This window comes from Centruroides vittatus, unplaced genomic scaffold (genome assembly GCF_030686945.1).
Source record: "Centruroides vittatus isolate TY-2023 unplaced genomic scaffold, ASM3068694v2 contig_799, whole genome shotgun sequence".
Lineage (NCBI taxonomy): Eukaryota > Metazoa > Arthropoda > Arachnida > Scorpiones > Buthidae > Centruroides > Centruroides vittatus.
This window is the reverse complement of record NW_027122516.1, coordinates 17465-161643: the sequence shown is the minus strand read 5'-3', so window position 1 is coordinate 161643 and position 144179 is coordinate 17465. Positions and strand designations below refer to the sequence as shown.

General features: G+C 31.2%; 6 protein-coding genes across 9 annotated transcripts in view; 2 read left to right on the top strand and 4 right to left on the bottom strand.

Annotated features, from left to right (window-relative positions):
* Nucleotides 1-7571, bottom strand: part of LOC136981832 (uncharacterized) — a 7663-nt gene extending 92 nt beyond the window's left edge. Inside the window, exons 1-12 of the mRNA XM_067278216.1 lie at nt 7371-7571; nt 4662-4800; nt 4523-4588; nt 3608-3767; nt 3381-3533; nt 3101-3286; nt 2936-3023; nt 1754-1878; nt 1614-1672; nt 1450-1531; nt 220-304; nt 71-143 (exon numbers count right to left, since the gene is read on the bottom strand). Of these exons, the coding sequence (XP_067134317.1) occupies nt 71-143; nt 220-304; nt 1450-1531; nt 1614-1672; nt 1754-1878; nt 2936-3023; nt 3101-3286; nt 3381-3533; nt 3608-3767; nt 4523-4588; nt 4662-4800; nt 7371-7547 (1393 nt within the window). The 5' untranslated portion in view covers nt 7548-7571. The remainder of the gene's footprint in view (nt 1-70; nt 144-219; nt 305-1449; nt 1532-1613; nt 1673-1753; nt 1879-2935; nt 3024-3100; nt 3287-3380; nt 3534-3607; nt 3768-4522; nt 4589-4661; nt 4801-7370) is intronic.
* A 27434-nt stretch (nt 7572-35005) lies between these two features.
* On the bottom strand, nt 35006-39626 carry LOC136981831 (gamma-interferon-inducible lysosomal thiol reductase-like). Its single transcript, XM_067278215.1, has 7 exons — nt 39422-39626; nt 37885-38055; nt 37666-37743; nt 35728-35820; nt 35508-35654; nt 35366-35434; nt 35006-35293 (listed from the first exon to the last, which is right to left on the bottom strand). The coding sequence occupies exons 1-7, from the start codon at nt 39521-39523 to the stop codon at nt 35264-35266; spliced, it is 690 nt and encodes a 229-aa protein (XP_067134316.1). The 5' UTR covers nt 39524-39626; the 3' UTR covers nt 35006-35263.
* An 11675-nt stretch (nt 39627-51301) lies between these two features.
* Nucleotides 51302-66336, top strand: LOC136981874 (dystroglycan 1-like). Its single transcript, XM_067278249.1, has 4 exons — nt 51302-51409; nt 58778-59096; nt 62668-62806; nt 62880-66336. Exons 2-4 carry the CDS (start codon nt 58821-58823, stop codon nt 65639-65641), a joined length of 3177 nt encoding a protein of 1058 aa, XP_067134350.1. The 5' UTR covers nt 51302-51409; nt 58778-58820; the 3' UTR covers nt 65642-66336.
* Nucleotides 66337-67181: 845 nt separating this feature from the next.
* On the bottom strand, nt 67182-77670 carry LOC136981875 (glycerate kinase). The gene is made up of 5 exons (XM_067278250.1): nt 77640-77670; nt 69491-69906; nt 68713-68864; nt 68453-68628; nt 67182-68039 (listed from the first exon to the last, which is right to left on the bottom strand). Exons 2-5 carry the CDS (start codon nt 69883-69885, stop codon nt 67203-67205), a joined length of 1560 nt encoding a protein of 519 aa, XP_067134351.1. The 5' UTR covers nt 69886-69906; nt 77640-77670; the 3' UTR covers nt 67182-67202.
* On the top strand, nt 77232-101696 carry Wdr82 (WD repeat domain 82). The gene is made up of 9 exons (XM_067278251.1): nt 77232-77558; nt 79196-79293; nt 94047-94113; nt 94411-94510; nt 94622-94738; nt 94812-94967; nt 98156-98225; nt 101038-101180; nt 101271-101696. Exons 1-9 carry the CDS (start codon nt 77398-77400, stop codon nt 101304-101306), a joined length of 948 nt encoding a protein of 315 aa, XP_067134352.1. The 5' UTR covers nt 77232-77397; the 3' UTR covers nt 101307-101696.
* Nucleotides 101697-105727: 4031 nt separating this feature from the next.
* LOC136981871 (scm-like with four MBT domains protein 1) lies at nt 105728-143085 on the bottom strand. Of its 4 annotated transcripts, none has more exons than XM_067278244.1 (20): nt 142949-143085; nt 124044-124225; nt 119774-119914; nt 118863-118954; nt 118540-118780; nt 118281-118369; nt 116671-116752; nt 116421-116576; nt 113247-113344; nt 112858-113119; nt 112688-112782; nt 112462-112530; nt 110175-110407; nt 108582-108614; nt 108441-108478; nt 108131-108374; nt 107874-108049; nt 107308-107801; nt 106752-106877; nt 105728-106678 (listed from the first exon to the last, which is right to left on the bottom strand). In XM_067278244.1, the coding sequence occupies exons 2-20, from the start codon at nt 124204-124206 to the stop codon at nt 106541-106543; spliced, it is 2970 nt and encodes a 989-aa protein (XP_067134345.1). In that variant the 5' UTR covers nt 124207-124225; nt 142949-143085; the 3' UTR covers nt 105728-106540. The 4 variants fall into 4 exon arrangements, with proteins under 4 accessions (XP_067134345.1, XP_067134347.1, XP_067134346.1 ...); XM_067278246.1 differs by having other exon boundaries at nt 106752-106847; XM_067278245.1 differs by lacking the exon at nt 142949-143085 and adding an exon at nt 142440-142556.
* Nucleotides 143086-144179: the final 1094 nt, after the last annotated feature.

The following is a 144179-nucleotide window of genomic DNA, read 5'->3' as shown; positions in this document are numbered from 1 at the left end:
CTGAAATTTCATTAAAATTAGTAAATAATAATATATATTTATATTTTTTTTAATTAATAAAATTATCAACCTTCCGATAACTTATTCTGAAGTTCTTCATTTTTCTTCTTCAAGAGTACGATGGTTAATGCTTGTCGTCTCAACTATTAAAAGCGAAAGAATATTTTAATTAAATTCAGGTGTGTATTTATTGTTATATTAATTAAATTATTTACATACCAAATTGTGTAATCTGGAAATTTCTTGTTTAAGACGGGTTAAACATCCGAAATATGACTGGAACGATTCCAAACTTTTCTGTCTCCTATAATAAATTTTTTATACACTTGAATGACTCATTATCCTTCATAAACTGCATTTATTAAAGCTGTTAATGCTTAAAATTACTTTATATATATATATATATATATTGAAATAATACAGTAACCCTTCGTTATATCGCTGATTCGGATATATCGCGCTTTTTCTTTGTCTCTCGGCAAACGCGATATAACGAGGGGCTACTGTATTTTTATGATAAACTGTAATTTTTGTCGCTAATTTTAAGACAGATAACGGGTGATTAATGATATTAAAGGTCGAGAAGCCATTCTGTGAGAAGTTATGTGTCATGCATCTAGAAATCGTACACAACTCGTGAGCGATATGACAAGGGGTGCCTCCCAGAAAACTTTCTGAAGGAAATTGGCTTTATATTAGGCGTTAGACATGAAAAAAACACTGTAAGTAAGAAAATTTGATAAACTTGTGACGAAAACCCAGTAAACTCCACGTGAGAAAACTCGATAAATTCCACGAGACTCCCGGTAAAGTCCACGTAGAATGAACCCGGAACAACTACGAGTGTTCAATTAGAATTCACAGGACCAACATCAGTATTCGGCCAGGATTCACGGGACCAACTACTAGCGTTCAACCAGTCTTTATTCACTGAGACACTGGTATGTACAACAAGGAAACTGAATTGATATGTTCTCGTACCAATGTTTCGAAATATTTAACCTGTTGCTACTCTTAAGTGTTCTTAAACACCTTCCTACTATTCATATTCGTCCACTGTAACACTGTTAGAACTTCCATTTATTTAAAAATTATTATATTTATATTTAATTAAAATTATCATATAAGTATAAACGATTACAGTATAATATATTCTATGGCTTTAAATTATCATTTATCACTTGTAAGCGAGCAAATCCCGGAAGACAAATGAATAACGTCGGAGTAATATATTCTATGTTTATGTAGGAAAAATTGTACAGTAATTTAAATATATTTTTGCAAAAATACAAATAATATACATATAAATTTACTCAGGACTTTTTAGTTTTGTCTGTTGATGGCTATAAAAACGAATAATCAAGATTTTTTTTGATGTATCGTTCAGCTTAAACCAAGAATTATTATATAGCGTGTGTCTAGAAAACGTAACAAGGAGATTAATCTCACCATCTATCCACTTCCTCCTGCATGCAAGCCAATGATTCCGGATTATTCCAACATTGGACACCCGGAAGGGCAGGATAATGTCCTAAAAAAATTAATAAATGATAATATCAAACGATAAATAATATCCATTTAAAGATATAATATACAAGAAACGTATAAATTACCATCAAAGGGTGGAAGGTAACACAGAATTTTCGAATTTTCTTTAAAGTTTTCTATGTCTCTTGAAGAATAAAACAATTTCTAACGTTTTTTTAAATTGTATTTTAATTATATTATTAAATTTTTTATGATAAAAACTTACCTAAATTTACTACAAAGAATGGCATCGTCTACAAAAGAATTTTTTTTGAAGAATTTTTGCGAGGAATTCTTCGCTTCGACCACTAATGCGTCGTATGGTCCAACTTGAGATGGGTTTTTTAATCTCTAAAAAGAATCGTAATATGAAAATTATTTATTATAAATTAATTTGAAATAATAATAATAATAATAATCCCACTTTCTACAGCGTAAATTCATTATGCATTAATCTTTCAATCTTTTCTAAGTCATTTACAGAATTCCATCAGGCGTAATATACAAATGAATGCTCTTTACAGTCCATAAGTGGAATTTGTTAAATTTTCTACGCTTTCGGGATAATTTTATGCTAGAAAAATCAAAGTTTCACTTGTTGAAATGTTAAATTCACCAATTATACGGATGGGAAAATTTCTTTGAAAATACATTAATTGGGGCAATTCGAAGTGAAATTGTTAACCATTTCCACTTCTAGTTAAATATAATAAATTTAATTTATGAGTTGTTCGGTGGTTTATAAAGTTTCTTCCATTAAAAACCCAGTGTCAGACTTAAGTGTAGGCAATTTCTTAGGGCCTAATTTTAAATTCACTGATAAATAAATGAAATTTTTATCTCGTGTTAACATAGTAACATTCACAGCTTCTTAATAGAGTAAATGCAGCAAATAAAATGATTAATTCTTTATTTTTGGCACTCGAATCGAAATTTTTGTCACCTAATCCCGCTGATACTCCAACCGGGAATTGTAGAAAATCCGAATTTTGTCTAGAACTGGAAATCGCAACCACGAATATCAGAAACCGCAGATAATACGCATCTACTCTGTCAACATTAAGCATCCCATTTTACCTACGTTTAAATTCCATAAACGTTTTCTCGTTTTTTCCTTTACCCTTTTCTTTTACATTTCCCTTTTTCCCTTTTCTTTTTATTCCCTTTTTCCTGAAGCCAAATTTTATCTTTTTATTCCCTTTTTCCTGAAGCCAAATTAATAAACAAAACAGAAATGTTCGTTAATATCACATCCTCTTATAAATTGCTCTTTAAAATAGTTGAAATAAGCGGTTTACAGCAAAATTAACGAAAGATAATTTGTGTTTTTCTCTTGGCATTTTCTTTAAAATTGTCTTTTCAAATCGGAAAAAAATTACACCTAAAACTTTTTTATCAAATTACATACCTCAACGAGATATCTTCCAAGACAGCACTTTCTGTAACGTTTGCGGACGGCCAACAAAATTAGATTAACCACTCTAATCCCGGGAATACTGTTTTAATACGTTTCAAAAATTCTTATATTATTCTATCGATTTCTTCATATAGAAAAATCACGGAAGATTCTTACTTGTACTCTTTATGAAACGTTGCACAAGCGATCAATCTGTGCTCGATCCCAACGTGAGAGGGTTGCAACGAGTATCTCTCCTGAGCGATTTTCGTTTCGTTCCTCCTATTTTCGACCATCTTCAGAAACTTTTGTAAGCCTTTAAAGTATTCTTGCTTGTTATCCTCTTCTTCTTCTTCTCCATTGCTGCAAGCCAAGCAGAAAGCGATTTTTCCCCCCATCGTTTTACCAGTCATCAACTATATCCAATTGGCAATCGATAAAAAACGTTATCGCTCACCTGTCAGAATCAGAATCTAGCGAATCGCTGAAGATATTTGAAAATGGCATCTCTGTTCGGGTACATCTCTCTGTTTTGCTACTACTAGTTACAGAAGAGACAAGACCATTTTTGTTTAAGACGTCGACGTTACCTTCTTCTCTCTTCTGATCCCTGTTTTTGTGTGGATTTCCGTTTAAGATTCCTTTTCGTTATAATAAAACGTGGTATTTAAAGATAAATCTCACCTGAATATCCAAGATTTCTCTTCGTTACCATTAGGGAAACATCCCGAATTGCTGCATTCTTCTTCTGAAGTGTGTTCTGGAATAGTTGAGCTCTCTTGACTAGTATTAGCTGCGCTATCTTCGTCTCCATTCTTTTTTTCAATAGGATTATTGTTGATTTCTATAGAATATAAAGAATTTATGATTATTACGCTTTAAATTATACTAAATTTTTAATTAATTCGTCCGTTATACGCTACGAATAATCACTTATAAAATAAAACGTTGATTCGTTGTGTACACACGAATCCGTCTTCCTACTGGAATAAGCACTAAAATTAGAGAATATTTGATTATTCTGCATTAAAATACGTCGTAGTATAGATTAATTTTAATTGCATTTTTGTGAAATTAGTTAAAAGTCAGCTCTGAAAGTTTCTTCCAATTCTACTCTTCACATGGCTTTCCCTTTGAAGAATAAGACGAAAGAAAAGAAATATAGCAGTAAAATAAATTCTACTTCTGTTGTTTTATATAAATATATAAAATAAAACTATGAAAAACAAAGATATGTAACCGAACATGGAAGAAAAATAAGAAAAATTGGAATTTTTGGCCGTGTTATATACGTTTATCCCAGCAAATGGAGCGATAATTCTGTCACCTTATCCAAACATTTCTATTCAAATTGGTCGTTCCGAAAATAAAACTACAAGAAAGTAAACAGATCGAACTGAAATGAATTCTATTCATATAATTTCAATAGTATATGTCACTCACAACGTCAAAACTACACAAAAGAAATCCATACAAAAGAGAACAGAAGGATGACTTTAGAAACAATAGCATTTATTCTTACTTTAATATTTAAAAAAAAAACAAACAGGGACACAAAATATACAACCGATTTTAATTATATAAATTTAATAAACTTACCTCCAAGAGAATCTCTGGAACCGCTTTGAATACTCGCTGCACGATTCTCCCATTCTTTTAATATTTCTAGAAATATTTTCTTAGTTAATCACTCCAAGTTTCATGTCGAAAAAAAAAAAATTAGTTGGAAAAACCTCACCTGACGTGTCTCGAATGAGAAGTAAGGTCTTTGCTCCTTCCAGACAGACTCTTCTATATAATTCTTCGGCAGTTTGTTCGGATAAACACACGTTATAAAGTGCAACAACAGCGTGCAATAAATCAGAAGGAGAGAGAACCTGGATTGTAGAAGTTTCTCTTGTATAATATAAGATTATTGTTTACTAGAGATTAATATATTAATCAATAAGTTATTCATGATTCTTTCTAATTACGGTAATTCGTGCTTGTTAAGGTGATATATTAAAATCATTTGCTTAGTTTATTCTATATTCAATTCTTTAAAATCTATATACTATCTCTCTATAACCCGTCAGGCCTAAAATCCTCTTCGAAAGTATAGTGTTTCATATGTTCTAAAAGCTTTTAAAGACCGAAACACTTACTTAAATTACAGATAAACATCCATAAGTGTAATGACAAGATCAATATTTTACAAATAATAGTGTTTAAATCCACCTAACAGCTGACAAAAATGTTATTTCCTTTTCCATAGAATATCGCTCGACGTTATATTATAGGGCCTTATATATAGTAAAAATATGGCATTACAATTTTTTAACTACAACCGTCAGTAAGAAATAAGAATGTATCTTTTATCTCCTCTTCATCAAAGATGCTGGAGAGCATCTTTACAACTCTCCTTCAACTTATCTTAATCTAGTGAAAGACAACATACAGACAACTAGGAAGTAGTTTCTTATTATTTTTTTCTTTTTTATTAGTTAGTATTCATCGTTATAAATATATCAGGAATTTTTTACTTTTGATAATAAAGGACTTAAATGTGATCGATTATGCATCTAATGGGATTTTACGTTGTTATCGTAATGAGAAAACGTGGGTAATTTAAATGCGATACGTTAAAGTTGAGAGAAAAATGTCACATTTTATTTATAACTTGATGATGTGTAATGGGATGATGTTCTATATTTAGTTAACATAACATTCAAAATTTTCATCTCTGTCTCATCACTCATCTTGCCTTCTAATCACCCTCCTATAGCAGGTGGATAATTAAGAAGTTATGCGATGTTAAAGCTATTAATTTTGTTATCTAAGCTATTTTTTCTTTAAAATTATTCAATAAAGAGCGTAAATTACACTGGATAATGGATAAATTAACATTGACAGGTTTAACTCCAGCGATCGTTAATATACTGACAAAGAAAAATCGAGAAACAATTCAGATTTAGAACGATTTTCTTTAAGCAATTAGCATGTTAGACTATTTAAAGATCGTTTATCTCTTACTAAATCATCATTTATCTCCCATTTTCTATAGAATGCGACCTATTTTAGTGCTCCAGTATAGTGACAATAGTTTCAATTTCGTACCCATTAAGATAAATTGCGAGAAAGTTTAGCCTCTGTTATCAGTTGAAAGTGTTGTTTAAGAATATTTTTTTATCGCTTCATACCAAAAATTTCTCACTAAAATACTCTAGAAGAAGAGAAATTACAGATAAAAAAAAACACTTTTTACTGTTTCGTTACAGAACATTAACTGATGAGATTTATCTTCCTTGAAGAATTCTCGAGAATATCAGCTGTTACACTGTTAATATTTTTCTCGTTTTAACACGTAATTGTAAATGATTCCTCATAAACACCAATACAAATTTATATTATAAAAGCCGCAAAAAAAATTCTTTTACTGTTGCTAACGTTATAAATCATGTTAGAAGTATAATAAAACATATGTGACTGCACAGAAGACGTATCTTACGTATCTTCATCCATCTTGTCAGCTTCCACGCTTCCTACTTTCTGCTTGTTTAGCAAACCAACGAGCAATTTGTCAAGAAAAGTTTAGAAAACATGCTAAAGACAGTTTATTTTTACTTATAGATCCTTTTAAAGATCATCATTTTAACGATAAGCGTACGAAAGATTCCCCCAGTTAGTGTGATGATCAATGATCAACTCCCGAATACTTGCTATTATCAGCGTGATGAAGCGAATTAAAACCCACGCCCAACTTCCAAATTTATTAAACTTTATCACGGCAATGAATATTTTTAGTTAACGTCCTTCTTAGACAGGTAAATAAACAATTATCTCTCTAGTTCCTGTACTTGTCGCTTGTTTAAAATCATGTGACACAGTGAGTCTCTCGGGCGTCAGCGCAAACACTACCATAAAATTACTTTCTAGAAGCATTTTATACCAGGAAAAAAACGTTATTAAATTATCAAATATTCCGAAATTCGACACCGTGCTTAAATATTCATACAGAAAAATATATATATTTTAAAAAAAAATCTCGATTTGTATGTTAACAAATCGGCGAAGAATAAACGAGCAACATCGATTTTTCATCCATCTTACATTAACAGCCCTTCACTACTTTATATATTTATAATAATATACACACTACAGCTCAGAATAATTTAGATATGAAGCTCAACACGCTTAAGTATTCGTCGTGATCTACGGGATAAAAATATAAATAAATGAACCCGTTATTGATTATAAAATAGACAAAAAATTACCCTATAAAATCGCTCATAACAGAGGGGTGCAGAAATGAAACAATACCCGCCTTCACTTAAAAAAAAACCCCTCATAAGTAGGGTGCGCACCCCCTAAATTACGTCACACTTATTATACTAATAGAGAAGCAACGTTATGGTGTTTTAACTCTTCCGGTTCTCACAAAACTTTTATGACAAGGAAATTAGCTCACCTGTTCGGTATGGTATCCCCCTAAGTTTAACCTATTCCACTCTTCTGTATTGGAGATACGCGATGTTTTATCCCCTCTGACGAATTTACCAAACTCTACAGTGACAGGTAATGCAGTCACTACCTCTCCTTTCTTGGTTTTGAACCGAATTCGATCTGACACGGATACAGACAGCATTTTAGTTGTATGTGCAGTCCGATCTGCTCTACCAGACCCTTTTGCAACTATCTACAGCCCGTTTGTCGCCATCTGGTGAGACTACAAGCCAATTATAAACACGCTCAACTGGTTTCGTGTTTATATAAATAAAAGAAAATACGTATCGTGATTTTCTCCTAGTCAATTTATTTTTTTCATACGTTTCGCTCCTCTCTCCCTGTGTTTTTTTTTTTTTTTTAGCTTCGATATTTTACACCTCGTTTCATCAATTATTACAAAATTAATTTATTTTAATGACGTCTAAAACAATAATTTAAATCTTTATAGGATTTATATAGAAGATTTAAGCTTTAATTCCAGTTTACATCTTAGCATCTTCATCATCCTCTTTATCTTCACGTCAGCTCCTTCTTCTTAGAACCAATTGAACTATACAATTGTCGGTTTCACAACATTTATACAATGTTAGTTCAAATTACAAGAGCTTCTGGAATTTATTTTGTCGGTGTTTATCGATCAGATAATAGAGGAATTCCCTACAGGTTAAGAGGACGAGTAAGGATAAAAGAGGAAAAATTTGGAGAGTCAACACTAAAGGAGTCAAAACATCACTTTTCAATTTAAAACTATGTAAGAAGAAAGTCTTTATTTTCTTCTACTTTAAATCCTTAATCCTTGAGGGTTTTTTTAAAAATTAGTTTACCTTAAGCTTTAAATTTATTACATCCTCTTCCATTTTATTTTCCTTTGTTTGTTTCCTCATCTGTCCAATAAAACCGAGATGAGACTTTTTAATAAAATGAAGAAAATTAGAAGATAATCGAGTATAAATTATGATAATTACGGTTTTTTAAATAAAAATATTAACTTATTTACACAATAAAATAATTTTCTCGAAATCAAACTTAGATTTTGTGTAATTATAATGTACTTTTAACGCTGTTTTGTGTATTTAATATATTGAAAACTGCTAAAATTTGAAGGGTTTGAACCTGTTTTAATCTCTAAGAGGCCCTGAATAATTATAATTATATTTGACAAAAAATTATTGATAATTTAGCGTGTGATTCTCTTAAATTTCTCATATAAAACTAGAAGGAAATTTATATAATGAAGTCTTCTGTAGTTAAAGCAGAGCTTTGTGCAATCAACCGTATTATTAACTATCTTTCTTTCCTCCCTCTTTATCTTGGGATCAAATTTCTTCGATTTCTTTGATAAGTTTAGGAAAACACGAAAGGGGGGACAAGAAATGAAGACTGTTTCATTGGATAGTCATTGAGAATAAATGGACAATACACTTCACACTTTGATCTTTTTGTACGTTTTGTAATCCACTTATCGTCATTTTCTACAAGTTAATCTACTTATCATCATCTTGTACATTTTGTAATCTATTTAACATCATTTTGTATTGTTACAAAAGGGATGATAAATATTCTTCATCGCTTATCCTCTCTTCTCTGCGTGTTTTGTTTGCGTGTCGAAGATCATTTAATACGAATTCTAAGAAAAAACAACTATTTTGCTTCTATTAATTATGATAATTAGATCCTGCGGCAGAAATTTAGAAAGATAGAATTAATTTTCCTTTATTTTTTTTTAGGGATAGAGCATACTCAAGAGCGTAAGCTGAAAGAAAAAAATAGAGAGAGGGATGAGGAAGAGGGAGGAGTTGTTATCAGGAGAAGTATGAAGTACAGGGGCAAGACATCTCTAAAATCCAGACCATATTAGGGGCCGGAGACTCCGATTAACTATATACGAACTTCCTCGATTCTTTTGTATTATATAAATTCATATAAAGCAAATGGCCTTTACAGAAGATGCATTCCGTATCCGATATATCAGGACTATCGATTTGCACGAACTATTTCGTGATTATTTTCACGCAAATTAATAGTAGATAGAGGGAAAGATTCGAATATTTGTTAAGATATTTATGGATCGTTCCACTTTCCCCGCTATTACATATACACAACAAAGGAAAGTATTGTAAAGTATTAATAATATAAAAAGTTTTTAATAAAATAGCATAACAGATGGCGCCACACACAATTGCCCTCCAGGCTGTTATGTATGCGTATGTATTGGTATGTAGGTGTGTATGTGTTGGCGTGTATTTTGTCTAATATCTCAGGATAGGATAAAACTTAAGAAAAGAAATTTGGCATGATAGCTTGTATATGACGGGCATTTATGTTATTAAATATTGGTGGTAAAGGACGAAAAGGTGGGGAGATAGAAGGGACTCACTTATCATATCTGGAGAAGGGTCGGACTTAATAAAGATTTTACTCGTTATTAGCAATGTTTATAAAACTCGTCTCGCTCCTCAAAGTTAAGCTTTTTGCTATTTTATAATAATTAAAAACATTTTTAAAATTTTATTACAAAATCTGATAACAGATGGCGCTACCAACAATTTTATTTATTTATTTTGATTAATAATATAAAAGTTATTATTTAAATAAAATCTAATAACAGCCAGAAAAGTCACGCGACTTGCTCTTGGATTTTTTAATTATTAGAAGTTTCCGTATTTTCATTTTAATTGCTGTCATAACTTTAAATAAAAGATCTGAACTGTAATATTTCGCATACTTTTATAGTTTATTAGACGAATATAGATCTCTTTGTTTCATAGCATGCTGTGAGCGAGAAGAGCGAGGAATATAAATTCAGAGCTTGGAATGCTTCTATTAATGAAAATACTTCGTATTAAATTTTTTTCCGGTAAGTAACCGGAAAGAAAAGCATTTCATTTTGTCATTTTTGCAAATTAATTCAAATAAGTTTTAGTTTATACGGTTTATTTTTTGTATTTTATTCGTTATTTATTTTTATTTGTTTAAAAAATAATAATTTTAAGTAAATTTTTAATACAACATAGACGATTATCAAAATTTATTCTTTTCTTTATATATAGGCAGGTAGGCCGGAGCTGTAAGCGTATCAGGAAGTCGCCTAGGGAGCAAAAATTTAGGGGTACCTCGGCCAGCTTCAATTGAAGGGTGCCAAAAATCCACCTAGGGCACCGAACTCTCGTGTTCTTGCCCCGTATACAGGCATCTCCCGCTTAACGTCAGTTTATCATAATTATACGTTCTGTGGAAAACCTGAATCGGAAGTTTATTTCCCATTATTATAAATGGAAAAAATTATAACTTGCAACGTCAACCCAAATCTTTCAGCAGAATTCCCTGAAATACAACTCAAAGATAATAAAATGCGTATAGAAGAGAGTTGCTTAATGAGCATCAGTTACGTGGATTGTACCTCTTCAGTCTATTCGTTATTAGTCTTATTACTGAGTGTATATAGCATCTAATTTAGAAAATATGTTTGGGCAGGATAATACTATAGCCTATGCAGATGGCATTCTGCTATTGGTAACAGAAAATTCGAGAGCAGAGCTCGAACGAAAAGGCAATAACATTCTGCATACCATTGTTAAGTGTGAGACATAATTCTAATTAGATTTTAACCCTGACAAGACTCAACATATTGTGTTTACAAGCCTGGACAAATCACACTTATACTCTAGGGTTTCCACGATCAAGACAACAGACGAATCGATAAAAATTAAAAAAATGATCAAATACTTAGGGGTGACATTTGATTACATGCTAAGTTGGATCGAGCATGTTAACTACATCTCGAAGCACATGGGGCAATCTTTCAAATTTATTCCGGATTTGAAAAAAAACACATGGGGCCTAGATCTAACTGCCATGAGCATAATATACGATCATATCTTCACACCAGTTATCACCTATGTTTGTAGAGTCTGGGGAGATTCCGCTATGAGAACCCACAATCTCTGCAAACTCCGCTCTGCCAAAGGAGGCCGCTTGCTCTACGTTGCAAAAGTCTACAATTTACAGACTACAAATCATATCTAAAAAGCCACCATCGAATTCACAATACAGCAAGCTCTGGAACTTTCGTAGGGAGATAAACAAGCATAGCGGCATAAGTGATACTGTATTACTGCCGAAGACTATGAAATCACAATTCCATACAGAACTCTATGTATACACGCAATGTTACTTACTATAAACAAAATATCCAGGATAATACGCAAATAAAAATCTATACGGATTAATCGAAGACAGGAATTGACGTAAGGATTGCTTTGTTGTATATAAGGATCAAGAGGAACTATACTATAATCTCTACAGACTTCACCCGAATTGCAGTGTCTTCCAAGCAGAGATGTGGGTAATATATAAAACCTTTGAAGCACAGAAGTACTTCACCAAACTACAATCGCCATTATCACAAACAGTACTTCCTCTTTGCAGTCAATCTTTAATATTTGTACTCACACGATTGCCAACAACATCATCAGGATTATCTCAAACTCATTCAACAGTTATAGCCTTACCTGGATCAAAGCCTATAACGAGCACCAGAATAATGAACGGGACAATAAATTGGCTAAGCTGGCAACCAAAAGTACTAATCATAACTAGAGCTACACTAAAAAGCCCCTCTCACCCATAAAATCTATGCTGCGGCGGGAAAATGACTTATGATAGCTGATTTGAACATAACCAGCAGGCGTTTCAATTTATTCTAGCCATCGATCACCTCAAAAATCCTCGATTCTTTCCATCAAATCAACTTACACAGTTCTCAACCAATCGTGGCAGATTCCACTCCTATCTTAAAAGAATTTAGCAATTTCGCCATTTCTACCAACCCAGTAGACACAAATTATTATATTTTTAATTATCTCACTCTGGAAATAGAGTTGATCGAAATTAAGCTACTGACCACAATAATCTCAACGACTGGCCACGCGATCACAAAATGCCGCTCAACAATAAGAACACCTACCGGGCTCTTATCAGACTTATCAATAAATATTAGTCAAACTACCATCGTTTCCTAGCATTCTAGAACCCGACAACTCCCTCACATATTTCTTACCGGTTCTATATGCCCGTATTACCACGTACGCTGTCCCCTTTGTAAGCATTTGTACTGTACAGTACATACGCGTCTCCCGATTTTATTCTGTAACCTTATGATCTTTGTAACGATATCGATAATATCGTCGCACCATACCAATAAAAACTCAATGAAAAAAGGTGTAATTATACAGAAATGACAGCAACAGTTCTATAGTCGCGTGATTATGCCACCCCCCCCTTTATCGCGTGGCATCTAACAGAATCCATTTTTTATCTTTAAATTGTAAAATTTTTGGCTTCGCTTTAAAAATTATTATTACATCTTTGTTTTCTTTATTTTTTCTACTTTTAAACAGTGTAAAATATTTTCTTATTGACACAAATGCTTTATTTGTGTCGAATTTAATGTAATTTGATACGTAAAACGCAAAAAATAAACACATAAAATTTCAACTCGCCGTAATTTCCCTCATGTTTGACCGATCGCCACCGGGTTTGTTTGTACATGGGGAAGAAATATGACACTTTCAAGTGAAGTCAGTAAAAATTTCGTACTACTGCGAAAAAATTTGTCAATATACCTCGCTATACCCCCTATCGCGAAAGTCAATAAACGTTGATTGTTTTATGACTCTATTTTCAAATGCTTCTTTCTGACTTGTAAATCGACCAATTGACAAAGTTATTATTTTGTTTTACTCATATGAATGTTGTATTTAAGATTTAACAGATATTTTCTTTATATTTCTACACATGAATTTTATTTTTAATTTTGAATATGATATAGTCGTGTGTTAGGCTTAACTCGATCATCTAATATAAAACTTGACATCGCTCAAAATATTATTCAATCAAAATTTTTTGTTGATAGTATAGATATAAATGTTTTCTGTGCACGAAATGAAGCAATCAAGAAAATAATGTGTGGACCATCGAAAATTCGGCAATTTACGACATGATGTCAAATGCGTAAATTCATCTATTGATAACTAAAAATATTCTCTAAAATTCACTAAAAAAATGCATTTGCAACAATACCTATATGAAATTCTTAAACAAGGAAAAAAAATTGTACAATTGGCGCAATTTCTATTAAAGATATTAATTTTGAAAATTTTTGTCGCGGTTATTTCTCGCGCGGACAAACGCGATTTCTCGCAGAGTATAATAAGACATCGCTGAGTTTAGTAATATATCTCGATATCTCGGTTCAAAATCAGGCTAAAATGAATCTTTTTAGTGAAAAAATAAAATAAAATTGTTGAGAGAAAAGAATTGATAGCGAAAAAGATGCTCGCGATGGTCGCGATCGACGATAGCGATTATCGCGAACTCGTTTTTTTCCCGATTTTTTACTACTGCGCATAGTCGCGTGGAAGCTTGTTAGAAGCCAGCACTTTTTGGAATTTTTTTCTGAGTAAACTCGGCGCACAATAAAAATGTTATTTATTGCATTTTTTGCAGTTCGAAAAGATTGGAAAACTTAAATTTTTTGAAATTTTTTGAAAAATTTCAGGAAAAATGCCACGAAAATAACCACCACAGGGCTTCTCACAAAAGCCAGGCGATCATAGAAGAGGTAACTGTCTGGAAATTCGTCGAAACGATGCATGACGTCACGTTCGGAGCAGAGAGCATGCTTAACGAACGGCATATTTCGAAGCCTAGAGGAGGCACTTTAAGCATAAAAGTTATTTCGGGTGAGTTTATAAGTTTTAAAATATTATCGCGCGAATATTTAAAAGTATTTTAATATTTTACAGATTTTTTAATATGCAAAAACCAAACTGTTAAATAGATGGTAATCGTGAATGTATTTTCGAACGTGATTTGACGTCACGGAATCGAGTTGAAAGATTCGAATACCAAACCGCTTGAACGTAAGTTGTAAATTGCAATTTAAAACCTTTTTTTATTATAATGTTATGTTTTTATATTAAGTGGCACGTTGTAGTCTATTAATAGGCTGCATTATTTACTTTTTAAAATAATAAAAAAAAACGAAAAATATAAATTTGGTTATTAGGATGGAATTGATGTGGAATGCAATTGCAATCTCTGCCTTTCTGATAGAAGCCAATAACTGACATATTGCAACCAGCAGAATAATTCAAGCATCTTCCGTCTTCTTATCAATTCTTAATGATAATAATTTTTCTTTTAGACTAAGTATTTTTTAATCCTTTCGTTAACCACAATACACAACCATTTATCAAGCTTCCAGCGTTTATTACTATAACGTTTTGGGCTTCTTAATCGACCTTCTTCTGGATATATCCGAATTTTACAATTTAAAAAGGATAAATCCATTTATTCAATAAAGGCCTAGGGCGTTCGAATTTTACAACGAAAGAAATTTTAAAAACGCGGGCGCCCGTTGGTCTTGTTCAAAAAACGAAGCTTTGCGCTTTTCCGTTGCTTATATTTCGGCAATCCCTTTATAGAAATTCTTGAAATTTTGCACACTACATTAGAAAGGAATTATTTTTCGAACGAGATATTCGGAATTAATGTAGGCGTTCGGGAAGCGGAGAAATCGACCCCCTAATATCGGAAATTCGGTATTCGGATCATAGAGGAGTTTATTGCTATTCGCTTGTACTCCGAAAGACAGGAAAGTGATCGCTAGGCGACCGAAGATTTGGCCTTATAGAAGACGGCCGTACGCGAGAAGGGCGATAGAGTGCCTTCCGGGAGGACTTTGACAAGAAGCTGGCCCCTATTCAGGAGTCATCGGCAAGGAGGAAACCCGGAAAAACTTCTAGCTGCCAGCCCGTCCGAGCGGGGCGTGAACCCACGATCGAACTCCAGTGTTTAGGGTCTGGTCTCCGCAGCTATGAGCGAAGACGGAGTCCACTCGGCCACTGGTGGGCCAAAATCGGCAATTCTGACTCCCGTATTCTTATATGTAGGCAGTCGGTGACTTTTTTTTTACTCGCAGCGGAGTCACTGCTGTGTCTCTCCGTATTTCTAACATATTTGTAGACGATTGGCGGTTAAGGCATGGGTTGAGGCCGGATGGCCGAGCGGTCACGATGGCAACCTAGCGCTCTGGGGAACCCGGGTTCGAATCCGAACGGGTCGAGAAATCCCCAGGAATTTTTCGAGGACGGTCCGTTCGGATATGCCGGGCCCCGTCCCTCACCACCCGGTCGCCCCATTGTGGGCCTGGCCGAACCCATAATGGGTCTACTAAAAGAGGCCCTCTTAGTGTCCGCAGGGTGGAAAGAGTTAAAAATAAAAGGCATGGGCTTATGGCTTTGGAGAGTCAAAAATCAAATTCGGGCGAAAAACTCTCTAACGGTTCCTTCACAGAGCTCGCTCGATATAATTAAAAAGCTCTCTCGGTGTCCAAAGGGAAGAAAGAATCAAATAACGAAAAGAAATTCCAAATCTTATAATCTACTGGAGGGTATGTCGCATCCTTAAATGCAAATTCTAAAACATATTTTTGAAAAATAGAAGAATTTTCTAGTAAACCAACTAAATATATTCTTCTTAGAATTAAAGAATATTGACAAAAACCCGTCCGTGGGAGCGAAAATTTCTAAAGAAAGGTCGAGAAAAATCGAACTAATCTGTCTAAATTTGAAAATCGAATAATGTTGTTCTAATATTGTTCGATTTTAAAATTCAAACAGCCATTCTCCGAATATTATTTCTTGACATTCGATTATAATTAATTGGAGATTGAATAGGTAAGTGAAAGTACTTTTAAGTTTTAATTTATTTAATCTTTATCTTTGTTGGGCTGCAATTTGAAAAAAAAAAAAAAAAAAAAAAAAATATAAATTCGCACTGTGCTTCGTTCGTCCGTTTTGCTGTCTGTCTTTCCTTAATCTCGAGAACTGTATTTCGTGAAATATTTTAATTTACTTATAAGAAATTTTCGATGATCTTATAAATTAAACCTGGACGGTCGATAACAATAAGAAACTGCAATAAACTCTCGTAAATTTGGATTTCAAACGACTTCGATGTTTGAATTATTAGAAATGTCTGTTGAAATAATAAATATATGAGAGACAGTGCAGCTTTTGTAAGTTGCCGACATATGGGGGCAATTAGTTAATTGCGCGTCAGGAAAAAACCCAGGGACCGATCGTACGTGGGTGGTGGCGGCAGAGGCAAAGATGACAAGTGTCTTACAATAACCGTTTATTTTAACATCAAAACAAACTTACAAAGTACAATACGAGTTGCGATCTAGATCGTCTGCGGCAGAAGGAGCTCCGGATGACGGCGATCGGGGAGTGCTGTCGGAATCGTCGTTGAAGCCCCGGGGCAGTCGGGCAGAAGAGTCCGAGGTGTCGGTGACGGACGTCGGTGAAGGAGTAGGTGGCTGGTTGGAGTCCCATCGTCCACTTCCTGGTAGAAAGCTCCGTCGTCTCCCCCTCCGACCTTGATTCGGGGGTTTTTATACGGTTTTCCCTCGAATCTTCCCCTCTTGATTGGTCTTGAGTCCCTTTTTCCTTTTGTCGATTGGTCAGTCTACTGTTTCTAAGCAAGACGAAAACCAAGTTTTGCCGAGGACGGCGCCCGGGCGTTGACAGCTACTCACATAATTTACACTGTTTGCCCCCCTCTCGCGGACATCTGGCTGAACCGATCAGCCAAACGTTCTGTGGCCGCCCCCCTTTCGAGACGATCCCGGGCTCATATGGTCTAACAGGTGTCCTTGACCATCTGTCTCTCTTCTTTCTCCCCTTTTTGTTAATTGTTTACATCTCGACTCTTGTATACGAGCACCGCGACATCCCCTTCGTCGTTTATTACCGCGTTGTGTTTGTTTTAGAAGAAATGCTTTACATCGGTCCGGTTTATAGCCCGATGCGCATTCTCGCTCCGATTGACTTTCCGAAATTTCCCGATGTAGCAATCTTGTAAACAATCGAATTCCCGGCGCGATTTTAGGATCTTCACACTTTTACTCGTAGAATGAAGTAATTTACGTATATTATATCAGTGATTCCCAAACTTTTTCGATTCACCGCCCCCTTTGTTCCATAAAGTTATACCCAACACCCCCGTGTGAGAAAGGATTGGAAATATTCTTAGGAAAACTTTTCTATGAATCTCACACTTTGTGCCCTTACCGTACATTGTTCTCGACATCTGGAAACCATTAAATGCAATGTTTCATCTTATCCGTTTGACAAAGGAAAGGGAACTTTTACCTTTGATCACCGTTCAGTACCCTGCCTCCAGCGCCCCCTAGATTTACTCGCCGCCCACAAGGGAGGGTTATCGCCCACTTTGAGAAACGCTGATATATATTAAAGGCGAAATGTAAGGTTAATACAGGTAAGAATCTTGTGGGTACCGCTTCCAAGTGCCAAGCTTATCTTAGCCAAAGAAAAACTCTTAAGAAACTTCACAACATGTATTTATATTTCAGAAAATACAAGGAAAGCGGCGTTCCCACAGCGTCCATGGACGGCACGCCACTGTTCCGTTCTCACCACCCGGCCGCCCCCATTGTGGTCCTGGCCGAACCCATAATGAGCTCGCTAAAAGAGGCCCTCTTAGTGCCCACAGGGCGGAAAAAGTTAATTTGTTTCTCTATTTGCTAAAAACTTTTGTAATAAATAAATCTAGTAATTAAATTAAATAATATTCTTCTACAATATCGAGTGGTTATTAAGTTGTGATCTCCAGAGCCGCATTAACCTTTTCGAAGGCCCTAGACACTTTTTAATTTTTTAAATATAATCTTTTTCTTTTTATTTTCTAAAATTATTTCCGGATTGCAAAGAATTATTGTTGCTGCAAAAGAAGCAAAATTTAGTGTCCAGCTTTCGTAATACGAATGTACTGTACAAATCAATCTTAGGGTCAAATTCTGAAGGAAAATGGTCTTCTTCAACATTAAATCGCATTAAAAATCATTTAAGATGTAATTTGTCTCAAATAAAATTGTAATATTTCCACAGTAAGTGAAATATTAAAACAGTTGCCATTTGAGAGAATTAATAGAGATTTTGTAGGCAAAGTGTAGAAAATTCTACATAAAATAAACTGACTGAGCAAAAATTTAATGTTTTATTTTAATTTCCTTAACTTCTACTTTTTCAATTTTTAATTTCCTAGGCTCTAGACATTGTGCCTAAAAGTGCCTAATGGATAAGACAGCACCGGTGATCTCGTAACATTATATCGTAGCAAAACATCGTTTGATATTTAAACGAGCAATAATTTATTGTAACGAGCCGGGATGCAATTTTTAATCATCTTTTAATTTAAAAAAATGACGAGACTTCCGGTCCCGGACGAAAGTTCGTATGTAGTTAATCGGGATCGCTCCTGATCTCTCCACATCTGGTGTCCATTTTTATCCTTCTAACTCCGTTGTCGACACTAACGGACAGATAGCCACGAAGACAAACGACGGGTGAAAATTTATAGGTCTGCGATTTGAAAATTGCAGCCCAATTAATTATCGTGTCGATCGCTTATATTATTGCTTTAATAACGTGAATATAACGATCTTTCTCGAAGTTGATCATTTATTTTAATATACTTAAGACATATTTTACATACCGATATTATCAATATTTCAGATAACCGAACCTTACGAAAGTTGGAATTGAGACACCAAAGAGATATTTACGGTGACGACGGGAATTTATTAAAAATAAAATATTCTTCCGTAAGGAGAATTATTTTAAATATAAAGAAAGACTCTGCTTTACACTTCCTACAAGTTAAATATCCCCCCGTTGCGTATTGTAGGGGCAGAAGAGTTCTAACCTTCGACTCTGTCGATAAAGAAGTACATGGAAAAGCAACAGTCTTGATGTTACGTATTCAAAATGTAGAATTAGTTAAAGAAATAGTTAGCAGACTTCACTCGTGTAATAATGCAATGCCCATTCACTATGGCTGCATACAAATGACTACTGTAAAATAATTGCCAAACCCACGAATTTCGATTGCACTTATAACTTGTACGCTATACTTAATAGAAATTTTGTCTTGCAAGAACAAACTAGAGGGCATTGGAACACCTTCTTTAAACAGATAAAAAACAAGGATGCAAGGAAAATCCAATTTACTTAGAGAAAGCGTTGGAGTATATATTAGAATTGCAAGAACGTGGTGTACTCTGCCACTATCCGAGTGCAATCGAATCGATGTACCGTTAGTATTGTCAAACAGAACATCAAGCTTGTGTAAAAGATAACGAATACACAACGCCTTCTGACGCCAAATTGATTCGGAGGATAGTTTCGACTCCAACGACAACTTTGTTTTATCCTGCCGAATTCCATTTCAGTAACAGAATGTTGAGGAATTTTGATTCAGATTATGCACTCCAGAACATTCTTTCCTATCGAATTTTGAGACCAGAATGAAAAATTGACAAATGAGGATGACAGCGACGAGCTGAATTTGAAACGGCATCTTCGGAATTAAAATAGCCCAGAAGTGATAAAGGTAATAATAACAGAAAACGTAGGAAAAGTAAATTCTTCCATCTTCTTACTTTCGAAAATCTCTGTATTATCCACGTATTTAACAACATAGTATAACAGATAACTAAACAAATTGACTTCCACACGTGAAACCAGAGCCATATCATCATTTTGAAAATGCGCTTAATCACGGTAACGTTCTTAATTATTGTAAGTATTTTCAGGAAAATCGACGTACTTTCAACCATTTTAAAAAAGCTTTCTTTGCTTTCTCGAAAGTCTTCATTATCTGAATAATTATCATCAAGACCGTAAAAATATTTCGTTGGCGTAGAAGCGAAATTATTAAATGAAGTACAGTATTTGACTTGTAATAAAATCGGATAACATCCCGAGAGTGGACTCATCGGATCTAATACTTGGACGGGACGTGTTTGGATGAGTGATACCTCTATTGGGAGTTAGCGGCTTCTGTAACTTAAACTTTTTGCATATGTATAATCGGTCTTAACATTCTCCCCAGAATCACTGTCATTATAACCGCTTGAATAATCACTGGATTTTTTAGACATTTTGCCAAAAGACTTATCAGATTTTCTAATAATTTGCGTTTTCTTCCAAGTTGTCGTTATTTTGGATTGACATTACTACTGGATACAGATCCTTCAATTTGTCTCGAATGACCAATTTGACTCTTTAGGAGTTGACATTATTGTTACGTCAGCAGTAATTTCTTGTTCATTATCCTTAACTTCTCCGCCGCGTATCCTACTTTTCCTAACTGTTTTTGAATGAGCCGACGATACGACTTCTGAGAATTCTGTTCATGAGTGGTTTTATGATCGTGTCCAGCTTCAGTGCAACAGTTATTGCCGCATGTGCTCATCAATGTCATAGGATGAGAGCTCGGAGAAGCACTCTCCTGAGTTCTAAACGACTATTTCATGTTAAAATCTTAAAATCTATTGTAGAGAATTCAATATCACTACATTTAAAATCGAGAGCGAGACCATTCAAGCGAGAATTCGAAATATTTTTTTAATCTTATCAAATACGGAATAATTAATCGATATTTTAGATTGATCCCGACTTAATTTATCCCGGTTTGAAAGAGTACGAAGAAACTGCACGAATTTCCAGACAATACTATAATCATTTTCTTCAAGTTTTGAGGCAGAGATACGGTGTACAAACGGAAACTGAGGCAATTTCTGGCGCATTTCGCAGCCTTCACGAAAGACATTCCCAAAGACACGATGCTTTCGATACTGAAAAGCTCGTTGTTCAGTCCCTAGAAACATGGCTTAAGCGTTTTAGAAACGAATTTCAGCAGATACTGAAAAGATAGATCCCAGCATACTGGACGTTGTATTGAAGAAAGCATCTGCATGGTACGTTATTACATACAATAGCAATTCTACATAATTCCTTGGTTTTCCGTGGATAGTTTCAAAATACTTGATTAACTTAAAAGCAAAACAGGCCAAATAAAAAAACATTTCAAACGTCAATAATTACAATTTTAGACAATCGATAATAAACGAAAGTCGAAAACGAACTTGATCTATCGAACTTTTCCCTTCCTCCAAATATAATAACATCGGCTTATGGATTAATTGGTCCCTGGATGAGCAGAAACGAAGAATTCAAACCAGAAAACGAACTTTGGCTTTCAGAATACTTTCCCTGCATTTTACAGAAGAATTATAATATAAGAGAAGCGGGTGATGCAGAATCAAATGTAAAGAAAGGCAGCATTGCTAATTTATGCTTGGACATTTTAAAATCTGTCAGAAATAACTCTTCTCTTCCCAAAAATTTAGCTTGGATCTCTTCTTATGCCAAAGACACGTACAATGTTTTGGCTGCAACTGGCAATTCGTCCGTATTTTGCCAAACTAAACAGTACGACCAATCAAAGGAACTAGTAGAATTACAACCCATTAAGTTCCCGGGTAAAATACTTCCCGAACTTAAGAACAAAAAAATTGATACTTTGAGAAATATTTTATGTTCGTTGATCGATTTAAAATCCTTAACTATTAGAAGTTCAGAAGGAAATTCTTTAGTCGTATCCGCAGTTGGTTCTTGGAAAGCCATTAAATATCTGGAAAGTTTACAGAAAAAATGAAGGAAAGAAAAGATAGAACAGACGTTAATCTTAAACGAACTTAGTTGAATTTCAATATAAAAGCAGTAAAATATGATTATACTCAAATATCCTTTCTATTGTATACTAAAATACAAATTTTAAGAGATTTTCTTACTTGACCTCCCAGTAATTTCTACTATGATGCGTGTTACTTTATAGGAAATTAATTCATTTTCTCCAGCATAAATAGCCTTAAATTGAGCAATTTAACATTACAATATTCGCAACTTTTCTAAGAAGATCCAATGATAAACATGACTCAAGGAATTTTCATCGAAATGCAAAAAACTAGGAGTTTTTCCCCTGCTTGTGTGGATTTTATTGGTTTGTGGGGGGATGATTTTTGGGTTTCTGAAATTTCTCAGGAAAGTTTGCATATTAGAGTGAAATTTTTCTAGAAATTTTCAGTAAAATCGGACTATTGGATCGTGAGATATAGTACTAGGGTTTCTCGTTTCCCGGTCTTTTGCTTGTCCCGGAATTCCGGGATAAAAGTGAACTGTTTCCCGGGATCCCGGGAAATCCCGGGACAAAATTAATTATTTTTAAGATATACAAAATATCTTGAAATCAAAAGATATAATTATTTATTTTATTTTTTAAAGTAATTTAATACGTTCTGCAACCTTCAAAATCATATTAATAATGCAGTGTAAGATGCTTGAATGCTTGAGTTGAAAATTTTTAAAAAATAAACTTAGATCAACTTTCTAACTTAAAAAGTAATTTTTGTTTTTAAATAAAACACAATACAAAAAATTATTGGAAAATTTTATAATAAGATTTTAAAAAGCAAAGATGGTCAATACTCCAATCACTCGATCTGGTTCTTATTTAACTAATGTGGGAAACGCCGGGAGGTAGGACGGAGTCGTACCCCCTTTTGGGCCGGTGTTCAGGTCGGTAAGACCCACCCCACTGTCAAGGATGGCTATGACTTTCGCGATATCCCGACTCGTCGGGATAGGTTAATGAATTATCAGATCGAGTGGAGGGAGTGTGTGGGGTCGTCGATAAGACAAGGCAATATCCGTAATAACAGGACAACACAGACAATGGTTTATTTGAATATAGAAACTACTACAGAAAAGCTACGCATCCCGTCCCTAATCGCGGGAGAGAGAGAGTTCACAATGGTTGGGGGAATCATACCTCGTCGATGTATCGATAGCGATCGCCGGTAGTTCTTCAGCGCTGGCGGTGGGCTCGGGCGGTGGGCGGAGGGGTGGTCAGACTCGTCTTCGAGTTGGCCCTCGGTTTCGACAGGACGTTTGTCGTCGTCCTATGTTCAGCCACCCCGTTCTCAGATATCTCCCCCCTATTTATACTCCCGATCGCGTCTTCTTCGATCACCAATCGCGACGGAGGGTGATGATTCGGGCTCCGTGACTCAGAAGTCGAATCCGGAGAGGAGGGAAGCGTGTTTGATGGCGGAAGGCTGTACATCCTTCGAATCTTGATCGCTATCTCTGATCTTGATCGTTATCTCTCGAGGGGTTTGAACAATAAAATTGTAAATTTTGATAATTTTCATTTATAAATTGTTAAAATCGGACTGGCCGGCTGAAGGCGGTTTTCACATTGCATCGGAGTTTCTAAATCGAACTTGGTCCTAAACGGGACTAGTTTGATTTCATTTAATTGTCTGGGGGTTATATTGAGGGTTACTCTCTCTCTGCTAGCTGATAAAGTATTTGCAAGTATTAAATGGTTACATGATTAGGAAGCGATACAGAGTTTATCGCGATACAGTACTAGGAGGAGATATACAAAATATAGGATGTGATAAGAAGTCCTTATTTTCAGTTCGGTTGTCTTGGACTGTTGCGTTGATAAGGTGGTAGTTCTTCGACGTACGTGGACGGCGGCGTATGATTGTTGGTGGGAACCGGGATTCCTGTTGTTGATTAGTGGTGAACAGTGTTGATTGGCAGGAGGTCTTGAGGTCGAGGGTAACGGTTGTAGTTCGAGGAAACACGTGGGTGAGTGATTTCCTTTGTTCTCAGTAAGATGATTCGTACGCTGATGGGATACTACTGGATATTAAACAATGACGGTTGACGAAAATCGCAGGTAAGTTCTTGATAGGATTTTGGGTAAAGTTTCTAAGAGGAAGGAAGAACTGGTCCTCGGTTCGAGGAGTACATGGCTGGATTTTGGTGGGTTGAATGGTGGTACCGTTGTATGAGTCGGCATCCGGTTGACGTGGCTGATAGTTGATACTGTCTTGGTATCTAAAAAGAAAGATTAAAATACGCGTAATGGCAATAAGTTCATTGTTATAAGTAGAGGTATGAGAACAGATAGGTAAAGTGGGGGTTACTACTCTCTCTCTGCAAAATTGCTCTAACCCTCAAAGGGGGGGTATACGCGGATTGGAAAGAGTGTCAATTGCTAGTTAATAGAGACCGGGTGATTGCATCGCGAGTTTATGGAATAATTAAGGCTAGAATAAGATATCAAAAGGTAATTTATTAAACCTAAAAGTAAAACACTATTAAAAGTAACACCATTGGATTTGAATGGCTAGTACACATATATATAAATGGCTACATATGAATGGCTAGTACGATATATATATAAATGGATACATATGGTTAGATAATAAGACAAGCAGGATAAACAATTACAATTACGATCGCGTCCGGCGATTTTGTCGGGACCGGCGTGAGTTGTTCTGGCCTCCGGAAGTCGTGCCGGAGTCCCGGAAAAGGGGGACTCGCGCCGCATGCGTCAGAAGGGTCGGCGTTGTGTTTTGATAATAGAGGTCCGTAAAAATGTCTTCATCAGCGAGAGCTAGTCGTAGATCCGCGGGGCATTGGTGTCCCAGCGGTAAGACTATGGTGACCGGGGTCGAATTCTTTTTTCCGCTGCGATTTCGCAAAGCTAAGGGCAGCTCGAAGGGCTGCCGGGTCGGGTCGTTCGGTCACTGCGGGCGGGGAAGGCGTGTCTTCGGGCTCACTCCAGTTGTCTGTGGAGGTCATCTGCAAGGTGTTAGTCAGTGTTAATTTGTAAGAAGAACTTAAAATTGTCGCGGTTGCAGAAGGAATGAACGACCGCGGCGGGGAGTTCGAGAGGTGGATGGGAGTTAGGAAGGGGAATATCGCCTAAGGTGGGAACCGAAGGGACGGACCATTGTAACGAATACCGTCCCTGTCGGAACGCAAGGAAGTAAGAAAAGGAAGTAGTGGAGGCGGTGTCGGGAGGATGGGTGGGTAGTCGGAAAACCTCGATTCGGTAAAGCGGGATCTCCGTTCGCCGTCGGATGACTCGAATAAGGAAATGGTAGTCATAGCATGAAAGAATGGAGGCCCACATGGTTGGTTTTGGTTGGCCAGAGGCGATCCCCATGAAGAGGAGGGTAGATCGCGAATAAAACCGGGCAAGGGGGTGTCGTTGTTGAAGGTGTGTGACAAGAGTGGTACGATCCCCCTCCCAGGAGCAGCGAGATTCCGGGAAGGGACATGCTACAGGTTTAAAATGACAGGCTTTTTGGTGTTCCTCCCTCTGATGGAGGGGGTGCGAAAGGGGCAACCGTAAGTTTTATACGGGCAGGCAAATAGCAACGAGGAAGCCAGTTGCTCCACAATGAGGCTTCGTATGTGACCTAACGGTTCCCGACATGTATGACAATGGTCGATACGAGGCCGACAGCTGGAACAGACAATGTGCCCATTTGAGCACTGGAACACCGGCGGTTGGGCCAGGTCGAAACAAATCGGGCATGTCACCAGGGACGTAACGGCGTCCTCCTGTCCGATAGCGGCCATCGGTCTGAAAGGGAAAGAGGATATGTGAGATATCTGACAGTGGAGTGAGGGGTAGTAGGTAAAGTTTAGAACTAATGGAAAACAATGGATATATGGGCAAAATTGGGGACATTCTAACCGGTCCCATAGGTCTACACTCGCCGGACTACACGAATAATTAATAGGAGAAAGCAACGGGTGTTGGTCTCCGCGGAGCGGGATTAGAGGCGTTAGGTCCCTCAGCGGGCGGAATTTGCTCTTGGTCTAAGTTCGAAGCTAGATTGTCTAATTGTACGTCTTGGAGGAGGTGGTTTGCCGGATTAGGGTTTCGTTCGCCGGGGTTGGATAGACAGAACCGGCGGCGCGGTAGATAATAGCGACAACCAGATATAATGCCAATGGGAAGAAGAGCAACCAGTAAGCAACTCATTAGGATGGTGATTAACGAGGGGGCCGAGGTAGTTGACGGAGGAGGTGTTGACATATGTAATAAATGTTCGAGGTCATACCGGACATTTGTCAGGGAACGATCGGCTTCTCTAATATCGGCGGAGGTTATCACCTGGAGGGGTTGGGTATGGGGATCCTTCAGACGGGTTTGAAGTAACCGTATTTCGGTTTGATTTAGGATTTGTTCGATTTGGGGAACAACTAATTGTTGGGCTATGTCCAATTGAAGGGTTGATTGTCTTTGGAAGTGTCCCGTGAGGATAATCCCAGGCAGGTAACCTGTACAAGCATTCGGGAGATTAATAGTGCCGGTATTATTTAATTTCTTTGTGGATGGTAGAAGAGGGAAATTGCGACGTCGTGTTGGACATCTAATTGTGAGGAGGAGAGGTTTAGAAGTGGAATAAATCCAGGTACCACGTTAAACTATTCTCTTAAAAATTGGCGCGAATTGAGGGACAATTTGTCGCGTGCAGAGATCCTTGACCTTATTTTCAATGCCATTAAATAAAGCATATTCGCAGCTTTGTGACGGATCGCGTTGTATAGGGCTATCTAAGGAGCACATTGGGAGATGAGCAATTTTGCAGGTGGTCAGGTCGTGACGTTGCAACAGCATGTAAGACTGTCGGTCCATCGAGAGCGCGATGACCGGATGGATGGTTTTAAATTGTACGAAAGTGTTTAAGGTAGAAATGTAAGTAGGGAACTTTACGATTTCGTACATATCAAAGGATCCGCTCGGGGTAATCAGCGGAATTTTAGTGAAAATTCGTAACTTGCCGGGAAGGGCTATCGCGATTGTTGTAATCCATTGATAATATTTAAATAGCGTATCCGGTTGGATGGATTCGATCATTGCGTAACCGTCCGGAAGTTGGATTTGTATATCGCGGAGGGTGCGCAACATGATCTCTCGCGGGATGAAATAATGGCTTAGTCGTCCCTGTTCTAAAATGTCGATTGCCTCTTGTAATTCGACCAATTGGAACTGCAGTTCTTGGACGGCAGATTCAATAGTGCGTAGGATAATTTCATAAGTGAGGTTATAACGGTATACATTCATTAGTTCTCCGAAATTTTCGATGCGCTTAAATAAAAGGAAAAGTTGGTGGCGATTAGTTTTACTGATATTTAAGGTATCCGTGAGAAGAGTTGTTTGGGATTTTAATAAATGAATAATTCCGTCAGTGTGCTGTTTTATAGTTTCGATCTCAGCATTTAAGGCTTCAACCTCTTCTGAGGTAGCAGTACCAAAAAAGAATTTAAGTGCCTTCCCTCCGATATCTACAAGTCCCCTCTTTTGTTTGGAGTGGTCTTTTAGAGTAACTAGTGATAAAAGCTCGTGGTATTCGCTCTGGTAATTAAGGAAAGAAGCTTTTACTAATTGAAATCCGCCGGTGGGGAATTTCCAGGCGGTTGGGTCTGATCTATTGCTTAAAGGGCTATGCTTGCTCAGCTCTCCTAAGTAATCTATTGATTCCGAGATAAACTGAACTTGTCTTTTTAAATGGTCGAAGGTAAGGTCATTGACCAATGTCCAATGGCTGGCTGTCAGGAGGAAATTTCCCTGATGGATGAAAACCACTCCTTTCGTAAACTTCATAGGTGCCGATGAAGGTTGTAAGGTGGTGCATTGAATACTTAGGAAAACGACGGTAAGTCGAAGGAAAATCATCTTGGCTCCCGAGTACTTCTCCCGAGGCACTTATTCCTTCCCTAAAACAGGGAAATGTGATTATTAATATTAAGATTGTTTATCCTCGGGGGGGTTAGATGTCTAGAGTTAAGCCAAATTAGAGCTAAGATATGGATATAAGTATATATACGAAGGCTCGGATTTCTGCGAAATTCGATCCGTCGCGCTTCCCTTCTCGGGTCGCAATGATAGCAGTATACTTAATTATATGTGCTTTAAAGGTTAAGGCGAGGATGCTCGGCTTGTGGCGGGAGAAATAAATCGAGGAATATGGCTACGGCTGGGCCGACGCATGATCCAGGGTAGGTCTTCCACCGGGCCACGACTTCTCAGTGCATAAGGCAGCGTACCGACGGCCGGATGGCCGAGCGGTCAAGGTGGCAGCCTGCCGCTCTGGGGACCCGGGTTCGAATCCAGACGGGTCGAAAAATCCCCAGGAATTTTTCGGGGGGTGGTCCGTCCGGATATGTCGGGCCTCGTCCCTCACCACCCGGTCGCCCCATTGTGGGGCTGGCCGAACCCATAATGGGCCTAAAAAGAGGCCCTCTTAGTGCCCACAGGGCGGAAAGAGTTAAAAAAAAAAGCAGCGTACTTTCCGCTTCCCCTTCTGTTTCCGGTTCGGAGACTTCCTCCTCCGACGCTGTTTCGTCACTCTTCCTTTCTATTTCGTCCGATTCTTCTGCAGGGGGAATCGGTATTGAGTTTAAAATAAATTCATCCCATGGGTCAATTGACAGGGGTTGAGGAGCCGGACTACTAGCATCGCGTGGGACATCGGGATGATCGGTTCCTAAGTCCTCGTGGAGGTGAAATTCTTTCCTAAGCGGTGGTGGGTTTAATGCGATCGGCGTGCACATTTAATTTTCGTTTATTTTGTATATTCTCTATGGTAAAATTAACGGGTCCCAAAACTTCTATAATACGATAAGGTCCGGACCATCGGGCAGCTAATTTCCGTTTTAGTCCTTGCGGGGTGACGACTTCCTTTAACAGTACTCTATCTCCTAATTTATATCGGGGAGGCTTATTTTGTTTTCGGTGTCGCTCTTGCCGTAGCTCTGCCGCTTTTTCGGAATATTGACGCGCGGTTTGATGCGCATTTTTCAATCGTTGACCTAACTCGGAGGCAAAATTTTCCTCTATATCATAGACTCTAGTAATAGGACTGGTTACCAGTTCAAATGGGTACGTAGGGTCCCTTCCGTATAAAAGGAAGAAAGGACTTTCGTTGGTCGATGCGTGTATAGAGGTATTATAGGCAAATAAAGCGTAGGGAATCCATTCGTCCCAATCGCGTTAATCGCTAGCTACATAGTGTGATAAAATATCAACTAAGGTTTTATTGAATCGCTCGACTACGCCATTACTGGCGGGGTGGTATGCTGTGGTAAGAAGGCGTTTTATTTGTAACAGTTTACATACTTCTGTAAACATCTTAGAAATTAGATTAGGCGCTCGGTCAGTGAGTAGCTGAGTTGGTGTTGAATGGCGTAATACGACATTCGTGACAAAGGCTTTCGCTATCGTTTTACTACTAACATCCGGCAGTGGTATCGCTTCGGCATATCGACTAAAATGATCAACAAATACTAAGATATATTTGTTCCCGCAAGTGGTAAGAGGAAGTGGTCCGATAATGTCCATTGCGGTTCGTTCGAACACGTAGGAAAGAGGAGAGAACAATTGTAATTCTGCCTGTGTTCGTCGTCCTCGTCGCCGATGTTTAGCGCAGCTTTCACAACTCTGGCAATAATTGCGTATTTCCTTTGCCATTTCCGGCCAATAGAATGACTTAGCGATTTTTGTTCGCATTTTCTGTTCTCCCAAGTGTCCGGCTATCGGGTTATCATGGAATGTAGAGAGGATATATTCTTTTAGTTGTACGGGAACGACGATTTGTTCCCACCAATCCGTGTGTCGTTTGTCGGTTCCTTTATGGCATAGAGCACCGAATTCGTTAATATAAAATTCCTCTAACTCCAGATTGTTATAACTTCCGGTGGTAACTCCATCTTGTAAGGTTTGTACAAGAGACTTCCACTGCTTATCGCGTTGCTGCTCGGCGGCTAATTGGCTCACGGAGAAAATCGGCTCAACCTCCGAGATTTGTCGGATGGGGATACGGCTAAGGGCGTCAGCATTTTTGTGGGAATTGCCTGCTTTATGAATAACATCAAAATTGAATTCCTGGAGGAAAATAATCCATCGCGATAATCTAGAGTTGGTCGTGGAATCCTTGCAATCGAGTAACCATCGTAGGGGGCGATGATCGGTAATTATCGTAAATTTCCGTCCGTACAGATAGGGTTTAAAGTATTTCACAGCCCACACAGTGGCTAAGCACTCCTTTTCCGTAGTGTTGTAATTTAATTCCGGTTTTCTTAACAATCGACTCGCGTAGGCAATGGGTTTCTCCCTTCCATTTTCCTCCTGGGCTAATATCGCTCCTAAGGCCGTATTGGAGGCATCGGTAGCCAGGATAAAGGGTTTAGTAAAGTCAGGGGACTTTAATACGGGGGCTGACGTCAAAATTGTCTTTAAGGTTTCAAAGCTCTCTTGTTGGGTTGGTCCCCATTCGAAAGGCGTATCTTTCTTTAATAAATCCGTTAAGGGCTTAGCGATTTTCGCATAAGCGTCTACAACGCTTATGCGAAAATAAAATTGTAAATTTTGATAATTTTCATTTATAAATTGTTAAAATCGGACTGGCCGGCTGAAGGCGGTCCTCACACTAATGAAAAGCCTGCTACCAAGAATGCCCTTTCCAATTCAATTCATGTGAATGGAATCGTGTTTAATGCATTTAAGAGAAAACAGATGTTACATGTTTTTTCACCTGTAGCATGGAGGATTTCTAGTTCGTTTTCGAGATTGTAGTACTTCTTTTGCTCTCTAGTATTCTTGATTTGTCTACCTTTGCTGCTTTAATAGCGGTATTAAGCTTATAGCTCGATAATTCGACAGTTCGTTTGTCTTTAATAATTAGGTTTATGAACAAAAACTGGTACTTATGGGTTAAGAGGACGCCAGTCGGAAATTGCGATTTTTCCGAATAATGCAAGTTTTTATTTTTCAAATTTAAAACAATTGTTAAATCAAACAACAAATTAACGATTTACAAATGCTTAGTTTTAATATTTAACAAATCACAAAAACTGTTTACTTCTTACGATTACAGATAACGGTTCATGTTACCTACGGTGCCAAAATGGCGGCTCGTCTCTGATTCCAGCAAACAGAAGAAACAGTGGAGACGCACGTTCTAACCTAACCTAACCTATTCTATTAAACTATCATAATTATTATCAACCAAATTATTAGAATAGGTTTGGTTGGTTTTTTTTTGTAACTGTTTCCGCCCTGTGGGCACTAAGAAGGCCTCTTATAGCAAGCCCATTATGGGTTCGGCCAGGCCCACAATGGGGCGGCCTGGTGGTGAGGGACGGGGACCGACATATCCGGACGGACCACCCCCCGAAAAATTCCTGGGGATTTTTCGACCCGTCCGGATTCGATACCGGGTCCCCCAGGGCGGCAGGCTGCTAACCTAGACCGCTCGGCCATCCGGCCGCGGTTGGGTTAGGTTAGAACGTGCATCCCCATTGTTTCTTCTCTTTGCTGGAATCAGAGACGTGATATCAATAATCATCCTTCTTGCAGTTTTTTTCATTTTTACGACTTAAACAGTAATTTTTGAGTTAAATTTACTATTCTATTGTTATTTAGATAATTTCGTTCAAAAATGCGATTTTGATCGCAATTTCCGTCTGGTGTCCACTTAACCGATAAGTACCGAAAAACTTCATACTTTCGGACTTCGTACTCGTTTGTATCCTTGCCCAATTTGCACAACCTGGCGTTACGCAGTTATCGAAGCTACTGGGCATGGTTAAAACTAAAACAGCATAAGCACAATTATTCCAGATATTACAAGTAAAGAATTTTCAGAGTCCTGCCACAAATAAGCTACGCATTGATTATTGACCATTTGTAACATGCCACAACGAGCAAAAATTTAAAAAACTAATAAGTAGGTTTAAAATTAATAAATACAAATTTATTTTGACAGTTTATGAGTTAATTATACTTTCTATTTGCAAAATTTCCTCAACTTTAACAAAAAACAAGTAAATTTTTAAGAAATTTGCGGGATTTCCCGGGATAAAAAAAATTTCCCGGGATCCCGTTTGAGAAACCCTATATTGTACCATCTCTTTAATACTTCCTGAACTTAAAGGTGATGGTAGCAATTATTATGGAGGAAAACAAATAAAGAATGCCGTAAAAGTCCAGCAATAACGTTTCCAGCTTTCTACTAGTTCCCAGTCCATTTATTTAAAAAAATAGATAAATAGAAAGGTAAAATTCTCGATTATTCTGTTAAATTTAAGAATTCTGGACACCATTAAAAGCTCGTAAATTCTTAATATCGAGTGGAATTAATATAGAAGGTGTTGACTGTATCTAAATCTTGGAAGATCTAGAGAAGAAAAGTAGATTAATTTCGGATAAAACCTGAAGAGCCATGGATAGATTAGTTGTTAAATTCCATAAATCCTGAGTGATTGACACAGAAGAAAATCGTATATTATGTGTTTTCAGGTAAAGAAAATAGGTTAAGATTATAATCTCTTGTTTATGCTGAAGACTAAGGATAAGAGAAAATAAATATAGAAAAGTACTTTTAAATTTTAAAGAAATTCGCAATTATCCAGCATGAGTCGGCTTCACTGTCGAGCTCGGTTGTTTGACAGCGAAGCCGACTACTTTGTCATTACGGCTTTTCTTCGTTCTGTACATTACACAATGTTATAATGTTAAATCCTTTTGAGGCCCCCAGGCTTAATATCATTACGGCATTATATAAACACGGATATAGAACAAAAATATTAATAACGAGGCTCCTAAGAAGAGTCTAAAGTTCATGCGCCCCTTAGACCATTCACTATCAATACAAGAGTGTTTGTTAATTTCAATAATATTTGACTTACAGCAAGGTAAATTGACATAAGCTGTCAAATAACAATACATTTATCTTGTAAATTAAATAAATAGCAATAATACATTAATGTGTACAATCTACAGCCATTGCAAATGTGTACGTACTGTGTACATTACGCGTTAAATATTACAAAATTTTAATTTTAAAAATACAGAATAATTTTATTCGAATTTAATTTACAAATTCTTATATAAACATTATTATAAAGTGAATAAAAAATTTAAAAAAAAGTATTGAATTATATTTAATCTATGTTACCTTTGTGTGCTGCCATCTGTTGCTTAAAACTTAAATTATTACCAAAAAAACATTTTATTTTTAATTTTTACATTATATGTATAATATATTATAAATACCATTCGTATATTACAATTTTTAAATTAATAACTTTTATATTATAAGCCAGTTTTCTTGAGTAAATGTGGTGTTTAAGTACGGTGCTCAAGTTCATCGCAACACGATGCCGAAGCGTTTTAATATAAAACGATATAAACAATATATTAATTTATAATTAAATATGTATAATATTATGTTATTAGTACAGAAGCATTATTTATAAAAATAAAAAAATAATTATATTATTAAAATGCGAGCTCTCGAAACGAGATGCGACACGATGCGCCCATATTTAGTACTAATTTCAAATTCCAACACGTGGTCTTTATGTATTTTCTTTTTTCACCCTTTTATATATGTATATATCGTAAATAGCCCTGTACAGACACTAAACAAAATTTAAATTTGCATTCTCATACAGTTAAAATACGTTATTCGTATTTTACTAGACCACGTTTTTCCGTGTATGGCAATCTTGCGTGACGGCCGCATGGGAAAATCAACAGGAAATTGTAAAATATGAGAGAAAGTCGTTATCTTCGCCTTCATCCGCTATCAAATTTGTTTAAAAAAATAAAATAAAACCTGCAAATTCACGTGCGTGAAAAGTCAACGGTTCAATCGGGGGGGAGGGACAAAGCATTGTATATTTGTAGTGGTTTCAGTGACATTTATTCCTATAAAGCCTACTTACTTGTCATGTGAATAAACTATCCGTTAGAAAATATTTACAGAATTTTTTAAAAGGGACTACACGGCCCCCAATACCTGAGTAGCTATGGATTTTGGCAAAACCCAGAGCTACTCAGGTATTGGGATCCTGTAGCAAATTATTATATTGAAAGAAGTAAAGGAAAAAAACATAGTATAGAGCTCCTAATTCCTGGTGGTCCAGGGCAAATCACTCCTTCGATTCCCCTTCAGTAGTCAGTGTTTGTCAAAAGTACGTCACTGTAAACAACAGGGAGTCAAAGTGTCTCAAAAATGGCTCCATATTAGATCATAAATCTCTCTTACATTTTAAGGAGAATGAGTTAAACTTTTTTACATTGTTTATCTCATAAAAATTCTTTTATTTTTGCTTCAATTTTAGGATTATTTGTAGAAAAGAAACTTTTATTGTATTCCAAAATATATTCAGCTTCCAGTTTAAATATTTTTTTGGGTTATATGAGTTTTTCCCTGTTCAAAAGATGAATTATAACTTGAAAAATCAACCTTTTTTTCCTATTTTACTCTACTTTTGAAAGTAGAAAACTTCATTTTTCTCTCTAACAGTTGAATTATAAATATTTACAACATACGCAAAACAAAATTGTATAAAATGCTTATCCTGTTTTCATTTTAAATAATAATTTGTGAATAAAGAAATATGAATATGAAATTAACCTATTTAACACATGCAAAACACATTAATAAGTTAATACATTACTCTATTTTTTAAAAAAATAAGCTATAACAATTGATGTTTTTCATAAATAGCCTTTTTTATTAATTCAACTAATTATCAATATATAAAAATTAAATTATAGAACTTTTTTCTTTTATATTTAATAAATTTTGTATGTAATTTATGATTCATAATAATAAACTGTTAATTTTTTATTTCCAAATACAAATAAAGGTATTAATGTAGTAATGTATTAAGTTGATGATTCATTACAACATTAAAACAATGTAATAACAATGTTTATATGTAAATCTTGTTTATTTTCTTCTTGTAGTAGGAAAAAAAGGAGACCGAATAGTCGTATGTGGCTAGTATTTTTTAATATAATATTCTAAAATGACTGTACAAGACATTCTAAATTTACTATAAATGATTTTCTAAAAAAAAAAACACTTGTAAATGGAAGCCGTAGATCTACATTTTGGAAGTTTTAATAAGGAAGAATTTTTTTTTTATTTTGGAAGTCATTCTGGACCCATAAAAATGGATTCAATCATTAAAACGAGGAATAATTTATCACTTCAAATTGTTTGATTTAAAACTAACTGGCCTTTGGTGACTATTTTGGACACGACTCTGGTTTTGGACCCTGTAAAAATATGTTATATATAAATATATCAGATCAAATCCAAGTAAGTTTATATCACTGGACTGTTTTTACCTTGTATAAATCGCAAACTAAACCCAATAAATCATTTAGACCTCGATTCTGATGTTCTCTTGTGTACACCTAAAATATAACATTAAATATATTAAAATATATGTAAAAAATTTATAAAAAAATAAAAGAATAAAGTATTAACCCCATCGAAAGTGATCCAAGGCACAAAATGTAAAGGTGGTTTGAGCGAATCTGTTCTTTTAGCCATTTCATGTTGCCATGTATTGCCTTGTTTACTCTGTACACATTCTTCAATTTTATTATAATCGATATCTTGTCTTCTAGCACACTATAATGGAAGAAATCAAATCAGAATATAATTAAGTTTAAATATTAGAAGTGAATAAGAATGAATAGTTTACCTTTGCCCCCGCCGCTTGTGACTGAGAGTAAGATTCCATGCATTGGATTAATGCTAACGATTTTCGGATATCCAATAGTTTAACGGCACAAGTCTGGAAAATATTATAAAGTTCATAAGTTTATCGAGTATTTATCTTTATTAGTGTAAGCTAAATTTTTTATTTTTGACATATTAAACTGTTTATCCAGATAAACTTTGACACGATTTTCAATCACACTGAACTTGGATATCATCTAGAACTGGTCGAGCAGGAAGAGTTTTCTTTATAAATATAGAATCTGCATTGCAAAAATACTTTAACTTTTACAGTTTATTCTAGATGTTATCTGTAAACCAGAAAAATATATTTTTATAAATTTAAAATTGCGTATCGTATCGTATTCCACTTATCTCTGCATAATTCGAGCGTCGTATCACATTCGCTTATTCGCATTAAAAATACGTATCAAAGTTCCAACAAGGAAAGTAAAACTATTGAATTTCTAATCACAAAATACAAATTATTACTTTTAAATTTTACTTTTACTCTTTAACGTACCATATAAAAGGAAGAAAAACTGCATATATTTGTTTTAATCGCAATAAACTTTAAATTGATTTATCACATATTAAAACGGATATAATTTTAGTTAACAATGGTTATTGTTTTATTTAACCTTCAAATGATTTTATGACATTTCACCAAACTATTATAGGATTTTCTATGATAATATTGTCCGAAATCAATGTATTACATCCCATAAAATAGTCAAAACTTTAACATTAAAATGCAAAATCAAAAAATAACATAAAATCGTGTACATAATGTAATAAGTAAAACTGTTTTCTTTGTATTGGCTTAACTAATTGGACTTTGCTATATATTTCACACTATTCATTAATCATAAGTAATGAATAATCTGTTAACAAATATAGATCAATATCAACAGTTTAAATTTCAAACCAAATAAAGTAAAAGATAAACGTAATGGGAATATATATATATATATTTGTTTCAATATCAGATAAAAAGATCCTTGAAAAATATATTTTTAGTAACTTTATATTAGATAAAATTGCACAAAGCTTTTACAATGAGTAAGCAAAAGTCTGTCTAGTATACATTTCTGCAATGCATTAGGAAAAATTTAACAGATAATTAAAATAACCTTTATAAATCTTTAAACAAGCAATTTTTAGGGATTACATTGTATAACAATAGCAATATATCCAAGAAGCTACTATTGTATACCAAATTTATTATATATGACTCATATGAATTAATATATACATTATTAAATTAAGAATTACTAATAAATTGTCTTTTTTCCTTGTCTCAAGTAGTATGTTTAAGTTAGCGGACTACAATATATATAATTTTTCAACTTTGGCACGCTTGTTTTAAGCTTGCTCTCTCTCTCTCTCTGCCCCACGGATGCTAAAAAGACCTTTTTGCAAGCCCATTATGGGTCGTGCTGGGTGACGAGGGAAGAAACCCAACATATCTGGACAGATCACCAGCCCCAAAATATTCCTGGAATTTTTTTCGACTGCCTTAATTCATACTTGGGTTCGTCGTAGTAGGACGATGCCTTAACTGCATCAGCTATCTGACTGGTGACTTTGACATACTTCACCTCTCGGAGAGTCAGACTAGGAGCTTTCTCTGCTTACTTTTATTATAGAAAAGATTGAAATTTTAGAAATTGTAGTTTTTGCAACTCTTCTCTGATTACAGCAAGATGTAAAACAACTTTTTTTCCATTTTTCAAATAGGAATTACTTAATTTTAAAATATAAACTTGCAAATAAAACTAGTTTCAATGACTAAATTTACAGAAAAATTATCTATTTTTCCATAAATTTAAATGCATACAATAAAATTAAAGCCATAAACCCATTTCAAAACCAAATATCTCATTTATTCCTTCTCGAGTTTATTAAATTTTAACCTTACTTGTATTATGTTTCCGTAACATTCGTCGGGTCCATGTTGACAGTGAAAGAGATACGTTCCATTATTTAATTCTGTTTCCTACGTGTCATAAAATTGCATTTATTAATTTATGTAGTCACATTTACAATAGTCCTATGCATAAAAAGAAATTAATTCTCGATAAAATTATGGAATTATTTTTCTAGTAGAGATAAGAGGGAATAAGAATGATTTCCTTACATAAGCTTTACCGTACGGTATCAAGTCCACGTCGATTATATCTGAAACCGCTTGATACGTCGGCCATAATTGGTCCAGAATGAAACGTTTGCTATCCGGACAGAGGGTTTCATAATAAACCGAAACCAGCACGGGTTGAGCAGTTAATTCACTTTTTTCTAAAGGAGAAACCTGTCCAAAAAACAGAAAAAAAAATTAATTTTAATTAAAATAAAACTATTTCTACTGTTCATACAAGTTTAATTACTTAATAAATATGTAACTAGTTCTTGCATTAAATTATTTCCAGCTTTTTTTTTTTTTAACAATTTAAGTTATAATACTGTATTCTTAATGTAACTATTATGAAGATCAGACTTATAAAAGTTGGCTATGGTTTCATAATAGAATTTTCCATTTTTTTAATCTATTTTTAAATGATTTTTTAACCTCTTTTTCCATTTTCACTCCATTTTCAAACCATGTCTTTGGATATAAACCATAGTTTAAAGTAAAAGAAAAAATTATATAATTGAAACTATCTTTTTCTAGATATAATCTTGAAGAGAAAGTAATTTCGTAACTAAGAAATTGCATTGTTACACTATTCTATAAAGATCAAAACAATAAGAAATTCTTGATTTTGGATCATAATCATTGCGGGTTATCTGGACCATTCAACTGTTTGTAAGTCTTATTCATAAAGATTTTCCTTTTGTTAAACGAATTTATCTCCAACGTTCTCATTCTCACATTCTCCACTACGAAAATCTGCACGATAAACGCATCTACTAATGAAAAATGTTACGCAAATCAAGCAGTAACGCGTAACGCGTACCGAAAATTAAATGTCAATCTTTATAATCCCTTATATATAAAAGTTTTAAACATGACAATTGTAGCTACTGTATATAAAAATAGTATTTATAGGTCACGTCGGTTCATATATAAACACTGGTAAAAATCTTGTTTCCGCCCGAAACTCGCGTTACTTTATTTAAAAAAATAAAAATAATAATAATAATATACAAAATTCCACTCCATTTAACATAAAATCTTGGTATTTAATCTCTGTATGAGTAACTTTAAAGTAATTATACGCGAAAAGCGCGCATTTTAAATGTCTTTTAGCTTAAATTTAACACAGGAATTCGAATTATCTCATCATTTTCTTAAATTATATTCAGTGTAAACCGTTTTAAATACTCCTAATTTTAAATACAGTGGTTTCCTATTCCAAGCTTTATAAAAATCGCTTACAGTAAAAATTACGTGAAGGAAAATATACTTTCTCCATAATAAATCTGGCTTATTCTTTTGTGAGAATTACCTGTAAAATACAATAAAACTTACCATTCAGAGTACCGTAAAAATATAAAATACGCTAAATAAGCTATACACGGTAAGAAAAAAGTATATTAGTTGCTTATTATATAAAGACACCGACAAAAAAAACTGAGCGATAGTTTTATATTCTTCATCTAAAAGGAAAAATTATAAAAATAAAAATACTGTATGTTATATTATTATATATTCTTATACCATAAATATATATTACCTCTACTTTGATAGCACCAGAAAGCCAGTAGAGAGTAAGGAGCAGAGCAGTACATCCCAGTCCAAGCATCTTGAACCTACTGATCATATAGAATCTCCACATCCTAGTTAGCTCCGTCGGTCACGTGATCATTCGCCGAAACACTACGTCACACTACCGGCTGACGTCAAAAGAAAAGGCGGTTGCAGGACTGTATAATCTTCCCTGCCCGTTATAATACAACGTCCAAGGTTAATATAAAACGTATAAAAACTAGTTATATTTGTATATATATATGTATATATATATATAAAAAAAAACAACCGTCCCTACGATTATTACGTCAACATTCTCTTCCCTCAGCTTCTTCCACGACCAACAACGCCATCTGGAGATTCCTGTTTTGTGTCGGTGACAGGAACGTAATAATTCGTAAAATAATACAAATAAAATCGTTATATTTAACTTATATTTTAGTATTAATTATCAGTAATTTGTTAGTAATAAATTATTTATTTTTTTGTACTGTAATTCGGTAGCAACCCTCCCACCCTCAGTGGGTGAGGGGTAACATCTACCAAGTGAATTTTAAATAAAGAATAGAATTTTAAAAGCTTAACAATAAAAGGAACTACAGTAAACAGTTTTACTTACATTGTTTGCACAACAGAACGTTTTAAATGCGTTGTTTAATGGTTTCAAACCGAATTATTCTTTAAAGAGTAATTCCTCCAAGGGGCATTAACCTATTTATTTGGTCACGGTTGAAGAAAACCGCTAACATTATTAACTCGGTTTACAGTTGTTCCATGCTTTATCGCCGAATATTTAATTGGCTTCTATATATTTTTTTTCCAGTTTTTCCGTTTTAAATAAATAAATCCGACAAGACAGAGCCTAATTTCTTTATTACCAACACTCTCTGTTGTATGAATTATTTCAATGACCTGTTTTAAAATTTTTATTACATTCGGGTCATGTTTCACAATTATATATATATTTTAAAAGAAACCTTGAAAATATCTTTGTGGACGTTTTAAATGGAAAAATATCACAAAATCTACATGATTTATGAGTTGAACAACCTCAGAAGTGAACCCACCCTGACCAATACAGTCCTGAAAAGTCAAAACCTGTTAAAGAGAATTTTAATAATGAATTTTTTAAGGCAGGAAAAGTGACCTTCAGACTATAGTTAATATCAATAAAGGACATTTTTTTTCTTTCTTTTTTCCTATTAATTTATTGTAACTTTGAACTTGTAGAAAGGTAATTTATAGCAAGGAATATGAGGAATTTTAATTGGAAATTTTAATACAATTTTACAGGAAATTCCTCTACTTTTTATTTATTTTTTCTTTCCTTCATTAATTTCAGTTATATTGATTCACTTAATAATGTATTATATAATATTATTTACTACATTTTAATCTCTCTGTGTGTGTTATGAATAGAAAAATATTAAAAAAATATATTAAAAAATTCAACAAAATTAATTAATTAATTAAACATTAATTTAATGATAATTTATCATTTATAATGATGTAATTAAATCATAAATATTCATAAAAGAACATTAGTGAGCATTTCTTATTTTTTTTTTCTATGTCACATTACTTGAACTTGCTTAATGACACCAATTAATAACATTTATGAGGGAAAAAGTATAAACAATTTATGAAATAAAAATTAATTAGCAATGTTTAAAATATGATGAACATTGCCTTATCTAGTCACATCATTTGTAAACATTACAAAATATCTTTTTCTAGAAGAAAATCCTTAGGTTGGTTGACCTGTCAAACCAGGACATGGGTCAAGTGTGTAACCATTCAATGGAACATAATTTCATCATTTTTTAAGTAATTTTACTGTGTATTTATATGTCTACATTATGTTATATGTGTTATTTGATTAATATGTAAGTTTTTAAATATAAATTTAAATGTTTTATGCTTTATTTTTATTTAATTAATAAATACAACTTTTATTAATTTTGTTTAACACTAGATGGTAGCACGGTAGCGGAATTTGCCACAATTCATTTTTTTATCTATTTGACTGTTTTTTTTTCTTTTTCTATGTAAAAATTAAAAATATAAAATTCTTTTAAATATTTTTAGATACGTTTTTAGAATTTTTGAAGATTTTATAACATTTATTTTGTTCCGAAGAAAACATTTGTCATCCATCACACAAGTTTTATTTGCTTTTAGTTTATCAGGTATTTTCAAAGGACACTATCAAAATCTTATACAAAACCAAAGCAAATACTTGACAGATATTTTATATATCATGATAAATTGTTCAATACATGTCAAGTCTTAGAAACATTACATTCCACTACAGTAAATTGATAAAATAAAATGTCAAAATGTATATACGTTACGTATAAACTCTACGTATATATATATATATATATATATATATATTAATCACTCAAAAATATTTTTCTATTATTTTTAAATAAAAAAATACACTTAAAACACTTAAAATATAAATTAATAACAAAAGAATTTATAATTTAATTTACTCCTACTAGATGGCATTACAATAACTTAATTATATTAGCAAGTTACTTTAAAGCGCCATCTCTTATCGAAAAGTGTAATTATAATTTTTTATTCCCCCCCAAAAAAATGATTTATGTATGGCCCTAATATTTCATTTTATTATTTCGAGTTATATTTTTATTTAGAATTAATTTTAACGGTTTAAAATTGAGTTTATTAGAAATCAATACGGCAAGAGATATGTCTGATAAACAAAAAAAATAGTTGTAAAAATAGAAAAAAGTAATAGAAATGTCATTAACCTCGATTCATTGGTATCTTTTGCCAAAAATTCCGAGGTCAACATTCTCTGGCCATTTAAAAAATCGTCAAAAACATATATATATATATAGGGATAAATCCCTCAAGTCACGTGCAGAGATTGTACACAATGTGTTCGACTTTCTGCCCCTGTTAAACTGGGACATAGAGCCAGATCCAACACCAGTAGAATCTTAAAAATGTAGAGAAAATAAGCGAAATTCCGTATTTAACACCAAGCGTACTGTATGAAAGGAAAGTAAAAGTGGAGAGAGAGAGGAGAAGAAGAGGGAAAAAAACACCCCAAAACAAAGTTTTAAACCTCCCAAAAATAGGATCCAGTGTGTGTAGATGGTAATCTGGGGGCACAACGGGGATACTTTCAAGGCCAAAAGAGATATGGCAGGGGTTCTTTTTCCGACAGTGACGCTCGTTGCCCAAAAGGTCGTTAACAGCACCCCTATGGTGATTGGATTAATTATAACAGAATGTACTGAAGAGTAATTTGTCTAGTTCCTAATATTATTGGTTCCTGAATTAATTTTTGTTATGTCCAGTTACTGACTCCTGGGCTTTGTTGATTATAGTGATAATAAACATTCTGGTAGTTCTTTATGAATTATTTATCGTTCCCTTTTTGAATTATATATGTTAACGTGTATAGGTTTATAGTTTATTTCTGTTTATTAAAGCGGATAATTAAATTATTTGTTATAAAATTCGACCCATAAATTTAAAAATTTCCAATTTAAATAAGAAATTTTTTTAATTGGTTGAAATTAACTAGTGTTATGACGTAACAACTAAAAAATTAACAAATATTAAGACGTAACAATTAAAAGTTAACTAGCATTAATACGTAACAATTAAAAAATTAACTAGTTTTAAGACGTAACAATAAAAAAAATGGCGTATAATGTTTTAAACTGCGGGTAAAGCGTGTAATGATTAGGAATTAACTATGACATAAATCTTACAAAGAGTTATTTATAGAATTTGAAGTCACTCGAATTAAATTTATTTTAAATATTAAATTTATCATTTAATAAATTAAAAAATAAAATGTTTAAATGTTAATTCTTCATTAGAAAAATGAAGAAAAATCGAATATTTTCCTAGTAGCGCCTGCGTTTTATTGTTTATAAACAGTCAAAACCTGTGTTAAAATTTATAAATATCAGCTTATTTACATTGCATATTTTATTACTCAATTGTACGTTCCCTAAAATGTCATTTGGGTTACATTTTTAACGGGGTTTACTAATTTGATTGTTAACAAGACAGCTTGAATAATACAAAACATGGCGGCTGTGTTGCATATAATAGATTCTTTCAGCCATATTTAACTTTAAAAAAAAATATTGTGAAATTTCTCCAAGTCGCTTTACATCTGCCTTTCTCTCTCTCCCCTTTTTTTTTAAATCCCTCTTTAGCCTTCTCCTATGTCAAACTACTACTCTTGTAAACATTGACATCGGACGTCATAAAACAGACAAACGCCCTTATTGTTATAAGTCTCATACTTATATATTTTAGGTTTATTTTTTTATTACTTCGATGACGTTTGAAATATTAACAAGACTTCTCTACCAGGATGTTAACCTTACATTAATAATGCACTTATTACTAGAAAATACAATGGAACCTCTAAAAGTCGACCAACCTCCAAACAACGGACTTTTTCTACGGTTGTTGGGAGGTTTGAGGGTTTAAAAACTATATACAAATTTAAATTCTAAACCATCCCGGAAGTGAGGACATCACGCTGATTTTGCATTTTCTTGTGCAGGGTGTGGTCCTTTTTGACGTCACGGACAGCTCTATTTGTTTTTCTTCTATTATTTTTGTCATTTTGGTTTGTCTAATCGCACGACCCTACCCCCAATGACTTTTTTTTTAACCCCCGAAAACGTACATCTGGAACTATTTTGTATTAAACTTTTCTTAGAAATGCATCATGCCAGCATGGTGGGAGTAGAGGGAAAAAATTATCTCGTGATGATCTCATCCGTGTTAGAGACGTTTCTTTAATGTTTATATTTATAGCTTACTTCACGGTTACGTTAAAAAAAAAAGAAGTGACGTTGAATAATAAATAATGCTTTTCAAAGGCGTAACAAGCTTCTCTATACGTTCTTATCAAAGAGTTGCGAGACACAGGAGAAAATTAAGCTATTCTTCTCGTGTTGTATGGTCCATTCTTAAGCGGGAAATGTACAGATAAAAATTAATTACGTGTTTAAAAAGGACTAATTGGTAATAAAGTCGTTTTACTCCCCCCTCCCCTTTCTCGAACTTCGTTTTCATTGATAACTACAACAAACTAATAGTAGGCGGATGTGGGTGTTTGGATTATTGGCTCTAAAAAACAACCTCACTTCTCCCCTCACCCGAACTACCATTCTTTGATTAATGTAAGGTTTCCTTCTTCTCCACGAAGCGGTACAAATGAATTAGGTAGTGATAAATCACAATGGTGGATCCTTTCTTACATTTTTATACAAACAATCCCGTTCGAAATTCGTATTATCTGGTGAAACACATACCAGATGAGGAATTCTAATCTGGTGACAATATATCTATTGTGTTTGTTAGTCCTTCTAATCTCGCTAGGACAATGCGGTTATTGTCTACATTGTCAACGTAATGTACGTAAAACAAACACATTTTTGGGAAATTGAAATTGTTTGAAGGAGCAAAGAGGGGGGGGGTCGCTCGTAAGATTGATTGATGCACCATTTCTTCTTCTCTCTTAGCTGAGTTCTCCGTTCATTTGCTGCTATTGTAAATAATTTAATACTCTAGTAACTTATCTTGCTCTCTTGTAAGATACCTTCCCCATATGTTATAGCTCATTCCACTTATATTTCACCTCCCATACCCTATTATATTCCCCTCTTTCTTCAAAGGCATGCGACAAGTTGGAATTCTATTACTCATATTGCTAGAATGACATCCTTTACAAAATCTAAGAAATAAAAACCTTGTAACTCGTTAGATAATGCTACAAATTTCTACTTTATGATCTCATTTCTCGATACATTCCCCTCTCCCTCTCGTTACTGAGAATTTGAATGAGATAGAAAATATATATATAATATATATATATATATAAACCTGGCCCATCTCATCAAGAATAAATTGTGTGTAGCCTACTAAACAATATAAATTCCTAAGATTTATGCCGTATCTTAGGGGTCTAAAACGCTTTTAAAAATGTAAACAAAGTTAATAAATTAAATAGATACCGCTTAGTGACATCTTAATAGAATCAAGTGTTGAGTAAATATGGCAATTATTACGCATAGTAAACGGAATTTATGGTGTTTTTACATAGTACAGGGGGCATTGACATACTAAGAATTCTTTCTGTGACCTCCCCTCTCTCTCTCTCTATAACCGATCTAACTGTTGAAGTATGGCATAATATACTGTAGTTTAAAGCATTTTTTGAAAGGGAGTGATGAGAAAAAGTAGATCTACTAATGACCTATGACCTTGTCCCTGAATACACCGGAAATTGTCCAGACCTAATGACACGTTTGTCGTCACCTCGCTACATCTACAAATCCATCTGGCTAAAGTTACGATTAAGGATTAGATACGTCACTTATTATATATAAGATTTCAAAGCTTCTTGAGGATAAATGTTGATAAGAAACGTAAACTAACCATCTCATAAACCAAACATATTTATTTATGACTCGTATAACTCTATATTTTTATATAAATGCTCTTAGGGGGTGCATTTAACTCGAATTATTTCTATATTTTTCTCTTGTATCTTTGGCACGTAACTAATTAGCTTCGTGTTCACGGGTCCTGTTACTATTATTATTATTATTATTATCGACGTGATTCCTGGATCGTAACCATCTGTTGCGTAACGAAACTAGACGAAAAATATTCTAGAAATTCCCACGATATTCTAGGAATTCGTATATTTAGGGTCACGGCCAATAATTCCTACCGGATTTTATCAAGTAAAAATCTCCTCCATTTCTATAATTGCTAGAGAGATTCCGAAGCATTTTATAATTAAATTTACAATATAATCTTCTATATTTGTAAAATAACAAGTTACAGTAGACGTATATTTAGATATAAACGTATTATTTGGTGTAGTACACCAGTACACTCTACAGAAAATCGAAAACACCAACTTGTACACTGAATATTAATTAATAATGAAAAATATGAGAAGTGATCGGTGTAGAATATCTCTCCATATCAAACAATAAAGCCCTTTTATATCATATAATCGAGCTATAAATAAACAAATGGAGTTTATAATGCAATCCGATACGAGAAGAACACATCTGTGTCCATACTTTCCAGCTTGTGGGATGGGATGTTTCTCGACGTTTTATACTAAAATTAACTAATTTAATTATAATATTAACCTATAAAATAACAATTATAACTCGCCTGGTATGCAGACGTCAACATATTAAATATATTATAATGAAAATTGTCTGTTCTAGACGTTATCAACTAATTATCGTGTTTGCTGCTGCTGCTGCTGCTGCCTCTGATGCAAAAATGCTAGATTATAATATTAATAAATATAATAAAAAAAAAAAAGAAACAACCAGGAAGTACGAAAATATTTTAATTTGTTACATTATAATTGGCTTATTTCGTACTACGAGATTTTACCGAATATCATTAAGATAATTGACTTTTTAATTAGAGAAAAGTCTCTTTCCTTTGCTAGACTGACAGAGTGGTTGTTACTTTTTCTTCTTTATTTTTTTTTATTTCTGCTTGTTTAATATTCAATTTTCTGTGATCAATGAATCGAATACGACCTGTTTTCGTTACCTGTTTGGCCACACCTGGAGAGATCACGTGTGTTGGTAGAATTTGGTCAAAAACCCCCCGTGAATAAGCGTAGGGTGGTTGGGACACCCAGTGTTTCTTTCAGACAGAATACATTTTCAGGGGATTATTCTTTCTGTTCTGAGGGATAACAAGTGTAATATAGATATATACACACACACATATACATACCTGTATACATAGAAACAATAATCATGTATGAATGATTATTGTTTCTTATTGTATACTGTAAACTCTTTATATGAGAGATTTTTATTCGTCTGACTCCCCCTGAAAGAAACCATGGGATACCAACTGACAAGTCGCAAGTAAAGGTGATTTGATACTGGTAAAAGAACCTAACACAAGTTGGTAAAAGAACATAACAGAAGTTGTAGAATATATTAGTGATAACTTTTAAGTAATAAGATTACTTGAAAGCATGCCACTTTCTCTGTATATAATCTCTTAACGATGAATGGCCGTTGTTTGGAGGTGGCCGTTATCAGAGGTTCGTCTTTATCTTATTCTTGTGCCAGTTTTTAAATAAATTGTTATTTATAATAATCGATTTATACCCCAAGGAAGATGATTGATAAGATCTTGGTTTTTATCTGCAACTTGTTACAACTGCGAAACAACGTGTTCTAACGTAGACGATAAGGATTTAGTCGACCTTTCTCGAGTTTCTATTGCATCTAATTTAATTTACAGTTCCATTTTTCACTTAATATTTACTTTATAATGCATTTATGAATGTCCTAAACCTCTGAGATTCAGATTCCTCATGCAAATGAATGAGATTCAGAGAGAGAGAATGTACTTTATCCACCTTAACAATCGAATTTCGATATATTTAGTAAATTTATCCATAGAAAAAACTTAAAGATCATCAAAAAGTATAAATTCCATAATAAAAAAAGAGCCGAAAATCTCCGTAGTAAGTTGAAAGCATCATACAAAGATCAGTTGCATTGCAAGATTTACAAAATATGGCATATTTTTATCGATAATTCAGCTGATGTACGAATTTTATATATATATAAGAATAGAAAATTCTGTATTTTAAATTCTACAAATAATCTTTAACACGCGGAGATACTTTTAAAGTTGGAAAAACAGATCAACCTAAATTCTCTCACTTCAACCAACGTAGCGTAAATAAAACGCTGAATAGCATTAAAAGAAGAAAACGGAGATGGAAAAAGTATATATAAATCAATGACAGAGAGATATATTTTCTTATATATTCAGTAGAAACCCGACAAAACAGCAGGGAGCACAAGGAGCAAAGAGAGAAGAGAGAGAGAATTTGTCCTTCTCGTTTCAGCATCCATTTCTACCATTTATAAATAGGAATAAAATGATAATGAACGAGATACAAGAGACAAAAAATAATATGGAAGAAAATCAGGACGTAGTAAATATCATTTATTCATAACATTTACCAGGAAATGAGACTTAAGAACCGAAAGGATGCTGAGGAGGATACGTCACGTGATAGATGATGATACATAAAAATACATCCAGCTCGACGGATGAATTATTAAAATATAATACTACATCGTGTGTATGTATTTATATCATTTTTTTTTTTACGTCGTGGACACACGAATTTCTCTTTTAAATTCTAGATATTAACGTGAGAATAAAGTTTTATGGTGTTCCCTATTAGGTGGAATGTTATTCACTTTACGACGTTGAAATTTTCATAAATCTTCAATATATTCTCTTTCCTAACGCATTAAAAGCATCATTCATCATTTAAAATTAATCCTTGATGTATCCTTATCTAAAAATTAAATAATATTCTCTCGAATTTCTTATTAATGTCTCCGACCTTCTTATCTTCTCTAAACCACCCCTCATCGTCACTTATCGGTATATATAATTATTTATTTGCTTAAATTATATATTAGAAAAATATAAACAATTAAATATATATCGATAAATAAATATTTTAAATATAAATTATCCATTAAACAGGATGTGGAAGTTAGATTTATATCCTTGAAGTTTAAACAAATGAATCGTAGAAATCGAGAGCGATCGGATTCGTGGAGATAAGGCTCGAAGAATAGGGCCTTACGGGGCCCTAAACTATTTTAAGGAGGGCCCTAGTTTCTTCTAAGGGGCCCCCTGATACTTGGTTTAGTTAAATCAGTCTCCTGCGTGTGTGAGATTGGCGCAGTTGACTTCGAAATGCCCTTGTTCCATTAAGCCATACGACCATAACCGTAACAATTCCTTCTTCTGACGTGACGGCGATCAGTTTGTTACGTTTATTTTTTCTGATTTCATGCGCTCGAAATTGCGTAAATTGATATTTTACACTTTAAATTTAATTTTCTAGGGCCCCGAATTGTAAAATAACGCCCGTAATTAACAATATAACGGATAAGAAACACTAGGCCTCCTCTACGAGATATCAGGAGGCCCCCCCAGACACTGTAAAAACTATGGAGTGTCCCCATATATCATCATTTAGATAATTCAATCCGTCTGCATTATATAAATTTCTATTGCAGCTACATCATTAGTTACAATATAGATTTATTATTATCTATGTCATTATCATCCGTTAAATTGTTATTTATATCATCTTTGATTATCATCAATTGTATATTTAATCCGTAACGTTTAAAAGTAACGATTGAAGCATCTAATATTATTCATACCCCGTAACATTTACTCGTAACGTATCGATGTTATCACCATTATCTTCATATACCCGCAGAGCAATCTTCAACATCACTTATGAAAATTCTGTATAACAATTATAGTATAATTTAATTCCTATATAAATCTATAAATTATGTAGATGTATACGATGCAGTAGAATTATACGTAACGATGGTGTACAGCCAGCTATTTATGGCATTAAATGCCTGCATCACTAATACTATATTATTATTATTATTAAGTTAAACTTCTAGGAACAACTTAAAATTACACAGGGGCTTCTACAAAATTCCCGTTTACGTCTTTTTGTTTACGGTTCCTCGAATGTTTCTTGTAATTTTTGTTTAATTTAAAGCTACAAAACTCGAGAAAAATAAAAAGAAATGTGGAACAGGTTAGCCATCCAGGTGTTAGCCATGATTCATCTATCACCTTTACTGACCTTAAATAACCTCGTCGAGGACCGATTTACACGTAAATTTAGGTCCTTTTTTATAACGTTATTTGTTTCTGGGAAGGTTCCACCAGTCTTGTGTATACTTATACACACGATTTTTAAACTGTAGTACCCTTATATCAAGGTGTACAGTAGTTTCATTACCTCTTTAACAACAATATCTTTGTTGTTGTATTATTGAATGTTGCCATTCTTCCTCGATAAGCAGATTTCAATGAGTTTTTTGTAGACTGGATAGCTTCAAAGCTTACAAAAATAGCCAAAAAAGACACTCTTTTTGCAAGTAAAACCATTGTAAATGAACCTGTTTATAGTAAAATTTGCTGCTTAATACGTTTTTAATGAGAGAAATTCGTATTATATTAGATGCTTGGAAACAAAAACAGAACCGGATGCTAAGAAAATGTTTCTATTTTATACACGAACATGAAAGTTCACTGTTTAATATTACGTAAACAACTTATTAATTGCGGTTGCTTATCAGTCGGGGGTGCTCGTTATCTCAGAGAAATCAAAACAGATGAAAACCAAATTTAGTGGGGGTCAGACGTTTTAACTGTGTGTTTTTTCCTTTATGTTCTTCGTTTCCTACACACGTCTTTACTTTCGATCTATGTGTCCTTGAGACAATTCTGCACAAACATAATCTATAATTCCACATAATCGATTGTCTCTCTCTGCAACGACGTTAGAGGCAACAAACAAGGCTTTTTTGGGGTGAGAATAAGACGTTTAGAGCCAATCGAAGACGAATCCAAAATTTGCAAGACGTCTGGGAGACGGTCCAGATGGAAATTGGGTCAGTCGCTCCAACACTTTTTGACCTTACGCTTATCCAAAAATAGAAAAAGAAGCACCCTCCTCCCGCACTCAAAAGATGGGAATTTCTCTTCATTAACTGTATAAAATTCATAAGGAGAGTAAAGTAGAAGAGCTGGCGATAAGGATCTTATCTCCCAGTTTAGTTCGCATTGTCGGTAATCAGTCACACTCCTCTTTATCTTACCCTCCGACGCCATTCGGACGTAATATCAGGTGAACGTCCCTCCCTCTTTCCGCTTCTTCTTCCCCTTCGGGCTTACAGTAGACTGTCCTTGTCACGTGGTGTGTGTGCCGACTGGTGTGTGGTGGTGTGCTAGTTGTGGAACTGAGAGAGTCACTGCAACTCGGCTCCGACTGTAGGTTTACATAAGATGTGATTCGGCGGGATACCATTAGCGAAATGTGCTAAAGTTCGTAAGTACACGTCTCACTAACTTTAAGTGTAGAGTACAAACGGAAACAATACTTTCAACCCTCCCACCCGTAGTAAAAGTTTCCGGCGGGACATTTCTCCTAGCCGGTCACTTCCTTAGATATTGTAAGTTATCCTTACACAGGTAAAAGTATGAGGGTTGTCGCTGTTACAAGTATTTCTTCCGGCTTCCCACAAAGGGGATTGGAAATTGTTTTATCCCACACAACTCCCTGTCATATTTAGAGATTATGTAGGATTATATAGACCCCTACTCTTCTTATAAATCTCGTAAATCATTCGATTAAATTCATAGTTTCTCAGTTGTTGACCTTGGTTTTCTTACCCCCCTCTTTGGTTTACCCTATTTGGCGTGAGTACTTTATTAATATTTACATTTCATATGTAACTCGAGTAGTCTTCTAGTCGATTCTTATCTGTTCGGTTCTTTAAATGTATAAAATATGCTAGAAATTTAGTTAAAATGGCGTTTCAACTTGCTTAAGTTGTTGTAAATAAACAATTCTTGCTATTTTATCCCATCGAAAAGTCGTTAATGTCGACCTTATAGGGGTGTAAATCCCTTTTGCTTGCCATCTGTTGGCGGTTTTCCCCCATTTTATTAAGGACACGACCCACTTGCCAGTATGCAAATGAAGTTTTTGTGCAGCTTATAAAGCGATGGAGTGAAAAAATTCTTTAAAAAATGGCAAAGTTTTAGATTTTTGCCGCGATAAAGATTCGAAAGTAAACTTTGTTCCTATCACGATCGAATTACGAAAGACTATATTAGAGATTTTAGTGGACCACAACGTTCGTTTTCGTGTCGCAGATTGGCTTGATTGAATGTTAGTCACCATTGACAGGACAATGGAATTGTCCCTTTGTTATCATCTACACCACACAGGAAATGTTGAATTTATTATATTCGAAATATAAATGGAGAATTACAATATGTAACTCTAGATTAAACACGCGAAATTTTCTAAGCAATGGTTCCTAACGTTCACACACGAGTTTTGTGAGCTGCACCTGGATTTGCCTGAATCGGGTCAGGTGCGTTGCGAGTATATGATTAAAAATCGTGATGATCTACACCTGTGTTCTAACGTGGCCGACTACCATTCGGTATTTTCCCCCAAAAAAATGTGCTTTTATGGGTGTAGAAAAGTATGCAGCAGGTGGGGCAGAGAATCTTGTGTTGGCAGAACATCAAAAGTGCCTTTTCGGTGTCAAAGATTTATTTATTTTATTTTTTAATGTTGTAAGGCTTCAGCGATTCTTCATACCCAATTGTTTAAATCCAAGTTTAGTTATCTTCTTCCATTATAAAAATCATACAGAAGGATGGTCAGCAATAACTTCAATTGTCTTAACAGTGTGGACAATTGTCTAATAATGTGCAACATGTAGAAACATAAGGTTTGGTTGCATACTTTCATGACAAATTATGACAGCGTGAGAGACAGAGTGTAAAGTAAAATTTGGCATAATGTAATAAGCGTTATACATATAGTGTCAAAGCTTTTTCTCTCTACAGCGACAACACTCGTTTATCAGTTAGGTTGGCTGCAAAACCCACAGCTTTACTTGTCTAAATCCAGCTGCTTTGGACGTGTCATTTCTATCAGGAATTGAAGCTTCTGACAACCTTCGAAAACAATCTTGTCGTTAGAATTTCAAAAAAGAAACCACTTCGAACATTCCCAACCGTGCAATAAACCGAAATACGAGAAGGATTTCAAATGAAAAACTCTTGTATACCACTGCCAATGTCCGTTACTTTGTCTGACTCCGGGTTTAAAAAAAGCAAAAACAGATTAAGTTACATCAACGTTGGGGAGAATAATTTGCGTGCAAGCTTATGCCTCGTGTGTGCTTGAAAGAGTTCAAGCTGAACAGACTGCAGGTTTTATTTATAGGAACATTTCTGACTTCTATCCCTCTCTCTCTGGCATGGTTCCAATGTCTGATGAACATATCCAAGGCTGATTTAGCAGTTGTAAGGAATTGGGTGATGTTTTTCTTTTTTTGTGTGTGAGATAGTAGCACCATTTATCATTGTTAATTGTTTATTAAAATGAGATGGTTTTTGACTAAGGTTTTAGGGAATTCTCTTCGAGGTTTTGCCCCCCCTCCGTGAGAATGACACTTGACTCGAAACATCTGTCTCCTCTATACGACGGTGCATTGAACTTGTTAATGATCTGTGCCCACTCTTTTTTTCCTACGAAATGCTCATTCTGACATATGTAACGCTCGGTTGGCGCCGTATAGTTCGCTTCGGTCTCTTTATCTCATCGTAAATATCTCTTATACATTGTTTTCTATCTCCAGATAACTGTTGACAGACAAATTCCAGTTAGGCGTTTGAAGAACTCGAAGGAAACTTAAGGTTATTCTCCCCCTCCCCCGTCTGGTCCTCTCCATCCAGGTAGCTTCTTACACGTAGGGTTGGAAGCGACACGAGAATTCCATTAAGTTTCGACAGACGTGATTCTCTTGAGGGACCGTTAGTGTGAACACGATAGCGTTTTGTTAGCAAGAAAAGAAAGAAAGACTGACAAAAAGGGGGGGAGGCTTTCGTAGAGATTATTAGCATTTTTCCCCCTCCTCGAGCAATTCTACTTTACAATTTCTCATGTTTTTTTTTCACCTTGTTTGCTGCCGTACAGCCATTTTTAATCGGCGCTGACATCATTTTCGATCTTGATAAGAATCTGATTCATAGACTAGACCATTCATAAATTTATTACACGAGATCCGTTACATTTCCAGTTTTGCATTGACTAAGCTCATTGCAAATAATTAGAAAAAGCGAATTTGTTATGCACACATCTTTCCTTCCTTATTCTGGTGTGATGCAACACGTATGACGCCATCACCCGTGACTTGTTTATAATCGGGGGAAAGGAAGATCGAAACACGAAGGCCGGAAATTAAGGAGGTTGAAACCCTTACAAAACTCCCTCGGGGGAAGAAAGGAGTGTTTACTGGGTGTGGAGTGCAGAAAGAGTGAATTTTCTTCGCTTGCAGCTGGCCATTTATATACTGGATTTAACCAAATCGTAACAGTACGTTCCGTATCTCTATAGGAGAGATAGAGAGGGGAAAAAAAGCGTTTTGTAATTTGTTCCTTACGCGACCGTTAGTCATAATAGCATCCTTCAAACCTGCTGCACTTGTGTGACGTAATAGGGTCTGACTCACCTCTTTTGTTGAGGCGCCTTTTGGCCTCACTTAAGCCCTCACTTCAGCTGCTATGGCTTGTTTATTGTGAGGTGCCGGAACGGATTTATCAACAACTATCAGCTTTTTAACAACGGAAAGTATATTCGAAATATATATATAAAAAAAAGAACTCCTCAATTTTCCAGCCCACACATGCGTTAAGATCGGGTCATTAGCGGTTGAAGGATACTAATTGCTTAGGCGCTTTCACACGCTATATTAAATTCTGATTCGGGGGTATTCTGGTTGCAAGCAAAACCGAGCCGTGGAACGTTACTCAAAGTTTAATTTTAGTACGTTCTCCTTTAATTAAATTCGTTCCAACTTTGTTGAACTTCAAAATAGAATGTCGCCATTGTCTCCAGGTCTTGTTTGCATCCTTTTTGAAGGTAACTAGACGGAAAAAATTTATCATTCTTACACTCTAGGATACGTTCTAGAAAATGCTTCTCTTAAAAAAGAATTTTACGATTTCTTGGAACATTTTCTACAATACAGACCAGTAAAAATGGCCCCTTTTTTTCAACCCAGTACCCTAGAGTAACCACGTTCTGTTACATTTCTATCCCCTCTTATTCTCCGAAGATAAATGGATTGAAAAATTCATATTATATCTCTCTCTTCTGGATGCATTTTTGTAATAAAAATTGAGAGCATTCCATTTTTCTCCTCGCAACACCCAAAAATACATCACGAAATTCTTCGGCATTCCTCCTGTACTATGCATTGTCTCTCGTTTTCTATAAGTTTATTTCGTTCACATTCCGAAAATACATGATAGAATTCATCGCCGTTTTAAGGACGTTCTCTAGAATTAAATGTAATAAAATTAATTTTCTCTTCGGGCGGCATTCGACCATGCTAACTCGTCTTGTTTACTCAAGCTGCGAAGATAATCAGACAAAAATGCATCACAGTAGTCTAATTTTTTATGCATTTTCTACGACCGGGACCCTAGAAAACATTCCATTTTCCCCCTCCTCCTAACACCCCAGGGTGTGTAGTAACTACATTTTCAAACATTCCGCCATTCTCTGTATTTGTCTCGGTCTTTTATAACCACGTTTTTGTTTGCTATCACTCCGAAGGTAACCAGACGGAAAAATTCATCACCTTAGCCTCCTTTTTTTTGGTTTAAAAGGGAGCACTTTCTAGTATGTGACGTAGAAATCGAGAAGAGCATGCCACTTTCCTCCTCCCTAATATCCCAGATACGTTTTCCAACATTCCACCCGTCCCCTGAAGGACCTCCCGAAAGAAGAGAGACTGGGGATGAACGAACTATGACACTGACACTGTCAACAGTACACAGTCGGTTGACGTCATCTCCAGCGAGACAATGCCGTCGAGGGATAAATTAAGACGCGATACGGTCCTCCTCTGGTATTTTCGGTTAATTCCAGTCACGTGAACAGGCGAGAATGCCATCCGGGCTAAAGGAACACCAGCCTTGACCCAGTCTATAGCGCTGGGGAAAAGAGGGGGAAAAAAAAAGGTTCTATTCACTCTTGAGAAGTCGGCTAAACACAGGCGGATAAGGTTGCCTAAATGGGGGGAACTAATAAAAAATGAAGGTCTTTTCCTGTCGAAATGTCTAGTTTTAATAACTTTAAATCCACTCGAAATCACCAGATTTTAAGCCGTAGGGGTGAAGATTTTAGTGCCGATTCACCATTCCCCCCGCCCATCTACGCCATGCTTCTCTATGCATCAGTGGAGAGTAACCCGATTCGACTTAGCATATTTAATACAGATAACTTTGCACTTGTTTAAAAACTATTTTAGATAGAAGATAGAACAATGTCCCTACTGTTAGCATCACGCTATCAGAAGCACTTTCGACTGAACCAAGGTTGATTTTCGAGCTGCAGATGGGCAAGATCGTGAGTAAACAGGAAGTCTACCTTATTATCTTAGATATACATCACGCATTTCTTTCTTTTTTCTTAACGTATCGAGTGATATATGGATTGGAAACAGGCTAAAAACGCCATAATTCCCCCTCTAAAAGTCGGAGCGTACGAGAGAAAATTAAAAGTTAAGCGAATTTTTGTTGTTTCTTTGACCATCTGGATGCTGTAAAGGAATTTTCTCACATTTACTTGGTTGGAAAATAACTAAATTTGCCGACTTTTTCCCATTTGGCTGAACAATATGCGGTTTTGTTACGGTACTTTACCAGTTATTTTTTGATGGGGAAGCTTCTATTTTCTCCTCTTCGGGAAAATTTCATCGATTCGCCGCATTTTAATTCAACAACCGGCTAAGATAAGCACGTATCTACCAATCTAAACACGTATGTAACGATCTAAACCTTATATAAATGTCACAAAATGTAAATTTTTGTACTAAAATAACGCGTTAGTAACTTGTTTTCTATGTTTAGAAAAATCTACGTGAAGAAATTTCGAAAATTCCCCTCTCTCTCTCTCTCTCTACGCCCTTATTAAATCGTGGTAAATTGCTGTATTTTAGTATGTCGTAAGCATATTACACTGTATTGTTTGCTTGTTTCCCCACACGTGACGTTAAGAGAGAGAGTATCTTCGTCACGACTACTTCGTTATGGCATACGAAACGAATCGTCATATATATATATAAAATTTTAATAGAGGAAAACCCTGTATAAATTCGACAAAACAGACAACTGTTAAAGTTACAGTATAGAAGAATTCTTTTTGTGAGTAGCCACGATGAAAGAGAAAGTGGGTCAAGGACAGTTGTCTTTTTTAGTTTCCCCTCTCACTCCTCAGAGACTTAAGACTAGAATTTTTAATTTTCTTCTTCTAGAAATTGCTTATTTTCTTTTTTATAAATAGGCAATACAAACGAATTTCTGAGATTTTTCATCCATTTCTTAATTTAACTCTTACAATAATAAACCAATGAGTCAGTTTGTAAACACAGTACAGTTTAAACAGCCTTTTAACCTCATCCACCTAACCATGTGTGTGTGTACCTGTGTTTGACATTCCTTCCTGTTATAATTCACCGATTTGGATTTACATTGCTCCCCCCGATGCGGGAACGGGAGCTTTCTCTTTTCAAGATTGCAACCGCAAATACCCAATTTTCGGGGGTTCCTTTCGCTTGATAAATGATCCAAGTAGGGAATTGGCTTTGCTCCGGGATCCCTCAACACCTTTAAAAACCCTATTTATGGGGTAAAGTAATAGTTTAGGTCTTTTGCCTGCAGGAAATTGGAAACTTTCGGAATTTCTTTAAAGAGGAAGCATTGGAAAAAAGAAAAAAAGATGTAGGAAATCCGGTGTGGAATTGGTCTAAGAGTTCGCTTCTTTATTGAGAACGATACTATTCTCTCTCCCACTTGAAAGCTCAATAGACGTTTTCCTCGATTTAAATCTCCTTCAATACTAATGCAATTCCGAAAATTTCTTTCTGCCTAATTAAATTTGCCAGATAAATTCTTTTTTTTTTTTTTTTATAGTCGAAAATTTAAACTATTCCCTATTATTTAGATTAAATTTTACACACGATATTATTAATTTATTTCGATATAAACCGATATTAAATTCGTGATAATCCTATCTAAAAGAATAGAAATTCTAGAGGAAATCTCTTCTACTTTATCTGCAAAAGCTCTCGAATGCTTAATTGTCCATCCTTTTTTTTTCGATTTAATGCAGAAAAATGTTCCAGTTTAGAAGAAAATAAAAAAAAAAAGGGCCAGTTGGCGCCGTCCTCTTTACACAGAAATTAGGTCGAATCAGTAAAAGTGAAAAATGATTAGAAATATAACTTAAAAAATTTGCAAATCTTTGCCATTTTCTCTCCATTTTTATGTACAAAAGATAAGATTAAAGAGCCTTTATTGTTAATTTCCAAGCGGTTTACAACACGGTACTTTATGGATCTGACCATAAAGATAATCTGTAGGAGGATAAGACTTAAACATGGCTCCTGATAATGCACGTTCACTTAAATAACGTTGACCTAATTGATGCCATCTTCCTATATACGGTCAAAACTGAGAAGTTGTGTGACAAGGGAAACACCTACATTGTTACCGTTTACACTCCCACTTCAGTTTTAAGAATGGGGGAGGGACTTATAGTGGATAATATCTCGTTTCCTCGACTAAATTTTTGCTCTTTTTTCTTTCTTTCTTTATTTTTCAGAGAGTACAACACGTTCTTTGGCCAAAGAAAAAAAGAAACAAGAATGTCAACGACGAGTTGTGGCAACCGTACAATGGAGAAACTGTGGACAGCTTTGCTATTGGGACTTTTCTTTGTGACGTGTAGCTGTAACAAAGAAGAAATTAGCGACATTCACAACTATCTTCAAGACTTAAATGGCAAAGAATCTGCCAATCAGCAAATTTTGGTCGGTGTCAGGAGGTTATGGGGGATACCGGATACCACAGCATCCGTTGGAAGGTTATTTAATTACGTTATCCCCGAAGATGCTTTTTCTGGGGAAGTAGAACGATACGTTGTAAGTATAAGTATACCCAATTAGAAAAATAAAGCCCTAATTTATAGGTTGAGATTAAAAAATGGGGGGAAGGCAAACATTGCCGCTGCTGGTGGTGGTGGTGGAGAGTAAAAATAGAACACCAGTCAATAATTTTGTAAGGGTAGAAAGGATTTGAGAAAGTCAATTATCGTGTCGCATTCTTCCTGTTTCTCATTCCATAATATGTGTAATATGTCTGAGTAATGGAATGTTTTCGAGTATGTTAACAGCACGATTTACTTGTTGACATCGAAACCACAGTTCCTATCGATTTTTCTCAAAAATTCCTCGTAAACCGTGTTCCTTCCAGTCAAAACTAATAATTTTAAAAATATTTTTACACAATAATGTGTTGTATCATTGTTTTAACACGCACAAAAACTCACGTTCTCGTATTGAACACGTAGAGATTAATGGCTCGTCTACTTGCGCTGTTCTATTATATTGCTAAGCACATCCGTGTAATAAAATTGTTTCATTGACAACTGCGTGGTTCGAGCATGTTAAAAGCAAAATTTACTTTAATATTAAAACCACATTCTCCATCGATTTTTCTGCAAAATAAGTTATAAATTACATTTTTAAAGCATTTCTGGATCGAGTAAATTGGTGGATAAATCTCAACCGGTTCAATTTTTTTCACAAGGAAGGAAGTAGTGCCATTTTTAAAGGGAGAGATAAACAGCGAGAACATGTTGAATACGAGCTAGTAGCTGGGAATTTTGCATCAGTAAATCACCCAAGAAACGTCTTTATTATATTTCTAAGCAAGGAAAATGTAATTAACCTTTAAAAATTATCGATATTTTCCGCAGGATACTTCTTAAACAGACCCATTCTTCACGCCAAAGCCCAAATAAATCGCTAGATTAACCCCCCGGCAACCCTCGAATATTTTGTATCCAGAGTAGTGATAATTTTTTAACTACTCTTCTCTTTAAAAACAAAAAAAAAGTCCTTTAGTGTGTCGGACATAGAACTGAAATAGGAGCTAGTGGCTTGACTTCTTGCATCGATATATCACCTCCACAATGTCTTTATCGCATCGTCATGCAGACAGACGTGACACAGCAACGTCCCCCTTAATGGATGACGTGTTTGCCCATGTTAAAGGTCAGCATCAGGTGGGGGCGAAGAGCGAGTGGTTTATCAGTTTCGGACTATAAACACGATGTTGTCCGACATTGCAAATCTAGTGACAAACGATAATCGTGGCAAATGTCAGCTGTCCAGTCCGGTGGAAAGACAAATGCTGTCGTACCGCTCGTAAAACTCTTGCTGGACACATTCGGATTATCGAAGCGTACGGTTAAGAGATTCTGTGGCCCGTTTACGCAGTTTTTTCTTTTTTTTTTTTTCTCTCTCCCTCCCTTCGACCTGTTTGAAAATTTATGGTTTTCTTCCCAACAGAAGACGTCTACGAAAATCGCTGTCAAAGTGTAAAAAGCCAAGCTGGCGAAGAGAGAGGAAGGACTGTTTATTTTCGTCTATACGTGGGAGTTCTACAACTTCAAATGCTCTGCTCAGTCAATGCCATTTTCTTTCTTTTTTAAATTTTATGTACAGTACAAGGCATCTTTTCCATTTATAAAATGACTTAGAATTAATAAATTTTCAAAGCCTTTAAGTACATTTTTCGTAGGGATTTGCTTTTGGTTTGCTGGACAAATTTTTCTTCGAATACTTTACACAAGAATTCTTGCATCTTAAATGCTTTTTAAGCTCGTAAAAGACTATTCGTGTCATATTTTTTCCCCCCAAATTTCGGGTCGGATAGCCTTTTATAGCTTATCCAAACCTATCAATGAGACAATTAGTCAAGTGGGATGTTATTCCTCCTTCGAAAGCATGAGTTAACTTCCGCCTGCAAGCGGGAGACTAAATTCTGAGGTCAATGTCCTGTCTTCACTTAATGTTCATCCAGCTGAACGATAAAATCACAGAAAAATAATTTCTCTTAATATATTTTAAGAAGGAGAGAGAGAGAAAATAAAAAAAATTCCTCGTTGCTAATAGAATTTCTTAAATGACATTAAAAACCTCCTGCCAGAGGAGGAGTTACGATAATGTTTCCGAAATAAACCGTAAAGTTTCTATATATTTACATGGCAAATGATCATATTTGCTTAAGAAATCGATATAATTTATTATATTTAATATAACAGATAAGATTAGGTGGAGAAATGTTTACGCGCTAAGCGAAGCGATATCACTTGGTGGAGACGTCGCGACCGATCGCTATATATTATCAATATTCAAGGATATATTTAGTTAAGATAATAGTATTTTTCGGTATAAGGCTCATTCCCAATAAGGAAATCCGATTAAGATGACGTTATTAATCGTTTCCTTTTGTGTGTCGCGTGGCGGAAACACGAAATTTTCGTGTGAGAAATGTTTCCACGATGTATATCTTTTCCTATCGGGATGTATTCCCGAGCACGTAATGTCCAGTTAAAGTAGAAATGAGTCAGCTTATCCGTTGTAGTGAGTCACTGTGGGGTAACGATGCGGGGGTCTGTCCTGTACTGTACATCAGCTGTCATCCCCAAACCTTCTGCCACTATTAGAAAGCATTACCCTATCCAGTTGCTAGTTACATTTCCCACGCTATTGCACGTATGCAGAAAGTTCTAGTAGCAGAAAGAAAGCAGATTTTGCTTGGACTGTATTCTGTTCTCACGTACTAATGGTTTATTACATAGACAGACGTAGAGAGGGGTTGGGCATTATCACCCAGTCGCAGCTGGTCTGTGTCAACGGCGAAATACTATCATGACATTTTTGACAGTTACATCCGGGAATTTCTCTCTTACTTACGTCCAACTCTGGCTCACCCACATCCTCGGTATGTCGCCATCTACAGGAGAAAAGTATAAGTTTAGTGTTAACATCCACACACTTGTATTTACATACGACACACAAAAGGCCAAATGTGTTAATTTATTCCGAATTTATCCTTGTGTAATAACGAAATCAGCTTGTTAAGTAACGTCTTAGCTCCTCATTGGCCTTTGCATACATCTTTACATATGGCACACTAAATAAATCATATAAAATATGAAAATGTATGTTATGCAAAATTTATCCTTGTATAGTAATGAAGGCAATCTATTTATTAAAGTGTTTTCCCCCCTTTTTAATATTAAAAAGAAATCTTGGACATAATATATTCCTCGTTGTAGTTTCTTGACAGTTTAATTTCATTATTACACAAGAAATAATTCTATAATTAAACATAAAATGCATTTTTTATGCATTAAATATACGTTTTATACTTATAAAAGACTGAAGATATTTAATGTATAATTAGTTTCGGCTGGATTGTATCCAACGTCAACCTTAAGAAGAACCTTGACCATGACTTTAAGAAAGTTTTTATATGCTCTAGATTATTTTAATCAGTTTAATGCTCTAAAAATGACATCTTTAATCTATCAAATGCACTGACTCACTGACTGTAATTCATTGTCAGATGCAGCTGTTATTGTAATATATTTTCGATACATTCTATGCGTACAGTTTTTTCTATAAAATTTTATTGTTTCAGGTGACAGAGGCAGGAGAACAAATCCTGCCTAGTTGGCTTTATTTTGAAGAGGAAACACGCACATTCCGAGGTGTACCTACCGAACAAGACATTGGTCATGCTTATATTAGTGTGAAAGCAGTGGCAAAGAGTACAGAAGGTATTTATTTTTTGTTCAGTTCATATCTGTATCTAACAAAACGTATGAAATATTGATAGCATCTCCTTTTCAGATGATCCACTTATCGCCAAAGATGTTTTCTCAGTCGAAATAGTAGATGATTCCTTCCAATATACCAATCGTGAAAAAGAAAAATGTCCATCTCCCTCCAGTCGCACAGTTCTTACTGTGATTGCAGATGCCAATATGGCCGATCTTCCTCCCTACAGAAGATACGACTTAATCACTAAAATGGCCACAATCATGAAACTCGAAACACGTGATATAAAACTCGTCACATTAGGTGGAGAGAAAGCATTCGATGAGCAAGCTATAGTAGCTGGACCAGGCAATATCCATAGCAGAGACGGAGCGGGAGTAATTCTTAAATGGATCGTCGGTTGCGAAGGTACCATTAAAGATACGGAAAGTGTTAATTTGGTAGAAAAATTAGCGAAAAATGGAGAATTAGCTTCTCAGTTGGGACTTCCCATAGTTGGGTGGCATGTTACAAATCAGCGTCCAACAATACAAGTAAGAATGAAAAGACAGAACCATGTTTTGTACGGGACTCCCGTGCCAGGAATTGTACCAACAATGTGGACATCGGAAACAATTGACGACATCGAACCAACCGAAGATTCCGTCATACCAGAATCTAGAGTTGTTCCTACAATGTCTTCCCCGATATATACTACTACCACGCATCGTCATCGTCATCATCACAGTGCTACGGACCGAGGACATCATCATCATATAGTGCCCAGTAGCCCTACTTTTATGCTTCATTCTACTCCAGTTTTTGTTCCTGTTGTTCCCACAGATTATGTTGAATCCAGCTTGTTTACAGAAAGTGTACTACAGCCTTCTGTGTCCACACCTCACATTTACGTTCCAGAAATGACATCTCCGACGCCTTCCATGTCCGAGAGTGAAATCCAACCAACTAGAACTTATCCAGTAATTGAGCCGAGTACGATTCCAAATGCCAAACCTGTCGTGGAGAATAAACTCAAAAAGATGACACTAATGGTTGGTAAACTATGGACATTCGTTATACCCGAAAATACCTTTAAAGATTTCGAAGATGGTGATACAAGAAATCTCAAACTCATGTTCTTAACTCCCGAAAGGGAATCAATACCACAGAACTCCTGGATCCAGTTTGATCCTGTGAAACAAGAACTGTACGCTATACCTCTCGAAGAGCACATAAAAGTCCACCATTTCTACATAGAAGCAATGGACAGCGAAGGAAAATCAGCGTTTGAACGTGTTAATATAAGAGTTCTACCTCCTCCCAAATATCAATTTACTCACATGTTCAAAATGACCATGAAGTATTATAAGTGGCAATATCCGGTCGGAATCGATTGGCAAATGGAAGTGATGAGAAGACTGGCGAGATTGTATAAGGAACCGGATGTTTCGTCAATTGTTGTGAGAATGGTTAATGTAGATCCATTAATATTTGGTTGGTCGAACGATACCTTAAGTGATGCAACTGACTGCCCACGAGAAGAAATTTTAAAACTTTATGATAAGTTAGCAACAGATTCTGGAGTGACAAGACCTCTTAGAAAGATTATGAATGAGGAGTTCAAAGTTCAGGAACTGGATATTGAATTTGAGGGCGTTTGCAAACCTCAAATCACTACTGCAGAACCGGAGGTCATAGAATCTCCAACTATTCGTAATCCGATAGATCATATAATCACATACGAAGGTGATGTTTTCCAGTTTGTAATTCCTGCAGATACTTTCTTTGATGACAAAGACGGTATCACACGTAACTTGACACTCGAATTAAAAACGATAAACAATGCAGATCCAGACGACTCTTGGATTATGTTCGACCAACGTACCCAAATGATTCAAGCCATGCCAGATTCTCAACAAGTAGATAAATATGAATTTCAAATTAAAGCCACAGATTCTGATGGAAATTATGTATCGGATGCATTTATCTTCGAGGTAAAAATGCGTAAATCACAGAGATTTAGTGTAGACTTTAGTATTTATTTGGATGAAGATTTTGAAGATTTTAATAAGAATATTGTTAAGAAAATGCTCGTTGCTCGAAAATTGGCTCGAATGTATGGTGATTCTGATACTAAATCAATGCGAATTCTTAAAATTAAAAAAGGATCTGTAGTATATTCATGGACTAACAGCACTCTACCTAACAAATGTTCGTATGATATCATAACTCAATTAGTTAGGAAACTTATCAATAATGATAACACAGTAACGGAGGAGCTTATCAGAGCACTTCAGCCGGAGTTTAAGATAACTAAAGTCAAGATTACACCCGGGCCGAAATGTATAGACTTAAATGAAGAAGAATCTCTGGAAGTTTCGTGGCCCACCATCACTACATTGGAGACAACATCTAAACCCGCAACGACTAGTGACGATGATATATATATCACTACAGTCATTCCTGCCGTGGTTATCGCTATCATGCTAATTATTGCTGCAATGGTAGCATGCTTCTTATATCGTAAGAAGAGGAAAGGTAAAATGACCATGCAAGATACAAGTGGCTTTATGAGTAAAGGTGTTCCGATCATTTTCGCTGATGAAATCGAAGAGAAATCGGATCCAGCAAAACCACCAGTTATCATGAAAGACGAGAAACCGCCATTATCTCAACCGACTTATCAAACGACCGGCAGTACGGAACCAACACCGCAAATCGAGAGGAGGGAACCACAGACTGATCCACCTTATCAGCCACCTCCACCCTTCACAACTTCTCGAGAAGCCAAAAACGGAAGACCAAAGGCAACACCCACGTACCGTCAACCACCTCCATATTACGTGCCCCCCTAAATGTAACCAATGAGCTTTTCCTATTGAAAGTAATTGTCTTGTGTGTGCCTTCGGTCTTATAAAAAAAAAAGTTTGTTCCTTTTTTTTTATCGTGATGCCTTATCGCTGTGTATGTTGCACTATGCAAATTTGTGGCTCTCTTCCCTAAAAGTACAAACGTGTGCTTACACCTGCAGGGATAAAGTAGACTTAAACTTTATATTCTGCCATTTTTTTTCCATGCTATCCAGCATATTTTTGGGGGGGAAGAAATGCTAGTGTTGACTTTAAAACAAATCTCTCTCTGCAGGGACAGAGTTAATTGGCCATTTTTTTCGTTTTGTACAGACCTATTTCTTCTTTTTGAATAGTTTATCTTGTTTTTAAAGATGTTAAAAATACAAAAAATTGAAGAAATAATACCTTCAGGTGCAATTTTCGTTTTTCCTTCCTATACTCTTTTTCTATTAAATAATAATACAGTTTTCCTCCGAGAATGGTCTGCGAAAAGTCAGTAGGCGATGGCTGCACAGAAGACCACTGTGACGTAATTTATTTCCAGCGAATGAGAGCTGAAGTACCCTGTGACGTCACAATGCAGTTATATTCGCTCATTCACTCAATGTGGTGCTGAAGGGAACACACTTTATTCCCTTCTTAAAACTTACTAAGTCAAATTATGTATTCAAATGAAAATAAAGAGATTAGTTCATTTTTTTCCTGTATATTTGTCCAAATATGACATTTTATTCTGTATTATTACGAAATATAACTAAACAATAATAATAATGTAATATTAGTACGTGTTAATTGTTTTTTAAGCATATCATGATTAAATTTATTTTATTAAACTCAAATTTTGAATTAAAGTACATTCTTATTCAAATTTTCAAATTTATCCAATTAGATGGTTTAACGTTTCTGACGTAGAAAATCATAAATTATTCATTAAATCGATAACCAATCACAGTCGTAACGTAAAAATACGTCACTAATCAATCAAATAAAAGATGAACTTAATTGGTTTTTGAATTATTGCGACAAGAAATAAATGTAATTCATTGGATAAACGGAAAAACACAACAAAATAATCGTCCAGTAGGATAATTAATTTTAAAATATTTTTCAATTAATTAAAATAAATGTTTGCTCGGACAAATTTTAAAATTAGTTGCTCTTATTTTAATTGGTTTTCGATAATTTTGGTGATAATTAAGCCAGCGACTAATTTGATTTTTATGTGTTTGTTATTTTAACATGGACGTGACCTCATCACGGATAATTAACTTTTTAAAATTCGTTTCGTTTTAATTTCTCAAGCATTTTTGATAAATTGAATTCGTTAAAAAGTTATAAAGTATCTCGATACGTAAATACAGAAAAATATGTACTAAAAAACATTGAAATAGCCTTTTTAAAATGAAATTACTAGTATACTATCTCTGTAATGATGCATGCAAAATCAAATGAACACATCAAGTTTCCGTATTCGTAGGAAGAGGGATGTAAAATTCTGGAAACGATCAATCATGTCACTAAGCTATTTCCGAAGAGAGTTAAATGAATATGACACAAAACTTTATTAACGCAAGAGCAGTATTTGTAAGTCCATTACATTAGTGCCAGTATGACCAGTTATAACTAAGTCATCACCATTATTAACCGACCTATAAAAATTATGCGAGTCATTATTTTCTAAATAAGCCACCGCTGCTGTATTATCTTCACTGGACATGATGCCACGATATGCAATTGCACCCGCAGCCTCCGTGGGGCCATCGATGCCATCAGTACCAGCACTTAAGAATATTATCTCTCTATCGAGCCGATAAGAGCTAGATGATGATGATGATAAAGTTAACAGAGCAGCCAAAGCCATTTCCTGATTTCTTCCTCCTCTTCCGTTTCCTTCGAGTAGAACAACGGTTTCTCCTCCGCTGATTATGCAAATTCCGCTTTTAGATGTTTTAGATTTCTGTATTACTTCTTCGATTCTTTCGCTCGATAATAGCAAAACTCTTTCTAATTCTGACAAATCGTCTTTGGTGTAGGCGCCACCGCTGGCAAAGATACCCAACTTTGCAAGTGCCACTCCGACGTGTCGAGCGACTCCAGTAAGTTCAATATTCAATATTATCGAAGAATATCCAAGATTAATGGCTGCCTTGCCGGCTGCTTCGATTGATAATCGATTATTACCTATTAATACATTATCGACGTGATCGAAATCGAGTTTCGACTCTTCGCCATCGACGTCTTTCAAGACTTTCAAAACACTCGATGGAATTTTTTCCAGTAGATCGTACTTCTGTAAAATTTTTAATGGTAAATCCGGCGGATCTTTGTTAATTACAGTTGGGGCACTGGCTATCAAGTCTATAGGATCACCTACAATATCTGATAATATTAAAGATACAACCTGGAAAAAAATTAATTAAATTAAGCAAAAATTCGTTTTTTTCCCCTCCCGCCTAACATTTGATACGCTAAGATTAAAAAATTAGCTACTCTTTCCCAGGATTATTTTAATTACTTCCATAAATATTAGTCAGTGAATGAATCACATTTTAATGCATTAAAAAAAATTGAAAATTTATCATTTCTGTTTAAGGAACACGATCGCGCAATAAGCAATCCTCGGGATCATATTTAGTTAGTTAGTTGGTTTTTTCCATCTAGATGAGTCAAAGTTTATCTGTCATTCACTCCTTTACATTAAAACTATATAAAATAATTTTTTCTCGTATAATATATAGCTTATATATCTACAGCTTTTGGCTCTAACACATTAATTATCTTTAAAACGAAAAAAAAAAACATTATTAAAAAAACCTTTGTAGGATATGCAATTTTAGCGAGTCCTCCTCCTTTAACCTGTGATAATCTTTTCCGAATTGAGTTAAGTTCTTGAATTGTTGCACCTTTTGCCGTTAACTGTTTAATTAATGTTTGCTTTTCTTCTAATGTAACGGGTGGTAGAGGAGACGGAAGCAAAGCCGAACCTCCTCCTGAAAGACAGGAAAGAATCATTAATTGTGTTATAATCTCTTGATTAAATTTTTTTTTCTTCTGAACAGCGAGATTTGACGTACCGGATATCAGCACGATTAAAAGGTCTCTAGAGTCAAGACCAGATACTAAAGAAACAATATCGGTGGCTGCTTGCCAAGCAGACTCATCTGGTATATTGTCCTTGGCTCCTTCTAACAATCTTATCTTACCGTTTGGTCGTGGAAGCATTTTGCTAACAAGTTAATAAATAAGAAAAATTAATTGTTTTATTTTATTATTAATATAATATTTTGTTTTCACGTAAAATATTTCACTCTGAATTTTATTATGGGTTGTCGGTTTATCAGAGTTCATATATTAAATTAACCTAAACAAGATAACATTATCCAGACATAATAATTTTGACTCTATGTTAAGATCATATTGAAATATGATCATTTTAAAGAAATCTGTTTGTAATTATATGCGGTTTGTTATTTTACATGTTTGTTTTTCTTATGTGGTATTTATTTCGGGAATTTTTTGTTATTTTATTTTTAAATTATGTTGCAAAAATTTCCAGATATTAACTATATTTATTTACTAAAAATAAAAGTAAAAAAAAAAATTTTAAAAAGCCAGATGGCCTCAAACACGAGTTCAAATAGACAAGCGAGATCCTTAATTCTTTGATAAAACAAACAAAACTCTTATGTAACTCTTTTAAGTGGGATTAAAGGTCAGAGTTCGTTTATACAATCCTTAATATAATTAATCCCTTTTGGCAGTATTTCTTAGATTAACTATATACAGTATATATGCGTGTGTGTGTGTGTGTGTGTGTGTGTGTGTGTGTAAAATTAAATGTACAAATCTTACTTTTTACCCATATCTTCCATTAATTTCACGATTCCAATAGGCACACTGATTACTCCTTTAACTAAATGATGCCCCAAAATATCTTCTATCGCTCTTGCCATACCCGAAACAGCTTTACCAAAACCGACGAGATAAACATTTTCCTTAACATCGTAGCTTTTCTCCCCAATCACCAATTTTCGATCTTCTGTTAACTTCAATATATTACTAATCAGCTGTTGTGGTAGAACTGCATCAACACCATGCTTGAATATGTTTATGGCATCAGTTTTCATGGCCAATATATCTGTCTTCATTCTTAAGTTATTTTGGTATTTCCTGCAGAAAACCGTTTTGACTTTCCTCCATATATTTCTGTTGTTTACATAAGATAGTCCTTTCATATATACACACATATGTATATAACGAAGCGGTAACTAGAAAAAAAATGAAAAAATGAAAAATTAGCGAAGGTCGTGTGTATATATTGTTATCGATATACGACTGTTATTTTGGTAAACAAGTGATCGTTAAGAGTCACTTGTTATTGCATCATAGACTAATTTGCTTCCAGCTGTTAAGTTGGCCTTGAATACACCTTCTTATATTTATTTTTGTGATCACTGTTTTGTTAATAGATTTTACTCTCTATACTTTAACTTCGATCAACAGTTTTGTAGCAAAACTACGAGTATTTTGTATTATTTTCAGTAGAAACCGGATACAAATTTTGTTTGTGTTTAGTCTACAACAGTCTTTTATCTTTCAAAACTAACCAAAGCATAAAACAATTAAAAATTCTACAGAATTAATTCTAAGAATAGAATAAAAGTATCTTAATTCTAAAAAATCGTGTACTAAGTTTAGTCAAGATTATTTATTGCAGAAGTGATTACTTACTGCCAAAAGTTACCGCATCAATTATTAGACTTGATTTTTATTGCTGTATCGTATCAACTTACACTTTGTTCGGCTTAGGTAAGTCTTCAATAATCTTGCTGAATTAATTTTATTCTAAAAATTAACAGAGATTCTAGGTTATTTTTAGCATCCCGATTTTTTAAAAAAATGTACCAGTAGAAAGTATGGAATTTATTTAATAAAAACAACGTTAAGGATAGGAAAGGAAGGAATTTTTTTTTTTCGATAATAATGTAGTATTCTGACATTTATTCGATAATTTTTTTCGATTCTTATCCACGTTAAAAATTGGCAAACCGAATTGAAAAAGAAATATAAACAATCGTTTTATTAGTTTGAACAAATATTATTACTGGAAAGAAAAAGAGATTGTGTTATTACTTCGGAAGATCGTTTAAAGAAAGGTATTTCTAATAGGAAACATGTAATTCAACATTAAAGGAAATTGAAACACTAAAAAAAAAAGTCTCGTGTGTAGTTTAGATATCAGAACGGGTTTTCAACTGTAAAAAATGAAATATATAAGTTTTATATTAATGGGAACGTTAATATCAGAGTAAAGGTTACAATGTGGCCTTCAACATCTAAATGAATTAAAAACACGTTGAACTTAAATCATAAAGAAAAATATCTGATATCAAATTAAAGTAGAAAAAAAAAATCGAAATTTAATCTAATAACAATGAAATTAAACGCGTTTTCAAATTTCAACACATAAAAATATCAAATGTAGACCATGTCTAATTGAATAATATAATATAGCCGTGCACGGCATTGCTCGTGCTTTTGAGGGGGGGGGGGTATTGTTGAGGTTGGTTGGAACAGAATGATAAAAATAACGATCTTAGTAACTAAAATGTATAGTATTGACCTGACTATTTACAATAGTGAACACGATAAAAAAAATAAATAAATTACTCTGGCTTAGGTTAAACAAGGGTGGGCTTTACGGGTATTTGGGGTGCGGATGCTTCATTATTTTTTCTAGGGTGTCGAAGAATATTCATGCTAAATTCGGTGCCAATATGTTCGACGATAAAGAAGCCTTTACCTAACACATACAAAGATATATATATATTTTGACTTATAAAAGTCAAAATACACGGTGGTTATAATTAAAGTTGCCCTACTCAGACCTGTATAGAGCCCATTCTGTTTGACGTATTTTGATGAAACTTGGTATATACGTTAAATGGACCCCGGGGGAAAAGGAAAATGCAAATAATAATAATAATAATAATAATTAGTTCAAATTTCTTCCATTAGGTGAAAAAATGGCGCATGAAGAACAAGAAACACAAAATGAAACACGCAAAAAGTTTTTATTCACGACATTTGTTCAATGCAGGCTTGGAGCATAAGCTCCTGGTAGGGACACCCATGCCAGTAAGGTCTATGGGGAGAAATGAAGCTAAGAGTGACCACGCCCACATTCTGTGGAGATATTCATCATGGTAATAACTAGATCAAAGTGTGATACCGGCTCGGACGTCGCCCGGGTTAACAAGGTCCGCGTTCGTGGGTTAGGCAGAGGCTCACGTTCGAAAAATAGGTCACAGTCTCCCTTGGTTACCGGTGGCGAAAGCAGCACCGGCCCAAGCATGGCTACTGCAATGCCCTCAACAGATGTGAGGAACCAACCCAGCCTTGGTGTTTCTGTGGCAATGCATCCACAGACCACAAAGGCTGGAAAACCACGCCAACGGATGAAATGGACAGTAGAAATGAACGAGTTTATCATCCGTACTTATTACACCATCACAAAACTCGAAACAAACATGACAGCATACAGACAACAACTACACCATAGATTCACACAACAGTATCCTCATCTCACTGTCACCGAACAAAGGGTTGTTGATCAAAAAAGAACAATTATACACAACAACCTTATTCCACAAACAACACTTGAACTTATCAAACAACAGGTTGCTGATCAAATACATCAACAGACAGAAACATCTAACATTAATGAAGATCATGTAACCTGTCAGGATAATCCAGCAACAAGCATTGATAATAACACACATACAACAATTACCACTAATGATACTACAGACACTTCCTCATCCATCACTGATAACATAGACTTGGATTTAGTTAATACGCTCTCACTTATATTTCAGGAAACACTCACTAAATATACAGGTACAGATCCCACACAACGACCACGAATACCAAAAATCAACACGTCAAAGGAAGTAGGAAAAACACTAAATTATGTAAACACTCACTTACTACCACACTACATTCATTCAATTTCTACACTCGCAGACATTCATACATTAGTTTATGCTGGGGCAGTCACAGTAGTGACACACCATGGACTGAAAGTACAATCACAGACAAATACACAGAAAACACAATTCTATCACAAACCTGCCTGGCAGAGAAGAATAGAAACACAAATTAATGACATTAGACAGCAATTAGGCAGGCTAACACAATACACTAAAAACAACATAACACCCAAATTAAGGAAACAGCTCAAAAACATTTTCAAGAAAATAAAAACACACACAAAACATGAACATCACAACACACGCATTACAGAATACATTGATACACTAAAACAAAAACTTGCTGCCAAAGCACGTAGACTCAAACGATACAAAACATGTACACTACGAAAACAACAAAATAAATTATTTACAAACAATGAAAAACTCTTTTACAGACAAATTAATAACAAAGCAAACACTGATACACAGCACAGTGGCACACCAACAGAAGAAGAACTCACAACATATTGGTCTTCTCTTTGGTCCAGTGCTGTCACGCACAATGCTGATGCAGGCTGGATCGAGGAGGAGAACAGAAACTTGCACAACATACCAACTATGCCCTGTGTTGAAATAAACATACATGATTTCCAATACACTGTTAATAGAACACATAACTGGAAGACACCTGGTGTAGACAACATTCACAATTTCTGGTACAAAAAGTTTACATCACTGCACCAGGAACTAGCTAAACATCTAACACACATCATCATCAATCCACAAGACATGCCAAATTTTCTTACTCAGGGCATCACCTACATGAAACCTAAAAACAACAATACCACAGACCCCACACAATACAGACCAATTACATGTCTTCCAACACTCTACAAATTATTGACATCCTGTATCGCAAACAAAATATACAAACATATTGAAGAACACGACATTCTAACAGAACAACAAAAAGGTTGTCGTAGAAACCACAGGGGATGCAAAGAACAGTTACTCATAGATTCAGTCATTCTACGGCAAGCACACAGACAACACAGAAACATACACATGGCATATATAGACTACAGAAAAGCATTCGACAGTGTTCCACACAGTTGGCTGCTACATATCCTACACATGTACAAAATACATCCATCACTCATTGCATTCTTTCAAAACACTATGCAGCACTGGAGAACAACACTACATCTCAGGGTTCATAACACTTTCATACAAACAAACCAAATTTTTATTAGGCGAGGAATTTTTCAAGGAGATTCCTTGAGTCCTCTCTGGTTCTGCCTAGCCATGAATCCATTATCCAACATGTTAAACAACACACAATATGGCTACAATATCAGGCATGAAAAAACAACACAGTATACACTGTCACATCTCATGTACATGGATGACATAAAACTTTATGCATCCACACAAAAACAACTTCATCAACTCCTACAAATCACACATTCATACACCAAGGACATACAAATGGAATTTGGCCTAGATAAATGCAAAACACTTCACATAGAAAAAGGAATCCTGAAGAAAGAAGATTTTGCGCTTGGAAATGGAGACGTTATTGAATCCATGGAAGAGGGTGAGTTCTACAAGTATTTAGGATTCCAACAGGCCAAACTAACAGAACATACACAAATAAAGCAAAGATTAATTAAAGAATACCAAAGTAGGCTAAATGCTATTCTCAGAACACAGTTAAATGCAAAACACACAGTTAAAGCAATAAATACATATGTCATCCCAGTACTCACATATTCTTTTGGAGTTATACATTGGACTCACACAGATCTTGAGCAACTCCAAAGGAAAACAAGAACAACACTTACTAAGCATAAACAACATCATCCTAAATCCGCCACAGAAAGATTAACCCTTCCACGTAAAGATGGCGGACGTGGCCTGATTGACATAGTTAACCTTCACTACAAACAAATACAGTCGCTGCGAGAGTTTTTCTACAAGAAACAAGAAACATCACAATTACATAAAGCAGTAACTCTAGCAGATTCGAATAACACACCATTAAACTTACACTCACATCATATGGACACAACACAACATATAAAAGGCATAGACACCATTAAGCAATCGTGGGCTCGAAAGGCACTCCATGGCAGGCATCCTTACGACCTGGCCCAGGATTTTGTTGACAAAACTGCGTCAAACAGCTGGTTAGCTCGGGGATGCCTCTTTGGGGAGACGGAAGGGTTCATGATCGCCATACAGGATCAGGTCATAAATACTAAAAACTACAGAAAACACATACTCAAAGATGCAACACTCACAAATGACACATGCAGAAAATGTCACGTCTTGCCAGAAACTATACAACACATCACGTCTGGTTGCAAGCTCTTGGCACAGACAGATTATCTACACAGACATAATCAAGTAGCAAATATAATACACCAAAAGCTTGCAAAGAAACACAAATTATTAGACATCCATGAGCCATACTACAAGTACATTCCACAGACAGTATTGGAAAACAACACGCACAAAATGTACTACGACAGAGCCATAATCACAGATAGAACAATTTACCACAACAGACCAGACATCACACTCATTGACAAACACAATAAAATCACATACATTATAGACATATCCATTCCAAACACTCACAATATACAAAACGCATGCACTGAAAAAATTAGCAAGTACACAGAACTCGCCCAGGAAATAAGGCATCTGTGGAGGATGGATAGGGTGCTTATTGTACCTGTTGTTCTCTCCTCTACAGGTGTCATACCACACACACTACACAAAAGCCTAGGCACATTAGAATTGAATAGAAACACATATATCACTCTACAGAAGGCCACTATATTGAATACATGTCATATTGTGAGAAAATTCCTGAATACAGACACACACACTGATACACTTCTTTAATTTCTGTTTTGGTTACTATGCCTTGACTTTGGTCCGGCATAGTACACAGCCACCGGTGTTAACCGAGTATATCTAACTTAACCCAACATAATAATAATAATAATAATTAGTTCAAATTTCTTCCATTAGGTGAAAAAATGGCGCATGAAGAACAAGAAACACAAAATGAAACACGCAAAAAGTTTTTATTCACGACATTTGTTCAATGTGCAATCCATTTGCGTCAATCACACGTTCAAAGCGCCTTACAGCGTGTTCAACACTAGTCCCATAGCAATCGCAGCAATATGGTGTGTTAATGTTATGCTTGCTTTCAATTCAGGCAGAGTCCGTATGGTTGTGGGGATATCTGAAAGGTCGTGTCTATAGAGGAAGCATACAAACTCTGCCTGAATTGAAAGCAAGCATAACCCGCCATATTGCTGCAATTTCTCGAGAAACCTATGGGATTACTGTTGAACACGCTGTCATCGAAATACGTCAAAGAGAACGGGCTCTATACAGGTCTGAGTACGGCAACTTTAATTATAACCACATAGTATATTGTATACAGTATTGGAAACGATTGTTAAAAATTTTTATTAATATATTTGGTAGTATAGAAATACAGTAGTACTCTACATATTACCCATTCTCAGTCCTATCAATTTTTAAAGAATTTTTTTTTTTTAGTTTCCGGATTATTTTGCATAAATTAATGGAATAAACAAAGAGATGATTGACATTAGTTAATAAGATATTTACAAAATGAATACAAGATATAAATTTTCTAGTTCTATTTGTGAGAAATTTTTATTTTTTATGTTTAGAATTTTAAAGCACAAGTGAAGATGTGATTCGATAGGAAATTCTGCTAACAGACCTTATCTGCCACAATTCTAAACTTTTTAAAATTTATTTAAGTTGACAAATATCCAAATTTATAAAAGAGATAACGAAAGAGATGAGAAATTTTAAAAAATAAGTATAAAGTTATACAGCTATATTCCAGTTATTGTACTGTACTTTGGTCTTTGCTTTTCTAGTTTAAAGAATAAAAATGGATCAAATTTCTTCATTTTTGTGAGAAAATTTAATATTTAAAATATCTGGTACTTAATTTATAAGCTCTTTTTACAGTTAGTTAAATATTAAAACACGGATGAGTACTGAAGAATAACTGTCAGATTCTGAAAGAAAAAAAATACTTGTAGAACTCTCTACTGCCATCTATTGCGTGGCAATGCTAAAGTATTTATATTAAAAAACACAGTTAAAATTCACCGTTTCCACGTCTAATTTAAAACCTTTCAAATTTTAAAAACATGTCCAGGAATGCAAATAAAACGAACGGAAAATCGCCCAAATTTATATACGAATAACTTATTTAAGCATTTAGAGATAAGGCTTGTACCTATTGTGTTAAATGAAGCAGAAGAGAGCTTTTTTGGTGACATAACAATTGAAATGCTCTGTTTTTTGGTGTATAATCATCGAAATTTGTCTAGAATTACATCTTTTATATTAAGTTATAACCATGTATACTACTGTATAATCCAATTAGTTTTCCCCCGTTGTAAGAATAATTTACATCGATAAACAATTTGAATCATTTAAGCATTAAAATATATATATATATTCAAATTTTTAAATTTAAAAAATCAAAAAACGTATATAACAGAAATCGACCAATAGCAGCTAGAGAAGGCGCGAGGGTTAAATTCGACCAATGGCGTTACGTCTTCTTCGTTTTAGAAAGATCAGCGCCAGCGATGCCAGACGATCGAAAGGAAAGAAATTACAAATGTCGGTCGATTACGTTATATAATTAAATATTATAAATATAATATTTCATAAAAATATACACAAAATTCTTGATAAATAAGACACGTAATGAAGCTAGTCGATCACGTCGTACAGAGTTTCCGCGTGGCTAAAGTATTCCGTGAGAACACCGATCGTATCAACAGCATCGACTTCTCTCCTAATGGCGATACGCTCATATCAAGTAGCGACGACGACTCTATCGTCATTTACGACTGCGAAAAAGGAACGTAAGTTTGTCTTTCTTAAGAAAAAAACCCCTAAGAGAAAAATAAATAAATAAAATAATAATAAAAGACAAAAGCCTTCACCTTTTTCAAGATGGCGCCCGCTTATGACAACCGCCTTTTGTCACATGACGTTAATACAATTTAATTGATCTTATCTGGCGTTAGATAATTAAATATTTATTATATAATAACGAAATAATAAAGTCGTATCGTCGATGTGTATAAAGTGCGATCGGGTATAAACGAAAATTCGGTTAAGTTACATGCGGAGACAAGATGGCGCCCGCGCGTGACAAGAGAACGTTTCAAAGCAGACGACTTTTTTTTTTTTATTTATATTTTTGTGTATTAAAATATTCAAAAATTGTTAAATAAATACGTAATTATTAATATAATTCAGACGAATTCGAATAGAAAATGATTAAAATTGTAATAAATCGATATATTATTTTTCTATTAAACACGTGCTTGGAAATTGATTAGAAAATTAGAAAAATAATCAATTTCACATTTTATATTAAATTTCAAATTACAGTGAACACGATGAGTGTTTATTATAAACTGATAAACATGTTTATTATTTATGAGTTACAATACAAGTCTGGATTACTAAATATTTTAAATTTGAATTTTAGGATATGAAACTTGTGTTTTATAAATACAGTCACCTTGTAGAAGATATTTTTATGTTGATAAAGTTTTTGGTGTTGGCTAGTAACTTGCTATATTACGAGGCCTTAAGTCCGGTCGATCTTGCCAATTTTTTGAAACTATGCCGTGTGTTTTTTTGTGAAAAAATATGATTGTAGTATTCCGTTAAAAGTATGCATTAAGTAGGAAGTTTATAGATTGTCCTCGAGGGGTTATTTATTTATTTTCCTGTACATTGTTTGTCGGAAGTTATTGGTGTACGAAAATGGGAAAAAACTGTTTCGGTGTTCGAGATAGACTTGGACGAATGATTTTTGTTCGGTTAATTCTATGTATTTATTTTTTAAGGGATGTACTTTTAAATTTAGTGGATTTTAAATTGATTATTTTATTTCAAGTTTTGTTTTGAAAATATACTGTGTGCATAAAATATAATTAGATCTATCAGTTAGCCTATTACACTTCATAAGCTAAAACCTTATCATCAATTACTTTATCTACTATTAAAGTAATATTTTTTCTAGAATTATTCAAGCAAACAGTTTAAGCATTAGATATGTTTAGTTCAAAAACAAATAAATTAAAGGAAAGAATATTTATTAATATCTTTAATTAAGGAAAAGATTAAACTAATAAATCTTTTAAAAGATTTTTGGATATTATTATTAAATTTTCAACTTGTGAATTAACAGAATTACGTCAAAATTTAAATATATTTATAATAGTCTCGTATCTGTCATAATTCAATATCCGGTTTTCTATCAATTTCACTTATCTCAAATAAAAAATTAAAATTATGACTTTTTATTGTGATTAATAATTTAAGTATTTAACATAATATTTTGTTTTAAAAATAATTATCAAATTTTATCAAAAACAGAGGTGTAATTATTAATTAATTAAATGAAATTAATTTAGCTTTGTATTTAAATGAAAGTGTTTATATTAAAAATTTTATTTTTTTTATTTTTTTTAATTATAAACAGCCATAAAAGAACTTTAAATTCCAAGAAATATGGAGTTGATTTGATCCATTATACTCATGCTACAAATACAGCAATACATAGTTCAACAAAAGTAGACGGTAAGTCAAATATTTTAAATTGGATATAATTAATTCTTAGAACTGTGATGACAAATTAGTAGGGCAATGTCCTTATATATTGATGTGGGATTGAATTCCCGTTAAAATACGCATTTATTATTCTGTTATGACAAACTATTAAATTGTAATTAAAAGAAATTATTATTTATAAAATATAGGAAAGTTCCAGTTGCATGGTTATTGGTTATATTTATGAAGTTTAAGTTGTTTTCATTGTACTGTATTTATTTCTGTATTTTTGTTTTTTATCATTTAATTTAAAAATAATGTTTTGTATTATAAAAGTTTAATATTCATGTAAATTGTCATTTTATTATGTATCTAATCATTTTTATTCAAGGGAGGAGATCAATTGTCATTAATATTTTCTATCGTCAATAACATAAACAAATAAAAAAATCAATTAGTATATTTGAATATTTTATTAAGTGAAAATGTTTATGAAAATATAGACTTTGAATTATAGTGTTGTATTGCATTGAATTTTTGCATATCATACTTTATATTGAGTTTACTATTATTATTTCTGATTATATTTAATTTTAGAACACAATTTAAAAACATGTACAGGTATTTTTAATAAAACTGAACATTTAAGATTTCAACAAACTAAAATATAATTAATGTTTACAAATCTTAAAAGTGCCTAACTACTTTTATATGATTTAGTTTCAATTATAAGTTTAGTTTGAATTATATTAAATATTTAATGTATAACTAACTATTGTGCATATTATTTTACAGATATAAAAAAATCAGTAAGCATTTATTAGTGAGGAATAAAAATTGTAATTGAGAAGTAATGTTAGTTAATTGGTTAGAAAAATCAAAATATAAAATTGTAATTTATTAATTAAATTACCTAATTTTTCTGAATTATTTTGTTAAAAGTTTATTCGATTTTTAAAATTTTACATTGTCTTTTTAATATAATTTTTAATTTATATGAAAAATCATTATATAAGCAGTATAACACTTTTACTGTATTTTTTTTCTCCGTATTTAATATAGAGAGTAATAAATTGAATATTAATCTTAACATTGTAATAACTGTTTAAAATAAGGTAACTGTACCAGTAATTGACAGTTTTAGGGTAACTGTTTTAGGTTTGATATGTTGAGAAACATGTAAATATATAAACTTTTCTTTATACAGAAACATGTATATTTAGTATTGAAATGTGAACTTTTATTTTATCGATAATTATTTTCAAAATTATTAAAAAAAAAACAAATACTTGTTTACAAAATTCCAGTCATTTCCATGTACAATTAAAATATAACATACAGTTTAAATGAAATGTGAATATAATTAAAAACTAATTGAAGAGTCCAATTTAAAAATCTCTAAGTACGTTTTTGTAATTTCTGCAATTACTACTTCATCTTACGTAATTTTTGATGATCATTTTACTTAGTGGTTTCTTGGCCAGAAAACAGTAAATCCTAAGCTACATTTAACAATTTTGTGTTTATGGTCATAATTTTTATTTTAAGAAATCACTAAGTACGTGAAATCAAGCCACCTATTGATAAAAAAAAAAGATCAAATTTATTACTTTCATTGACAATATTATGTATAGTGTGAGGTTTCCGACTGGGGGCTGACTATGTCAAGAGGGTCGAGCAGTCGTGAAGGGTCGTATGTGGGCGATTGGCACTGAGACAGACTCTACGGTTACAAGAAACCGTTTATTTGACACAAAAGAAGCTTACAAGATTTCTGCGATCTTGGAAGTTCTAGGTCGGCAGCAGTCTCTGGGTCTTCCTCTCCTTTCCAATATAGTCCCATTTTGAAGTAGTGTCCCTGGGTCGCGAATGGCCAGTTCCCTCGACGACTCCGCGATTCCAGGGCGATGCGGTTGACTTCTGTTGATGGAAAGATGTCGATCCGAGGTTGGGAGACGGAGACGAAGATGGGCACGAGACACACACACACACACACAACAATAGATCCGTCACTTGGGACTTTCGGGAGAAGAAGCCGTCGCGTCCTTGAATTCTCAGGTTTTATCTGTTTTCCTCCGATTCGACTTTCCGATTGGTCTCTCCTCGTCACATGGTGACAATTCGAAACCTTTCGGGGGCGCGGGAGAGGTCAAAATCGAAGTTTAATTCGATTCCCATTCGGAGATAGACGATCTACGTTTCTCCATTGTTCTATTGTTTAAAGGTTCGCGTCATTTTCATTAAGAAAAACTATTTCTAACTTCTATTTTTTTTTTTTTCTCTCTCTCTCTCTCTAAAAAAAATAATTTTTTCCTAAAAATAAATGATTTCAACGTGACTTTCAGTGAGGTTCGGACCTATCCAGAGCCTCACAATAGTAAGTACCTGAATATGAAAGACAGTTTTACAGTGTACAAGAAACATCTGATGATAATTCATTCATATTAAAATGTAACGGCAATAATATAGATGTTTATTCTTAAAACTGTTGTATGTATATTAGCTGTATATTGTAATAAATAATTTTAAAATTATTGTTCTATAGGATTAAATTCACTAGGTTACTAAAAGAGTCGTAAAAGTAAATATCATATAAATCTTTAATATTCTTATTTTCAGTCCAAAATAGCCATTATTGTTGGCTTTATCTGAGATTTTGAGGTAGTATTGGTCTGCATTGCTTCAGGTAATTGGGGTTATACTGTAATTGTAATGATTGTTAACACTCACAAGTATCTGTATGTGTGAAAAATATACATGTAACAAATTTTCTTTATTTTCATTTATTAAAACAACAGAATATAAAGTTAAGTGCACTATCAAAATGAAAAAATCCCTAAGTATAATTTTTTTTGTATAATTGAGTGAACATCTAGGATTAATTAATGAACAGTTGCATAAAATACAGAACAGATATACATCCTATAAGTTTTATCTTTGCTGATGTAAAATCACAATGGGATTATTTTAGGAAGTGTTTAAGATCTATAACCTCAATTATCTTTATAACAGGAAAATGTGATTTAGTCATTTTTTAAATTGGGTCCTTCAATTTGTAATGTTTTTCCTTAAAAGACTTTTTTCTAAAATACAGTAGTACAAATTTGATTAAGTCATTCTTAGCTGTAATATTTCACCAGCTAATTGATATATCAAAATCTAATTAAAAAATAAAACCCTCTGGAATAATTCTTACAATATGTGTTTTTAATTTAATTCTCTAATAGTAGATGGTGCAGCTTTCATGTTCACTAGCTTATTTTAAAATTCTTTATTTTTAAGCAACAATAACTGGTACAGTTACCCTATCAAAAAAATGTGTATTTAGAATAGAATAAGCTTTAAATCTTATGAAAATATCAAATTCATTCTCACATATAAAAATATATATATAAAGACAAAATTAAGTACAGTAGAACCCTGATTATCTGACCCCATTTTAGATAAACAGATTTCTAGATTATCTGGAAATCCAATTTTCAATGCGCAAAGAAACGTAATCCCAAAAACCATTTACATTAATAATAATACTAGGCTATACATGTATTAACTACATTGAAAAAAGTCTTATATCTTTGTTTGGCAATAATTCCACTTCATACATTCCAGAACATTTTGGTCTGTTTGGCTATACAAAGCTGGTAAACTTTAGGGAGTAAAAAACATTGCATGAATGTCATCATTTTCTGAAACCCTGGAATGTGATGGAGCATCATCTGGGATTTTTTGGTAAATTAAAAATACATTAAAAAATTAAATACTGTTATAGAGTTAAGTAAGCAATAGAATTAAAAAATACAGATAATTTCAGTTAACCCAGATTACTGTTAAGTAATCTGGTAAAGTTCAGATAATTGGGATTTTACTGTGTGATATTTTTTAAAAAATGTAAAATATAATTTGCTGATAATTTAATGTGGCTTGATTAGTGATACGATTGTGTTAATAATGTTTGATTGAGATAGAAATGTGTAAAGGTCTACTTGTTTCTATTACATTTTCTCAATTTATTTTGTTTTATATTAATTTTCAAATACTAAAATAATTTATAGCTTTAAAAATATATACTATTACTTCTAAACTGCAAAATTTTTGGCACCATATTGTAAAAATAGAAATCCATGCTACTTTATTCAAGTAGCAAATGTTTTATTATATGTAAAAATGTTTTTAGTCTTTCTACGACAGCTTTAGTTACAGAAAATTCTTCTACTAGAACATTGATCTGAACATTAAGAAATAAAAAAACAGTTTGAACAATTATATACCATTATAACAATCTTAGAGTTTGTGATGCCCGAATTAAGTTAAAAACACATAACATTATTTCTTTATTAATTTGGTATTTTTCATTTTCAAATTTGTGATTACATGTTTCAATGATGTAATAGATAATTATATCAAAAATATTGAATTAATACTACTTTTAGTTTGTTCTATTTGATTTGACAATGCATACACATGTTCTTATTAGAAATTACTTAATTTAAAAAAATAACCTTGCTTTTAAAAACTATTTTATTTTAAACAAATGGTTTGTTCTAAATTATTTACTACATTTTTTTTTATCATTGTTCTAAAATCAATATGCTTTTCTAATTATAATTACATTTAAAAGTTATATTTTTCCAATCCAGAAAAAATTTATAAAATTGATTTTTTTTTTCCTTTTTTGTCGTCAGATTGATTTTTCGTAATGCAAAAATATTATATTTTTGTATATGTATGTTCTCAATATGTTGAACATATTGAGAAATATAATGTAACATGTATTATTAACAAATTATAGAATTTTTTATAATAGTAAAAATATTGATCATTATTATGTTATTTTTAAAATTAAATTAGTTACTTAGATCAATATTATTTTAACATACTGAAATGAAATATTTTAAAATAATTTTTAATTATATATTTTCCAAATTAAAACATTATCTTACAACAGTTTATTGTTTGAAAAGCTATTGATTTATAATAAAAGTCAATAGAGTATATGTACTTTATATTTGTATTGTACTTTATATCTTAAATGTCATAACATAATTAGGCAGAATTCTGTGCAGTAATCAATAATATTATGACCATGATAACACCAAGTATTTCTGAAACTTCCATATGTTAATTTGAAATTTCGAACTACATTTACTTTGTAATAGTGTTTTTTAAATACAGTATAATCTTGGTAATTGGATATTTACTAGTTGACATGTCCAGTAATCTGATACTAGTTGACTCTTGGGTATTATTGGCACTTTCAAGTTGTAGACAAGCTTTCCACTTGTTTAAACTCCAGTTCCCATTAAACATGGTATGATATTGAGCCTTAACTTGAACCCTTAAGCTCAAGATTGTTAAGCTTGTCATCTTAGGTTTCTCAAAAAAAAAAAATACAGTATCTTATAATGCAATACTGTATAAATTTAAAAACCAGTCTTTTGAAATTTCTCACCAAAAATACTGCACCTCTTACTAAATTTCCACTCTTACTTCTATTTCCCACTAAATTTAGTTGGAATTCACCAACTTGACAATAATTATTATTGGCAATAGCCAGAGCACTTGGATGTTTTAATCAGTAGTCCACCTTGTGTTTTGCTGCATGATTAATAGTTAATTCCAGTGTCAAATTTGTTTGTGCCATCAAATTCGCCTTGTAATCCTCCAGCAATCGTCTTAATCCGACACTGTTCTGATCCCATAAATGCTGGATTGCCAAGATTGTACTGTACTGTAAAATCAAAAATATTTTTATCTAATACAAAATATTTTATTAATAATTTAGATTTGTATATCTTTTCATCAATACTCTATAAAATTACTTTATTATATAAGCAAATAGCTTACAAAAGATTTTATTTTTTCTTAAAATACGTACCCTGTGAACCAATGATTGATGTGCAACGGAAAAAAAAAATAAAAGAGAAAGTTCACCACTAACGTTTTCAAACTCCCCTGAGTTCTTCTTCAGGTGTTAAATGGAATTTCTGATGGAACATAAAACACTTGGAATATGAACATTTGAATTCCAAGTGTTTTATGCTCAAACAAACAATGAATTTTGTTTAACACCTGAAGAACTCGGGAGTTTGAAAACGTTAGCAATGAACTTTCTCTTTTGCTTTTTTTGTTGCACACCGGTCATTGGTTCACAGGATATGTTTTTTACAACACCCCGGTGTCGTGTGTTGTATATGTATTATTTTTTATATTGAATGTTATTTTTAAAAATTTCAAAATATATTTCAATTAACCGACTTTTGAATCAGCCAGTATATAAAAAATTTCTTTAAATAATCATATAATAATTTTAATATTTCAAGTATCTTTAAATACCTTTTGTTATTAAATTATAAAATACATAATAGAAAGACTGTTTTATTAAATTTATAATCCATATATTCATTAAATCAGATGATAAATTGAATAGCTTGCAAACATTCAAATATATTTTCCACTTTACTTCTAAATTATTTTAAGTGACCAAAGAAATCAAGTTAGTTATTTGAATAGAATGTACTCCTTTATTTAGAAACAGTTAATGAATTAGATCAATATTATATTTACAATTGTGATTATTTATTAATAAGGAATATTGATTAAATATTCAGTCAGTTCCGGTATTTTGGAAGTGACCGAATTGCAAATAACATGTTGTTATTCCAAATCTGTTTTATTTAATCTTAAAATATACCTCAATTTATAAATTTATAAGTGTTTCAATGAAACAAATGAGTTCTCATTTTAATGTTAAGCAGTTAGTCATTTATTGAACTTTTTATTTCTTTGAAATTAACTTTTGTCAAAATGAAATTAAATAGCCCATTGAAGGAGATTAAGATGTATTTATTCTGATTGTATTCTTCATTGATTGAAAAGATATGGATTTAATACTTATTGAATTTAAATTTCCTTCATATCAGAGTTTAATATGCTTTCAAGTTAGATTATTAAAACATAATAAAATTATTTGACTTAATATATCTTGCATGTACTATACATAAAAATTAGATTTGTGTTTTTCATATCTAATGTTTCACTTTTATCAAATTACATTAGAAATTCTTTGTAAAATATATTTACTGTTATAACAAAATGAATTTATTTATCAATAAATTTAATTATCTGCATTTCTAAATAAACAAGCAGAGTTTTATTTATAGTTCTGATTCATTTTAACAACAATTATAGATTAAACATATCAGAATAATGTAAAAAATTTTTAATATGTAAGCTTAAAAATACTATATTTGTTAAGTGTTTTTTATGCCTATATTAATTTTTTTCTGAAATAAAACCTTTAATGAATAATACGTTTAATAAAGTATTAAATTATTTCACATAGCACTACTTAATTTATTTAAAAGACTATAATAAATACTAAATATTTGATATATAGTAAAAACCTCGCTTATGTGACCACTTTCAGGGTGTACAATTTCTGACCACATAAGTGAAGTTGTCACCAAAATGGGGTTATGAAAATTGACGAACAGAACTTTAATTGGAGTACGGTACTGAAAATTGTTACATGTTTAACGTGGATCTAGGCAAACTTCCAAAACGATAGCAACGAAGCTCAGTTGTGTTTAAAGTGCTTTAAATAATAGATTGAATTTAGGAATGTGGGATTTTCCAGTTCTGTTGGCCATATAAATTGCACAGAAATGTCACTTTAGGACATTTCTACCTTTACCACTTAAGTGAGATGGCCAGTGGCCACTGAGATAGTTTGATTTACATAAAATGTATATGTGGGAATTTTACATGGGAATTTCATTGGTGGTCACATAAGCGAGGTGGCCACAAAGCAAGGTTTCTACTGTATATCAAGTTTAGAAAAGCATTTAGAAAATTGTATATTTTATAATAATTCTTCACTCTTGAAACTACTTATTAGGGGGTGGAGAGAATATCCCTCACATACTACTTATTAAATAGTTTTCAAGGTTATAGGCGAGTTGTTGTCAATGATAAAATAATCATCTGAAATAAATATATAACAAAGAATATTCTAATGAATATAATGTAAAATATCAATTAAAATAATTTGCTTTTTTTATTTATAATGTTTAACTTGTAAATCACTTGAGTGTGAGGAAAAACATATTTTTCAAGTGATAATGATTATTTTTATTTTGGGAAAAAACTTAAATTACCAATATGTTTTATAAATTAATATAAGCAAATTGCAACACTGCTGTTTTTGATTTAGTAGTTATTTTATTTTTACGATAATTATAGTAGATTATGTAATATTACAGATTATTTATTCTAATATATAAATTATTATATAGTATAGTCAATGTAGATATTCAGAAAAATCAAAATATTTAATACATTTTTAAAAACATACATCATCTACAAAAATTTCTGACATTACTATTGTATCTACTAGTATTGTACTAGTGTAAAGATCAATTATATAGTTAATTACTGTTCTATAATTTTTAATACAACAAAATAGTAATTTAAAATACTTTTTAATTTTATTTCATTATTTTCTATGTTATAAATGTATATGTTAAGTATAATAAAATTTAAATTTCATGCCAAATTATACCAGACTGACACATTCTTAAAATTAGTTTCATTTTTGGAATTGGGCGTAATCATTTAAATTAGTACAAGGTTTTTTCTCCCGCCCTTTGTACTGAGAACAAAATAATAAAATAGAATTACATACAAAAATTCAAGTAATCAGGTTTACAATATACAATATACAATAATTAAATAAGCAAAAACACTGACCGACCGAACAGTGACGACCTGGTGCTGGTCCCATAATAGTAAATGTAAATATTGTTTTTAAATATGTTTTTACACAAACTGAAAGAAAGCAAAAATAATAATAATAATAATAATAATCACCACTTATACCTGGTAAAAATACTAAATAATCAAATATTATGCAAAAAAGATAAGCAACAAATCATTACAACTAGTCAATGCCAGATTAAACTACAAAGTGAAAAGAATTGAAAGTACTCTTACGGCACAGAATGACAATAGTACCCTCTGAAATAAAATTCAAGAAAAAATTTATAAAAATGAGAGAGAAAATAAAACATATTTAACATATTAATGAAAGAAGTAAGAAATTGGGTATAATTAATCATGCATATAAAGTTATTGAAAATGAATTTAAATAGTCAATACAATACCTTCGTGCACTCTGTAATTTTTATACATGAAATATTCTTAAATTTCATTACAATTTTTAATTTGTAATGAAAGATCTCAATAACACATATGAGTCCAATAATTCATCTTTATAGAAGACAAAGCTTCAGAATGCATTTTTAATTTAATTGTATGAATTTTTAATCTAAAGTATTAGTAAATATATATATATTTAGCCAAATTAAATTATGGAAATATTAAACTATTCATTTCTTGCCAATTGTTCATTATTGACTTTGATCGAATGTAAAATTAAATAAAATATTTACGAAGTTTAAAATCTTGAATAATTAACGAAGAATTTTAATTAGCTGCGTTTTATAATTAATTTGTTTTGTTAATTGTAAATCAGGTAAAATAAGTTATATAAATTAAATATTTTAGTGTAGATATATCATACTAATTTTTGCTACAGAAAAGTCAATATAAGTTAATTGTTTTGTAGATTAAATATATTTGTGTCTATGGCCAAGATGATAATTATTTCTGATGCTGTGTCTATTCTAATTATTAATTATTGACCTTTCTTCAGGATGAAATCAGTTATAAAATTGCATTTTAAATCATTCAAAAATTTGTATACTGTATAGATTGGTCTCAGTTTCAAATAGTTTAACTGTGTCTTCTTTAGAATATAAAAAGTCAATAAATCCCCTTAGGATGATTTAGAAATCTTTATTATTTTTTTATTTCTTGTTTAAGTATATTTGAAACTCTTGGCTTCACTTTCAAAAGCTACAATTTTTAGAATTTAGGAACATAGAACTTACAGAATAACTAATGAATGTTGAGCGTTCTAGAACATTTTTTAATATCTAGAGCAGATTTAACTGTATTCTAATGGTTATTATAGCAACGGCGGTTTGCTTATTTCTTCAGCGGCAGATGTTCCCAAGTTGTAAAAATTAAAACATTTGAAAACAAAACCCGAGAGCTTCAAACCTGCTTTCATAAAGAATAAGAAAAACCTTTATAATTGTTTTTAAACACTTTAATTAACTTTTCTGAACAACTTAATTCATTAATGAACAAGGAAAAATGTCACTATAACTAGTAAATTCACCTATAAGAATGATAAATGATATGATATTTACTAAAGTGAAACTAAATGAAATAAGTACCGTGGTATCTTGTACTTCAAACTTAATTCATTCCAGGAGGCTGTTGGAAGTCAGTCCAAATCAGTTTTTTCCACTAGAAATAATGGTAAGTGAATTAATCCATTCCCAGACCCTTAACAGTACACACTATGTAAATTTAAAACAGCAAGTACACATAATTTAAGGTAAAAATAACACAATTAAATGCATTAATAATGAATTAAAACATGAAAACCATCAATAAGATACATAAATTCTGTATAATAAAATGAAAACTGCGTTTATTGGTAGCATGTCTTGGACTTTGGCATCTTAACATAGATGTGTGATTTAATTATAACAGTTGTGAAATTTAACATATAGATTTTAGTGAGATTTTATTCTTTGTTCAGAATCTTACTTTAAACTTTTTACTTCACATTTTGTTTGAATAAAATCGAGTTGTAATGTCTTTGGATAAAAAGCATATCAGGCATAAAATGCTTTATGTTTTTCAAAAAGAATATAATGCCACAAGCAGTAAAAACAATTGTAATGTATTATGGGAAAGATGTTCCTGAACTTTGAACATGTCAAACATGATTTAAAAGTTCTGTTCGGGAAATTTTTAATTGAAGGATACAAAACGGGCACCCAAAAGCTATCGACAAAGAAAAATTACAGGAAGAAATTGTTAAAAATTGATGAATAATATACAATACAGTATATATAACCAAACACACCAAAAATAAAGCGAAAAAAGCACTGCATACTTACACGCGTAACATGAGATAAGTTGGACATGCAACATGGTTACATTTATGCTTCAAACAATTTTTTTTCGACGTGCACGCTGTTCGAACTTCAAAGCAGCATTCAAACTCGGAGACAAATTTTTGTTGAATTTTGCATTAGAACTCTGAAGCGTTTGAAGTATGAGGTACCACTGTACAATATTTTATTGAAGAGGAATTTAATGTACATCACAAAATTTTAAATATCATCTCTGGTAGATGTATCATTTTTATTTTCCTGAAAATTATTATTAGCTGAACTCAACACAGTTTTAAAGTTATTCTGATTAGTTGTCTAAAATTCTTTACAGTTCTTTCAGGCCAGCAGTTTAATGTAGAAGAAAGAAAATTACATCATTTTGAATGTCACTAGATGTGATAATCATTCGTTAAAAACAAAGAAAGTAATAATTTATTAATCTTAAGTTTAAAATAGATATTTAAAAAAGCACTAAAATACGTAGATCGTTATGTCATTGCAGCAATATAGACTTTATGGTCTATATTGCTGCAATGTTTATAATATCTTCGTGTGTTACTGTTTCAGAGTAGAACACCTGCTCTTTCTTGCTGGTAGTAATCATGTCCTCATACTCCTGGGAAAGGTAAACTCCAAGCACTGTTTGTTCTTACTGTTTTTGTTTTCTGTGTAGACAAAAGAGAAAAACAGTAAGAACAAAAAGAATGAATAATGTGTGTGTGTGTGTGTGTTTTTTTTTTTTTTTTTTAATGGTTCCAAAATCCCTATGATAGGTATTTTGGAACCATTAAAAGAAAGGAAGTTATTATACCATTATTTCCTGTTATTAGATATAAATAATTTTATGAGGGAAGTAATGGTATAACGTTTAAATTGCCTGTAAAGTTAATAAAAAGCATGCAAATGTGAGATTTTTATTTTGATTCTGAAAAAAAGGTGACATTTTTTAATGGGATTCAGTATTTTTTTTTAATATTAGCATTGAGAAACATGCACATTTTATTTGGAGTTTAGTAAGTTTACCCTTCATGATAAATATAACAATGGCCAGTATTTTCCTTGAGGTTGTAGATTTCAAAAACATGTACCATTATTATCTGTAGTAAAACACTTCAGGTATGTGGTGTAGTGGTAAAGTTTACACAAAGTCAAAGCAGAGAGCTGATGCATCTGGGTTTCCTTCACACAGTTTGGTAACTGCTTGTTGTTCGTTGTAAAATATATTTGAATGTCTTTTATGAATTATTAACTAAGCAGCGGCAACATTTAGATTTTTATCCTTAAGCATTGCTTAAGGGCACATAGTTGCAATCCCCTTCCAAATAAACCTCACAAGTAACAATAAAAACAGAACAGTAAAACTGTAAAACTAATTATTGGTAATGTACAGTACCTGAGCTTGCTACATGACAATTTATATTTGTGATCATCCAGACAAAATAGCTGCTCAACATAATTTAAAATTGTTTGATATGTGCCAAAAAATGATGGGATGTTTGTAGAGTCACATGAATGGGATATAGATACAACTTTTATTTTGATGAGTATATGGATTAATATGGACAGACACAAAATTTGATTGTATTAAGTCATTGAAATTTTTATATGCAATAAGCTGATCACTCTTTTTTGTAATTGAGAAAATGTTCACATTCTGAACAGACCTTTGCTTCCAAATCTTATGTTGAAATTTTTATTGAAAAGCTTCAAATGAAACACATATTTAGTAACCTTTACCAGTTCAGGGTATTTTTTGGCAAACAAACTGTCTTATCTTAACATTCAAAAAGCTTACTAAATATTTTACAGTTCTGGAAGCATAATGTAAAGTTTTTTATTGGAAAGGATTCAATATGTCTTTTTTTTAATAAGAGAACAGTTTCAGTGTGGGTCATAAACCTCTTTCTGCTCTGATATCACTAAGTGGTCTAGGATATGTTGTTTGTTTAGACTATTCCCATAGTGGGTTCATAATATTATATTATTCCCTTGTGGGGGTCATAAAATTACATGCTAAATGTGTTTTTTTATTGTGATAACATGCTTGTTTTTGATAACATTATGTTTGCTATTACACTTTCCCTAACTATCTTTTGGAGATTTTCCGATAAAAGAACAGTTAAACATTGAACTTGAATGTTTGATATGGCATGAGAGTTCAAAAATACTTATTTGTAGACAGGAACACAGACACTTTCTTTCATCACAAAATGAAAAAAATTATTTGCTTTTGGTTTGAATTGAGCTCCATTTTTTGCTGATATCTTTGCACAGGTTTATCATCTGTTAACCTGATCTGTTAATTATCCTGTTCATTTTTTTGCTTCCCATCATATAATTTCATTGCTAGCTCTTCGTGAAAAAATTTTTCACGAAGAGACATTTACAATAACAATTTTTATTTGTAACTTTTGCCTCATTGTGTTTACTTACTGTATTGATGTCAGATGACACCTAGTTGAGCCATCTTTGTCTTTTGTTTCTTCTGTGAGTGAAGGTTAGCTTTGTGTTTCTTCCTCTGCAAAGCAGGTTTATCATTTTCACTCCATGAATCACTAATTGTATCACTTGTTAACCCATACACTCAACACAAATTAGATCCAGTCTCAAAACTGGAATGAAAACTAAAATATAGGTCATCAACAGCTGTTGCCATCTAGAAAGTGTATTGCAACTAAGGGGAAAAACAATACAAATGCAAGACAGATAGTGTTTTTGTGCTCGTTTATTTATTTTCTGAATGATATTTAATGTAAAAAAGTATTTAAAATATAGAGTCACACTTTATTTATAATTTCATTAACCAAATATTTATGATAATTTATTGTAATTTGAGAAATCTTGTTTTATGACTTTACATAAAATGTTAAATAATGACACAGGAAAATTTTAATATAGTATTCTAGGTAAATACAGGTCTGATTTTAATTTTTTTTAATGAAATTGTTTATTGAATAAATTTTTTCAGTGTTTAATAAATCAATAAAAGTTAATAATTTATATAAATATGTAGATTTTGAGACTGCTACATTAGATGAATTACAGTTAATCATTTTGGTGGAATTACTTTTTTTTTTTAAAACTCTTTCCGCCCTGTGAGCACTAAGAGTGCCTCTTTTTGCAAGTCTATTATGCCAGGCCCACATTGGGGTGGCCGAGTGGTGAAGGGGACCCGACACATCCAGATGGACCATCCCCGAAAAATTCCCGGGGATTTTTCGACCCGTCCGGATTCGATCCCAGGTCCCCCAGAGCGTTAGGCTGCCACCTTGACCGCTCGGCCATCCGGCCAATTGGTGGAATTACTGTTAACACACAAGTATAAACAAAATTTGTGATTTCGTTTTCATAGTTTTAACACCAAGGCTTACATGCTAATACTAAGTTCACTAAATAAAGAACAAAGATCTGAAATTAAAACATTTAACTTGTAGAGAGTAAAAATAATCCCGTAATAGTATCCCACGTAAAATTAGCCCCACCCACCAGTTCAATAGAACTGGGCCATTTTAAACAACAAAGTGTTGGTTATGAAAGTTGCTATAATGTTTTCTGAATGTTTTCAAAGATTACAATTATTTACTCAATTGGCAAATGGACCTGTTTTGCAGAAGCAAAAACTTTTGAAAAAATTGTCAAAAATAAAATTATTGTATTGTTATATTAATTTATGAAGGAATTTTTAGATTCCTCAAATATTCAGTATAGATAAATTTTATAATTATATTATCAAATTTTTTTTCTTTTCAGATACTATCAGGTATCTTTCACTTCATGATAATAAGTATATCAGATATTTTCCTGGACATACTAAAAAGTAAGTATTAAATTATTCTTTGGCATAAGGTACAGTACTTTTATTACTAATGATTGTGAGTAAAAATATATTAATATGTTTATTATTGAAATATTATTATTAATTTTTTTAATTTACATTACAAACAAGTTTGGAATGTAAATTATTCTGTTTATAATTGATCGTATACAAATATTTTTTTGAATATTTAAAATCAACTTTTTTACTCAGATCAATTTGATTTCTTATTTGTTCTAGTTTCTAAGCAAGAAATAAATATAATCAAAAATGATAATAATAATAATAATTTAATTTTAGAGTTGTTACATTATGCATGTCACCAGTAGATGACACTTTTCTTTCCGGATCTTTGGATAAAACAATGAGGTTATGGGATTTGAGATCTCCAAATTGTCAGGTTTGTAATATTTAATTTTTGAATATAAGAATCCTTTTGTGGCAAATGCATAAAATCTAGGAAAAGATTTTTATAAAAGATCAGAAAAATAAATAAATTTTACGTTTATAGGGTTTAATGCATTTAACTGGAAGACCTGTGGCAAATTTTGATCCGGAAGGGCTTATATTTGCAGTCGGTGTTAATTCCGAAGCTATTAAATTATACGATTTGAGATCTTTTGATAAAGTATGTAGAATTTTCTTGATATTATTTAAAATTTTAATTACTTGCATTAAATATTTATTTAAATCGTTTATAGGGTCCATTTAATACATTCCGTTTACCTCAAGACAAAGATTGTGACTGGACAGGACTTAAATTTGGCCCTGACGGAAAAACAATTCTGATTTACACAAATGGACAAATTTTACATTTAATCGATGCATTTCATGGAACTCCACTTCAAACATTTATGGTAGGTATTTATATTGTTAAGAGGTTACTTTGATTATGAAAAAATTTGATATTAAGGAAATTTTTTGATTAATTCTTATAAAAATCATTGAAAAATATTTCATTTTTAAATATCAAAATTATATGTATAATAAAATGAAAAAATGCAATGTTGACTACTAAAGACACTCCAATAAACTGTAATAATTGCATTAACCGCTTTAATTTCTAATGTTTTTGCCATACTGAAGTAAAGTATAGCCAAAAACATTAGAAATTAAAGTGGTTACTAAAATAAACCTTAACAATTGCATTATATTTATATGTACAATCATTTCTAAAAAATTATATAGAGTAAAATCTACTTAAACTGGAATCACACTACCAAATTTTTCCCCATTTGTACAGGTTTTAATAATATGTATATATTTAAAATTTTTTTAACTTTAACAGATGTCACAGTTACATTCATTTTATAGTATAAATAAATTTTTTTATTGTATTTGTTATATTTATTTGGTATTGCATTTATATTATTTTTATAGTAAAATCACTTTTATTACAGAAACATTTTATTACTATATAACTAGGTTTAATGTAAATTAATCCAAAATGATTAAAAGTAAAGATGGGAGTATTCAAATGCAGAATTGAGAATTGTTTGATTGCAAGAGGTTCTTGCTCTTCAAGAATTCGTGCTAGAATACTCACTAATACTAAGACTTCTTGGACGTGATCCTAATGAACTTGTGTGACAGTGAATAAACCAATTTTGAGAACCAAGAACTAGTGTTGGAAATTCTGATTGTATTATAGTAACACAGAGACCAAGTTAACCACAAATTAACTAGTCTGTGATCTGACTTTTCGAGGAATTTTAATCCTCTAATTAATCAGTAACTTCAGTCTCTGTAATTAATAACAATGTTAATCAACTTGTTCTCAAATACTCGATACTAATTAGATACTATTTTGTATTCCTTCAAAAAGAAAATTAGCAACCTTGTGTTGTTTTATTCTCATTATTTTCAATGAATTACATTTGTTACTTGTTCTTGAGAATCAGTTCTTCTCTGAAACTCATTCAGATCTTGAAATCTTCTCCTTGATTCTTGAAAATTGATTTTACCCTTGTTAATAACACTAAAGACTAATTTTAACAAAAACTGTATGTATAGTATCACATGACCTTTGTTTCTCTGTAAAGGTTCAAACTCATTCTCAGAAATAGTTTGTCATGCTCTGATCATTATACCTAGAGACAATTTTATTTATTTATACACAAATGTAGTCTTAATTTAATCCGAATAAAGCAAAAAAAAAAACTATGTTTTTTGTATCCAAAACCCTTATTTATTTCCATGTTAGACTGATTTCTGACTTATAACTTAGTAAAATTTAACTTAGAAAGTTGTTCCATTCCAAAGTTTTTCTATTTAGGCAGATTTCTGTTTTATTCAAGTTCTGTTTTAGACAGGTTTTATTGTATATACATATACAAATGTTATTATACAGTGAAACCTGCGTAAACCAGACTTGCACAGTACCGAATATTTTTTCTGATTGGCAGGTTTCCGTCTTGGACAGGTGTTACTGTATATATACATGTATTTGGAAAATTATGACTCATTGAATAAATTATTTATAAATATGGTAGTATTTTTTTAAATCAGTCAAATACAAAAGATAACTACAGGATGTCCCGAAATATGTACTCACTTTTTGACCGACCATTACTAATGTATTAAGTTTTGATTTAGGTGTTTAGTGACATAGATACAAGTCTAATAAGTTAAATAAAGTTTTTTTTTTTAAAATTAAAGAAAATTCAATGACATTATAGAAAACATTAGTCTTTTCTCCTAGTAAACTCCTAGTCTCTTCACTGATAAAGATTGAGTACATTTTTTTCAGGTATAGATTTGTAGATGATATAGTTATAAATTGATTAAATAGGAAAAAAATATATACAGACTGATTGTTTCAGTAACTTTGTGAAAGAAGTTCGTAAATGGCTAATTCGTAAGAAAAATAAACAAAGTAGTAGTATTTATTAATTTTAATTTATTTAATATATATATAGAATAATTGACGTAATGCGATCCTACTGTAAATATTTCCTTTTTGCAGTTTTGTATTTGGCAGCACTATTCAGTGACTTTTGAAACATATTAGAATCGTGTGCGTCAACAAAGTTTATCATTCTGACTGTTTATTGAAAATAATGAAGTATTTTCAATTTCATTTAACTTTATTACTGTTTATATAACAGCTTGAAATTGTATCAGAGATTAACAAAGAAAACTGATTAATATTTACACCTTAATGAGTTGTTCCTTTGTTTGTAGCTAACAGAATGCATAGTACTTAGTTTACAGTCTTTAATTTAGAATGTGGAATTTGTTAAATTTTTGTATACTGAGACTAGGGATAAAGATTCTCATGTTGTATTTCACAGTTTAATTAATAAAATCTGATTAATATCTGGTACACTCTTCTATGTTCATTCTAATTTTAAATATATATTTATGTTTCCAACAAATTTGTATCAACTGTTAAAACAGAGTTAAAGTAAAAAATAATATTTTTTTTTATTAAAAATGCTACAACTTTACACTATTGTGTTTTGTGCTAATATCCATTGGAGATTAGGATTTTGTTTTACTCCAAACTTCCTCTTAATTTTTAAGTTTGTATCTATCATTTTAGAGTAAATGATCATTTTTTCAAAAACAAAAAAAATCTTATAAAGCTGAATTAAAATGAAATACGTAATTTATTATAATACAAATCCCTTTTCATCATTTTGTATGAATTTTGTAATAGAAATGAATCACTTCAGAAGTTGTTTATTAATCAGCTCATATTCTTCCTAGTTTATGTAAATGCTATATTTGTTTGTTTATGTATATTCATATACACTCTCGAGCGTAACAGATTATAAACTCGACAAACATAAATTATTTTTAATAGCTAAATTTTTTTCATCTTATTATATCATTTCTATAAATAAGTTAGTTATTACATTAATAAATTAACATTTATGCAAATAAAATATTTTATATATAATAATTTAATTTTGTATTTTTTTACCTCTTTAAATCTAATATAATCTGTCATTTTAATAAAAACAAAATAAAAATTTTTTAAAAAATGCATCACGTAGGTTATCATAATTTGTTATATTGAAATGGTGTTATTTATTTATAGGGACACATAAACAATAAGGGATTATCTCTGGAAGCATCTTATACACCAGACTCTCAATTTGTAATAAGTGGTAAGTTATTATTTCTTATAATTTGAAAATAATCTTCAAGAATAAGAATATTTTTACTAAATTGTCTAATGAGGCATTAATCAACTTGTGGTCTGTGATGACAGGACAGGTGGTCTACAGGCAGACTTAAACTAATAAAGATTAAAACTTTGTTCAAAGATGATTCACTTTTAATAGTTATTTCCAGTTTAATTAATTATGTTTCTATATGTATTCAAAACATACTTTTAGAATTATTATATTATAAATGTGCAGTATGTCACAAATGATATTACCCATATAGGTTTAAAAAAATTAAATCTCCATAACTTAGTTGTCTGTAGAATTTTTTCAGACATTTTACAGATCCTTTAAAAAGGTTGAGAAATGCTGGTCTAATATAACTTGACTTTTATAGTACAATGTGTCGTGAAATAAAATACAGTCGACACCCGGATAACTTGACACTCGACACTCGTCAGTTAAAAAATTGACTACATTGGTCCCAGCTGACTTACGTAGGCATTAATGTTATTAATGTTAAAAAAACCTCGGTTTACTCGACATCGTTTAACTCGTCACCACTGGATAAATCAACATACTTTTTCTGTTTCACACTTTTTAGAATTCTGATAAGTCGACTCCCCTCCTGAAAAAATGAGTTCACACCGTACAATAAGCTGTGTGGTGTGAACTCATTTTTTCAGGGAGGGGAGTCGACTTATCAGAGTTCTAAAAAGTGTGAAACAGAAAAAGTATGTTGATTTATCCAGTGGTGACGAGTTAAACGATGTCGAGTAAACCGAGGTTTTTTAACATTAATAACATTATTGCCTATGTAAGTCGGCTGGGACCACAGAAAACCGAATAATTAACCTACGGTGTCGACTTATGTGGAATCGACTATACTATATTTTGTAGACAAATAATAATAAACAGTAATTAAAATTTAAAATATACATTTAATTTCATTTCACCAACTTTTGTGTTAATGACTTATTCTAAGCAAATACACCAACAACTGCCGTAAATGATCAAGCTAAATTTTGGATAAATGATTAGTGCCAAATTTATTTCTAATCTATAGAGTTAGGCATTAGGTGCCATCTCTTATTAAAATTAATAATTATAATATTTAATTAATTAATTTAGATTAAACTGAAAGAAAATGAAATTGTATGTTTGTATATATATACCTTGCCGGGGTTGCGATGGCCAACTGAGTGCTTTGAGTGGATGTTTCTGGCCATGGGCATGGATGTGTCCCCAGTCGGCATATGGTTATATCTTAGTCTTATATATGCTGGAAGAGGAGATTGGACCAAAGGTCCGGGTAGCGTAACTGGCAACGTGTCCGCACGGTAAGCGGGAGCACGGTTCAAGTCCCGCTTCGGGCCGATTCTTTTCTTCCAGTTTAATCTAAATTAATTAATTAAATATTATAATTATTAATTTTAATAAGAGATGGTGCCTAATGCCTAACTCTAGTGCCAAATTTATTTCTAATCTATAATCATTTATCCAAAACTTAGCCCGATCATTTATGGCAGTCATTGGTGTATTTGCTTACGATATCGGGTTTCGTTTGATGTATGTTTGACTTATTCTAAACATATATAAATAAAGTTATCTTAGCAACAGCATCGAACTGAATTATAATTATTTTGAATTATCATATGTTTTGTTCAATACACAAATTTGTGTATTCTATTTGAATTCAAATCTATGAATTCCATCACAAGTTCTAGCCCACCATTGGCCAAATGGAGAAAACTACCGAGCACTGGTAGTCGTGGTACCGTGCCAACAGACTGGTCATGTATTGGTTTTATTCATGTTAGTAACACTTAAATAGGGGCCAATTTCCCATAAAAGTATCCTTCTGGGAGGCAACCCACTTCCGCAGATTACCCGTGTGTTGTGTCACCTTAAAATAAATCAATATAAGTTCTATATGACATATCCTGAAGATGGTTGATTAGATTACCAAAAATGTTAGATAGTTTAAACAATAATTTTTGCTGGTAAATGTTAAAAGGTAGTTAAAATATCAACAATTCTTTCATTTTAATCGTAATTAATAATAATTCTTTAATTTAAATTGGTAATTAAGTCCATTTTTAATATTTATGAAAACTTTAGTAACAGTTTTTAAATTATTTGTATATAAAAATGAAAATCTGAAATTGAAATTTCAAGAAGTGTTTGTTTCCTACCAACATAGTTATTAAACTTTAGACTATATTTACTAAATTAACTTTAGTAAATATAGATAGAAAATTTTCATGTTTCTTTTTCTATTGGAATTAGCAAGTTATTGTTGTTTATAATTATATTATTGTAAAATACTTTGCTGGTAAGAACATTAAATTTTGTATTTAATAATATATAACTTAGTGGCATTTTCTTAAAATATGTAATTTCATTGCAAGATAACCATAAAATACAACTTTTAACTAATTAATTTAACTACAGTATATTCTACAACACTAATATTTTGTTAAATACATCTTATAATAAAAAGTTAGCACTTATAAAACTAACAAATACCTTTAATTTTTTTAAAAGTAATATTCTATTACACTCAAACCTGTTTTTGTGTGATTTTTTGTTTGCGGTATATGAATTTCAATCAAATTGGTATACTGCACAAAACACATTGCACGTATAAAAAATTGCAGAAAAAAGACCGCACAAAAACAGGTTTGAGTGTATAATGTCTTTATCAGATAATTGAATGCAAAAATATAATAAAATATTAATTTATAAAAATTGAGGTAGTTTTTATTAAATTTATTTATTAACACAATATTGTTTAAAAATGATTATTTAGGTTCTACCGACGGACGTATTCACGTGTGGAATACGGAAACCGGAATTAAAACGGCTCTGTTAAATTGCGATCATACAGGTCCCGTGCAATGCATTCAGTTTAATCCAAAGTATATGATGCTGGCATCTGCATGTACAAATATGGTATGTTTATTATAATTGTAATAAATATATTGCATCAATTCTTTTTTCATTATTTAAAAAGACTTTTTTTGTTTGTTTGTTTTTCTCTAGGCTTTTTGGCTTCCTACAATTGAAGAAGTCTTCTAAATTTTACATCACAGAAAATTTCATCACAAGCAAAATGAATTTTATACAAAAATGGATGAACTGGTTTAGGAAAGACTTTTATTTTTACAAAAATTCATTGATATGTACATAATTGTCATTTGTGAAGTATCAGTTCTTTAATAATTATATTTCACATTTGTTATCATAATTCTTCCATTTGAATATCATCGTCAATGCACAATATTATTTGGAATTCATTACAATCACGTACGTACGTTGTATTTAAAAGCCGCCCTCGCTTACGTTCGAGATATCGGAGAGCAAGGTCGGCCCACGTGTTTAACGATAAGATTTAACAATCGAAAGTTTTAATCTTCGAGTATTAAAATTATTTGAAAAAATTGAATTCAATAAATTATTTTCCTACGATTTGTTTTTATTTTTGTTTTTCATAACTAAAATGCTTAACATAAAAACTGTAAGAAATGTTTGAATTAAGGGATGGAAGCTTGAAATTTATTGTCTAAGAAAAACATTTAATTCCATTTGTCTTCCTCTCGTGTTATTACATAATTAAAATTATTGGCCATTTTCCGACAAATTAGTAAATGTAATTTATCGGTACGACCGCAGATAATTCTTAAAAATTTTTTATAATCTTTTAAATTTCTCGATATTCTCCTAGCACGGCCAATTTTCGACACACAAATACATCTTCGTGCATATTTAAAATAATTACCCAAAATTCAATGCCGTCGGTTCGATCTTTTACACCAAAAGTGTAATCGAGAGTGAAAGCGCACCAAAATATATTTTTTAAAAATATATCGTCGAAGACGACAATAATTAATCAAAAAATTCACTCGTTAAAAAACCGAGAGATTAAAATTACGACTTCGGATTTGTCGGCATTTGGATTTTGGTCCATTCAAACTATCATAAGTTGTTTTTGTTCTTTATGTTACCGTATAAATGTTTTTCCCCTTCTAAAATATGAAGAAAATCATAGTCGGTGTAATAATTTTACAATATTATTTTGTTTTATCATTCATATTTTATTTGTTTTTTGTAAAAATGTTAGTTAGGTATCAAATGTATGTCATTACAACATACAATTTCTATATATATATATATATATATACACACACACACACACACACATTTATGTGGATGTATTTTAACAATATTGAAGGGGGAAAACTGCAATTGTTTTCATTACCTATTATTAATAGATAATGTAAAAAAATGCAATATTTTGTATAAGTTCCTTTTCTTTATATAGTGTATATTGTTCATTAGAATAAAATTATCCTTACAGAGTATTATTACCTTTGCCTTGATTTAAAGAGAGATTTTTAATTAATTGTACTTAAAAAACTGTAATGTTTTAAACAAATTCAACTGATTAAAAATTTTAATTATAATGAAATTTTGATGTAGTTTTTATTTTTACATGTACAAATGAATATTGTTGAAATAGACCATAGTAAATTCAAATTATTATTATTATTGTAGCTACTGTAGATATAAATATTTTGAAGCATAAAATGTCCCCCGCAAAAAACAATTAACATCACAAAAATAAACTATGCAAAGTTGAGCAAAAAAATTTAAAATTACAAAGTATAGATTCATCTGTTTTAAATGTTTTACCTTTTCTACATATAATAATAATAAATTATAGAATTTTCATGACTTTAACCTCACAAATAATCATCACCTTTACATATTTCTAGTCCAATTTCTTCAAAACTGTTGAATTGATAAATTGTAGGGGGAAAAAAAAATTACCCTGGTGCTTCTCCGTACGATCTCCCGTGGCACGTGTCTTTACGAAAAACCCCGTATTATAGAATGAATACGAGAATATTTTTAGATACGGTAAGAGTCGTGTTAGCTTGTATTGCGACGAAACGTTTTTAATTGGTCTACATATTTGAAATATAATGCACAGATAACAAATTGTAGGTCGTTAATTGTTGCTAAATGATACATCTGTTGAATTTGGTTTCTACTTTACTGTCTTTTTATATTCTCTATGTATCAAATGATTTTATTTCTAAGCGAATTAATAAAATCATATCTACCTGTGTGTAAAGGTACTTTATGTTAGTGGTTTAATATGTAGTCGATATAAATCTTCGATTGGTGCCATGGACCAAACCCGGCCTGAAACTGCATTCGACGCACCACTTATAAATGATATGTACTAAAAATAAGGCCGCGTCTGTGGAATACAGTACGGTATTTTAGGTAGGAGGACCACAAACTCGTTTGCAGTTTGTTTATCGATCGAAAGTTTTGGCACTGTCGTGTAAACCGATATCGTTACACGTAGGATCCAGATGATTAATTTTTGGCAGATTTTAAAATGTAAACATGTAGAAATCATTCTACTAAAAGGTGTATTTTATATTTAAGATATTAATAAATTGAATAATAATGTTAAAAAAAGAGAGAACAATTCTCTTAGTAGGTGAAATATTAAAATAATTAATTTTTTTAATATTCACTGCTACGTAATTTTGCTTCTAGTCTGTTATTGTGACATATTTTCTGCATTACAATTGTTGCCGTGTTAGTGGGATTTTAACTGCATTATGTGGCAGTCCAAAATCTTTTCTGTAATGATACGATAAGAAAAAAAAGTGTGCCACAAAAAAATATATATAAAATAATTATTATTATTCGGTAGTTTCTTTTTACATCAGCTAAAGACCTTATTATTATTAATTTTTTTAACTAAAGGTTTTAAAATTAACACTTGAAGAATTGGTGTTAATTATTATTTGAACAATCTTTGTGTTATAATGTGTGCTAATAGGTACAGTACGTGCCGTATTTTTGTGACCGTAACCCGCAGGTTACCCGTGTTTAAAAGACGATTTTAAATCACAATTGCAAACTTTCACCGGGTTATACGCACAAAAGTACAGTAGTAATTCGTTCCTTATTACTGTTATAAACTGTCACCAACATTACTTAAGGTCCTAATACCCTATTCTATTGCTCAAGGCATTCTTTGATCTTTTGAGAAAATTATGCCTCTTTTCTGCAAGGTAACTACGTGCGGGCGAGCAATCGTCCGTCGTTACTCAAAAGAAAAAAAAGAAACGCATCTATCGTTGTAAACAGTTCTAAATAAAAGTGCCTTCGACCTATTAAATTTAAAAATTTTACTTCGAAGATATCGGCGTGCGAGATTATATTTACGTAAATGCATAAAGGAAACAATTGGATGTAGTCGAATTACTGCTGCAAAGAACAAAATAGTCGCCACGGCAATAAAAGCAAATTGTAATCTAACTAACAATGCGTATTGTCGTTCTCTTACCGAACGACGATACAAATGTAAAAATATATTGAAAAATAAAACTGTGCTGTGTAATTAATTGTGATTAGAATTATTAATTACTTTAATGCCTCCGAGAGTCGAACAACAGAGAAGCAGGTAGAGTTCTGTTCCCAGAAAAGTAAAAATCTCTTGTTAAGGTAGTAATTGTTACAATGCGTATAACATTATATTTTGTATAATCTATGGTTTTAAATAAATATGCTGTAATTTTAAATGTTATCAAAATTAAAATTGACAGAAAAAGGGCTCAAATTGATTTATCCATTAGTCAAAAACGTACCAGAGTAGTCGTACGAAAAGCAGTTTAGGAGCATAAAAGTATTGTTAAGAAAGACTGGGTTGTACGTTTTGATATAACCTATTTAACCGCAGATATTGTTATATAATTCTAGTACAGTAGAGCATCGATTATCCGACTTAATTGGGAACTGGGTTGGTCGGATAACCGAAAAGTATGAAAAAATACATTATTAATATAGTGTATTAGGCCTGGTTTAAATACTAGCCTCCCTTTCATGGTCGAGCCAGTGCTGCCAGCTAAAACATGCAAAAATTTAACAAAAATAATATTAAAGTAGCCAAGACATAACCAAATGTTGTAGCGCCACATCACTAGCGGACATTTGAATTTGCCGACTAGAACGCGGTCGGTTAATCGGGGGTCGGATAATCGATGCTCTATTGTATTTTAGTCTCGTCGCACAGAAATAAAGCGGACGAGTTAACGATCAGATTTTACATCACGTGCAAGTTCTGTCCATTCGCATCGTGTAGTAGCACGATATTAGCATACAGCTCAAGGTTAAAACAATTTTAAAAATCCAGCAGCGAGTAACTTTCCCGGCAATATTTGGTGGTGCCATCTGTTATTAAAAAAAAAAAAAAAAACTGTTTTTAACTAAAACAACATATTATAAAATTCGCAAAGCTTAATTTTGAGGGTAGGGATGAGTTTTATAAAAGATCGTAAAGCCGGAAAACAATAAAAAATTCCGTACACTTTGCAACAATATCTGTAAACGTACGCAGACGCGTAAATTTAATATTTGCAACTCTGTTTACTTTAGGAAAAATGTTCTTATGCACAATGCAAAACAAAATAATGTAAAACTAATAATTATATATTTTTATTAACTATCAAAGTTCACAATCTGATAATACTATAATTTTAGGATCAGAAACTATTTTAAGACATCATCTGCAAATTAATTTTGCATTTTCGCTTTGCATATTTATATATATACAGTTTCAATTCATAAAGTTATCATGGCACAGATGTGAGAGAAAGATAGCACCCTTTTCTTTAGTATCTAGTAGTTTAAAAATATATATGTATATATATTTTTTTTCCATTACAGAAAAACTTAAATATGTACATACATTGTGAACGGTTAAGAATCAAACTTTGTACATTTTTGCTGTTTACCACAACCTAAAAGATGTTTTTTTTTTATTTTTTTTTTTACTTTATATGAAAAGAAAGAAGTAAAAGTACTATCAGGATAACAATAAACTTTGAGTGCTTTATACATTATACGAATTTTATAAAAGTAGGAATCCTTTGGTCCGTTTAACATTTTTTGTCAATATAACTTCGGGGTGATTAAGAGAAGTGTTCGAAAACGCCGAATCCCCTCCTAAGTAATCCGACGGGAAACGGGAAATTTCGCAAAATCGGAACGAAACTTCTCGTGTAACTTCCTAAGGATTTTTTGTTTTCTCTCCCCGTTCTTTTTTTTACATCTTGATTCGTGGTAAGTTTTATATACAGTGGGACATCAAGAGTAAATAATTCATTTGTCTTTCATAAATAATAAAATATTGAATGTACAGTATAAAGAAGTTTATGTACAGTCGGGTGCTAATTTTTTTTTTAAACGTACGTAGTTCGTTCTTCGTTTAACGGTTGTTTCGACGATCAGGCGAACGACCTATAAAATGCCAGTTTGACTCGTTCTATCTGACGGCAGAGCCTTATCGCCGGCTCGGGCTTTAGTTCTAAAAACTCTTGCACTATCGGTAGATTTAGGAGGAGGAATGCTTGGCCGTCGACTTCCTTCGTCAAACGAGTTTAAACGTTAATTGATTAAAAATAATAAACTAATAAGAAAATTGTGATAGGTACTTACCTGTTCTTTTAATATTCTGGCTAATGGTGCACAATCTGTTGTTTTCAGGAATCTTACTACGTCCTCTACGTTCCAATTCAAGGGATTAGAATGTAACTGAAATGGTGTTTGACAGGTTTTAGCAATCTGTTTAATAATAAAAAAAAATTATTAACAAGAAATGAAAAATTATAAAATGAATCATTAGCTTGTAATATTACATGGAAAATTATTTTTCTATTGTTTATTATATTGATTAATGCTGACCCATTGGTTATCGACACTACTGGATATATTTGAATTATCAAGTTAACGATTTTAAATCATTTTATACTAGGAATGCTACCCACCGATCACCTTTGACTATCCGGTTCGAACATTTTAAATAAACTATGTCGACTTTACATATTATTTGCAGTTATTTAATGTTAGAAAAATTTTAATAAAAACTAATTGATAGAAGAGAAAATACTAATCTACAGTTTATAAACTTTTCTCCTAATCATTACTCCAAGTAGTGGTTAGAGCATTTTGATTCATTTCGTAACTTGTTATTCATTAATTAACAGAAGCTTACATTTTGTATTTTTATCCCTGAGGAGTCGTTAGCTACGGGTGCGGAATCTTTGAGTTTTGTTTCGTCGTTTATCGATCTAATTTTAGAAGGCCTACCCAGTTTCGAATTGTTAATAATTGGCACAAAATGGTTCGCCGATTCCTGTTGTCGTCTCCAGTTCAGTCCGAAATTTGGTATCTTTGCGCCACGAGTTACTATTGCAGATTTTGGAGCTACAAATTTCTGATATTTTCGTTTCAGTTTCATGGCCTGCTCGCCCGAAGTGATGCTCGGAGAAGTAGCTATTTCTTCTTGGCAGTTTTCTTTTTGAGCAATGGTTTCCGAACCACTGTTTGAGGCAGTCTGTCCGTCTAAAGACGCCGATATATTATTGCTGGGAAGGCACCAAAGACGTCGTTTTTTACGTTTTCTTCCGGGTCCTTTGCTTCCGTCTTCATTCTTCGGTAATAGAGGCGGTCTACCAACCTTCTTTTGCTTTTTAGTGAAACTATGAACTGCGAAATAAATAAACAATATTTGCAATTTTTATCTTAAAGTATAATTTAAATGTAATATTTTCGACTTACTATATTGTGTTTTAGTTTGAGTATGACATTTTTCTGGACAGTCGTCTCCAACATAAACGGGACCAAAGAGATAAGGACAACATTCCAATTTATTACAAATCTTTCGACAGAATTCTTCCACTTGATCGCTCCTTCGTACAATTTCGACGGCTGCTCTATATGTCTTTCCTTTATATCTATAAATTTTTTAAATTACTATTAATGCATTAGAAGAACAAATATATAAACTATCAAATATTTTTAACTTAGTTACACACTTGGCTTTAAGTATTTGTTCTTGCATTCCGGCTTCGGATTTGCCTTTGAGCTGTAATTCACTCAAGACACGACTCGATTTATAAGCGATATTTATCAGCATCGTTAGAACTTCTTTCATGACCAAATTCACTGGACCGGGCCCAACATGTTTTGGAAGCTCTGCCAAACGATTCTTTCCAAGGAAAGGTCCAGAAAAGCACTTGTGGTTGAAATATATTATTGGACACCAAGCCTTAGCATTGTCTAGAATATAAAAAAATTGTTAGTTTTTTTATAACAAAATATAAATATAAACCTCAGCTAAATTACCTTTCTGAGCACTGCTTGTTTTTATGTCAACTGTACCCCTAAAATAAAAATTTTAAAATTTGCTTTTAAATTAAGACGAAAATATTTATAAAACTTAATTATAATATTTATAAAAATTTGTTTTGATAAATAAAAACATACTGTATAATTCCATTATCATCTCTGAGATCGGATCTTGAATATAGAAAAAAAAACTTTTCACATTGACAAAGTTAGAGAAAGGAAAGTCATTAAAAATATTTTATATGAGGGATTGCCTTACTTTTAAAATAAAGTTAAAAGCCCCTTTATTAATATTTGCCCAAGTACAATATGAATTTTTGTTTTTTAAATTCGTCAATCAAAAAATATGTCCGCATGTTTCACGGATAAACTGTTAGTGGAATAAAATGTGAAAAGCATGTTTATCATCATATATAAATCCTTTAGATTTTTTACTTCCAATAGAGTCTATAAAAATTATGTATATTTACATTCATATATCATTCTCTAAGAATTTACTATATGAATATCATAGTAATGTCTTTTAATTCTTTATTATAATACAAATTCGATAGATTAATTTATTTTAATATTTGAATTTTTTCTTGTCGATTTATAGCTATACTACTGTATAGTATTACGATATCACATCATCCGCACTGTAGTGTTCACGGTTTTCATCTAATTAAAATTCATTCCATTTCATAAATATGTAATATATTATTTATATTTTATTAATTTTTATTATAGTTACAACAGAAATTGAATTTCTATTTTCAATGATGTCGCTCACTCAATCTATAATTTATATTTCTTTCAACTTTTATAAAAGTGGTTCTTTAAAATCTATTATTCATTTGTTACTGTTATATGTAAACAATGAACACTTTATTATTTATGGTTTTTTTTTTCCTTGTGAGTGAAAAGTTTAAACTCCATTTTGTAACGGTACTTTTGATCAGAAAAAAACAACAACATTGCAAGTAACTGGACATATCAAAATGACACTATTATTAGAATAATATGATGTATAGTGTTTGAATCATAAGAGTATCATCTGGAAATATTCGATTGTTTAAATATTGTAAAAAATTAGTATTATAAGAATTCTAAATTTATAATAACTAAATTTTAAAAATCAAAAATTTCAATGCAAATTGTGGGAATTACTTTTTTGTTCAATAGACATAAAACTTAGATTTTTCTCAAAGGAAAAATAAAGTAGAATATACATAATCTTTAGATGTGATCCATTAAACAATTATTATTAATCAATTATAGTTAAAGATAAAAAAATGGATAGTATTGAAGCATAGAGATGAGCATGATTTAAGAGCATGATAAAAAATTGGTTTTCGTAGCTAAATTTCGTTATTAGTTTAGTGCTTCTAGATAAAAAATATAATCACTACTCATTATAAAGCGAATATAAATAGGAATATACAATCTTTAAAAAAAAAATTAAAATCATGAAGTAGCCATGCTAAATTTCCATCTACAAAATAATTTTTATTTGTCTGGTTACCATAAGGAAGAAACTATCTTGATTTGAAACTTATCACATTAAATAACTTAGTACAATTATAATTTCAATAAATTATATCATTTTTAAATTTCGTGTATGAGAAATCTTCTTTACTGTTTTTCCAGGACAAACATTACTTGAGCAAATATATTTTAAATTAAATTTTATTAAATTAAAATAAAAATCAAAATAAAACTTATAAGAATCTTATAAACTAAACCACGTACTTTTTTGGAGATGTATCTGACAGTACTCCAACTCTCTTCATAATTTTCCTCTGCCTTTTGCTCAGACAGGTTCTAGGTGGCTTCAATGAAAAACCATTACTTTCACACCATCCGACAGGAAAGATATCTTGAGAGTTCATTGGCAGTATGTGATTTGAGTGAAATATATCAATACTGTCAAACTGAATCCATATAAGAGGATCCACAACTCTTGTAACTGTAGCTGCACATATCTAACAAATACACAAAATTTCAAAATATATAAATTTGGATAAATAAAACTGGATACATTTCAACAATAATTATATTTAAATAAATTGTACATATCAAAGTTAATCAAAATTAATCATTTTAAGTTTATAACATAAAACTGTAATCTTTATAATAATTTAGGTTATGATCCACTTCTCTGAAAGTATTAAATTTCAATCCAATATATTTAAAAAGTACATTTGTTCTATCAATTCAAAAATTTTGCTATTATATTTGATGTATCAAAAATAAATGCAAATACAGTAGAGTCGTTTATGCGAACCCCGGTTATCCAAATGCTTTCCAGTCAGACTGTGTCGTGCTGAATCGAACGTTTTTGATACTAGATTAACTTCTAAAGTATAATTTTTATGTTTTTATATTCTTCAATATATTTATTTTGTTTGTACAAAATAAAGAAATAATTTTTAACGATACAATAGCCTCGATTATTATTATAAAAATTTTCGTTAGGCTTAAAATCGACGAAAATTCAACACGAAGCGACACGCAACGGAGAAAAATTTGAACATCGGACAGGTTAATATATTTTTTCGTACATAATCGGTTATCCGAACAAATCACTTATCCAAACAACCCCAGTCCCCAATGATTCGGATTAACGACTCTCTACTGTATTATAATTATAATTGTTTTCCCAATTGACAAAACTATATCAAAATGGTTCTAGTTTGAATTTATAAAATGTTACATACACACATTTTTGATGAGACTATGTCTCGTCTCTAAAATGGCTTTGCCGTTTTACAAGTTTAAATTTATATGTATACAGGGTGATGCAGACCACCCATACACCACTTTTAAAATTAATGGATGTGAATTTCATCAAAAATCCTAAAAATTTTGATAAGTAAATTGGGTACACTCTATCAAATGGCAATATTTTCAACAAGATGAGCAAAATGCTTAAGTCTGGAAATAAAATTAAATTTTATTCAGAGATGTTTTTGTTCTTTTATGGGATCATCACCACCTATGAAAATTATGAAGTGTGTTAGACAAATACAATTGAAAAAGCTTTCAAATGTATTTGTTCTAATGAACTTGAATGTAATAGGACAGTGGTTCTTAACCTTCTTATACTCGCGGCCCACCAAATATTTCATAATTTTTTTTGTGACCCCCATTTTTTTTAATAATAATTTATATTTGTTAAATTATCTATAATAAATTGATTTTTTTATTATTGCTTTATTTTTTTATATAATAAATGTAAATCATAACTTTATTATTTCATTATCTATTTAAATAACATTCAAACTTCACAATTAAGCACGAAAACTCATTAATTTTTAACAAAAAATAAAGTAAGAAACACGTCGATAAATCGATCCAAAGTCGATGCTAAAACTAAAACACCCACAACTTGTCGTAAAGATTTTGCATATCTTTTGCAAAAATATTTAAATTTTCAAAACCTACTACTAAGCCTACTATTTTTCCTAATTATTTTTAAAATTCCAAGCATTGATAGTTTCTTAGAATTGCTTTGGAATAAAAGAAGTAAATACTGTGGTGTAAATAACATATTTGCATTTATTTCTTCTGTACTAACAAAGTTGTATGTAGGAAGAAATAAAAAATAAATAAAAAAAACCAAATAGGAAAACTTTATCTTTCTTATTTCATTTTTCAATACGATATTCAGTTATACATCAATTTTCTTTTTATTATATTCCGAAGGAAATTTTGCATAATTTGGCAGCCCCTGGCAAACTTCTTACGGGCCCCCCTGTTAAGAATCACTGTAATAGGAGACACGTAACCTGGTCTCCTGAATCTACTTTGAGCATCCTTCATCTCCTCAACATTCTGGATATGGACTGTACATATATATTACTTATTTCACAAAAAGAATAAATGAATATCTAAAAAGTAGTGGTAGTTTTATTTGAAATTTATCACTAAGTGAAAACAGAAATTATGTATGTGAATGACAGATATTGTAGTCATTGTAAGTTAGACTGTTTTATTTGGATACAGCTGCTAAATATTAAGAAATAAATATCAGTACCTGATTAGTTTGGTATGGATTTACTGCTTCTAATTTCATTCCTGGTTCCAATCCTAAGTTGATAAATTTCTGTAAAATATAAATTTTATATTAATTAATAATTAAAATTTTCATAAAGTTTTCATTAATAATAATATCAATATTCAATTAAAAGAATTACAACAATATTTATATATTTTAATAATACAACAAATAATTTTATTTCAAAAATTATAAAATTACTCACTCCTTTGAACAGTTCGCAAGGTGCAACTTCCGCTTTACAAAAATTAAGATATTGTTGCCAATCAAATTCTTTGTTGCCTGGATTATCCACTAATCCTGATAAAAATATAATTTTTAATGAATAGCTTTGTTTCTTTTAATGAATAGCTTTCATAGAATTTTAAAATATACCTTTTGGGAAATGTATTTTAACACCATGTTCTTTCCCCCAATTTACGGGAAATATAACTAAGGAATTAGCATGACAGCATATAACTGCGGGGGATAGTTTTTTATCTGTATCTTTTCGATAGTCATCGATTTCAACCAGAAAATAGTAATTGTTGAGTACTTTTGTAACTGTTGCAGGACAGAGCTGTAATTTACTGGCAGGACTTACAGCTTCTAATTTCATTCCAGCTTTAAATGAATGAGTTTCTATAACTTCTTGAGGCTAAAAAAGTATGAAATAATAAAAATTATTTCACTTCTTTATCAATAAAATTTCAATGGTAATTCAATAAGTTTTTAGATGTAAAATAAAAGTCATCTGTAAAGTTTTAAATTTCAAATTTACTTACAGCAAGCACTTGAGAAGGAAATTTTACTTTTTCAGATTCTTCTACAGATATTCGTAAAATATCTGTCCATTCTGCGTCAGAGTATATATGCTTCAATTCTAAATGAAAAGATAAATATCTGTATTTGTTATTAGGCACAAAAATATTCATCTCTTAATTAATCATAGGTAAAGAAATAGAATGCAGAATGATAAAACATACTAAGTATCAGATTTTTTAAAATTTAGTATAAGATTTTAAATTGTACAGTTTCAAAACATTAAGGAATATTTTTTATACATTTCATGGGTTTAAAATTACTATGCTACATTTTATAAATTAACTTATACGATCATTAAATATATAAATGGTTTTGAACAGGAGAAAAATTATTATACTGAAAATTTCTAGCTAAAATCAATTTAATGATTTCCAATTTTTTAACCTACAGATTCAGATGGAACCTACTGTAGGCATGCTATCTGTCACAATTTACATTTATAAATTAAATTAATTTAGTGAATTTTGAAATATCTAGAAAAAAATTATTTGGAGCAGGATTTGAATCAACAGATTAACATATCAGTGTAATTTTAGTCAAAAAATAATCAGTTTATATCATGTTTTCTTTGGTATCTGAGAGGAAACTGAGAATTATACATAGTTAATCTAGTTACCATTAATTACTAATTAATGCATTTTATAAAGCTTGACATTTTTATCTAAAAAAGTCATGTGATTTAAAGTTGTGTTTGTAAACATTCTATCGCCATATTACTTGCCACTTAACCCAATTCTTTTCGTCATTTTTGTAAATTAAATAAAACAGTATTGTTGTTCCTTAAAATAACAACAGGTTATAACAATAGTTACTTATAAATAAACAATAACATTAATACCTGATACATTCTAACCTACATGCCGTAAGATATTGGGTTAGATAAAGGCTTTAATATTATTTTAATTATGAAATAATTTAGTACTAGAGTGAGGCGTTAGGCGCCATCTCTTATTACAATTAATAATTATAATTTAATTAAATAATTTTAAATAATTTAGAAATATTGGAAGAAAAAATCGGCCCGGAGGGGAACTCGAACCCACAACTCCTGCTTACCATGCAGACACATTGCCAGTTACGCTACCCGGACCTCTACTCCGATCTCCTCTTCCAACATATATAAGCTTACATTATAACCAGTGATGATAATTAAAATAATATTAAAGCCTTTATCTAGCACGATATCGTACGGCATTAATGGCATGTAGGTTAATAGTTATTTAAATTAATAATTTTCATTTACATAAGAATAGCAATTAACATCAAGTCTTGATTTGAATTTAAAAGTGGCATGATAATTGCCTTTAGAAACCTGCCCAATGTCTTGCTATTTCTAAGTTAAAATAATCTGAACTAAATATGGACAATTATAGATACATTTTGGATTTTAAAAAAATTTCATTTTAAATGAAATAACCCAGTGTTATGCACATAATTTTGCTTATAAAGACATATTTTTTACTATATTATATACATATTTTTTTATTATAACAACAAAAAACTTGTATAATCATTTTAAAGAGGTTTTAATTTTGAGAACAACACTAACCGTTCTTTGGGCTTCTTTCAAAAATAATTTATTTAATAACTTTCAGAAATTTTCGCAGCACACCTCTGATCCTCTCTAGGTCTTTTGAGGACTTATAGGCAGAACTGTCTAAAGTTCATTTCATTCGTTTATATACAGCACTGTGGCTGTATGTCGTTGACATTTTTATGACTACTCTACAAACATTGTAGTCATTACCACTTAAAGCAAAAGTAGAAATTTTAAGAAAACTCAAAAATAAGCCAGGACGATTAAATACAATTAAAGAAAAAATATATTTCTCTTACAGACAATACATATAAAGTGTGTCTTTTATCTAGACATCCTGTATTGTCTGTAAGAGAAATATATTTTTTCTTTAATTGTATTTAATCGTCCTGGCTTATTTTTAAAAATTGTAAATTATTTTTTAATTGTGCTGCCACCGCCAGAGGGAATTATTGGACTATTTTACATTGTGAGGCGGACGAGAAGCCTCAAATAAAAGGTCGACTCCGCCATGGAATTGTCTTATCCCTCAACTGTGTGAGAAAGGACGTCTAGATAAAAGACACATTTTATATGTATTGTCTGTAAGAGAAATATATTTTTTCTTTAATTGTATAACTGTAAGCAGTCTGATGTTGAGAAAGAATATGACATAAATAGTATAAGAATATGATATAAATGATGCTTTTGTTAACAAAATGTTTGTAAATGATTCAAACTTTCCTCTTCTGTATTGTAGTACTCTAATACAATACAGTATGCATGTGATTACATTTATGCAAATTTTTATTACCCGAGCAATTTCATTAATTGCACTATTATTTTATGTATTGTAGTAAGAGAGAAAGTCAAATAACATCCAGAATATTATAATTAAGATTCTAAAAGATTTCTGAAATGTTTAGTATGAAAAATTTTGTAATAGCTTCATACTAAGTTGGTTTATAGAGTTGGTAATTCATCAATAAAAAAGCGGCATTCAGAACAATTAAAATCTTTAATAAAGTAGACTGTTTATTGTAATCACTATGGAGCTTCGGAAGTGGGCCTAAACTAATAACACTATGCAAAAGAAGTAAATAAGACTACAATTAGAAGAAATTCTGGTTTCATAGGCTAACATCAAAAGAACATGTTAAACAATTAAAAAATCTATAACTTGAAAACATTAATAAATAAATAATTCATCTAGTACTGTTTGTGTGCTACCACTTCTTGAATATTTGTGTAATGCAAACAATTTAAACTATTGTATTGTAAGAAAATAACAAAATCATTAGATTAAAGTCCTGGTTAAGACTGATAACAATAATTTATAATGATTTTACATTAACAGCCAAATGTTGAAGCTACTAGCATAAAAAGGCCTATTTACGCAAAGATATTGTTCACAATAACTGACTTTTGATTACAATAAGCAAAGTTTTTACAATGTACTATAACTTGTATATTTTGGGAACTGCTAATTTTAATATTCTGCATTATCCGTGATCACAATAGTAGAGTCTAGAGTTTACTGTATATGGAACAGTCTAATGCCCGCTTTTCATACAAATAAAAAATTTTTTATTTCAGATACATTTAGTTAATTCTTTACCTTTAGGTGGTTGATACTGACACCCGTGATCATGTCCCCAACCAACCAAATGAAGGCGATGAGATAAATAGAACAGCCAGAAATCATGAGATGTAACACCATCATACCTCATTAATAATCTTCCACCAACATTCTCAATTATTGTTGCTATCCACAGTTACAGTATTTTATTTTACAGATATTCCACAAAATATATCTTTTCATAGAAATATAAAAAATTAATATTAAGATATTACTGTTGCTATCCACACGTTATTTGGATCTAACTCTTCTTGAATTTCCACTTTCATGCCTTGTTTGATTTGTTCAACAGGTGTTATACCATTTTGTAACTGTAAAGATGATTTGTATTTCTTAATTAGTGAAACATTTTAATTTTTTTAAATCCATATATTAATTTTAAGCTTACAACTGTTAAGTTATATAATAACTATAATTTCTACTTCTAACCAGAGAATGCTAATGAATATAAGTTTTCATAAATTACACAACAATATGAACTAAAAATGATTTTATTCAGTAATATATATGAATAAATTAATAAACTTTTACACACATAAAAAAGTAATCAAATAATTTCAATTATCTATTAATTCTATATAACTTTTAAATGTTATAATCATTAAGACTTAATTACATGAAATCAAAGAAATAGCAAGATTAATTAATTATTTATTTATGATTATAAAATCTTATATATTATTCCATGGTACATAACAACTGTAGATAAATCCAAAAACATAAAATGTTAAAATACTTAGGGAATTACTTTTTATTTTAAAGTAATTCCTTAAACGTTTATTAACATTTTTCTGTTTCTTGAAATCTTATACAATTTCACTATTGTTATTGCATACCAAAAACATTTTTGAACCATTCTATGAAATTTAAAATGCAGTAAAAATCATTTACTGCATTTTATCAAATCATATAATAATTTGAATTTCTATACAAATATAAGATCATGTAAAACCAAACCAAAAAATACTTTATTACATACAGTTTTAAATAGCATTTAATTTTTAAAAAATGTTAAATTAACACTTTCTGGTTAAGATACGGGAATGACCTTTGACCCAGAAATATACTGGTAATTTCTTTTAACCTTTGGTCTAAACATGTCTGCTTGTATTTCCTATGATGATTGTTGTTTCGTAAGTAGTATACTTCTAGCTCCATCTATTGACAACATTTTAAGATTGAAATTTGAAATTGATATCATAATTTTGCTACTTTTATTGAATTTTTTTCACAACGAAAGGTTTTCTTGCCTTTTTTTTTTTTTTGTTGAAATTAAGCCTTATTACTATTATTACTAAATAATTTAATGTTTTGTTCTTTTAAAATGCACATACAAATAAGTAAGTAAGTATAAACATCAAATTATTGTGGATTAATGCACTTTTTAATAGTATGCAAATTTGCATATTTACCAAAATGGCAAATAAACAAAACAAAAAGTAAAATTTTGTTGCAAATGTCATCACACATCTTCGTCAAAGAACAGAAAATAATAAATAGAATGAAAGTAAACAATTACCCGATCAGAATTAAATGTGCATTTTTCAAATAGTGCAATTATAAATAAAGGCTAAAATATTGGTTTTTGCATTTGTATACATTATATTTATATTAAGAACAATCAAATCTGTATCAACAAATATTTACTTATTATATATCAAATTAAATGGGAAAAACCAATCTTTAACATGGACTGGTCATAAAAACCATAAAGTTATTTGTTTTCAAATGCACAAGATTTTAAAAAAGGTTAACAAAGGTCAGACCACAGAATTATGGCACCTGAAAGTGTTAATAAATATAAAAATGAATATATCCATTTTTCTTTAAAAATATTACCAATTCTAATAAATTTTCAGGAACATTTTCATTTTGGATTGCTTCAGATTCAATTAAACTTTTCCAATCAGGACATTTTTCTTTTACACCTGTTTTACACAAAATAAACTATTAGATCAAATAGAAACAATCTAACATTAAAAACATATTTTTATATATTATTACTAATAAACAGAGTGAAGACATTAATTAAATTATATATTAAAGTCAATATAACTTAAAGATAATAATTTAAGGATATTAAATAGTAATATCTTACATTCGGGTGGTGATAGTTCCATATTGTTTTTCACACACCAGCCAGGAGGATGAACTTCATTGTTATTTACATCATACCAGAAATCTTTACTACGATCTTCTCCAAAGCCTAAGTATCTTAAAGTCAACAATGGACCACAGGTCATTATGATGGTAGCTAACCAGTAAGATTCGGGTGGTTCGGAATTTGGTATTTCTAATTTCATTCCTACTTTGAGTATGTTATCGAGACTATGTTCTACCTATATTACAGAACAATAAAATATATTAATAAATACTAAACTAAAATAAGTTTGATGAATAAATAAATAAGCATAATCTTACATGCACAAAGGTTATAGCTGGTGCGGCAATACTAGATGAAATATCCAAATAGTCATCCCAACAGAATTCTACTTCATTTCCATCTGAAGCCTCTATAAATATATTTAGATTTATATGAGATAATATGCAACAGCATTAGAATAAAAACATTACTGAGTAAAAATACTTGATATGTATTAAATGAAAACATTACAATAATTTTGTTCGGAAGGAATCAAAATAATATCAATAATTTGTAGGTTTTTATCTTTAAATTTCTTTAAAATAAGATAAGAATTTTAAATTATACAATGATTTATTTATAAAAATTATTTATTGCTCTTAAACAGTGATGCCCAGCATGTGGCCAACAAGGTCTGCTGCTGTGACCCCCTACAAGACAGACAATAATGGTATATTTCAACGAATATTATTTTTCAATAATCACATTACGTACAGTGCTATTTCTGTAACTGGTTTTGTTCCAGTTATAAAAATTGAACTAATCAGTTATGTGAACTGTTTGTTTCTCATAAGTTTCTACAGTGTTCACATTAGTGGCAGTAAATAAAGTTAAGGTAAAATGTATTTTATCATCATTACTATTTTTTAATCTAATTTTCCAATATTTTATGTTTTCTTACAGAATAAAATGTTATAATTTTCTCCATAACACAGTGTTATGGAGAAGAGCTTGGTTTGATAATTTCTATAGAGGAGATAGGGAGTTACACACAAAGTGAGGCTCTTGCCACTTCAAAAGTTGTATGTTGCAGCTCTTGAATCTGAAGTTGACCACCACTGCTCTAAACTATACATAAATAACTAAAGTGTTACAATATTTCAGTTACCTTTATTTTAAAATAATTTATCCATTAACCAAGGAAGTAGTAGAGAGAATAATTAATTTTTAGAAATTAAAACATATTTACCATCTTCTTCAGCAGTACTGTCTGTTAATTTTCTTTTTCTTAATGTCAGTTCTTTTTCTTCTTCATTGCCAGACTTTTTTGTAAAATCATTATCAATTGTACTGTCAGTACTTGTAGAAACTTCAGTGGATAATCTAGTTCCTGTTAATAAATTTAAAAAGAAATATATATATATATATATAAGAATAATATGTATTTTTACAATTATATTGCTTTGTTATAATCGTCTTAAAAATTTTCAAAATTATTGAATGCTACATTGTACAGTTAAGATGCAGTTGTAAATTATTTATATTTTTGGAAATATTTCTGTTTATTGAAAATATTGTAAAAGATCCCATTGGAAAAAACCATTATAAATAGTAACAGTTGGTAACTTTTTTGTTGATGTATCATTTTCACATGAATAAAGTTCTGTTTTGTGGGTGTGATCAATTCCTTGAAACTAAAAACTTAGAATACACCTCTAGTTGCTGAGAAGTAACATATTATAATACAATAGGTATGTTTCTTATTTTCTAATCTTCACAAAATATTTTGTGAAGAGAATGATAAAAAATACTGCAATGATAATACCATATTAAAAATTTATAAGCAAACTAACTATGAATTTTATTAAAATATTTTAAAATAATTAAATATTTTCTACTAATAAAATTAACTGTTTTACTGGATGATTTTTTAAAAATTGATTCTAAATTCCTACTTATTGAGCACAATTCTTCATAACTCAGAAAGTGTTTTGTCTATGACCAAAGTTTAAAGCAACCATACGCATGATTTTTTGCAAATACGTAGAACTTGGCAAGGCTGATGTCGTGATGAAGCTGGAATTTTAAAAGCCAATCTATGAACTGAGATATTTGAGCTCAAAATTCATCATGTAAAGTCTATGAGCCAATTGCCAGTTTTAATACTAGTAATGACAGAGAAGAGATATAAATTAAAGATATACTAAACATCCTGAAGACCAATACATAGATACTCAACCAAACAATCACCTTAATCAATTGAGCTATAAATCTGCTATTATTAATGATTAAGTAATTTGGTACTAGAGATAGATGTTAGGGGCCATCTCTTATCTAAATTAATAATTATAATTTTTAATAATTTATTAAATAAGAAATAGCACCTAAAATAATTAGTTAAGAGATGGTGCCTAATGTCTACTATTAGTACCAAATTACTTAGTATCTAATCATTGATAATAATGGTTTTACAGGCAAATTGATTCAGGCGATCATTTGTTTGAGTAAATTAAAGAAATGTAATATGGCTGTGGCAGTATTCTCAAGGTTTGAAGACAATATTGTCAACTAAAATTAAAAAAAAAAAAACAAACACTTACTGCCATGTTCACAACAGAAGATCAAGAGTTAAAGTTAGAAGTTAACTGATCATCACCTGCTTTACTTTCAGTATGTGAATGCTTATTGGTTAACTTCTCTCTAACTTTTGATCCTCGGTTGTGAACACAGCTATAAGAGTAATAATAATCTAGTACACACTAAATACAGTGAAAGCTATACAATATTCGAACAAAAAAAACCTTTCCAGATACCAATTCTATACCAAATTCATAGAAAGATATATTGGGAAGAAGAAAATCAAAATAATCATATTTATATTATGTATAAAAATGCAAAGTATTCTGTAAATTTAAAATTTTCATACACTCTTATTTGATCTATATCGCATTCGAATTTTTATAATTCTATTTCTTCATAATTCAATCTGAGAATGGTCCTAGGCTGAAAATGTCAGTTCAGACAAAAAGAAATGCACGCTAGATTACAACAGAGTTATGCCCTTTTCAATTTTTATAATAATTTCTTTATCTTTTGTTATAAGAATAATCTTATGAATTCAAATAACTTTTTTTACAGTTATATCATGTTAATAATAACTGAAAAAAGCAAATAAATTTTTTAATTATTTTAATATTTTCAATAAGTAGCAATACTTTAACAAATTCACATGTGATTACATATAAGTTGAATACATACAGACAAACAAGCCCAGATAATTATTCTAATAATCTAGATTATTATAATAATGCCAGATTAATTTTCAAGTTAAATAGATACTATATTATCTATTATATTAGTTATCCACATTATAAAACAGTATAATAGAAAATGGAAATCTGATTGGCGTATCATACTTCGTACTGATTATGTCTAAGAATTAAAACAGACATCGTATCGTGAACATATTTTTAGACATATAACTGAGAAATATTTGGTAAACAAATAATATTTTATTCTATCGTGATAATTTTATTTTTATTTTTCCCCTTTTCTATTACAGTAGAGCATCGATTATCCGACCCTCGATTAAGCGACTTATCGGTTAACCGACCGCGTTCTAGTCGGCAAATTCAAATTTCCGCTAGTGATGTGGCGCTACAATATTTGGTTATGTCTTGGCTACTTTAATATTATTTTTGTTAAATTTTTGCATGTTTTAGCTGGCAGCACTGGCTCGACCATGAAAGGGAGGCTAGTATTTAAACCAGGCCTAATACACTATACTAATAATGTATTTTTTCATACTTTTCGGTTATCCAACCAACCCCAGTCCCCAATTAAGTCGGATAATCGATGCTCTACTGTATTATTGTTTTTTTGCAGGCTTATTTATTAATGGCCTTAATATACTCTAGACGTAAGACAAGGTACAGTTATTTTACTTACAATTTTACAAGAAAAGAAGAGAATTTTTTATATGTACTACAAAGGAAAACATTTTTGAAAAGCACAGTACATCTTTTGTATGGAAATATTTCAATAATAAAACATTTTTTAAAGTATTTTTATTACTTAATAAATTATCAAAGTTAAAATTATAGTAAAAATGAAATAAAATTTATTATATATCATAATCTTTTAAAATTAAATCTTATATATTTAAAATTGACTCTCCATTCTTTTAACAAACTTAATAATAAAAAGTTTCTAAAAATAAAAAAAAATTTTAAACACAAATTAAATATTTTCAAAACGTCTGAAAATTGAATGTAAGAATTCCGAAAATAATTAAGTTAAATAAAATTTTCTTGACTTTGAATGATTATTAGACGTCATATTAAATATTTTTACTGACAAATGATGTGGTGGAAATTTATTTAACAGTTCTTTATTAATCTTAGTATATGTTTGTAAAAAAATTGGAACATTAACTAATTAATAATGCACTTCTTAAAGAAAACAACTTTTTCTTTTGAATATTTCTTTAAATAAATAATTCAATAGAATAATATAAAAAAACATGTTTTTTATTATATTTTTAAAGTGCTAAATTGTTAAAATAATAATTTTTTTATATTTAATATTATTTAATGAATTTAAAAATATTAATTTTTGCAAAATTAAATTCATAAACAAATATATATATATATATATTTTGGTAGAATATATTGATTGCAGAGAGAAAAAGAAATCCATATTCTTCATCTGTTGTAAAGAAAGAAAAAAAAAAGTTCAATCTCATTATATGATCAATATATCATCAAACTTAATGATATGTAAGCACAGTGAGAGAGGGGAAAAAACTTTTAATTCAGAAAAAAATATAAATATTTTTTTTGCTTCATTTATAGATTAATCTGATAAGTTTTTTAAATATTTAAAAAACTTTTCAAATGTATTCCAATTCTTAAAATTCAATAGTTTTAAAATATTTTGAAAAAATGTATTTAGCATTTAATTTTTACACTAAAAAGAAAAAAAAAGCTTTATTTAGAAGTGAGATTAGAATACTTTTGCCAAGAAAGTTTAGTAGAAAAGTATTAGACAACCATAACAGGAAAAAAAAAATATATATATATATATATATATAAATTAATAACCAAGCATTAAACTATTAAAACACACTCTCTCTCTGCGTGTCATATTAGAAATCCTGATGTCAGCGAGCATCTGGCACAGGTTAATAAATGGTTAGTAAGGCGCCAAGGTGTATCCTGGGGGAAGTTACAACCAGAGTGGTCCCCATTGCCTTCTCTGGTGTGCGATGTTATGTGAGGAGAAATGCCTTCCGGGAGGTCTTGTAAGGGAAACTGGCCCCTATTCAGGTGTTACAAATGTGGAGAAAACCCGGAAAACTCCACGTGGCCAACCCATCCAAGCGCGGTGCGAACCCGCGACCGAACTCCCAGTGTTTAGCAACAGAACCACTCAGCAACTAATAAGCATTAAAACACTACTTAAAAACAAAATAGTATATCAAAGAGAATTTCTATATTTTAAAATCTGCAAAAATTTACCATCTATTTGATCATCAGCATTGTTATCTTCTTGAGGCGACGACGTGAGGGATAATGCTTCCAACACATTATCACTATTGTTCGAATCACTCTGATTTCTCAATTCATCGTCTTGAAAATTGAATTGCATTATATCTGTTTCATTATTAAATTCAGAATTCATTTCGTTAATATCAAATCTTCTGAAAATAAAAGATTTAGTAAACAAACAGTCCAGAAAATACATATTTTTATATATTCGAAAAAAAAAAACTCAAAAAATTAATCATAATTAACTAAATAATTCAGTAAGCAAACGTTAATAAATATGTAAATCAAATCAAGTTATTTTATTATTAAAGTAGATAAATATTAGTAATTAATTAATATTAGAAGCGTTAATAAAATAATCCAACACTGAAAAAATCTGCAGACAAGAAATCCAGAAATAGACTTTATAAACAATCTGTAAATCAATAAGACACTTATCTAAAATTAAATAAATCAATATGTAAAATAAAAATTTTTCATTACTTTAAGTGAGTTTTTAAAAATTAATATATTTTTTTTCAAAGAAAAATATATATATATTGAAATTTTGAACTCGTTAAATTTGTCATAATTCACCGAAAAGATTATTTCTGTATTTTTGAGTAAGAATAATAAAACTGATAACAGTTGCACGAAATTCAATTGTGATAGCGCATTCACATTAAAGACAGCCCAACAAATCTTTAAATTACACAAAAATATTAATTATCTCAGTACATATTTTTTGAAAATTTAGCCATATTAAAATTATTATTTTTATTGATTATTATTCAAATGTCAAAAATAACTAGATAGATAACAAATGACACATCTATTAGCTGCCTGAAGTCTATTTTCCTCTCTTAATTTTTTAGAAAAAAAAAAAGGCATCTTAAATTTGCTTTCAAATTTAGTTATAAAGCAAAAGTTTGATATCTTACGACTTAAAAAGAGGAAACTGTTTATAAGATATTTTAAATTCAAAGTCAAATATTTTAAAATTCAAAAAAACGAAAAATTGATTAGAGACATTTATACAGATTATTAGCGAGGTCGAGGCCGAAGTTTTAAATGCGAAATCGTGTACGTCGGACATTCGGTGCTGCATTCCTGTAAGCCTAGAAGTTTGACAATGGTGTTTGGAAAGTTGGTGGAATCATGCTCGACATTCCAAACGTCATTGTCAAACTTCTAGGCTTACGGGAAAGTGGTGCCGAACGTCCGACGTATACGTTTTCACATTTAAAACTTCAGCCTCAACCTTGCTAGTATTTTGAAAATGGAACCAGAATAAATCAATTATAATTTGATGGATTTAAAATCATTTATCAAAATATTTTTTAAAAATTTTAGCCAAATATAAACAATAAATTAGCCTAATAATGCTAAATCTATCTAAAAGAACATATCAGTACTGTATGTGCATATATTATTATCTGGGTGCACAGACCAATCAAAATGAATAAATTTTTACATATTTAAAATGCAAATAACTTGGAATCTTAAATTATTCCAATATTTTATAATTGAAAAATCATAACTTTTTATTTTTTAAAATAAAAACTAAAAAAAAAAAATTTATATGTAAAGTGTTAACCAAAAAACATTACAAAAATGTATAAATAAATTATTTGTTGCTATTCATTGTTATTTAAATAACATATTTGATTCTATAATCAAAATCGAATATTAAAGAGGACAGCCAATTTATTTACTACATAAAATTAATCTAATTGTAAACAAAGGATTGAAATTATTTGGAGCAGTTTACTTTAGGAACATAAAAGAATTAAAAAAAAAATCAACGTTTACATAAATCACGAAAAACTATTTATAGATAGACAAAAGAGGAATCATACAGAAAACTCCAGCAACAAGTGGGATAAAACTGACACTAGCTCAAAGTTGTATGTGTTAGAGATTTTGTTATAAAAACTTTTTATATCATTAATTATTATAAAATGGCAGAAAGCTTAATTTTGAGGATAGTGATGAGTTTTATAAAAAAATTACAAATGCTAATAATGAGTAAAATCTTTATTAAGATGGGGGGGGTCATGTCATATCTCAAGTGATATGATATGACATGACCCCCCCTTATCTATCCAACTCCTCAACCTTTAACCACCAAAATTTAATAGCATCAATGTCCCTTACATACGAGTTACCATACCAAATTTAATATCTTAATCTTTATCTCATTCTGAAATATTAAATGAAATAGATGCCAACACGCACACAAATAATTCCACCCCTGCTTTATTTGACACTTTTGGGTTCAGTGGTCTTAAAATATCAAGAATTGCAAAAACTCAGTGTCGAATCTGATATGACTACAATCAGGAAAGTAAAAATTACAAAAAACAGTCTAAGAATGTTTTCATCAAATGCTAGATTTGAAAAATTGCATTTGAAATTTTAATGCAATTATGAGGAAAACTAAGTAAAAGTTATGAATTTTAACTAATAATTTTGAAATTTTATTTCAATTTCAATAAAATTTGTCATTACATAAAGTAATAAAAAAGAATATTTTAAAAGATAATACTATAATTTGTTTCAGACATGCTTAACAACATAAATTTAGATATATATATATTGCATTACATGATCTTTATTAAATAAGCTCAATGTGTAGTTATAATTATAATGATGGCTGTATATAATTTTGTACTTGATTTAGCAAAATATAATTTCTCATTAGAATTAATAAAATTATATAAAATTGAAGAAGCATTAAAAAATAACTTTATTCTCGATCAAGTAACGATAGCATTTTGTTTATTTAAAAATATATGTATTCAAATAAATTAAAAAACTAATAATTCTAATAAAAACAAAACTATGTACGGATGAATAATTAACTGCAGCTTAAAAATTGATTTTCATTATTTTAAAATTGTTATATTCTATTCATACAATAAGATCTACTTTTCATATAACTTTCTATAAGCTTTTGGCAAATATAAAAAAATTTATTTTGAATTGTTATTCATAATATAAAAAAAAAAAAAAAATACATGATATTTTATGGTTTCAAAATATTTTTATTTTATATTAACTATACAGTAATCCCTCGTTACTTCGCGTTTCATTTATCGCGGCCTCAGTATATCGCGGATTGTTCAAAAATATTCATCAAAAACTCAAAATTGAGGAATTATGGCGCGAAAGTTGCTCGCACACTAGCAGAAGGCAGGGAGTGCCCACACAATTCAAAATCCACGTCTCTGATTGGCTGGCTAGCATCCCGCCATTTGATATCCCTCCCGACTCGGGAATCTCGCAAGCTGATTGGCCTAGATGTTCCTTCCTAGACGAATCTCGTTAGCTGATTGGCCCAAGAAATCGACGACAACATGGTCAGAGCTGTAGAATTCAGTAACCGTATTGACGGTGTAATGGCGTTGTACAAGGGCATCTTTGCTCAGAAAAAAAAACAATGGTCACAACTCCCCATCACGATGTTCCTTGTGTGCCGAAAACGTTCTGCAGAAACTCCTTCTGCTGCCTCTACACCACCTCCTGCAGTTACCCCAGCTCTATCCGAAGCTGCCCGCGACGATCGCGTTAAAAATGAGAGGGTGACACTACTTCGCGGTTTTTCACTTATCACGGCCGGTTCTGGTCCCTATTAACCACGATAACTGAGGGATGACTGTATATTTTAAAATTTAGCATATTTCTTTAAGAACATTCTACACAAATATTTAACTAAACTTCTCTAGAAGAACTTAAAAATAAATGTGATTCAGATCATCAAGCAAAATTGACATTAAGACAGTAGTTGATTTATTATTATTATTATTTATTTATTTATTTATTATTATTTTTTTTAATATATATTTCTTGTGAGTCCATACGATTTACTTAATACAGTCAAATGCAGCTTTTATATAAAAGTTTGAATAAATATTTGCTTACAGTTTCTGAAAACAAAATCAATCTATCTTTCAAAATTAATAAAATAAAGAGAACCAGCTGAAACAATACATTACCACTCTTAATAAATAAATAATCATACTTGAATTAAAATATCATCACATCATCTTATAAATATAAAAATTAATCTAACAAGTAAGATTATTCAGAAAACAGTTTAACCTAGCATTAATGTTTCTTATTAGCTAAAAAAACTTATATAAATTGGCAAACATCACACATGTACACTGATGTCCAAAAGTTAAACATAACTGTTTAATTAATTAAACATACAAAAGCAAAAGGGTTTAAACCAGTAGAACAGAAATGTTTGTGTAGATTAGTCACACTTGTAAACAAATTGCTGTGAACTTAAAATTATCAGCAGATGGCATCAGATACACAAAAAAATATGTTAATATCACAGTCCCATAAATATAGTTAATTCAAACCTGAGTGTCTTATTCCATCTTCTTGCAATCCCTGTAAGAACTGTTGTCAACGCTGATCAGGAATTTAATATAGCACGATGGAGTCAGCTTATGTGTTTTTTGAACGGTAGAATTATAACAAAAGCTCGAACTGAGACAGTCACAGACTGAAATGTCCAAGTGTCATGTAGACTTTGTAGAAGGTTCCAAGACATAGAAGAAGTTAATATCAAATTGATTATTTAGAAGAAAGAATCTGGCAATGTATTCTAAACATGAAAATTCATACTTTAAAAATTCTGAAATTCACATCCATCATTTATGAAAACACAAAACATCATTAAAACTACAAATCAATAATCCTAATGAAAATATATTAACAAGGGTAAGCATAACATGACAGTGTGTTCTGAATCTCTAATATTGTCTTTGCTCTCTACTTGCTTTCAACATGTTAAACAAATGTAGTATGACTCCATAGAACAGTGTCAGTGTATATACTCATAAATGCAAATCTAAATAAATGTAAAACATAAAATAAGTTCACTATCATACATATTTTCAATTGCAAAATGGACTCTCAATCATGCTCAGAATAGAGAATAGAAACATATGGTATTTTATATTCCTACAGTTGCAACATACTAATAGAAAATTAAAAAATAAATATAAAATTCAACATTCATCAATTCTGCTGTACATATATTCACGTCTTTCCTAAATAATAAAAATATTGTTGACACAATTACAAATTTAAATCATCCAATCTCTACATATTTTTTAAAACTATGTGCATTCTTCAAAAATATATATATAAGTAAAAAAAATAGAATAATATGGATAAAACATGACCATTGTAGAATATTAAACTTTAAATCTCCAAACTTATCCATTTTTAAAGATTGTATTGTTTATTTTATTAGACTAATATAGAATAACTACAGCTGTAAATTTATAAAAATGAATTAAAAACATTTATCGAATGCACATTAAATTTAATGTTTTCCAAAAATTTCTTCAAAGCTAATCTATACAGACATATTTATTAAGAACAAGAGATTCATAATTGCAATTCAAAATCAGACTATCAGCATCAGATATTAATCTACAGAAAACTGCTCTATTTTACAATAATATTACTTATTTACTTACTATGATGAATTTTTTATAATGTGAAAAAACATTTGCTCAAAAATATTCATAGATGTTTATTGTCCATGATAAACACTGTCATAAAGCTACTTAACTACTTTAGAAAGTCATATGAACAATGTTGAACATGCAAAGTTATGTTAGACTTGTAATAATCAAATGCAATTATTAAATTAGTAAAAAGATGCCCAACTATCTACTATTAGTCCAAGTTACATTGTATTTATTACATTAATTAGCAATGTTCTATCCAGAAGGTTAATCCAGCAATAATTTTTATTATATTTATAATTTGGGTTGATTGCATGTATCAGGAGTTTCAAACATTGTTGATAAGGTATTTTCAAGGGTCAACTGAAAACAGTTCATTAAAAATTAATAGTTCAATGGATTATGTGTATGATAGTTCAAGGAATTGTAAATTTGCACATTGTAATAGATCTTTTCTATGAAAACAGTCTGTAGATTAATACTGGCTCACCAAATTTATTTATTTATTAATTATTATTTTGGTGTTAGTGGAGTATATCCTACACAGCATATATACAAGTATTTAGTGATATGTCAGACTAAAGTCAAGGCATAACTACAGAAAAATGATTTGTTTACATGCTGTTTGTATATATATCCGGGTTTAAAAATTTCCTGACTATGTAATGTGTTTAGTACAGCAGCCTTCTATAGCAGTGGTTCTCAATCTTTTTGAAGTTGGGGTACACTAAACTTTGACATTTCAAACGGAACACTTACAATATGTCATCTTTAAAGCAGGGTGGCAAACCTTTTTGAAATCAAGCGCACTCGGTCTAGTAGATGACAACACTGGCATTTGCTGATTAAATTCGCATGCAAAAATTATTTTACATTGTATTGATATTTCTTTTGCAACAATTTTTAATTGTATATTTGATTTTTCATGGAACACTTGAAGTGGCTTCACAGAGCACCCGTGTTCCACAGACCACAGATTGAGAACCACAGTTCTACAGTATGATGTATGTTTTTGTAAAGCCGTAATGTTTTGTGGCTTTTGTTTATGAGTTATGGCACCTGTGCAAGAAAGAACCATTGGCACAATAAGTACTGTACCTTATCCATTCTCCACAGATGCTTTATTTCATGGGCAAGTTCTGAATGTTTGGAACAGCTATGTCTATTATATATGTCAGAGGTGGGCAAGCAAGAGTTTAATGGGAGCCGAAATGTAGGTTTTGCAAAATGCATGGGAGTCGCAGTTCTGTACCGTCGTGGAGGATGGTATGGTAAGGCTGGGAAGGATAACACTTTCAGCAAGAGCCGCATGTAACTCAAAAAGAGCTGCATTTGCCCATGCCTGATATGTGTAATTTCTTATTGTTTGTTAATGAATGTGATGTCTGTTGTGATGTATTGTTTTGTCTGTGATTGTGGCTTGGTTACAGTATATTTTGTGTGAATTTTTTATAAGTGTTTGAGCTGTGTATCTATAGTATAATTCCTGGATATGTGTTTGTGTACTGTACAAGCATGTGATGTATTTGCTATTTGGTTATGTCAATGTAAGTAGTCAGTTTGTGTTAAAAGGTTGCAACTGATGTTATTTTTATATTGTCTTGTGCATGATATAGCATTTCCTACAAGTGTTGTGTTTTTTAAGATGCACTTCTTGTAGTTTCTTGGATTTATGATTTGACCCGGTCTTGTATGGCAATCACAAACCCTTCTGACTTTATGAAGAAGCACCATGAGCCAGTATTTTAATGCATTTCTATTTCTGTCAGTGTTAATAATAATAATTGTATTAAAAAAGAAGAAGAAGAAAAAGAAGAAAAGAGAATCAATAAAAGGGTTGAAGAATCATTAAGGGCTCAACAGTCAAAAAAGTTTGGGGCCCCCTGTGTGCTATGACTTTGGGGATGCTATGGGCTAGATTTATAATGTGAATCTTAAATATAAAGTTCTTGCTAATTAATCTTAATATGCAGATTTAATTAATTTTTGTTTTGTTCATTTTACAAAAACAATACTTTGATGATAAACATTTCTCTAAGACATAGAAATTAAAAATGAGATACAGCTATAACTAAGATATTCTTACATGACTTTTCAAAGATAAGCAGAACAATAAAAAAAGTGCATTAATGTTTTGAGAGATTAATAATTATTAAAAAATTAAATATTTATTATATCCTTGTTTACTTTTTGGTTTTATTTGTGACTTATTGATTATGCAAAAATAAAATTATATAAAATCAGCTGAATGGTATTAATAATAGAATAAATGGAATGAATTCGCACATAAAAAGAGCGCATAAAAACAGGTTTGACTGTATATAAAATAAATAGCAATTATAATTCAATTTGTTTGATATCAGATTAATGTGTTTAAATTTAATTAATTAACTGTACAAATTAAAGTTCTTGCAATAACTACCATTTAAATTTGTTGCGTAAAACAATTTATTAGATTAGTATATTTAGTAATAAATTAAGAAAATTATTCCTGCTTTTCTTTATAATTTGCAATAGATAGTTTTTGAATAAGACATAACTAGAATAAAGGATTCAGTTGAATAATGTTGCATAGTTAATTTAATATGCTTCATTATTCAAGTGACAATACATAAAAAATTAATTATAATATTGTACAATCAATTTTTTATCTGTTGCTAATTTGATGTTACATAAATCATAATCAAATGTTTTGAATGTAATGTTATATAGCCATTATTATCTGAAAGCAAATAGTGTTTTTACTACCTATAGATGACTGTAAGCTTGACAAAATAAAAGAAAATAATAAAAAAAATATACTTTTTATATACTTATTTGTATTAAAAATAAAAAAAATTATTATTTTAGGAACAAAGAGCAATGCTTTAATATTTTTAGGAGGAGATTTTTCAAAAGGCTACTTTTATAAGTTTAGTTATTTCAACTAATTCAAATTTAAAATCAATATAAAATTTTTTCTGTAGTACTGTATTTACTTAAAAATAACAAACAGTATTGATTTATTTCTGACATAAATTTGTCTCCTTTTGAAAAACAAAATGTACTGTACAATCTCTGATATACGAAACAAACACATTCACTTCAATATACGTATGATAAGTATTCGTGTAAATATTAATTTCTTTTTAAAATTATTATTGATGTTTATCATGATGTGTTTAGAATTCTTTTTAATTTGTTTTGTTATAACTTTAAATTTAAAAAAAAAAGAGTTTTTCAAATAATTTAATAGAAAAAAATTACAAAAAAGTTATTATACAAAATGTTTAACTTTAAAAACTAAGATAGTATTTTACTTGTTTTTATTAACAAAAACTATATAACTTGCAATAAAATATAAACTTGATTACTTTTCTGATTATGGAAAAAGGGAAATTGTAAATCATCAGCCTTTATATATTATGGGTAATATACAATGTAGTCACATTATGATTTATAGTGACTACATATCTAGGTTTCTATACCATGAGTACTACTTTTAATGCATTTACTATGTCATAAAGAAATGATAAAATTATATCATTTTTGTTATTCTTACTGTTTAAACATTGTTTAACGTTTACATAACACTAGAATTAATATAACTAATTATATAATTTGGGCTTGATTTTCTATATTAACCCTCTCGCTCCCTTCCACTGTGGACATTATTTATGGACAGCACCTTATAAGAGAGGAGCAAAACTAAATTTTACGAACAAAAGCACAATTTGATAGAATGGAAACATTTTAAATATTAAACTAGACATTTAAAACTTATTGAAATTTTTTTAAAAATATTTAGTAACTTGTCTTTAAAGTTATGTAAATATACAACATTTTACAAGATTTTAAAAATTTTATTGTAAGGTTATCAAATGTTGGAATAACAATTGTAAAATCAACTGAAGAGGGACAAAAAAGTTCAAAATGCATTTTGATTTCAATAGAGGATATTATAAGGAGTAAAAGTTGTCTTCTGCATCTAACCATTGTGACAAATCTAGTAAAAATATTGGATAGAAGCAGTGGCGTAGCATGAGTGTCAGCCGCCCGGGGCTAAGGAAAATTTTGCCGCCCTCTTATTTAGGTATCTCAATTTAAAAGACTAAAATATACAGTAATTCTAAAGAACTTTTCGGCAAGAACAATCATCATTATTGTGTATTGTACAGGTGTATTGTATTATTATTATTTATTGTGAAATTTTGCCACTCCCTAAAAGTGCCGCCTGGGGCGGGCCGCCCCTGCCGCCCCCACTATGCTATGCCACTGGATAGAAGTTTTCACAGGGAATATTTTCTATTTTTGCTTCTATGTACCTTTGTGAACAAACTTCTGAAAATGAAATATATAAAAATCAAAATATTGAACATCTTTGTTCAATAAATATTTAAAGATTTTAATCTTGGATGCCACAAAATTTATCCCCAATTTTGATAGCTTCTTTAAAAAAAGCAGTTGCAAATTTCTCATTGACTTTTGTCTGTTGTTATTCAGAAACAAAAATCTTAATCTTTGACTACATCTTTTGTACCTGGCTCCAAGACTCATCTTTCATGACTCACATGGTCCTCCCAGAGAAAAATTGGAGATCTCTGCTCTACACAACATAAACTAATTATATGTCTTCCTACACTCTAAAAAAATACTCACTTCATACATCAAAAACAAAATATACTGTCAGATAGAATAATACAATATTCTCACAGAACAACAAAAGAATTGTCACAGAAACCATATGGGATAAAAAGAATTACTCATAGATTCAGTTATTCTATGCCAAATACATAAACAACACAAAAAGATACATAGATAACAAAGCATTTGATAGCGTCCTACACTTATACACTACATCTGTAAAAAATACATCCAACTTATTACATTTCTAGAAAACGTAATGGAAAACTGGTGAATACCACAGATTTCATCAAAACAAACTAAATACACAGAAGGTGGAGAATTTTCCAGGGAGATTCATTAAGTCCATTTTGGTTCTGCCTGGCCTTAAACCCACTGTCTAATAGGTTAAATAACACTAAATACAAATACAAATTCACTTCATTTACATGGACAACATAAATGTTACACATCCACACAAGCACAATTAAAATACCTAGAAATTACAAGTTTAGAAGTTATGCATGCACATTTATTCAACTGACATTCAAATGGAGTTTGGTTTAGACCAATGCAGAATACAGTGAAACCTTGATCTATCATTTTTGGCAGGAGTTGGGGAAGAAACAATTGATGCAAGAAAATGATTGACGCAAGAAATTTATGACGTCGACATTTTTATTGTTTATCTCATATAAAATATGTATTTTCCAGTGATATGCCTGTATGATAGCTTTCTGTAATACTAAATGATATGGCACTTGCACACAAACATGCATTTATTCTACATTTCAAAAATTGTTAAGATTATTGTAATTTGTTCTATTTTCTTTTGGTAAGAATACCTAATGTATTGATATATCAGAGGCAGCTGATCAGAAAAATTTGATATTTTGTAAAAATGCATCACTTATATGGCAAATGACAACAGTGTAACATGTGCATTCGCCTTTAATAATAAATCTGAAGACGTCTATGTTGGTATAGAACAGGAGTGGGCAAGCAAGAGTTCAGTGGGAGCCAAAATGTAGGTTTTGCAAAATGCATGGAAGCCGCAGTTCTGTACTGTCGTGGCGGGTAGTATGGTAAGGCGCGCGATTTTATTATATAATATAAATATAATATAAAACAAATATTGAATTTTTTAATAAACATATTTTCACATAATTATAAAAGTAAAATTGTAAAAATAATAAGAAAAAACAGAAATTAACACTTTCAGCAAGAGCCGCATGTAACTCAAAAAGAGCCACATGCGGCTCTCGGAGCCACATTTGCCCATGTCTGGTATAGAAGATTATGTGGAAAAGTGTATTTCTAATTTTTCAAATAAACAGTTCAAAATACATTTTTGTATGTCACAAACTTCATTTTAAGTATGTAATACGCATATAATTTATGATGGTAGCCATCTTGACTTCTGTTTTCAGTGCTCAGAACCTCACTGAACTAGTACTGCAGCAGCTAACTTAAAGTGGAAATAGCTTAACTGTTTTTTAACAAAGCAGCTTTGAGCAGTTTACCAATAAAATAAAATATATTTAATTGTTGTGTAAATAATTGCAAGAATTATTCATAATCTGTCTGTCTTTCAGCATGATTACAATATTAAAGTACAATACTGTGTTTTATTACCCTATTAGATAAGTATAGTATGAGGAGCTATTTGGGGAATTGGGTTAGTTTTGTACACAAATTCATGTATGAAAGTTTTTAACTTTTTTTAACTTTTAAATATGGGGAGCTTTTATTATTAGTACATGAAAGTCAGTGTCTCAATTTAGAGCCCTCTATTGGGGGTAGAATGATTGAAGTGGGATGATATTTTTCTTTTAGTTAAAATACAGAATGAACATTGAAGAAAACAAGCTATGCAGGAATGAAGATTATGGAAAAATTAACATTATATATAGGGATCCTTATTCCTCCTTACTGGAAAAAACAACTGATAGATGTGGAGAAAACGATTAATAGGGAAACAATAGATCAAGGTTTCACTGTACTTCATATTGAAAAACAAAGAGAATCTTAAACAAAGAGGACTTTGTACTTGAAAATGGATATGTCAATGGATGAAGATGAGGTCTACAAATATTCAGGATTCAACAAGCCAAGCTCATCATGCACAAATCAAACGGAAACTAACAAAAGAATATAATAATTGATTAAACTCTATACTAACAATATAAGTAAATGCAAAACATACATTTAAAGCAATCAATACTTAAATGTCAACTCACAATAACATTCTTTTGGAGTTATAATACATTTGACACACAAAACTAGAACTCCAAAAGGAAAACATTAAACAACATTATTAAAGCATAAAAACACCACCCTAAATCCTTCATATAAAGGCTAACTCTTCCCCATACAGAGGAAAATTGAGGACTCCTGTTAACAAAGCACTGGATAGTAGAGCAATCCATTTAAATAAGCACTGTATTCAAAGCAGCAGTCTGCATAAAGAAACCCTATTCTAAGGAAGATTTATAAGGATCTATCTATAATCTTGTGGTACATCACCATCCAGGGTACACGAGCAACAGGGTGGAAATAGGAGGTTGCCAACCTTTATGATTTCAAAGACCACTAAACTCATAATTTTGAATCTCGCAGACCACTATTATGAATTTTTTTAAGCAATACAAACATTTATAGAATAATAATCATAAAAGTTCCATTTTTCTTTATTAATATGAAATTCACTTGCTTAATTATAATAAATTAGTGTGAAGTTTGTTGCTGCTTGTTTAAGAAAAGTTTATGGATTCTTGGCTCTTTTCCACAAAGGCAACAATCGAATTCACAACATTATTTATTGTCGATTAAATAATAATATCAGTATTTATGATTTATTGACAACAGTCATTTCATGTTTGGTTTTAGATTCGAATAAAAAAATGCCCAATGAGTGAGAAAAGGCAATTAAACATTTTGCATTTCTTTCATAATACTTTGCATAACCTTGAGTTGATCAATGTCCAAATTTCTCCACAGACCACTGGTTGGCAACTGCTGCTCTAAACTATGATATTTGTTGAGATTTGGAGAAACGTCTCATTTGTCAGTTTTTCAAATAAATGGACAGTCAAAAGATATTGAATAGCTTACAGAATCAAAATAAACAGGCTTTATTCACACATATAAAAAGCAATTTACATATGTAAAAAAGTATCTTTAAAAAAGAATTGTAATTCTTTTGTAAAGATACTTTTTAAGGTATTTTTTAATTACTTTTACAAAAGTAATTTTAAAAATACCTTAAAAAAGTATTATATAATAATATAAACAAACAGTGCTGATCATATGTACAGTATATCCTCATCTTGACAGGAGAGGCAAGAACCAGTGACCAGATTTCAGAAGTCACACAACCTTACATTAAGGCAGTACTTATCTGTTTTTTATGCTGTAAATCTTATTAAAGAGCATTCAGAAATTTTAGAGCAAGAATGTTCAAATCTTTTCAGCTAGGCTTCTTAATATATTTCTGGGAAGAAGTGAAAAGTGACTGGCAAATATACTGTATTTACTGATTATCTGATAAAACAATAAAACTGATGACATAAGATTGGAAATCAATATATAAGTAGAGTAAAATTATGTGATAATGGAGTTTAATGTTTCCAAGTGTGTTATGTTAAATAGAACAGCTAAGACACGAAGATATGGAGAGAATCAAATATGCAAGAAGAATTCCCTGGTTCATCTTGTTATGATGCACATGATGCACATGATGCTGAGATTCTGAGGGTATTCTCTTATGTGGACTCAACTGTAATAATAATAATCTCTATTGGAAAACGACCCTTTTAAAGTGTTATATAAAAATTAGCAATATAAATACACATTACTGTTTCCAACAGATCCATCATGAATAAAAAATCCATTAAACTCTTCATTGATTATTATTTGTGATCCAAATTATTGGCAGCATTATAAATGCTGCCAATAATTTTGATCACAAATAATCAAGAATATTTATATTTTTTTTTCATAAACTCAATAAATATAATTCTATTTTCAATATATATAATACTATTTTTTTTTAAATCCTAGAATACTCGATTACATGAAAATTTAAAGATATATATTTTTTTCTTTAAATATTCTTCATATGATGACTGTGCATATCAAAAAATTTCACATACGATTAATATTTGGCTTTATGTCCTTTGAAATTTCTAAAAGATAGGAAAAGCATATTATATAAAAATTAGAATTTTTCAGTTAGAAACTTTTTATACAAGATAGAACCGGATTTAATTAAGAATTGCAAGTTTAAAATAATACTAAAAATATATGTACTGTAGAGTACATAAAACAATCATCATTATAAACGTTGTTCACTCCTTCAAATAATTACAATTATCTACAATAAACTTCATTCATTAATCACCACATTATGTTTAACTTTTACATCATAGTATCCCTATGCATTTTAATTTAAAACTGAATATAATTTTTTAAATTTTATATTTAAAAATATGTAATAATTAAAAATGTAATTTTCATTTATGATGTAATGCAACTTTTAAATTGATAACTGAAATAAAATTCCTTAACAAGAACAAAGACATTGATACATAGGACAAAATTTATTCTTTCATCTTTTGTTATTCTTTAACATTTTTTTTTTAAACTGTACATCATTCTATATTTATTACTTTATGAGTAAACATACAATAAAATTTTCTAACTAATTTCTATATTCTTTTAACAAATTTATAATCATCTACTTAAAAAAAAAATACTCTTTTCTGAAAATCAATATTTACTTTGATTTGTTATGATCTAGAATTTCTTATATAAAAATGTTACTCTTTGAACATAATATTAAATTTAAAATTTTTTTACTTAGTTTTTAAGAGAAACAAGATATTTTTACCTTGTACTATACATATTGTTTGAATAATTGTTTCTATAAAGTTTATTTTAACAGAAAAAATTTTTCACATATGTTTTGTAAGGAAAAACAAAAGTTATTTATAAATAAATTATATTGTCATCAAGTTATTATTAACAAACAACTGTACAGTACATATAACATTTTAAAATTCAGTATAACAAAGTCTAAAATAAAATGGACATTATAAATTCATATAGATACATTTGATTCCACGATCATTTTCTCAAATTTAACGATGAGCCAAAAATGGTTATTAATTAAAAAGTTTCATATGTTTTATAACTACTTATAATTAATAAAAAAATTTATCCTTTCATTTTTTCTGTTACATTGAAAATTTTAAAGAAAACTAAATTTATAAAGATATTTTATTCATAAAATTAATATAATAACTTATATACTATAAGTCTAAATGGATTAAAAAAAAACTCTTCCTAAATATATACAAATTGCATAACATAGAATTTACTTAATTTAACTAAACTAACGATAAACTGAATTGCTAATCATATATTTTTCTTTATATCCAGACAATTCAATTGACCTCATTATAATGTATTGTGTGACATTTCATTATCGATGTTATCTTATCTCTATTAATAATGCATATTAAATATATATTATTTAACTTTAGTTTCGGCTACATTCTACTTAATAGATGTATTTTATAATTTCAATATAAAAATTATTGAGGTGAATTAATGTAATTCAATGGTTTAATTTGTAGTTATTTCATATCAAAGAGCAAAGTTAAATATAACTTTATTATGAAAGTCTAAGAAAAATTTTATATAGGGGAATTCTAATTAAACTGTAAAAATTCAAATTCTATAACATTATCATATTCAAAAATAAAATTCTATTATATATTCAGTATGATTTCTTTTGTAATATGAAAACAATTACAAATAAAAATTTTTACTTTTAATTGACTTCATAAGTCAATTAAAAGCCATGATTAACTTCTGTAAGTACAGGAATTCAATTAAAAATAAGGTTTTAATTATGACAAATAAGATATGGAAATTATTATAATTGGTTACAAGAAATAATTCTCAATCTGGTATTTTTATTGTATAATTTACAGGAATAAAAATTAATTTTCTAATTTACATAGGAAATCTTAATTATTTAATTAATATTACAAAATATATAATGAAATAATATAAAAAGATGTAGAAGACAAAATTAAAATCTAAAAATACCTACAAAACTCAAACAAAATCAATAAAAAAAAAAAAAAAAATTCATTTTTGATTTACACTTCAATCGTATTTTCTCAAAGACTAAAGCTTATCGACAATAAAAATACTCTATAATAATATTTTTTATATAATATTACAATAGTATGTTTTTAAATTAAATTACTTCTTATATATGTTTTGAAAAAAAGTCTTTCTTTTAAGCAAATAAAAATATTTAAAAGAAAAATTTACATGTACTGTACAAGATCTAGATTTTAAAATGTATTACACAATTAATGCATTAATTTATTTATATCATCTTGCAAAAGTCATTAATAAAATATGTTGCATATTGACAATGCTTATGTATATTAATATTTCATTAATGAATTATTACCAAGTATAAGTATTTCCTGTAGAGATGCAAAATATTACAGTATTATACAAATTTTAAAAATAAAAAAAATTTTATCATTAAACTTTAAATATATATAAACTACAGTACTTAATATTTTGTATATGTATACAGTTTATATTAAACTTAACATCAATAAATATTATTTCAAAGTTTATTTGTTGAAAGTATGGTATTTTTACATTCAAATCTTATCTAAGCAGCTGATTTCATAACAATAAGAAAAGCTTGATTTGTAATCACATAAATCATTGCAAACTGATTACAAAAAAGTATGCAACTAATGCATCCTGTTGTTATGAATGTAAAGTTGATTATTAACACATATTTTGTATAAAATTACTTTCTTCAACTATAATGTTTTTAGAATTAACATTTAAATATTTGATATTATCAATATTAATTTGTTTAACATTTATAACATTTTATTGTTTTTGAAGTTTCTGAAAATATTTTATGTTTCTGATTATATCATATATCAGGTAAATTCTATTATATTCCAATAATATAAATTAAAACAGAAATTTGAAGATTTTATAATGGCCTTGCTTTAGAAGAAAATAAATATATAAATAAAAATGTAAAATTTGTTTGATTTTGATATAAATAACTTCATATTAAACAGAAAAATCCGAATAATTTAAAAATATTTTTACATTTGATTAATGCAATAATTAAAAATAAAATTTTTTATTTTTCATTATTTACGTGTATGTTACGAATCCAAATCATTTTCTAAATTGACGCCATAATATCCCAAATAATTTAAAATTTTAATGTTAATTTTTTTCACATTAACATACTATTCGATTTAATTAGATTCTAAAACATTCTGTGTATATGAATATTGTTTAAAGAAACAACTGTTTCTTTAAACAATATTCATATACACAGGAATGAAAACAAATTTATTTGATAAATTTTGAAGCATAAAATAATTTAACCATGAATATTATATTACTTTTTCAATTATATATATTAAAAAAATCTACATTTTCATATATAAATGTTATATGATATTTTTCATATGTATTACATGACATAAAGGTAGTAAGAAAAACAATCAAATTAATAACAGTGTATCTTAATAGCTTTATCAATAAAAAATCCCGAATAATAGTAGTACTTTTATTGTCATTTCATCATCAAATTTTAACTACTTTATTATAAAAAGTAGAATTTTATATTGTATTACGTTCTATAAATAAAACACGAATTAAATTATTAATTGATCTTTAATAACAACAATTAATTAATATTCATAATTAATGTGCAATGCAGACAAAAGTGCATAATTCTTATATATCGAACCATATAAACAATCTGTATTTGGCAAATTTAAATGTTTACGCATACACTACATAATGATATTTTTCTTGTATTGTTTAACAAAGTGAAAATTAAAATTTAAGAGTTTGTTGCCGATTCTGTGAACAAATTCAGTAAAGTAAATAAATCATAAAAGTTTGTTTTCTCCAAGAATATTTATAATAGTTTCAAGATTCTATTTGACATGAGAATTGAATTATCTCCATATAAAAATTCCTATAAAACTGATACACAAATAAATTACCTTTCTGTTTTGAAATTTATTTTATGTAATGTAATTTAACATATAAAGTGAATTATATACACACACAAAAAAAAATTAAATATTTTTAAATAAAAAAATTATTTTTATATAAAAAATAATATAATATCTTATCAAAAACAGTTTTAAAAAGCTTAATATTTATAAAAATAGTTTAATAATTTAGAAAAAACAAATTGCCTTTTTACCTAGTAAACAAGAAATACAATACGATCACTTCGAAATGGATTATTAAAAGGTAACAGCTGATTTACCAACGTAATTTTTGTAAACAAAATGCTATAAATGTAACTTAATGTAGAATTTTATCATTATTAATATTAAATAACTAAAACGCAAACAATAACTCGGTGACATTAAAAAAAAAAAAAAGCGAAACTTTTTCGCGTCAGCGCGGAACCTTATCTGTGACGTCATAGGAAGTCGATTCAAAACAAATACATAGAAAGAAAACCAATTCTAAAACTATCAATTTTTTTTTTTTTTAAATCGGCTAATAAAATAATTACTAACTCAAATAGTCAATATAATTATTACCTTATTAATATTAATATATATTTATATATAGCAAAATTAACAATAATAATAAATGTAATAAGTCTGTAATACAGTTGATCTGACGGAACGCGATCGCAATATCAACGCCGCCGCACTCGATAAAAAAAAAAAACTTTAAATAAAACTTAATAAAACTTACGTTAATAATTATAGATGGATTTTCTTATAGTTTTTATTATTATTAATATTTTTTTCCAAATCGCTTCGACCGATACGTGACGTCAGTTTACCGCTTTATAAAGACGAATCTGGTAACCATCTCCTTTCGCCAAACAAGATGGCAGAATGAGCGTGCGCCACCGACGGCGCATGCGTGCGAATAGTGTTTCCGTCATCCACCGAAAGAAAATTTTTTTTTTTTTTTAATTTTTCCTAAAATTTTATGAAATTGCAATTTATTTATTTATTTTTTGCAATTTTAAATATTAAACTTTCGATATTATTTTAAATATATAATTATATCAATCGCTTATTAATTATACTTTAATGATTTTTTTAAAAAATAATTTTTCCTATTGTATTATACTTCTTGATAAATAATATTAATAATAATAATAATAGTAACTCGTGCTTGTGCTTGCGATTTATAACCGAATTTTTATATTTTGTGTAATAATTTTAGCTTATCGTAACTTATCTTTTAAATATAATTCGATTTAAGTTTTATTTTTTGTTCCAAGGACAAAGCCAATGAAGAAAGAATATACACTTCTGCAGTCACGTGATTCACCAGTTTTATAAATTGTTTAATTATTGGTCGACTCGCACGCTTTCGTAATATTTTATTTTCGTCATAAATAATTGATTTAATTCGATAATTAATATATTATTTCGTCCGTTATAAATTAATAAAGCAAAACATTTCCGAAATGTTATATATTTTCTTTCTCTTATTTGACGTAATAATGTATAATTACTAATTTTGAATTTAAAATTTCAAATTCGTATTACATGAATATAAATTTAAAAAAAAAATTTAATTAATATTTTAATTATTTAAAATCAATGCCAAAAACTTTTTAAATTTAATTAAAACATTTTATAAAATACAAAAATGGATTATAATAATAATTATTATTATTATTATTTTTATATTATCATTTTTGATTAAAATAATCCAAAATTTATAAAATTTATATAAATAATAATATAATAAATATATTATTTATATTTAAATTTTTATAAAATTTTAAAAATTAAATTATATAAAATTTATTTATATTTAATAAATAATCAATTTATTATCTATATAAAGTAATAGAAAGTAGTCATGCTGACTTATCATTACATGTTCTCTTATATTGATTTTTGATCTCATGGCCTTGGCAATGAGTTTTTTTTTTTTTTTTTTGGAGGTGATAGAAAATGTT

Bases quoted from the DNA above. Each gene is read 5' to 3' on its own strand.
- LOC136981875 (XM_067278250.1), bottom strand. From the start codon at position 69,885: ATGTGTGTATATATGAAAGGACTATCTTATGTAAACAACAGAAATATA. The intron at 68,865-69,490 runs GTAAGATTTGTA...TTAACTTGTTAG, and splicing joins ATGGAAGATATGGGTAAAAA to CAAAATGCTTCCACGACCAA. The intron at 68,629-68,712 runs GTACGTCAAATC...CCTGTCTTTCAG, and splicing joins TTTAATCGTGCTGATATCCG to GAGGAGGTTCGGCTTTGCTT.
- Wdr82 (XM_067278251.1), top strand. From the start codon at position 77,398: ATGAAGCTAGTCGATCACGTCGTACAGAGTTTCCGCGTGGCTAAAGTA. The intron at 94,739-94,811 runs GTATGTAGAATT...AATCGTTTATAG, and splicing joins ATTTGAGATCTTTTGATAAA to GGTCCATTTAATACATTCCG. The intron at 101,181-101,270 runs GTATGTTTATTA...GTTTTTCTCTAG, and splicing joins CATCTGCATGTACAAATATG to GCTTTTTGGCTTCCTACAAT.
- LOC136981874 (XM_067278249.1), top strand. From the start codon at position 58,821: ATGTCAACGACGAGTTGTGGCAACCGTACAATGGAGAAACTGTGGACA. The intron at 59,097-62,667 runs GTAAGTATAAGT...TTATTGTTTCAG, and splicing joins GGGAAGTAGAACGATACGTT to GTGACAGAGGCAGGAGAACA. The intron at 62,807-62,879 runs GTATTTATTTTT...TCTCCTTTTCAG, and splicing joins AGTGGCAAAGAGTACAGAAG to ATGATCCACTTATCGCCAAA.
- LOC136981871 (XM_067278244.1), bottom strand. From the start codon at position 124,206: ATGAATTCTGAATTTAATAATGAAACAGATATAATGCAATTCAATTTT. The intron at 119,915-124,043 runs GTAAATTTTTGC...ATTTATTAACAG, and splicing joins TGCTGATGATCAAATAGATG to GAACTAGATTATCCACTGAA. The intron at 110,408-112,461 runs GTACTGATATTT...TGTATTTGTTAG, and splicing joins ATCCATACCAAACTAATCAG to ATATGTGCAGCTACAGTTAC.
- LOC136981831 (XM_067278215.1), bottom strand. From the start codon at position 39,523: ATGTGGAGATTCTATATGATCAGTAGGTTCAAGATGCTTGGACTGGGA. The intron at 38,056-39,421 runs GTAATATATATT...TTTTTTGGACAG, and splicing joins CTGGTGCTATCAAAGTAGAG to GTTTCTCCTTTAGAAAAAAG. The intron at 35,435-35,507 runs GTTAATACTTTA...GTTATATTTTAG, and splicing joins CTTGGATCACTTTCGATGGG to GTGTACACAAGAGAACATCA.